General features: G+C 49.0%; 2 protein-coding genes and 1 long non-coding RNA gene across 5 annotated transcripts in view; 2 read left to right on the top strand and 1 right to left on the bottom strand.

Annotated features, from left to right (window-relative positions):
- Positions 1-29,784, top strand: part of WWC3 (WWC family member 3) — a 114,506-nt gene extending 84,722 nt beyond the window's left edge. For 2 of the 3 annotated variants that reach the window (XM_032391100.1, XM_032391101.1), the window contains 15 exons: positions 849-1,091; positions 3,814-3,903; positions 5,086-5,651; positions 10,919-11,039; positions 11,818-11,892; positions 12,345-12,431; positions 13,459-13,651; positions 14,795-14,962; positions 15,312-15,463; positions 16,312-16,477; positions 20,486-20,650; positions 23,117-23,209; positions 24,800-25,027; positions 25,477-25,604; positions 27,000-29,784. In XM_032391100.1, the coding sequence (XP_032246991.1) occupies positions 849-1,091; positions 3,814-3,903; positions 5,086-5,651; positions 10,919-11,039; positions 11,818-11,892; positions 12,345-12,431; positions 13,459-13,651; positions 14,795-14,962; positions 15,312-15,463; positions 16,312-16,477; positions 20,486-20,650; positions 23,117-23,209; positions 24,800-25,027; positions 25,477-25,604; positions 27,000-27,066 (2,542 nt within the window). In that variant the 3' untranslated portion in view covers positions 27,067-29,784. The remainder of the gene's footprint in view (positions 1-848; positions 1,092-3,813; positions 3,904-5,085; positions 5,652-10,918; positions 11,040-11,817; positions 11,893-12,344; positions 12,432-13,458; positions 13,652-14,794; positions 14,963-15,311; positions 15,464-16,311; positions 16,478-20,485; positions 20,651-23,116; positions 23,210-24,799; positions 25,028-25,476; positions 25,605-26,999) is intronic. The other variant, XM_032391099.1, reaches the window with a different exon arrangement.
- A 10,738-nt stretch (positions 29,785-40,522) lies between these two features.
- LOC116623753 lies at positions 40,523-45,624 on the bottom strand. The gene is made up of 3 exons (XR_004297755.1): positions 45,525-45,624; positions 42,323-42,486; positions 40,523-40,619 (listed from the first exon to the last, which is right to left on the bottom strand). It is a non-coding gene; the product is annotated as an uncharacterized LOC116623753 (long non-coding RNA).
- A 520-nt stretch (positions 45,625-46,144) lies between these two features.
- Positions 46,145-113,802, top strand: CLCN4 (chloride voltage-gated channel 4). The gene is made up of 13 exons (XM_032391084.1): positions 46,145-46,581; positions 47,755-48,027; positions 72,220-72,374; positions 74,753-74,852; positions 79,505-79,692; positions 82,400-82,522; positions 89,485-89,691; positions 89,811-89,891; positions 91,075-91,620; positions 93,209-93,395; positions 95,089-95,487; positions 102,125-102,341; positions 109,242-113,802. Exons 3-13 carry the CDS (start codon positions 72,231-72,233, stop codon positions 109,330-109,332), a joined length of 2,283 nt encoding a protein of 760 aa, XP_032246975.1. The 5' UTR covers positions 46,145-46,581; positions 47,755-48,027; positions 72,220-72,230; the 3' UTR covers positions 109,333-113,802.
- Positions 113,803-141,519: the final 27,717 nt, after the last annotated feature.

Below are 141,519 nucleotides of genomic sequence, written 5' to 3' on the forward strand. Positions count from 1 at the left end.
TTTAATCTGCATTAAAGGGCACAAAGCGATGCAGTCTGTGCCAAACACGTGGAAGTGTAGGCACGTGGAAGGTGACAGCAGCGTCCATACTTCTCCCCCCGGAGGGTGGTCGTGCCGATACGTTTGGTGAGGCTGACTGGTTTGCACCCCCCTGCCCCCCCTGTGGCCGCGCTTAGCTCCCGTGTATCTGCTGGCGTGCTTGTTCACAGTTTCACGCGTCCAGCTTTTGCTGAGTGTCTGCTCTCTGCAAGGCATTTTGAATGTCACTTATGCTCCAGGTCCCTGGTGCTGGAGAGAGCAAACAGAGCTGGAAGACGTGGATCGCCAGGCTTTGGGGGGGGTTTCTGTTCAGAAGCCCCGTGATGGGTGCAATTCTCTCCTGTCATTTTGTCCGCGTGGTGTTGGCAGTTAGGTACGGCAGAGCAGGCAGGAAGCCAGAAGCTTCTCTCGTGTATCCAGCACTGTGTTTAGCCGCTGCTGATGGGGGATGGGGAGAGAGGAGCTGGTTCCGTCCTGCTCTGGGACAGTGCCGTGGAGGAAAGCACGAATCTGTAACAGCACAGTGCAGGGGGCGTGGAGGATGCCAGCCTTCCTGTCCGTCCTTTGAAGCAAGAATGCCATGCTTACTGCCATCCCAAATCTAGGCCAGGGGAGGTTATGTAGAGGACCTCCACATTCTTTTTATGACCCCTCTTTCCAGGTGCTTTGTTTTTGTCATTTAAGGTTCACTTGGTGCAATAATTTCAGTATTCACTTAGAAGAGTGAGTTTCTAGAATCCGTGCGATGGTGTGGAGAATGGGTGGTGATATTTTGACTTCACGGATTTTTCTGGGCCCGTCTCTTGCAGAGTGTCGACGATTCAGCAGCAGCTGGCCCAGCTTGATAACGAGTCGTGGCCGGGCCTGGCCGAGGCCGACAGGGACCGGCTGCAGCTCCTCAAGGAGAAGGAAGCCCTGCTTCAAGAGCTGCAGCTCATCATTCAGCAGAGAAGGCCGGTGGAAGACGTGGCCCGGCTGGAGGAGGAAAGGAGGCGCCTGGAGGAGGAGATCCAGCGAGCCCGGGCCACGTCCGTGCAGGGCGCCACGGAAAGGTGGGCTGGCTTCCGCGGGTTCAGGAGCAGGCAGGGCTCAGCTCCGGGGGGAGAACCACCTGGAAAAGCTAACTCGGAGAACTTGCACGTGACTCGAGGTTGGTCCTGGTCATGGTTACGCAGGGCATCGGCCGCCTGGTGTGTTTCCTGGCCGAGTGGAGGGAAGGCAGAAGGTGGAGGGAGCGTGTGCCTTCCCTTCTGTGGGAGGTGCCGCTCTGCCCAGGGCTCCCGGGGTTCCTGTGCCCTGTTCAGAAGCAGGACGGGATGGAGAAGGGGAGGGAGTGAGGGAAGCTGGGAGCCCCTTGCTTAGCACCACCCCCCCAGCATCGGGGTGCTTGCCCCTTGTCTGCAGGACGGCAGCCCGCACAGGCGTGGGGCGGCCGGCAGGAGGGTGGGAGGCGGGTGCCGGCACGGAGGGGGAGCCCCGGTGCTGGCACGGCGGGCGATGCGGCAAGCCCTACCCCTTCCTCTCATCGGTGACTTTGACCCCCCCCCCCCCCCCCCGGGCGCCCCCGGGGGGGGGCCCCCCGGCGGCGGCCCGGGGGGGGGCCCCCCCCCCCCCCCCCCCCCCCCCCCGGGGCCTTTCCCCCCCCCCCCCCGCCCCGGGAGAGGCTCTGTGGGAGCACGAAGCCGGCGGCCTGGCGTGCGTCCGCCCCCAGAGGCGCCCCTCCGCGCTCTGTCCCGCGTCTCCGCTGGCCTCGGGGGCTTGAGGCCAGCCCGGCAGCCCGAATCCCTGTTGCTCGGCCTCCGTTGGCCACGTGCGGTCACGGGCCGCGTCGGAGGCTGGGTCTGCGTTCCCCGTGTCACGGCTGTCAGGAGAGTGTGGCTGTCAGCTGAGCTTTGGAGAGCCCCCCCCCCGTGTGATAATCTGCTGGACCTTAGGCCTGTCATTTAACCACGTGGGAGCTTACCCAGCGACGTACCGCTGGGGGGTCAGTGCTTGGATAGTCATGCTTAATAGCTAGAGGTCTGTGTGGTGACTTGAGCGGCTCGTGTCAGCGCTGGCCGGAAGCAGTGGCATTGGGAGAGCCCAGCTCGGAGGAGTAGCTGGAGTGAACTTTAGTTTGCTCGGGATGATCGCGTGCCCTGTCACGTGACTCAGAATAAACGTGGAGTTGATCCTGAGTCTGGAAAGGGACCACGAACTGAAGTTTTCGTCTGTGCTCTTGTGCTTCTGCTCTTCCCTTGGTATTCTGTTGTATATGTTCTGGGTAGGAGGGCCTGGGAGTTCGTTGGGTTGGTTGTCTCTTAGGGGGATGGACTCTGTCCCATGAATGCCCCCTGCTTCTCAGGACCCCACACCCATGCACCCTTGATTGTTTTTGCCCTTGCCTCGTGGAAATCCCAGCACATGTGAGTGCTGGGGTCCCAGGGTACAAATCCATGGAACCCCATGGAGCTGGTATGACCCTCGATGCCCGGGTTCAGGGACTGGGTCAGCCAAGCTCGTCCAGCTGATGGAGTCTCTTGTGGGACCAGCCCAGGAGCTGAGTCCTGGGATGCAGAGCCCTCCACCGGGACTGAATTGGCCCACGTGTGTCTCCTGAATCTGTCGCTAAACGGCCTTGGGCAGGGAGGGCTGTCCCCTGGTGCTGACAAGCACTTTCATGCTGGCCACTTCTGCAAACGGTCTCTGTCTACAACCCGTGCTGCCCGGTGAGGCAGGGGCGCCAAGTGCCCCCCAGGGCTCCTGCAGCCGGGGTGTTCTGGGCCTGGCGGAGGCAGGCCTGTTTCTCTGTGCACCTCCCTTCATCGGATGCATGCTTGAATTAGAAGCATGGGCCCCCGACGTGGGCAGCTTTCCCTGGGAGCAGGCTGAGGGACGTTAGAGAGACCCGGTGTCGAGATGGAACAAAGCGACCGAGGGTGGCGTCTTGGGGCTGAGATGGGCCCGCTGCTTGGCCAGTCTTTGCCTGCCTCGGCCCCAGTGCCCTCTTCGCCAGGTAGGAGCTTTGTGCGGGGGTAGTGAGTGTCACTGGGGATTGGCACGGTGTCAAGCCTTTCCCCCGTCAGAGGACAGAGTGACTGTTTTAAGGGTGCCTACTTGGTCACGTGTTAAATGCCATCGTTTGATTTATAAACAAGGACTGTTTTGTTCTGAGGCAAACACATTCATTCATTCATTCATTCAGGAAGTGTTGAGTGCCTGTACGTGTAGGGCTCCATTCGAGGCAGGGGACTTAGTGCAGTGGACAAAGTTCATTTCAGAAATCCTAAAGTCGAAGAAAGTGGAAAGAGAAAAAATGCCCTCCAACTCTGTGACAGTTGCTGTTTTGTTTTATTTGTGTCTAATCTTAATTCTATGGATTTTAGGATCCATGCATTTTTGCCCGGAGCAGGGCTTAAGCGAGGGATTCTGATTTGTTCTAAGGAATTCCAGCAGACTACCGCGTGCTCTGCATTTGAGGCCATCTTCTAGTCTAGCCTCTCATCCTTCCTGTCTGTTCATGCACCTGCCCACCCACCCTCCCATCCGTTCGCCCACCCACCCATCTGTGGAGCGTCTACGGTGTATCAGGCACTGTTCAGGGGGCTGGGGGGACAGTGTCAAGCAAGAGAAAAACAGTCTCTGTTATCTTGGTGTTTGTGACCTACATGTGTTTTCTAGAATTGAGTCATTCAAACCTAAATCACTTGGGGAAATTTACAGTTGAATTTCTTGTTGGGAATATAAACTCATTCTCTTTGAAATCCACCAATGGACAATTTTTCTTACCTACAGGATTCTACTTCAAGAAAAAAGAAATTGTCTACTTATGCAGCTGGAAGAAGCTACCCGCCTAACGTCCTATCTCCAGTCCCAGTTAAAAAGGTAGGTAACTGGGTGCCTGGGTGGCTCAGTCGTTAAGCGTCTGCCTTCGGCTCAGGTCATGATCCCAGGGTCCTGGGATCGAGCCCCGCATTGGGCTCCCTGCTCAGCGGGAAGCCTGCTTCTCCCTCTCCCACTCCCCCTGCTTGTGTTCCCCCTCTTTCTGTGTCTCTCTCTGTCAAATAAATAAATAAAATCTTAAAAAAAAAAGGGTAGGTAACTTTATTTTTATTTTTATTTTTGGGGGGTTGGGGGCAGAGTGAGAGAGAGAATGTGAAGCAGGCTCCACGAGATCATGACCTGAGCCGAAATTAGGAGTCAGGTGCTTAATTGACTGAACCACCCAGGCACCCCTAAAAAGGCAGGTAACTTTAAAAGAGAAAGCTATACCTAATTATCATGTTACAGTGGCATGTCCATGAGCTTCATCATTCCCTTTAGCTTGTTTTTCTCCTACCAGAATTTAGAACAGGAAGTGGTTGTAAACACAGAGTGGGAAAGCGGCTACATTGTATTTTTAAGAGGAGCTGCTAATGTATGATTCAGGGAATGTGAGGAGAACCAAGCTTGGCTGCAGAATAGCGAGTCTGAAGTCAAATACGTCTAATAATTTTATAATTTACAGCTTCTGAAGTGTATATATCCATCTCCCTGTGCACATGGATAGTTTTATTTTGTTTTTTTAAAAAATGATACGAATATTTTTAAAGTAAGAATTGGATGCTCAGTAATAGCTTCATTTTCAAATACTTAGTATATTGTGAGGCGTAATATTAACGGCTTTCTATGTATTTTCTCAGTTATTCCTCCTAAAAATGCCACGAGGTAGGAATGATTATCTCCCAGCCCCCAGTGAGAAAGTGGGGGGTCCCGAAAGGGCAAATTGCTTGACCCGGTGGGCTCAGCTAGCCTGCGTTTGAGCTGGAACTTGAAGTCAGGCGTGAGTCTCTGATGTTACCTGTCGCTCTCTACTGACATTCAAAAGAAACAAAGGAAGTACTAGCGAAGGTGCCTTATAAATGCTTGTGAGTGGTTAAAGACATGCTCTGGTTAATGGGAGGATGGGGCAGGATTTCGTTCCCTCTGGAACAGACCAGATGCTCAGCTTTGCAGTGGAGAACGGTGGGGCTCAAGCACAGGTCTTCGGGCCGCTTTTCTGAGAGCGTGGGGTCTCTCTCGTTTCAGCCTGTCCGCCAGCACCCTGACTGTGTCTTCGGGGAGCAGCCGCGGGTCCCTGGCCTCCAGCCGGGGCTCGCTCGCCTCCAGCCGCGGGTCCTTGAGCTCCGTCAGCTTCACCGACATCTACGGCCTCCCGCAGTACGAGAAACCCGACACCGAGTGTGGCCAGCTTCTGCGCTTCGATCTCATTCCCTTCGACTCCCTGGGACGAGATGCCGCCTTCTTAGATTCCCCGGTCCCCTCGGGCTTCCACAAGCAGAGGCGCTCCCTGGACACGCCGCAGTCCTTGGCATCCCTGTCCTCCCGCTCCTCCCTGTCCTCTCTGTCTCCCCCGAGCTCGCCCTTGGACACGCCCTTCCTCCCGGCCTCGCGCGACTCCCCCTTGGCCCAACTGGGGGACAGTTTCGAGGTGCCCGGCCTGGGCGCCCTCGACAGACTGCGGGCTCAGGCCTGTGCTTTGGGGGACGAAGACTTGCAGGGCACGGCATCCCTTCAGCCGCACGGGTTCCCCGGGGATGGGGAAGGACCTCGCGAGCGAGGACCCCAAGTGACCGCCGCTCCCACGACTGCGAGTAAGTACTGAGGAGTGCTGTGGGTTTTCTCCGTCCCGGGAAAAGAAGGGCTTCGGGTTCGGGGAAGAAATCGCGTGCAGTTGCACTGAAGCCCGCCGCTCTTCAGTTCCATGGCCAGCTGTAGGTTTCAGACTTGGTAGGGTGAGGAGGAGGGCACGCCTGCTGTCTGTGTGCTTTCCTCGTGGGGCCGTGGGGTCTGGGGCCTGGAGAGGTCACGGAGATGGCCAGGTCGTCTTTCCCAGGCGTTCGGCTTGTTTTCAGGACGTGCTTCATCGTTGAAAAGGACGGTAAGCACCACAGTTTCCCGTAGTCAGAGGCTGCCAAGGGGGTCCTGGGGCCTCCGTGAATTCCCGCAGCCCCAGGGTGCGTGTGGCCGAAGAGCGGCACTGGGCTGGGTCTGCCTGTAGCCCCGGTGCACATCTCTCATTCCTTTGTCCCTGTGACTTCGTCTCTTAGCTTTTGTCCTTACAGTTTTCAAAGGTGTAATTTATCAAACATGGGAATGAAAGTGATCGGTGTAATTTCAAAAGACATGCCAGTAAGCATCCGTCATTTCTACCCAACCGATTTCTCTGGTGGTCCTCAAATCGAGCAAGGCGAACTTCACGCATCTGGTCCGTGTTAATTCAGCTTCTCCTTGGTGCCCGGGCCTTTCCGGTGGTAGCCCATGTAGAAAACGGAACTGGTGTTCTAAAGAATATTCCAGCTGATGGCTTACGCACAAAGCAGGGCCTGGGCTCTGACCCTCCTCATCTTGACCCCATGTGCTTTTCTGAGCCAAGCTCCAGCAACTTTAACTCCCTTAGGTTTCCAAGAGGACCAAGAGCAAGGTCTCATTCCTGAAGTTCCTGAACTTTTATTTACACAGCAGAAAGGTTTTAGACATTCCATTTAGGCAAACACTAGATATTTGTGTAGCTTAGTGGATCTTAAGCAGGGGAGATTTTGAACCCTGGAAGGTCCTTGTCGATGGCTGGAGACGGTGTTGGGTTGTCACAAGTGAAGGCCGTGGGAGGGGGTACTGCTGGCATCTGGTGGGTGGAGGCCGGGGATGCGGCTCGCCATCGTGCGGTGCCCGGCACAGCCCCCGCCTCCGGGAACCATCCGGCCAACATGTCAGCGGTGCCGAGGCTGAGAAACCTGGCCACGCACCGGTGAGCGGTTCAGCAGCAGGGGGCAGAAATTAAACGTGAGGACAAAGCCAGGGCGGTGTAGTGGAAACGGCTTCAGACTCGCAGCTTAGAGGCCCAGATCCTGTTTCCTGGCCTGTTGACTGGCTGGCCGTGTGACCTTGAGTGCATCCCCGGACTTGGCCGAGTCTTGGCTTCCCTGCCCGTGAACAAGGCGGTCTTCACTCACCACTGTTCTCTTAGCCTGAGTTTTATGTATATAACCACACTGGTTATTGTAGCTATAATAGAAGAATGGTCTCTGTTAGCACCTACACGCCGGACCAGAGATCTGTGAGGTCGGGAGGCCAGCCCTGTGGCTTTTTGGCATCAGTGATTTTGCTGTCTTCTCTGTGTTTACAAGCACGCCTCTCACATCCCCAGGTATACGGTTTCTGGAGTTCACATATGCAGGTGCCCCTCATTCCCTTTCTTCTTTATAATCACAGGGTCAGTGCTCCATGTTTACTCCTTTAATTCAAAAAAGAAAACACAAAATCGGGACCAAATTGCACATCTGTTGCTTAAGCTGATTGCCCTCAATGCCTCACCTCCCTGCCCGCCTGTCTTTAAAGGCTGAGACACAAGAATATCAGTCTCATTAGGCAGAAAATCCCAAGGCCCAAGAGCCCTTTTGGGCCAGGGGAAAGACAGGATGAGAGGGAGAAGAGCTGACTTAATTTCTGGTCCTGATTTCTTTACTTTTTTCTTCCCACTCTGGCTGACATTATAATGGTTCAGACTCCTTAGGCTGGGAGGTATTTGGTTATGCTACGTTCAGGTACTGCCGCCTCGTGGTCAATTCTTGTATGACAGTGTCAGTAGACTTGGGTCTTTATAAACTCGAAATAATTAACTCAGTGAATGCGCTGGTCCCGGTGGGTGCTCCCAGAAGGCTGGATTGGGTAACCAGCTTCAGGCGTGGACACACAGTGACTTCTTGCCTCTCTTGATGTTTGTGGGAACACTTGAGCCTAGAGTCATCAGGGATCTTTGTACTCCTTATGTTACTCCACCCCTCGTTTACGATGCCTGCCGTCATGTAGTTCCCCCTGACTTTCTAGTTTCCTTAGGAACAGCACAGTCTAAGTTTGACCTCTGGCAAGTTTTAGAAAGATAAAATTGTAGTAAGCTGAAATTCAAAATTGCCCAAACCTACGAAGGAAGCTCTAGGAATAATTTCTTCCATTGTGTTTTAAATCGATCTGTGGAGGCGGAAGGTGGGACAGGGGAGTGGGAAAATAGACTATAATCTTTAATGTTTTTAATATTTTTACTACATTTTTATCTTTCTGGGATTTTAAAAGCCAAATGTGTCAGCACACCCGGCTGGCTCAGTCCGTGGAGCGTGCGACTCTTGATCTCGGGGTTGTGAGTTTGAGCCCCACGTTGGGTGTAGAGAGTACTTAAAAATAAAATCTTTAAAAAAAGCCAAATGTGTCGTGATTTTTGAAATCTTTTCCTATTTTCATTTCCCATTAGTATTTGCTAATCTAAATCTGGGAAAACCTTGATTTAGTTCATCCGTTTATTGACGTTTTTATGATATTCATACTCTGTTTAAAATTGTTGGCTTAAATTCTGCAGTTTTTTCACTTTGTGCTTTTTTTCTTTATCTCCTTTCTCATGCGGCTCGACAGAAACGTTCACTGTAAGTGACTTGGAATCCTTCACCTTGTTGGTCAGGCAGCAGGCACATCTTTGTGTAGTGAATCAGTGTGTTCAGGACGGGAGGGGTGTGGCCAAGAAGGGCATATCGCATAGTTGTACTTTAATGTAGCTCGCTACTTACCATTATTATTATTGTTGTTATTATTATTTCAGCATTAATACTTATGGCCACTAAAGTTGTACAAGAACTTTTCTAAAAGCTGGAAGTACTTATTCCTCTGTATTTTTTCCCAGACTTCAGTGGCTTTTATTATTTTACTATATGCCAACTGGCAGCTTTGCCCAAAATGTGATTTTCATTATATTTTCTTTTCGTCAAGCAGTGCTGATGTCCTTAGGTCTCAGTGTCTGTCTGTCTGTCTTTAATGATGGAAAGATCAGAGATTTTTAAAATGAATGTTTGGAGGACTGTTTATTCCTTCCCTCCCTGGCATTGCCCCCCCCCCCCCCCCCCCGCCCCGCTGTGCTCCATCTCGCCGTCTTGAAGCCCTGGGGCAGATGGCAGGGGGTGCAGCGTGGGATCTGCTGTGCGCTTTTTCTTACCCAGGGCAACTGCTGATCATAGTCCTTCCGACACCTGCTGCCAGGTGCGACTTACTCCGTGAATGCAGTAACTAAGCCTGGGATCACTGAGGATTAATTCCTTCATTTCCTTTTTCTCCTCCGAGACTGCCATTGCAATGAGAGAGAAACGTTGTGAGCGTTGCACCATCGGGTTCACCGGAAGTGCTTGGGATCATTGCTTGGTGGTATTTCCTCGAAGGAATGCAAGGCTGGGCCTAGGAGCCGGGCTGAGGGTCAGGGCTAGGGATGGAGATAGGGAGCGGCTTCGTTGGCCGGAGATCCATGCAACAAACGGCTTCCTTCTGCGATTCTGAGTTGGGGGCTTTGGGTCCTCCCATGTGGCAGGAGTGACAAGAAGTGCTGGACTTCGAGAGCCAGCTTCGGTCCCTGGCCAGGGAGGAGCGTGTAGGTGCCCACGCTTGGCACTGCAGACCTTTGGAAGGACAGCTTTTGTCCGCAGTTGAGATCGTGAGACCAGAGACCACAGCCCCGTCTGTTTGTATGTTGTCTAGCGTGTTTGCATTTAATCGGTGTGTGAATAATGATTTGGTTGAAAAGCGAGCTGGTCATCAGTGGACTGGACATTTCCCTCAACGTAGGGATGCACAGGTGCCTAGAGTTTTGTGGTCGGAGCGTAGATGGCCGAAGAGAAGCACAAAGAGGATGGAGGGACCCGCGCTGTTAACAAAAGGGATCACAATGTCAGAGGAAGGCTCAGTTTGGGGCTCCATGTTTAATTTCTGTCTTCCCCCCGAGTCTGCCTCTCCGGAAGGCGTGGAGACTCCCGCGTGCGCATTCACACCTAGCACAGGAGGACGGTGTGCCTGCTTTTATTGGCTCTGTGAAAAGGAACTTGTGAGGGAAGGAGCAAAGACAGTGGATGAAATGCTAAAAGGAAAAATGTCGACGGCTATTTTCGGCTCTCGATTAAAAGAGCTACAAGGCAAAAATAAGCTGCCTAGTAACGGTAGTTTGCTAACTGCAGGAAAGCAATTTTAGAAACACATCTGGCCCCAGGGCTGCTGGGAGGACACTGCAGGGGGGCTGTTTCCAAAGGCTGAGTCGGGGATCAGCTGTGTCCTCTGACTTGAACGTCACCACGTCTTGTTAGGGTTTATTTGGATAATTAAAAAAAATTTTTTTTTCTGAAAAATATAGAGTATATGTTTATTGTATAAAATATGGGAAATACCAAGCAGCATAAAGAAGGAAATGAAAAATACCCCTACCTACCACTCGCATACGTTTAGGTAACAGATGCTGTCTGCATTTGGGGTAACCTTTCTTTCCCGGTCTTTCAGGGATGATGGTCTTTCCCAAAGTGTGACATGAAGGGGCGTCCCCCCATCATCTTCTGTTCTTTGTGCTCATTAAGGAGGTGAAGAGAGATTTGTGACTGTCCAAAGAGCTTTTATGGGCGCCTGGGTGGCTCAGTCAGTTAAGCATCTGTCTTTGGCTCAGGTCATGATCCCAGGGTCCTGGGATCGAGCCCCATGTGGGGCTCCCTGCTCAGCGGGAAGCCTGCTTCTCCCTCTCACTCCACCTGCCGCTCCCCCTGCTTGTGCTCACTCTCTGTCCAATAAATAAATAAAATCTTTTAAAAAATTTTTTTTAAAGTAAGGAGCTTTTAAAGAAGTAGCCAGAAGTCTATTTCTTCAATTTTTCAATATTAAAAAAAAATTGTGAGTGCAGCATATTGAAACGTACGCATGTATATATGATGTATGTCTATATAATGGCGTGTCTCTGGAGCACTTAGTAACTCTGTATGTGCTGTAACCTAGAGTGTTCATTTCTTGGCATCACGGTCCCCGGCCTCCCATGCTGTCACCTCCTGACCCCAGGTGTGTCTCTTGTTTATAGCAGTGACTCTTCGAGAAGACGGTGCCAAGAGGTTGGAGAGGAGAGCGCGCCGAGTGTCTGCATGCCTGTCGGATTACTCGCTAGCCAGCGATAGCGGGGTATTTGAGCCTCCGACCAAAAGGTTAGAAGCTGATCTTCTCCCTCAGCAGACTTCCCACGGTGTTGCTGTTAAGCACAAAATATATGCGTACTGGGACTTGTGCATATCGAAACTGTGTGTGTCTCCAAGGCTAGAATCTCTTTCTGGCTTCTCTCAACTCTGGTAGGCTGGGCCTTAGCAACCCGCCAAGAAAACTCCTCTGGCTTGTGTGTGGCGTCTGGAGGTTGGCCCTCCTTCCGTGGTTCGAGGATGACTTCCTCCTGTCTGGCCCTGGTCACTTGAAGGCCTAAGCCCATGAGAGCTGGAAAAGGAGAGCCAGTGGTTAAGAGAGACCTGCCTTTCTAGAAAGGGCATTCATTAGAACTGAATGTTCTCCCTCCTTCCCCTCTTTCCTAAGCTAGAGGAATCACTTTGTAACGACAAAACACCTTTTGGGATTCTGGGCTTTATTTCGGTTTGGTAAGTTTGATGTCATTGTTTCCTTTCAAGTGTCTGTCGGACATCTCACTTACTGCAGATGGTTTAAGAGTTAGTTTGGAAGTTTGTCCTGAGCAGCACATGTGGTTTTGAAAGGTATCCCGAGTCATTTTCTCAAAACCAACAGCACTTTGTAGGCAGGTACCCACGGAGGTGTGTCATGGGCCTGCTGTGTCCTGTCAGTCACATGAAGAATTTATTTAAGTCGCAACGTAAGAAAGCTCTTCTCGGTAAGAAGCGCCCCAGCATGAGAGAGCTTCTGCCAACCCGGCAGTCATCGGCTCCCGGGGGACTAACCCCGGTGACTTTCCGGTTTGTTCAGGAGTGAGGATACTGACGAGTCTGCACACGGAGACGCTTGTGGGAATGAAGGGCCCCAGATCCACGTTGGATTTTTGTGAGTACGGGCCACTCCTACCCTGTCGCTCCTAGAGATGATCTGTAGCTCGGCGCCCACCCAGTGACCCACCCTTGCAGGCCGGGAGGGATGCGGGGACCCCCACGGTCTGGGTGGCGCTCCCGGCCTGGACACCCTCTCCCTGCCCGCTTCGGTGGCTCACGTGAGGGGACAGAGGTGGCGGGAAGGAGGGCTGGGGAAGAGCGGCTCCACTGCCATCCCCCAGCACTGAGGGTCACGGCTGGCAGCTGTCCCCTCATGGAGCTGGGCTCCCGGGGCCGTAAGCAGGGGCACGGGACGCCCCGGGCAGTGGCCGCACAGCCGGCCCGGAGTTGCCTCTGTCCGCGGCCGCACGGAGCACACGCAGCTGAGGGCCGCTGCTGGACATCAGTCACTAGGAGGTTCCCGCTGCGGGGGGTGCGCAGCCTACGAGCTTCTCTTTTATTTCCTAGGCTCGACAGCGCCAGCGAGTGTCTTCTTGTGAACGTGCTCCAGCTAAAGAATTTTGCGGGGCTGGTCATGAAGGAAGACTGCAAGATGTAAGCTGGCTTGGCGGCAGCGGTTTGCCTCGGGGACCCGGGGACCACCCCCGGCCAGCGGTGGCAGCTCCTGGGCCGCCTCCACACGGCGCGGCTCGCTCACCTGTTCTGCTCGGCACTTGCGGGAGGGCAAAGCCCGTTTGGGAACCTGAGGTCCAGAGTTCATTCCTAATAAGATACCAGGCGGTATCTGAATAGACAGGATCGGAAGTTTTAAGAAGAGTGGGTGAAGTGGTGGCGCTCCGCTCTGTGATCCTGCGAAGTGAATGGAGAGGCTTCTGGCTGGGACCAGGGGCCCTTGTCTGAGCGAAGGAGAAGGAAAGTCGCGTTGTTGCCATTGGAGGGCGCGACCTCTGTGAGCTCCGTGCCCAAGAGGGCTGCCCAGCGGGTCCCACTCGCCAGGCGACAGAGCATACCAGTCAGGGGCCATTCAAGCCCAAGGGTGCAGTCCCCTTCCATGAGTCTTTACAAACTTGTCCTCTAAAGAGGGCCCTGGCCAAAGGCCTTGGGAACAACCCGGTTGTAAGTGGCTGAGGGCTCACCCTGGGATTTTGCTCACCCTGATGGCGTACTTCGCGGCATTCACCAGTGTTTGAGCTTCTCGTTTGTTCCCTGCTGAGAGTGGACAGGGCAGGAAGCCCAGGCTGGTGTGAATGGTCTTGGAGGCAAGGCAGGCAGAGCTTGAAGAGGGAGCCAAGAGGCCATGGAGAGATCAGTGCAGGTGGCTGCCCAAAAAGCTGGTGAAAGCAGGACCTGTTTGACTCCTTCCAAAGTCATAACTACTGACTTGTAAGCCTTTCTCTTCGTGAGTGTTTTTCCCTCCTGATCTCCAGGGGCACGTAAATGCTTTGGGCTTACTCTTAGTTGAGAAAAGGACCTTTTCCAAAAGACTTTAAGATTCTGCCTGTGGGCATCCGAACAGGGAAACATACACGTGTATACGTGTGTGTGGTTCATGCATTTCTTCGCACAGATCTGTCAGTAAGTGTCACCTCTCTGTTTTTTTCTTCCCTCTTTCTGGTTCCAGACACATCCGCGTCTATTTGCCACCGATCGACTCTGGCACCCCAAACACTTACTGCTCTAAGGCTCTGGAATTCCAGGCCCCCCTGGTATTTAATGAAATTTTCAGAATCCCTGTGCATTCAAGCATGTTGACGTTGAAGTCACTTCAATTATATATATGTTCAGTGAATCAGCAGCTGCAGGAAGAACTGCTGGTATGTCCCTCCTCCTCCCTCCCCCTCTCCCTCCTCCCCCCATTTCCTTTCTGCTCTCCTCCCCCCCTTCCTTTCTTTGTGTTCCCATCAGTCTTTGTCTCTCTCCTGTCCCTTCTCTTCTTGTCTTCCTGCCTTTTTTGTGTGTGTTTCATTCTTTCTTGTCACTCTATCTTTTGTCCTCTCTTTCTTTGTTTTTGTCTTCTTTATCTTTCTGCCTGCCTCTCTCTCTTCTTTGTCTTGATCTCTCCCTCCCCTCATTCCTTCCTGTCTCCCTCCTACCCTCCCTCCCCTCCTGCCTTTTTCCTGTGGTGGGTTGCTTAGAAATTGTCATCATGTGAAGCGATCTTTGTAGCTGGGAGTACAGAAAGGGATTTGTCTTGCCAAGTACACTGTACTTTAAATATATTATCTCAACTAATACTTGCAAGACTTCTGTATTGCCCTATATTGCTTCCAGTTGAGGGAACTAAGTGGGGTTGAGAAATTGGGCAAATAAAAATAGAGGATGGTCAGTTAAATGTGAATTTCAAATAAACTATGGATTCTTTTTTAATGTATGTCCCATGCAATATTTGGGACATACTTAATGCTTTAAAGAAATCCATTGTTTATTTGCAGTTCACATTTACTGGCTGCTCTGTATTTTATCTGGTACTCCTTGAACTAAGACCATGAGCAGCTTGTGTTCAGTGCCCCAACCATGCACTGGCCGGGGCCATGACTTGGAAACCAGGATGGTTTCTTTGTGAGGTTGGAATTTCTCCCCTTGGTCTCACCCCGGCAGTAGAATTAGATGGTGGCGTTCAGCCAGCCCTGTCTTGTTTCAGAAATCCCTGAGCGACTCCACAGCTCATCAGTGGGCAGACCCTGAGCCTGACCTCCCACCCCCACCCCCAGGTTGTCCACTCTCTACCCCTGTCCCCCTCCTGGCACCTCCCCGTGGGGCCAAAGCAGCAGGCCAGGAGCCTCAAGAAGATCCTCTGCTACCACTTTCATTTTACTGCAGTCCTTTGAAGAGCAATGACACATTCTGCCTTTCCGGTTACGACTGAAGGGCGACCTTGATGTTTTACAAGATTCCCCTTGGTTGTTAAGGTGAAATCATTCAGTTCTGCCTTTTTTCCCCGCTAAACACTCGTGCAGGGCATTGCTCAGATCAACCTGGCCGACTGCGACGGGTCCAGCGAGATGCAGCTGCGCTGGTACGCAGTGCAGGTGTTCAGCAGCTGCGGGCCGCCCAGGGCGAGGGACAGCGAGCGGCCGGGGGGTGCCGCCGGGGACCCCGCACAAGCTGCCGCCGCGGGAAAGACGGTACGGGTGCCCGCCTCTGCCGCCGCCGCCGCCCGCTGTCACGGGGCTGCGTCTCTCACGAGCGTCTCCGCACACTTAGTGTGGGAGCGTAGCGGTGCCCGAGGGGCAGGTTCAAGGGGAGGCACGGGAGCGGGAGGCTTCGATGCATATGGCCCTTCGTGACGGTGGCTTTAATGCAGACGAGCTAGTGATGGGGAGCGACACACGGGTGGTTTTAACGTTTGCGCCCTCGGAGCTGCACGAGGTGGCCCGGCCACGTCCTGCTGGCACGCGGCGTGCGCTTCTTGGCCCTGGAGAGCCCGCGGGGGCGGCCAGCCACGGCTCAGGAGCGCCCGTGTCCCCCCCGCAGGACGCGGTGACGGCGCTGCTGGCCCGAACCACAGCCCAGCTGCAGGCCGTGGAGCGCGAGCTGGCCGAGGAGCGGGTGAAGCTGGAGTACACGGAGGACGAGGTCCTGGAGATGGAGCGGAAGGAGGAGCTCGCCGAGGCCGTGTCCGAGAGGTACCCGAGGCGGCCCGTCGGCCAAGCCTGCGCTCGGTAGAGGCCGCCCTGCAGCGGCGGCACAGAGTAGACGGGCGAGCGCCTCGAGGGAACGGGCTGCTGTCTGATCCCTTCTGCAGGCACCATGGCACTGCTCGACTTCCACGTTTTTCCACGAAGAGCGTCCCGTTTCCAAAGCTTCCTGCTGCTTCTGAATAGCTTTGCCTGAATTTACTGCAGGGAGGGAAAGGGCATGGCCGAGGGGTGGAGTATGTATGGTATTCGGGGACTGGCGGGAAGCCGGGCGGGGCTGGGAGCCAGGGCTCGGGATGCTGACCTCTTCAGCAGCTGCGGCTGGCTGGTGGGGACACACAGACCGTCTAACTGAAGGCCCTGTCACGTGGTGTCCCCTAGAAAACAGGCCCTTTGACTTGATGGGAAGAGCGCCCGTGTGCGGTCGTGGGCAGCACGTGGGGCCCGTCGGGTGCGTCCGCGGCCGTGCGTGGCGTGCGGCAGGGCACCCGCTCCCGTGACGCGCACTTTGTTTTTTTCAGTTTTGTAAGGAACAGTGTATTTTATTTTTGTGACACTGTAGTTCTGGCGAGGGGTTTTTACCAAATTCAGTGGAGGGTAGGCAGAACGTTTCATGCACGGGAGGAGGAGGAAAGGGAAGGATCCACAAAATGCAAAACACGACATCCTGGAGAGCTGTTAGCATCGGCTCCACTACACACTAGTGCAGGGCACTGGAGAATTCCTGATACAGAACAGAAGGCAGGGGGGACTGGGGAAGTTGGGGAAGAGAAGAGGCAGGGAAAGAAGGCCACCTGGACACACGTGTTGTGGGTTTTTGCAATGCCTGCCTGTAGGAGTTGGCAAGCCGACTCCGTGGACAGCGGCTGCAGCAGCTGCGCCCAGACCAGCCCCCCACACCCGGAGCCCTGCTGCGTTGGCGTCGACCCCCTCCATGGACACGCATTTGCTGGCCAGGCCGATCCTTACAGCCCCGAGAAACTTCAGCCTCCACCTCTGAAGGTAAGTGGAAACGGTCAGGGGGCTTCTGGGGCCCCCTGATGTTCTGCCGCCCAACCCCGGGCACGGCCCTGGACGGAGGGCGTGCGCACCCCCCACGTGAAACGGGAGGGGGTGGGTGGACGAGATGGACGAGATGAAGCTGACAGGCTCCAGTGTGAGAGTGGAACGGTGTGGCTTACCTGCAAACGCTCCCCGTGGCCGTGACCGTGGCGACTGTGTGGTGGGAAACGGACCGTGCTGTCGGATCGGGGGGCTATAGACAAGGGGGCATTTCACGGAGAGCCGAGGGAAGGAAGGGAAGGGCTGAGTCTGTCAGTGGCTCAGAATGGGCACAGCGGGTAGCACAGACCTGTCTCTGCACTCTCCACTGAGAAGAAAGGGGCGCCTGGGGGGCTCAGATGGTTAAGCGTCTGCCTTCGGCTCAGGTCATGATCCCAGGGTCCTGGGATCGAGCCCCGCATCGGGCTCCTGGCTCAGCAGGGAGCCTGCTTCTCCCTCTCTGTCTGCCTCTCCCCCTGCTCTCATGCTCTCTCTTTCTTTCTGTATCTCTGTGTCTCAAATGAATAAATAAAATTTAAAAAAAAAGAAAAAAGACAGCTACAGCTAGAAAGGGCAGATTGGTACTCCATGTTTCCCGGTGATGGCCCGTTCCCATCTTCAGGGCCCCGTACGGCTCAGGAGGTCTCATGTGTGATCGCTTGGAAGTGTCTCATCTCTTTGCTCCCTTTGCGACATTAGGCGCTACAAAGCGTCCCTTCGCCCCTTCTGTTCACCCAATCTTAGCTGTGCTCACGGCCACATCTTCAGCGAGGAAGTCTTTCATGTTTGCCGTGACAGTCTGATGAAGCCTGTGAGGTTGGGAGACACTGAATCCATGCTCTATGGAAAGTTTTTTCCCAAACTGTTCAACTCCTCGAAACGTTTTATCACCATGGGCCCCACTGTCACCCCAAAGCACAAGTCCCGAGAGACGTGGCGTCAGCTTCCCAAGCTGCACACGTGCGTGCGACCCCTCTAGAGGAGCTGTTCTGTGGCCCAGCCTCCCAGTGGTTGCTGGTGGTCAGCGTTTTAAGACCTTTAAAAGCATGGGCTCAAATGGGGGAGGGGGCTGTGGAAGGTGAGTTTGGTGTGTTGTCATCATCCCCACCCCCACCCCCACCCTCGATTTTAATTTTGAAATACTTCAAATCTACAGACAGGTTGCTAGAGTAATAGAACAAATACCCACATGCCCTTCACCGGAGCTCCCCAGCTGTTCGTTCTTCACCACGTTTGTGTTCTCTCTTTGCGTGCGCACGTGGGTAGGCGCTAGGCCGTGCAGATGCAACAGTGAAGAAAATAAACGGGAAATCCTGCCCTCCAGGAGGAGGCAGGCAACAGCATCACTCAGGAAAACACAGCAGGCTTGAGAAGAGGGGCTGCTGGAGGACTAGATGGTAGGGAAGGTGGGGTTTGCGTTTTTAGAAAGATTTCCTATTTTAGAAGGGGTTTATATTTAGAAATATAGATTTGCACTTATATTTTAGATCGGGATCGTAAAGCGGTGCAGCTTCTATGGATAACAGCATGGAGGTTCCTCAAAAATTTAAAAATAAGGGGCGCCTGGGTGGCTCAGTTGTTAAGCGTCTGCCTTCGGCTCAGGTCATGACCCCAGGGTCCTGGGATCGAGCCCCACATCAGGCTCCCGGCTCGGCGGGAAGCCTACTTCTCCCTTTCCCACTCCCCCTGCTTGTGTTCCCTCTCTCTCTGTGTCTCTCTTTGTCAAATAAATAAATAAAATCTTAAAAAAAAAATTTAAAAATAGAACTCCTGTATGATCCAGCAGTCCCACTCCTGGATATATCCAAAAGAATGGACATCAGGGTCTCCAAGTATTTGCACACCCATGTTCCTAGCAGCATTACTCAGGATAGCCTAGAGATAGAAGCACCCCGAGAGTCCATCTTCGGATGAATGGATAAGGAAAAGGTGGTCTGTCCATACAGTGGAATATCATTCAGCCTTAAAAAGGAAGGAAATCCTCTTACATTCTACAACATAGGCAAACCTTAAAGACGTTGTGCTAAGTGAAATAAGCCAGCCACAGAAGGGCGAATACTGTGTGATTCCACATACAGGAGGTCGCTAGAGTATTCAGATTCATATGGACAGCAAGTACAAAGGTGGTCGGTAGGGGACAGGAGGATGGGGAGTTGTTTAATGGGCTGAGTCAGTTTGGGAAGATGAAAAAGTTCTAGAGCTCTGTTTCCCAACCATGTGAATATATTGAACACTACTGAACTATACACTGAAAAATGGTTAAGGTAAATTTTACGTGTTTTTTACAATGAAAAAGAATGAAAGATCGTGGAAGCCTCACTAAGAAGGCAGTTTTTGAGCAGAAGCCTTAAGGCAGGAGTCTCAGGAGCCTTGTGCGGGGCTGGGGAAGAGCATTCAGATACAGGGAGCTGCGAGTGCAGGCCCGCAGGTGGGGGTGTGGGGGACTGATGAGAGAACAGCAGCGAGACCAGTGTGGGGCAGGGGGCTGTCAGAGCCAATGATAGAGGGAAGGGAAAAGACCGAATCATGTAGGGCCCACTCCAGACTCTCCCTTTTCTCTGAGATGATCGGGAAAGTGGTGGGTGGTTTTGAGCCCAGGGTTGACGTGATCTCACTTAAGTTTTTCCGTGGATTTTTCTTTCCTTCTTTCTTTCTTTTTCTCTCTTTTTTTTTTTTTTTTGAGAGAGTGTGCATGCGAGTGGGTGGGGCGGTGGGGGGAGAGGGTGAGAATAGCCCAAGCAGACTCCACACTGAGTGCAGAGCCCAACGCAGGGCTGGATCTCATGACCCTGAGATCATGACCTGAGCTGAAATCAAGAGTTGGACGCTTAACCAACTGAGCCACCCAGGCGCCCCATGATTTTTCCTTTTCTAAAATAATTTTTTGGCATGAAATTTATAGAAAATGAAGTGAACTTATTTCACAGTGAACAGTTCAGGGGCATTTAGTATGTTTACAATGTGGGCAACCACCACTCTGTCTAGTTCCAAAACATTTCCATCATCCCTAAGTAAAGCCTCGCACCTATGAGACTGTCACTCCCCAAGCCCCTAGCAACCATCGATCTGCTTTCTGCCTAGGAATTTGCCTGTTCTGGGAGCTTCTCTCTGTTTCATGGCTGAGTAGTATTTCCTTGATTGGTATCCCTCCCTTTGTTCATCCATCCATCTACGCATGGACATTCGGACTGTCTTTACCTTTTGGCTACATGAATAATGCTGCTGTGAATGTTTGCGTGCAAGTATTTGTTTGAACACCCGTTTTCAGTTATCTTGAGTGAATGTCTAGGAGTGGAATTGCTGGGTCTAACTTCAGCTTTACCAGGACCTCCCGTGTTGCTGGATTGAGAAGAGACTGAAGGGGGGAAGGAGGTGTGGAATTGGGGAGACCGGCCAGAAGCCTCCTGTGCCAGTTGGGCATGAGATGATGGTGACCCAAAGGGAAGTCTGATGAAAAGTGGTCAAACCATGCGTCCTCATGGGGCACCTGGGTGGCTCAGTTAGTTAAGCATCTGCCTTCGGCTCAGGTCTGGGATCGAGCCCCGCATCAGGCTCCCTGCTCAGCGGGAAGCCTGCTTCTCCCTCTGCTGCTCCCCCTGCTTGTGCTTTCTCTCTCTCTTTCTGTCAAATAAATAAATCTTTAAAAAAAAAACAAAAAAACAAGCTTCATCATAAACCTGGAGCCAGTAGGATTTGGTCTCGGACTAGATACAGTGTGTACGAAAGAGAGCAGAGTCCAGGATGGCACGAAGATTTTTTTTTTTTTTTTTTTGGCACGAACAATTGGAGAGTAGAGATGATTCTTGTAGGAGGAGATGCGTGTGTAGTGGGGAGGAATATCAAAAATCGTTTTGGACATCAGCATGAAATGCCAGTTAGAACTCTGAGTGGAAAAGACCAGGGAGGTTCATGTGAAGCTTATTGCTCATGTTCTAGAAAAAGTCATGGTAATAATGAACTACTCTCTAGGTCGATAAAGAAACCAACACAGAAGATGTCTTCCCAGAAGAAGTAGCGAGTCTTCCGAAGGAGAGGCCCAGCCGCAGGGCTCGCGGGTCGCCTTTCGTTCGGAGTAGCACAATTGTGCGTTCGCAGACCTTCTCCCCTGGGGCACGAAGCCAGTACGTTTGCAGAGTAAGTTGAAATTCCTTTGCCTCTTGACTGGAACGTTTTCTTTTTTCTTTTCTTCTTTTTTTTCCCTTTGTCATGTTTTATTTTTATTGTTCATGCTGGAAGACCTGTATGTTCCCCCAAGTGCCGATAATGCGCAGCCGCACGGGGGGCTGTGCGATCAGTATGGTGGCCCATCTACCCCTCGCCCATGCATAGCTCACTCTGGATTTCTTCAAGATTCTGATACATTTCTCCCCGGATTTTCAGTTTGTATGTGTACCAACTCATGCTCGGGAAGCAGGGCGAATAGGAGTAACAGGTTGGAACAGGGAATATCCTGAATTGGGTGGAGACTGTTAAGTCAGGCCACTGAGTGGTCGGAAGTCCTGAAGTGCAGCTTAGCTGGGTCCCAGGGTGGACGGCAGCCTTGAAGACTCGGGGCACTGAGACAGGGTTCTGATCCCCCAGCCCGTAAATTCTCACCCCGAGGTGATGGCGGGAGACATCGCGTGGTTCTCAGCCTGGGCTGCACCGTGCAGTGAAGTCGTGGAGGCGGGCGCTTCACAGAATGCTGGTGCCCGGGTTCCAGCCCCAAGGTCCACTGCGGCTCAGGGTGGGGCCTGGACAGCAGAGCTTGGGGAAGAGCCCTGATGGTGCTGATGCTGAGAAGCCCGCTGCGGTCCTTGAAGATAGGACGGAGGTTAGAGGTTGGCCAGCAGTGGTGATGTGACAGTGACAGGACGGATTAGGAAAGAGAAGGCAATTGGAGGGGTAAATGGTCACGACACAGTGGCCTGATGGGGCTGTTTGGATCGAGGAGAGCTTTGAGCCTTCCCGCCTCCGAACTGGGCTCGTTGAAGTAAAGCCCCTTCCCTTGACAGGGACTGCCGGGGAGCTGGCTCTGGTTGGGCAAAACCAAAGTTCAGTCATACGAGAGAAACGGGCTCAGACGTGTGCTAGAGACACCGGGAGTATGGCTCAGGGGTCCCCTGGCCCGTGCTCAGGGTCAGGAACTTGCTGGGACCCACAGAACTCGGCAGAGCCATTAGATTCACTGTTGTGGTTTATTACGGTGAAAGGATGTAGACCAAGGTCAGCAGAGAGAGGAGGCACGTCAGGCAGCACTCAGGAGAGACCTGCCGCAGGCCTCCGGGTCTCTTCCAGCGGGATTGTGCGGATGGTCTGGTCACCTGTCACTGCTGGGAGAGGCCGCACGCATGGAGTATTGCCAACCGGGGGTTTTGTGGGAGGTTGGTCACACAGGCAGAGCTGACTGCCTGCATGCCTGACCTTCGTCTCTAGAGGTCAAGCTGATGGCCTAAGGCCCCCACTATAAGTCACATTGTTAGCAGAGACTGTGTGGCCTGGCTCGAGGTCCCCAGGTAAACAGAGACACTGAGGCAGGACATCCCAGGGGGTTACGGATCACTTCCCAGGAGCTGGGCAAGGACCAAACCTTTCTTGGAGCAAGGTTAATCCTTTATCCCACGGCGGGAGTGGGGGGTCCCAAGCTGCCCCGGGGCCATTTGCAAGACCCGCTGCGCGTCTCCCCACAGAAGCCAGGTGTCCCGTCGTGGCTGCCCTGGGTCCCACGGCATCCGGCCCGGGCATCCGCCCCATGAGGCTGCAGCCCCGTGGGGGCTCGTGCTTAACCAGACACCTACCCGGAGGCGCTAGACCCAGGGCTGCCCTCAGGTCCCTTCCCCACTGTGGGCTGTTGCCGACCCACCACCGAGTGGGCTCGGGTCCGCTGGGTGAGAAGGGCGGTGCGCGGCAGGAGGAAGTCCTCTGCGTCCCCAGGGGAAGGTGTCCGGCTCCTGTGCGGGTTCTGGGCCCTGCGTGAGAGCGTGCATGTCCGGGGGACGCCGGGAGAGGCTTCTTCCTTCTTGTCTGTCGGTCACGCCGGAGTGAGGGCGCGTATACGCCGCCGGGCCACGGCCTTTCCGGAGTATTTGGGGTTAGTTGGCGTGGAAAAGAAGGCCACGAAGGCAAGGACTTTGCCTTTCCCACAGATACGCATTGATCCGGAAGCAAGAACCCGCCGCCGAAGGTCTTGGCTCCCGTAAAGAAGGTGTCACTTATTTGTCTTTTTAGCCGCAGACCTTTTCCCGCGACTGGCAGCGTGGCTGTGAGTGCCGCCGGCTCGTCCCCCTACCAGGAGCGGGGTCTCTTTCTGGAAAGTCATTGCTCCCCAGCTCTTGGCAAAGCCAGGAACAGAGCGAACGAGGAGGACGTGTAACGTGAAGGGCGGTGGGGCGTCGGTTCGCTTATTTGGTCCGTTCTGGGTTGTCTTTCGTTTTACTTGGTGCTTGGCGTAGGGGACATTGCGTCCTCACTGAGACCAGAAGGCTTGGGAGACGTGCCAGCTGTCGTCCGTGCGTTCGGGTCCCCGTGAGGAGAAGTGAAGTCACGCAGTTCAGCCACACAGAGAGAATGAAGATTGCACTTCTGAGAAAGTGTTTCTGAACATCATTCTTTTTGGCACAGCTTTATCGTAGTGACAGCGACAGTTCGACGCTGCCCCGGAAGTCCCCGTTTGTCCGAAACACCCTGGAAAGACGGACCCTTCGCTATAAGCAGGTGCGTGCCACGTAAACTAATACGGAGCCTGGACTTAACCCTGGGAGCTATTTTTACAGAACTTAGAAGGTAATATTTTAGGTAACATTAATTTAAAGGTAATATGTTTGCTTTTTAAAAAGGTATTTATTTCCTTATTGAGGTGTAATTCTTAGAAGCCTATATAATGTCAAAATGTTACCACTCTTAATTTCCTAGGATAACATCACGATCTGAGATAATTCATGATCTTTACCTTTTTAAATATAATAAATTAACAAAGAGCCAACCAACCTATACAGAAGACTCTCTTTTGACGAGGGAGTATGTATAGTTGAGAAATTGGTGCTTTTCAGCATAGAGCAGTCTTCTGCAAAGGCCTGTCCTGCTGCTTGCATTTACTTTACCCACCGAGCGTTTCCTCCACGCGGCGTCAGTTCACAGAGTTTTGCTGCTTTCTGTTTGTAAGCGAGTAGTTCCTTGTCTTTTTCAGGCTAAGATTCTTTTAAAGAGATAGTAGTAGATCCAACTGTCTGTGTGGTGCCTGTGTTTAGAGCGCTGTGGACACCACGGACTGGGTCACTGTTGTGGGGACTGCCCTGCGCGCCCCCCCCCCCCCACCTTGTGACGGCAAACGTGTCTCCAGACACTGCCCAGCGCCCCCTGGAGGGCCAGGTCATCCCTGGTTGAGAGCCGCCGAGCTCTGCTATGAATTGAGCAGTGCTTTTAAGTGAACTTGTACTTCTTAAATCATACCATATCTTTGCATTCCAGTTCCGTACGTGGGCAGAATAGTGTCATGTGCGTGTAAAAAGCCTACAGTTATCCAGCCCACTGAGCAACGCTGGTGTGTGTTACAGTAACTGCCTTTCCTGAGGTCGTTTCCCTTTGGATGGGAAATAACTGTTCTCAGCGCCACACACAAAAGTCTTCTCTCATCTTAGTTTTCTTACACATGGCAGGTTTGCTTACTTGAGGCTTATATGGGGAGGAAAGGTTTTGACAGCTTGTGTGTGTGAATGTATAATCTTAAACAAAAAGCACTCAGATGGTTTACGACATGCTTTTCCCCCTTTATACCATGGATCATTTAAGATTTTCCAATATATTTTTTCTACTTTTTACAGTGGCTGTATTTTATGCTGACCTTATAATTCACTTAATCCGTTTTCTCTTGTTATATATTTAGGTTTTCTCTGTCCTGAACTTGAATTGCATCACTTTTGCATGTCATGAGTTGTGCCTTTCAAAGGCAAGTCAAAATGAAATTTCAGAACCAAAGACAATGCGTGGCTTGATGTGTATTGTCAAGTAGAACTTCAGAAAGATTGTACCCATTCTTTATTTATTTACTTGTAAGATTATACCCGTTTTTGACCCCACCAGCTCCATATGGGACGGTCTCTTTCTCCACACTTTTGCAAACGCACGGGTCACCATTAAAGCAGACCATTAGCGTCACTAACTTGATATTGAACTGGAGACTTAATCTCGCCCAAATCTGTCTGACACCGGCCCCACGTAGAGAGACACCCGTCCCCACTCGTTGTGGAAGGACCTCGCAGACGGCCGGGGCCCCGCGTGTGTGCTCACAGCTGCCGTCTCCCGCAGCCCTGCAGGTCCTCCCTGGCCGAGCTCATGGCCCGCACCTCCCTGGACCTGGAGCTGGATCTCCAGGCCTCCCGAACGCGGCAGAGGCAGCTGAACGAGGAGATCTGCACCCTGCGTGAACTGAGGCAGCGCTTAGAAGACGCGCAGCTCCGGGGCCAGACGGACCTCCCCCACTGGGTGCTGCGGGACGAGCGATTCCGGAGCCTGCTGAAGGAGGCAGAGAGGCAGGTGAGAGGCCGGGGCCCTGCCTGGAGAGACCTGCCACGGGGTCCCTCTGGCGTCCTGGGCCCGCCTGGGCATGATGATGGAGCTGTACTGTAAACACTCCGAGTGCTCGTCTGGAGGAGCTGGGTTTCTCCCTCCGTGGGCCGGGCAGCTGGTATTCCCAGTGGCACCAACAGCTGCCTCAGGTGGGGGGCTGCTGGAAGGAAGGCTCCCCAGACCCTCCTTCTGGCATGGCCACCCTCCGCTTTGTAGTGGAATGTTCTGGGTCCGGTGTCTGCCAGGCATGACCCCAGGGACCCCAGTGGCTCCTGTGAAGATTCCCTGTAGCAGGCGTGTGTGTGGATGGGGCAGGCCTTTCTCCCCTCGGGAGCCCAGGGCTGGGAGTAGCTTTGTTCCTTCTTCCTTAAAACTAGAAGTAAAAATGTCTCGTTCATCCAATGGTGCCGTTCCAGACAAGACAGACCAAACTTGACTTCCATCAAGAACAGGCAGCTGAGAAGATGCTGAAGAAGGCCTCCAAAGGGGTCTGCCAGCTGCGTGGGCAGAAGCGCAGAGAGCCCATCCAGGTGCAGACCTTCAGGTAGGGAAGGCCGCAGGCCCCACTTGCTTGCTTTCCTTTTACTGTCACACCTTTGCCGTCATAAAAAGTAAGTATTTTTAAAAAACCCACGGGCAGTTCAGAATAAAACCAGAATCCCCACTGCTATTAGCATTTTGACTTTTTCTTCTTTTGATCCTTTTTGTCTAGACACCGGTGTTGTTCATGCTGCTTGTCATAATGCGGGTTCGAGTTTGCATTTTGCTTTTTTTTTTAAATAAAAATATCCTGTGTTTCCACATAATCTGTTGTCTTTTTTGGCTATAATGTTTCATCTAAGATATAATTTGCCTAACTACTCTATTTTATAACTTTCTTTCCAAATACTTGCTATTGTGAACAACCCAGTGGTTGACATACATATATATTCACACGGATCGCCTTTGCCTTTTTACCTAACTTTTGATTGAAGCATAACAGACGTACAGGAAAGCGTGCATTTTGTATGTATGAAGCAGTTCGGTGAGACGTCCCAACTCCGCACGGCAAGAATCGAACACTCTCGGCGCCCCCCCCCTTGATTTCCCACACCAGAATAACCACAGTTTTGAATTTGAATGGCGTACGTTAGTTTTCCCTGTTTTTGTTTTTCGTATGAGAATTAACAGCGACATCTATATTCTTTTGTGTCTGACTTTTTAAAAAATCAAGGCAAAATTCACATAGCATACAAGTCACCGTTTTAAAGTGAGTGACTCCGTGGCATTTAGTGTAGTCACAGTGAGGTGGAACCGCCCCCCTATCCAGTTCCAGAACATTCCTTCACCCCAGAAGGAAACCCCGTCCCCATGAAGCAGCCACTCCCCGTTTCCCCCTCCCCACAGCCCCTGCCCCCCCACCCCCACCCCCCCAGGCCGCTTTCGCTCTCTCTGGCTTTGCCAATTCTGGGTGCTCCATGTACGTGGAGTCCTGCACTATGTGATCTTTTGTGCTTGGCTGCTTTGACTTAGGATAATGTGTTAGAACCTCAGTCCTTTTTATGGCTGAATAATATGTGTCTTTTAGCCTTAATTTTTTTATACCCTGAATTTTCACATCCCCGTCATAAAGGGACCTACAACACTGTAACTGTCTTCCTTCAGTCATGATTTAGAACTCCTTCATTTGTATAGCTTTTCATATTCATTCGTTTGTTAATAAAGCAAATATTTGTAGAGCACCTTCTACACAGCAGGCCCTCTTCTAGGTGCTGCAGACAGCCCTTACCCTCGCGGGCCTTCCTGACGTCTGGCAACATTTAGAGAATCTGCATACAGATAGATGTGTTGTTAGGAATTGAAGTTCACATTTTTGTATGAGTAAGAGAAGCTGTCATTGATATGAGAGCTTTCGTTGCATTTATATCCACTTCTAACCTGTAATCCTTTCCAATCCCAGGGAGAAGATAGCATTTTTTACAAGACCAAGGATTAACGTACCTCCTCTGCCTGCCGACGATGTTTGACACAGTGCTTTGTACACATGAAGTATTTATCTGCCTGGTTTATTTTCATGAAGTTCTTAGACTAGCTAAATTTGTCCTTAAGATATTTGTGCAAAGCTATTAATATACACACTTTGTAAAAAACACACACATATATCTATACATATATATTTTATAATAGTGACGGCAACAGGGCTTGGTTTTTCCTTGTTGTGAAATTGACATCTCTGAAGACAGGTTATTTTATAAAAGATCAACTATCGTGTTAAGAGTGTACAGTTTTTACGCTGTTTTATTTGACTTAAAGGCTGGAAGACAGAAAACAAAGTGAGTTCAGGCAAATTCACTGTATTGTAATTTATTTATAGTACTTTTTTTTCCTTGAAGGAAAATACTGACTTTAAGATGTATTTTAAGACTAAACTTTTGTGCTTCAGTATTTGTCATGCTGTAGAATGGAACTTTGGGGCCGGTTTTGTTTCTGACACCCCAAACGCAAACACTCTGCTGAATTCGTCACTTGTATCAGTTTCCAGTACGCGTACCTACCGTGCGCCTTGTACACTCCGCACCCCGCGTTCGCTTCCCACCCCGGCCGCGCGTGCGTTGCCGAGCTGTGTCCCGCGCGGACCGCGCCCCGCCAGCCTGTCCTGTTGTCATGTGCGTCTCTGTGTGCTCCCTGGGAGTGTGAGGCGGGCCCCCGGCCTGCAGCCGCCTGTCCGGCGGGGCGGCCACACTGCCTGCCCTCCCAGACCACAGGCAGCCCCCGCTTTGAGTCCGCCCCATCCGATCATGACCAACGAGGCAGCGTGGAGCTCCTGCACTGTGACTCTGTCATGAAGGGAAGCGACGAGAACTAGGAGCGCGTGTTTCCAGACGATCCTTGAGTCCACGGAGGGGCGTAGCGCTCATAACGTAGACGTGATGGCCTTTGAAGGCGCTCGTTTGTGGAAGGAAGGAAGCAAGCATGTGTGGGTAACGGCAGTTACCAGCGAGTCACTGACACGAGAGTATTTGATTTAAATCAAACTGCGACCCCCCCATACTGGAGTCTACCCAGTATTTCCTAAGAAATCTTAGAAGTAGTTCTTGAGGGGAAAAAAAATTTTATGTAATAAAATGTAATAAAAATATACCAATATTCTTTTAAAATGTCAAATGATCTAAATATTTTGCCGAACGCCTATTTATTATATATGAAATGCGCTCTCCCTTCCGAGGCCTCAGGCCAGTAAACGAGGTGGATCACACGAACCATACAAGAAGACAGAACTCTCTTCTAGATCTTTCTGCCCCTCCCTGGGAAATGCCCACCTTGAATCAGAGTCTCTCTCTCTGTCCTCATTAGTCTGTAACCGCCCCCTTGTATAACCTGCCTGCCTTTTTACATTGTTAAAACGGAATTTTGTAGAAGCATTTCATTGACACGAGGCCTATCACAGGGGGTTTGTCCCTGGCGCCGGGACTGAAGACGCCGTGCTCTCACAGCACACAGCCCCAGCTTTCTCTTTCTGCCTCTAGTCGCGCTGCTTTTTGTTGGCTAATTTCTCTGGGTACGTAACCCCCAACGGAGGTAGAGATGCGCCAGGTCCCAAAGCTTGCCAGAACCGGCCCCCCAGCCGAGCACATTGCCGAGCAGGTGAGGACAATGGCAGGCCTTCTCTGTGCCCCCAGCTGATGATACTTTTAACTCCAAAAAAGAACTGCCACCAGACTCGGGCGTGTGGAGGGCAAATCATGCCCCTCTCAGGCGCCCTGCTCCCTGGCTACGGAAAGGTCCCCGGGAACCGTTGGGCCGGAAGTGCTCCTTAGCACCTGCCACGTGGAGCACTCTCTGCGTGGGATGGGGGCTCGAGGCAACTTTTCTGCCAACCCCTATTAGCAACGGGGGGGGCACCCACCGCGCCAATACAGAAGGCCCTCCACCCAGGGGTTTCAATTAACTTCACTGCCCAGTAGATCTAGGCTTCTGTTTGGGGTGCTTACCCCCCACACCCCAGAGTTTGGTTGTGTGTGTGTGTGAGTTGTTTTTTTTTTTTTTTTTTTAAACTCTTTGCCCCGCCAGAAACAAACAGTCCCTACTCCAGTGGCAGTCCGAGGAGTGCTTGGATTTGCCACCAGATTGACTTCTAATTGACTTCTCCTGCCTCCCTGCAAGGGTCTGCCTTTGCACCCAAATGGGACCAAGTGAGCAGGAGAGAAAAGCCAGACACATGGGGGAGGTAGAGGGTGATGGGCTCTGTGCTGCTCCCCGGCCGGGCTGACAGGGGCCCGTGGACAGCGACACAGCCGAGCCGGCGGCGGGCAGAAGTCCCATGCTTGGCTTCTCTCTCCTGACCTGGTTTTGCAGCTTCTTTCTAGTGAAGACTGCCGCCCCCCAGCGAATAGCCCACACGTCAGAAAGGTGAAGTCCTGTTGTCGGAAGGGCTGCTTCCATCTTCTGTTTGAATTTGCCCATAACCGTGCTTTGGGATAAGAAAGCTGCCCTGTTTGACCAGCACTTCCAGCCCAGAGACAATCCCAAGTCCGCCACCAGGATTCTTTAGAAGCAGTGCAATGAGTCAAAGGGAATTTGGTCTTCACGTCATCCGATCACTAAATTGTCACTGCTGAAATAAGTAACCTTCTGTCGTGGGAATAAGTTATAATCAGTATTCATCTCTGTTTTTGTCACCCTTCCCTAATTGTGTCATTTGTATTGTTTGAAAGTATTCCTTCTATAAAATTAAACTAACCTGCCTTAAGAACAGAATGGAAATGCGTGATTTTTATTTTTTTTTAAGAAAAATGTAATTACATGGACTTAAATATATAAGAATATACCAATTTTTTCGGGGCTCCTGGGTGGCTCAGTCGGTTAACCGTCTGACTCTTGGTTTTAGCTCGGGTCATGGTCTCAGGGTCACGAGATCGAGCCCCGTGTTGGGCTTTGTGCTCAGTGTGGAGTCTGGGATTCTCTCTCTCCCTCTCTCTCCACCCGTCCATCCCCTGTGCACGTGATCTCTCTCTAAATAAATCTTTTTTAGAAGTATTTTTTTTCAACATAAAAACAAAGATATAAAAGTAGAATAGTAAAATGAACACACATGTAGCCCTCCCCCTCTCAACATGGATCAGTCATGGCCGACTGTTTCGTCTACACCTCGACCTGTCTCCCTTCCTGTGTTTCAAAGCAAATCCCACACACCTTCTCAGTTCAGCTGTAAATACTTGCAGTATGTATTGCTAAAAGAGAAAAGCATACACGGCATCCTCACATTTTAACATTTAATAACTTCTAATGTCATTAAATATCCAGGGTTCACTTTTCCAACTGTCTCGTGTCATTTTTTCACTGAACAGAATCCAAATATATATTTATTGGGGTTTTTTATGCCTATGGGGTTTTTTTTGGTAACAGTTCTCTTGAGATAGAATTCACATACCATATAGTTCACCTGTTTAAAGCGTGTAATGTGTCAGTTTCGGGGATATTCGTAATTATGCAGGTGTCACTACAATCAATTGTAGAACTTCCTCATCACCCCAGAAAGAAACCGCGGACCCATTAACAGTCACCCCCAATTCTCCCTCCCAACCCCTGGCGACCACTAACCTGTTTCCTGGCTCTGTGGATTTGTCTATCCTGGATACTGCATATAAACGGAATCCTGCAACATGTAGCCTTTTGCGCCTGGCTTCCTTCTTCCAGCGTTGGGTTTTCCAGGTTCATCCCCATTGTCGCAGGTGTCAAGACTTCATTCCTTGTTATTGCTGAAGAATATTCCATTATGTGGACAGAGCACATTTTGTGTATGCATTCATCAGTCGATGGACATTTGGGTGGTTTCCACTCTGGGTAATACGAATGATGCTGCCACCATCATTCATGTTCCAGTTTTTTGTGTGAGTGTATGTTTTCATTTCTCTTCGGCCTAAAGCTAAAGGTGGAATTGTTGGGTCAGACGGTAACTCTGTGGTGAGCCTTTTGAAGAGCTGCCAGGCTGTTCGCCCAAGCAGCTGCACCATTTTCCATCCCCACCGGCAATGCACGAGGGTTCTGATTTCTCCACATCCTGGCCGACACATGTCGTTTCGATCGTGGCCATCCTTGTAGGCGTGAAGTGGTATCTCACTATAGTTGTGTCTGTCTTTAATCTACAGGATCTAGAGTAACAGCAGGGTAATTTCTTGAAGAAACAAGACTGCATGTCCTCAGAGCCTCCCATGTTCTGGGTTTTGCTGATTGGCTCCCTGTGGTGGAGCTTAACATGTTCCTATGAATTCTATTTTCAACGAATAAATACTGGGGGGAAAGCTGTTGTTGAATCTAGAAGCTTGATCAGATTCCAGTTCATTTCCTTCCCTTTTTGGGGGGAGGGGGAGGGAACGGGTCGCGAGAATTCCTATGTTCATCCATCAGTGACTTACAAAATCTTTTTTTTTAATGTTTGAAACTTGGCAATCGATGCCTAGATCCATTAACTCACTAAGGTTGCACAGTGATGATACTCTAATTCTATTAATTTTTTAAAACTTACTTTGAAATACCTTTATAAAGAGAAACCCATCTATTTGGTGACCTAGTGGTACAGTTTGGGTAAACCAAGATAGATGCTTAATTTGTTTCTTTATTGACCAGTTTTGAAAATAATTATTGGGGCATCTGGGTGGCGCAGATGGTTAAGCATCTGCCTTCGGCTCAGGTCATGATTGCAGGGTCCTGGGATCGAGCCCCGCATCAGGCTCCTTTCTCGGCGGCAGCCTGCTTATCCCTCTGCCGCTCCCCCTGCTTGTGCTCTCTGGCTCTTCTCTATCTCTCTCTCAAATAAATAAATAAAATCTTTAAAAAAAATACTTAAAGAAAAATAAAATATTTTCCTAGCACTGTACAGTGGTGACCAATTTGGTTTTGGTTTTTGAAAAAAAAATTTTTTTAGGATCATTATCATGAACACACAATTTAAATATGTTTGGTGTGCTTTCATCCATTGGAGTTGTCCTTATTGATGCTTAAATTCTCCCGTCTTTGGCTGGGGGGAGCCTTTCCTGGTTGGCTCCTGGGTCCTTTTTTGTGTGCCCCCGGGAGTCTGAGCTGGCTCGCTTGCTAGCCCGCATGACCACACGTTTCTGACCTGGAAATGGGCATTTCTCCGGGGAGTCTTCATACTCGTTGCTACCGGGCTGGTCATTGTTTTTAGGCCTTTTAAATAGATAATATTTTCTTTGTTTCTTTTCTTTTTTTTCCGGATAAAGGGATGACAATGTCACATAATTACTCATTCGCTTTATCCCATATCTCACACACACACACACCGGTTTCAGAATAACAGAACCAACGCGGCGGCCAATAATCTAATTACTGGAAACTGTCATTTTTCTCTCAGTTCTTTTAGTTTTTAAGATGTATCTCACTAGGAATATGTACTCAAATGTACGGTGTTTTAAAGTAAGTTGGAATCTTTCCATTCTGTGTGGCTATCACTTGGGTACACATGTGTTTCACTTTATCTTGGATTTTCAATTTTATTTTATAATTATGTAAAATACTGACATGGTTCCAAAGACAAATATACAAAACAAAGTATATTGTTTTTATTCTTGCCCTTCCCTCCCATTTTTCCTTCTCCTTACAGGTGACTATTTGGGGAATACACCTGTGAGTGTATGTACGCAAACACGCCCACATCTGTGTTTGTATTCGCTGCCCCCTCGGAGAGACAGTAGCACACCCGACACGCATCCGGCCTGGCTTTTTGCACTTAAAGACCTATCTCAGAGGACCACCAACATCTGTATTGGCTGTTGTAACAATTTACCACAAACTTGGTGGCTTAAAACAACAGAAATTCCCTCTCTCACAGTTCTAGAGTCCAGAAGTCTGCGATCAAGGAGTCAGCAGGGCTGTGCTTCCTTTGAAGGCTCTGGGGGTGGGGGTGGGGGTGGGGGTCCTCCCTGCCTCCTCCCGCGTCTGGGGGCTGCCTGCCATCCGTAGGGCCATGCCACCAGTGTGCCCCCATCTTCATCACCTTCTCTGTGCCTCTCTGCCTGCTCCTCCCTCCTCTCTCTTCTAAGAACACGCGTCATCGGATTTCGGGCCCACCGGCTGAACCTAGATGATCTCAACTCGCGATCTTTAATTACCTTTGCAAAGACTCAGATTTTCCAAATAAGGTCATGTTCACAGGTTAAAGAGGGACCTCTCTTTTAGAGGGTCACCATTCAACCCACTACCATCTGCCTCCTGGCTCCCCCAAATTCCCATCCATTCCACATGCCAGATACATTCACCAGATCCCCACACCCCCCAGAGCGGCTCCTACAGGCCTCTCCATTCCCGTTTACCTTTGCACGCTGCGCAAATTATCCAATCAACCACCTGTGTTTCTGGTCTTCTGGTATTAAAAATATAATTCAGGGGCGCCTGGGTGGCTCAGTTGGTTAAGCAACTGCCTTCGGCTCAGGTCATGATTCTGGAGTCCCAGGATCGAGTCCCACATCGGGCTCCCTGCTCAGCGGGGAGTCTGCTTCTCCCTCTGACCCTCCCCCTCTCATGCTCTCTGTCTCCCATTCTCTCTCTCAGATAAATAAATAAAAAATCTTAAAAAAAAAATAATTCAGCAATGAAAAGCCTTCTGCAGACATTTTTTCTTGTTTTTGCCAGGGTTTCTGTGGGATAGATCCCTAGAAGTGGGAGCTCTGGGTCAAAGCATAAAGGCATATGGGGTTTTGCTGGGTATCCCCACATTTCTCTCGTAGGGGCTGTGCCATATTGTGTTCTCACCAGCGCTGTATGCACGGTTCCCACAAGGTCACCAGCGAAACGTCACATTGTGAGTGTTTGCCACTCCGGAGATGAGAAATGATACCTCCGCAGGGTCTAAACGTGCGCGAGGCTGCTTTCATCATAGAAGCTTTTTGATATGTTCTATTATCTGTGAGGGCTGTCCCTCTTCCCTTTTTTTCAGCATTTTCTCGGCTATTCTTGCTTATTTGTTCTTCCAAATGAACTTTATAATCAACTCGTCTAGCCCCAGGAGTGGAGGGAAATGATGGAATCATTACCAGAATACTTTACAAAGTAGGGAGAGCTATGACATCTTTATGATGTTGAATCCTCTCATCTGAGAATGTATTATATATATTTCCATTTGTTCAAGACAAATTTTGTGTCTTTCAGGAATGTTTTACGGTTCTACTCATTTCTATTTTAGGCATTTTTTGAGAGGTTTTGGCCTATTTTATTAAAGACCGAAAATAAAGATAAGATAAACACTATGCATACAAGACTATATACCTTTTTTACAGACTTCAGTGAAAAAGCTAGTGTTTCCCATTAAATAAAATGTTGGCTTCAGGAAGGGAGTTTCACACACACATTTATGATGCTAAGGACGAACCTGTCAATTTCTATTTTCTTGAGTGTTTTCAACATGAACGGGTATTGGGCTTTTCAAATCCCTCTTCTCCATCTACTAAAATGATCATATGATTTTCCTTAGCTCTAAAAATATGATTGATTGTATTAATGGATTTCCTAATAGAGACCTTTTGTAAAATAAACTCCATTTGGTCATGATATATACACATTCCTGTGCTTTGGAGTTGGTCTGCTAGTATTGTATTTATAATTTTTGCTTTGCTACACTAATTTTTTTTTTTTTTTTAGTGCAGTCTTTGCCGGGTTGAGGGTCAGTGTGGTCCTCTATGTGGGGGGCGCCTGGGTGGCTCAGTCGTTAAGCGTCTGCCTTCGGCTCAGGTCATGATCCCAGGTCCTGGGATCGAGCCCCACATCGGGCTCCCTGCTCGGTGGGAAGCCTGCTTCTCCCTCTCCCTCTCCCCCTGCTTGTGTTCCCTCTCTCACTGTGTCTCTCTCTGTCAAATAAATAAATAAAGTCTTTAAAAAAAAATAAAGTAAATGTGGAAGTTTTTCTTCTTTTTCTTGGCTCTGAGAGGGGAGTTCGGAAGCACTCTGCTGAGGGGCCTTTTGGGTGTGCTCCGTGCTTTTTATCATAGGCACGGTCTTGAAATCACTTACTCTTATTTCTTCGATGGAAATTGAGCTTTTTAGACCTGTCCCTTGAGGTCAATTTCGGTAGAGTTGTATTTTTCTTAAAAATGACCCATTTCATCTGTTTTCCCGTTTGTCAAGAGTGCACAAGAATGTTTTGAGGGGCGCTGTCTTCCTTTCGAGAGGGTTCTTTTCCCCTGGCATTTCCTACTTTCTGTATGTGTTTTCACCCTTCTTTTTCCTTGATTAGGTTATTGGATTATTTTTGGACCTTTTTTTTTGTAGAGAACCAGCTTGGGTTCTGGCTGGCTCAGTCAGTGGAATGTGCACCTCTTGCTCTCCAGGGTTGTGTGTTTAAGCCCCACGTTGGATGTAGAGCTGACTTATAAATAAATAAATAAATAAAACCAGGTTTTTAGTTCACTTGTTCTATTGTTTTTCTGTCTTATGAAATACTGCTTTTGTTTTTATGAATCCCTCGTTTTCTTGTGTCTTACTTAGTTGCCTTATTTGGGTAGTTTGAGTTGGGTGTGTTTATTTGAAGTTTTATAATGCTAAACCAATTTAGTGCTATACATTTTCTCTGTCAACTGATCTGTTGAGTTTTTTTCATTATTATTATTACTAAGAAGTTCTATAATTTCACTTTGTATTTCCGCTTTGACCCAAAAGGTGTTATTAACACGTCCTCTAAATTTTTTCCAGATACAAGGGTCTTGATGGATTTTTATTTATGTCTACTTTCGTTGTGAAATAGTCAGAAAATCCTGTTTGTGTTATTTTTATTCTTTGGAATTTATTGAGGTTTTCTTTATGGCCTATAATAGGTTTTTTTAAAGATTTATTTAGAGAGAGAGAGTGTGTGTGAGCATGAGCAGGGGCGGTGGTGGTGGGGGAGGCAGAAGGAGAGGAAGAGAGAGGAACTCCAGCAGACTCCCTGCTGAGCACGGAGCCCAATATGGGACTCGATCTCCTGACCCTGAGATCACAACCTGAGCTGAAAGCAAGAGTCAGATGCTTAACCGACCGAGCCACCCAGGCGCCCCTCCATAGTCAGGCTTTGTGAATGTTTCCATGAAAAGCAGCACATTCTGCATAATTAGGGTTTGGAAATGGATTGATTTATACGTACATACATAGGATATTAATTTTGTAAGGCTGCCATAATACATCGCCACAAAGAAGAAGTCCAAGATCAAGGTGCCTGCAGGGTTGTGTTCTTCTGAGGTCTCTCTCCTCGGCTTACAGGCGGCCGTCCTCTTGCCGCCTCTTCCCACGGCCGCCCCTGGTGCCTGCAGCCCTGCTATCTCTTCCTCTTCTCATAAGGGCGCCAGTCATTGGGTTAGGGCTCAACCTAATGAGCTCATTTTACTGTACATCACCTCTTTAAAGACCCCATCTCCAAATACGCTCACATTCTAAGGTACGAGGGGTGGGCTTCAGCATATGAATTTGGGGGGACACAGTTTGGCCCCTAACACTGTGTTTCCCCATCACCCGGGACTTGTCCCGTTAGAGCGCTGCCTACTGTCGACGGGAAAGGCTCATTTCCCGGCTATCTCCCCAGAGACTGTGAACTCTGAGGGCAGAGGCACTGGGTCAGTCCAAGCATTGCTTCCGGGGCGGCGGGCAGCCTGGGTGTTCAGTCGGTATGGACCGGGCGCATCAGTGAGTCAAGCCTCTGTTAGGTACCTGTCGCTGCTGTAACAAATGTCCATAAACTTAGTGGCTAAAGCAACACAGATTTATTCTGTCACAGTTCTGGATGGAGGTCAGAAGTCTGAAGGCTGCGTTCCTTCTAGAGGCTCTAGGGGAGAATCTGTTTCCTCGCTTTTCCCAGCTTCTCGAGGCCACATGTGTTTGTTGGCTCCTGGCCCCTCCCTCCACCTTCCAGGCCAGCGGCTCCGCGTCTCTGACTTCTGCTTCTGTTGGCTTATCTCTTTCTCTGACTCCGTCCCTCCGGCCTCCCTCTTATAAGGACCCTTGTGATGACATTGGGCCCCTCCCCCCATCAGCCAGGATCATCTCCCACCTCAGCAGCCTTAACCTAATCACAGCTGCCAAGTCCCTTTTGCCATGTGAGGTGACATATGGAATCAGGGTGTGAACATCTTTGGGAGGGTCATTACTCACCTGACCACGGAAACGCTTTGTTCTAATGTGCGTGCTCTTGTCATGCATCGCAATTTTTGCTTTGAAGCAAGGGACTGGGCACTCTCCTCTCACTTTGGAACAAGATTTGCAGGCCCCTAGTGAAGTCCGAAGGCAGAGGCTGCACATCTTGTGGCATTTGGGAGCCTCTTGCCCGGGACCTGTGGCTGGAGGCACAGGGCCTTCTGGAATCCGTGATTTTCCATCCTTCCCACAAACAGACGCTCTGGCCAGATTGCTTTTCCTACCCTGCAATTACAGGCCGAACCCCCTGGGTAATAAACATAAATTGTCTTATTGCAATGGAATTAGTTTAAAAGAAATGCTTTACAGCACTAACAGAACTATCTGTGATGATGAAATTGTTCTATATCTGCACTAAAATGGTGTCGCCGTTAGCGCGTGGGGCTATCGGGCACTTGACATGCGGCTAAGGTGACTGAGGAACTGACTTTTAAATTTTTTTAAGGATTTATTTATTTATTTTTAAGATTTTATGCATTTATTTGACAGAGAGAGAGAGGGAGAGAGAGAGCGAGTGAGCACAAGCAGGGGGAGCAGCAGAGGCAGAGGGAGAAGCAGGCTTCCCGCTGAGTAGGGAGCCCGATGCGGGGCTCGATCCCAGGACCCCGGGATCATGACCTGAACCGAAGGCAGACACTTAACGACTGAGCCAGCCAGGCGCCCCTAAATTTTATGACTTTAAAGTAATTTAAATGGAAACAACACCTTGTGGCTTAGTGGCTTCCATATTGAAGCAGTACAATTTTATAAAATTCATATATCCAATCTAAAGCACTGGGACAAGTGACAGCTTTTCTCGAAGACCAGGTCCTGGTGGGAAAGCTGTCCCTTGCCCAGGCGCAGTGAAACAGCTTCCTTGTGTCGCCTGCGTAGGAAGGGTGCAGATTCTATCTCACTCCGCAGGTGCACCCTCCGTAGCTGGAAGCCAGCCGTGGTGGGAGAACTTTGGCCACTGTAATCTGCAGACGCTGCAAATCGGGGCTCCCCCCCATCCGCACCCTTCCAGAGCTGCCTTCTTGAACCTTGGCCAGCACGCCGCTGTACGGATGCCAACTTGAGGGGCCGGTCCTATTGAATTGTCTGAGCACGATCTGAGGTTCCTGGCACCCAAGGAGAAAAAAAGCGCACAGTGCTAGCTACACAGTCTTTACCGTCCGAGAGGAAAGCAGCCTCGTGAGTTCTCAGGGGAAGCAAGGATTCTCTGAGCCCTCAGTGCTACACGGGGTCTCCTCTCAGGCTTCCCACAGTGACAACTTCCCTGACAACAGCTCTGTTGCAAAAGCGCAAAGAGCTTTTAAAGCTGTGGTTTGTCACATCATTCAAGGTTACCCCTTTCGATGGATGTCGGGTAACATGGCCCACATTTGCAGCTTTCGGGTGCCCGCCGGGGTCTACGACCACAGCTCAGAATGCCCGGGAGGGGCTGGATTGCGTGTACTTAGAGTCTACACCAGTCACTTTTCTCTCTCCTCTTTTTTTTTTTTTTAAGATTTTATTTATTTATTTGTGTGTGAGAGAGAGAGGCAGGCAGAGGGAGAAGCAGGCTCCCCGCTGGGCGGGGAGCCCCATGCGGGGCTCGGTCCCAGGACCCCAGGATCACGACCTGAGCCGAAGGCAGAAGCTTCACCGACTGAGCCCCCCAGGCGCCCCTACAATGGTGAACTCTAAAAAGTGGCTGGGAAACGGAACCTTTTTGGCATCAAATCATGCTTGATAAGGAATTTCGAGCCAGGGTTTCCCCAGCTCTGCACCTTCTCCGCGGGGCCGCCCTGCGCGCCCTGGGCGGTCGAGCCGCACCTCCAGCCTCTCCCACTAGGTGGCAGTAGCGCTGCTGTCCCAGAGCGGGGGCGGCCAAAACGGCCCAGCGGCAGATCCGGAGGGAAAATGTCAAGGATTCAAAGGGATACCAAGTAGCAATCTGTGAAGAAGATAGAAGCTCAGGAGCAGAATAAGAAAGGAATTTCTATGGAAGAGAAATTGAGACTGACCAGCGGACGATTAAACATTACCACCAGTTTTGGGCTGGCATCTTCTTTCCTGAAGATTTTTATAAGCAGAATAATCTAGGATGACTAAGAATTGTTCCCTCGGGGTTTTGCAGTTAGGATGTGAGAATCTTCGAGTAATGAAATCTGCATTAAAAAGCAGCCAAAATTGTTTATTCCATGAGCATCGTGTCTACTATAGCACTTTCGAGAAAACAAGCAATAACTGTTTCTTGTTACAAAAGTAATACACAGTAATCGTAGAAAAATTAGGACATGTAAGTAAGCTAAAAGGAAGAAAAATGTGAAACACCCCTAATCCCGCTAGCCAGTGAAATTCCAGTGTTGGTTGAGACTTTAGTGGATTTGCTACCTAACTGTTTCCTACGTTCATGTATAAAGGTATTCATGTAGATAAAAATATAGTACATTGTAGAGGCAGAAAACTTTTCCCTCTGGGTTCTTTGGCTGGTCTAATAATGAAATCGGCAGAAGACAGATTAACAGGAGAAAAACAAATCTAATTGTGTACGTATGGGAGCCCATAGAGATAGGAGACTCCAAGAAGTGAGCCAAGCTAGCAGCTTTTACACCTTTTAGACAGAGAAACCATGAATCTGTGAAGAGTTGACAGAAGTTGGGGCTCGGGGTAGCGAAGTAGCGAAGAAGTAGCCGGTTTGCTTACACAGCCTTCTCGGCCTTGACGTCCCCATCGCTGGCAAGAAGGCCGTCTCCCTTCCTCCCGGGACAGGACGGGGACCTTCACGGGGGACACTTATGTCCTGCTTCCAGGGCACAAAGGAGGTCAGAGAGTCCTTGCGCCCGCTGCTTCTCATGTAACTAAGTTCCAAACCGTCAATAGGCCGAAGTGGCCCGTTTGGGGGCAGCCTGTCGTGCAGCCCATCGTGAGCAAGGATGCAGGTCCCTGAGTCTGCTTGACACGAACCGCAAACCCGCGCGGAGCCGGTGTCCGTCCCGTGCCGGCACGGGGAGCACGCTGGCTCTCGTCTCTCCCCCAAGAAGCCCGGGGGCACCGTCCTGCTCATCTCCCGTGTGCACCGACCCGTCCTTAACCCTGCGGGAGGGACGAACTGGCCCCCCTCTTGCATCTGCATCACCCCTTCTGGCCTCGGAGTGCCCCTGCCCCACGCCGAGATGCGCCCCGGCTCCTTCCAGCGTCTCACGCACGCTGGGCTAACTGGGCCCCCTTTCTAGGCAGTGAGCTTGACAGATACGGTGTGCGCAGTGTCACAGGGACCTTAAAATACAGGGGAGGTGGGAGAGAGAATATTCCGGCAGATGAAACGTCCTTAGCTGTTAGAATCGTAGAGGGCTGGCCATGGAAGGTATCCCAGAGATTCCCGGGGCTGAGAGTCTCATCTCACAAACTAGGAGACCGGATGCAGAGAGAGGCCGAGAAGCTTCTAAAAGACAAAATGACCTCAAAAAACAGTTCTGAAAGGATCCTTACATGTAGCATGCAAATACAAATCTTTCGTAAAAACTTTGGTCATCTGACCATGTAACCTCAACTTAGTGCATGTGCCAGAAACACAGTTTGGATCTATTTTTTTTTGAGTTTTGTATCTGAGACACGGCTAAACTTTTTAAAACAAAAGCTGGAAGAGCTCTGTGTGTCAGATTATCTGTACGTCTGTGTATGTACATTAGAGACGTGTGATATTTTTCTACCTCTGGATGGTATTGCCAAAACTAATTTGTAAAGAACTCTATTTTCATTGGCTTAAAGAAATTTGTTTATATAAATCAAGTATACTCTCAGAAATGTAGAAAGTAACCCAAATATTTTTTCAAGTTCACACGATCTGCGATAATCTTTGATAAATAAAAATTAATTCAAATTCGTTGGTTTAATAGAAGCAAGCACGTCTCCAAAATTTGTCAACAAAAAAATAACTAAGAAAACAGTTAACTATTTGATGTCTAATCCAAGCATCATTGTTAAAAAGAAGTAATTTAGGGGGGGCCTGGCTGGCTCAGGGGGTAGAGGGTGCAACTCTACCTCGGGGTTATGAGTTTGAGCCCCATATTGGGTGTAGAGATCACTTAAAAATAAAATCTTGGGGCACCTGGGCGGCTCAGTCGGTTAAGCGTCTGTCTTTGGCTCAGGTCATGATCCCAGGGTCCTGGGATCGAGTCCTACATCAGGCTCTCTGCTCTGCAGGGAGTCTGCTTCTCCCTCTCCTTCAGCTCCTGCTCTCTGTCTCCATCTCTGTCTGTCTCTCTCTCAGATAAACAAATAAAATTAAAAAATAAATAAATAAAAATAAAATCTTAAAAAAAGAAACAATTTAAACAAGTGTAAATAAGGGCAAAGTTTATGCTACGTTAAATGAAATGATGGCTATTCAGTGAACATCTAACTCATTTCCAAATAAGATGAACATTAAATGTGAAACATAAGTTTATCTACTTTTGTTTTTTTAATTTTTACAGAGAGAAACTAATATGTGGGTCTATTGATAACCATGTTTTATGCCACATGGAAAAAAATTATTATAAGAAAGAATATACTTCCAATAATTTTGAAATGTATTTATCAGTTTGCTAATCTACCACAGGATGCTGATATATGATAGACAGGTCACGGTGGCCTGCTTCCCAGTTTTCCCTGGAAAGCAAAAATTACAAATAGTTTAAAAAGTTGGGAGAAGGGCTGCCGCAGCAAAAATGAACCGACAAGAGAGTAAGTCAGAGCACTTGGAACAAGAAGCGTAAGCTAACTGCGCACAAGCCCTGCTCGGTTCCGGGGAGCGGGGAGCGCAGGCGCCCCAGGGCAGGGTGAGAGGCAATGGGGCTCCCAGGCGAGCTTCTTCCTGCTGCGGGAGGATTTACTGGAACTTCCTGTTTCTCAGACTGGGCTCCCAGACCCTTGGGGAGTGAGCATTAGCATTTATTTAAATCGAAAATACACGTATGATCTACATCTATCTAGATAAGTGGATACTACGTCTCTTCAATTTTATCTCTCATTTATAGATGGATTTATTATCTGCATATAGATAAAAGGATAATTTCATCAAGTGCAAAAGAGAGTGCATGCATGGCATATACTCAAAATAGGAAATACGTGTCAGTTGGTGAAACTTTTATTTCAGTTACTTACATGGTTTTATCGGTGTAAGTAGGTGCTGGGCCGTAATATACACTCTCTTTCTTGCTGTGGAATGATCCAACGTGTTTGAAAGCCACCGCTCTTCTACCACAGGAAATAGAGCAATGGAAGGGCCTGTGTGGCCAGCTGAAAAGGCCAGTGCAAGAAACACCACCCTTGGGAAAAAAAGAAAAAAAGAAAAAGAAAAGGAGAAAAAGAACAAAAGGGGGGGGAAAGAAGAAAAAAATTATTTAAAAGCACTTCCCCCATTTCCTGTAACTGCTTGCAAGGCTGGGAATTCTGATGGCGGCTTCCCAGCAATTTACAGCTGTGCCATCAGTTTGGACCTTGCTGTTCCATCTTTCGAATTTTTATTCTGTCTGCTCAGCTTAGAGCAAGCGCCTCCAGCAATAATGTGGGGATCCCGTTGCCCTGCCTGTCGTATCGTCGGCAGTCTCACAGAGCAATGTCAGCATGAGCCTGGAGACACGAGTGAATCTCATGCTGTAATTTACAAAAAGCATACAGTTTATTTTAAGTGGTGCAGAGGCAACTGTGCCGTCCTCCCTGAGTGCATCTGTGATTACTCCTTAGCGCCAGCCTTGGGCCATTTCCTTCCTAGATAAGCTTTGGAAGTTTTTGAAATCGAGAAAATAACATTTGAACTAATAAAGTGGAAGTTGTCAGAAAAAAAGAGGGTTTTGTTTGCTTGCTTTTAGTTTTCTTGTTTGTTTGTTTTGGTTTTGGTTTTACAAAACTACTAGAGATAATAAGGATGAAAGAAAGGGACTGCATATGAAAAGGAGGAGGCGTGTTTTGGGTAAAAGATGGTATGAGGGGTGGAGATGCATTTTTGGCAAGGGGGGAAAAAAGAAAGTAATTTCATCCTAAAGGAAAATCATTGTTCCAGAATAAGAAAGAAAAAAAGGACAAATCCCAAATGGATACAGAAAGTTGTAGAAGGCTTGCAGAAAAGGGATCTTGAGAAAGGAATCTTATGTGTGGCTAAGCAGACTGAGATTAAAATGGATTTATTTAAATTAAAAAGAAAAAAGGAAGAATTTTAATATCAAAAGCGCAGTGGTGCACAATTAGAATTTGGTTTTCTCTCTGTTAAAAGGAAAAAGTGTTCTTAAATTATTGGTCTGCTCTTAATAAGAAATTGCAAACAAAGGTTTTTCTTTACCTTTCATGTAATCTGCCTAGAAAACAAAGATTCTGTGTTTTGTCTTCATCAGGTTACTTAAGCAAATTGTCTTCTTTATGTAAAAAGCTAAGTTTTTTTTCCAACTAACTTTTTAATGGTATGTTAAATTTCATGGGAAGCATTTTCAAATAAGAAGCCATGCTAAACTTTCTTTAGGAAATATTTACATGGAAGTTATTAATATAAACGTTCCAGAAAGTATATGAAGTTCATGGGGATCTGATGTACTGACACAGTGTTATCAGTCATAATTCCAGCTATTGTCTTAAAATATGGTATATCAGAGAAATAACCAAATTTTCTTGTCAGTTGCATTATAATGACTTCTCATCTGCTCTTTAACCATTGCCAATTTTTAAGCCTTTTACCATTTACAGATAGTTACTGTTTTATTCTGATGCTTTTGCAAAAATGTTCCTGCAAAAATGCTTTATCTTTGAGGAGATTCACGAAAAAGACCCCCCCCCACACAAAGTACTCTGTAGAATACAGGTTTCTGATGACTTTAAGATCATAACACGGAACTGGGTAAGTATTTCTAAAACTTTCATGGAAAAGTGATGAATTCATCCAACTAACAAAAGATCGAGATCAACAAGAATTAATTACAGGAGACCAAATGGATTAATGAAGATGATTAGAATTTTTATGACTTCATTTAAAATATTGCTGGTTCTTTAATGTTTTGTTTGCAGATTTAAAAGGATCTGAAAGAACATGATCAATCACTATTCCTGCTGCACTTATATAACTAATCAGGCCAAGCTTATTAAAAGTCAACTTAATTTGCAAAACAAATTAGTCTTGCCATGGTTGTCTTTGATGGAAATGGAAATGATTATGGAGAGAAATTTATGTTTCAGTGATACACCCCTGTGGATATTAGATTCTAGTGCTGTTGATCATCTCTGAGGTTTATTTTCTACTTGTAAACTGGACTGGATCCCAAGTTCTAGCTTCCTCCAATATTTGGCTAAAACTCTCCAGACTAGCATTTCCAATTTTCTCCCACTATTTTCACTTGGAATCACTATGAAATTAAACCTGCCTTCCCCCACCCCCCACCCCGAAGCCATGCAAGCTGAAACTGGACAACTTGATATAAACTTCAAAGAAATCCCAGCAGCCCATGTGCAGACAATCTTTGTACCTGCTGCTGTGTGGCCACTCGGAAAGATCACCGGGGACATTCACACTGCAAACAGGAAAATCTGATTGCTTGACTGCCCTGCTTGCACTCTATCTAAAGATACCTAGAATCCCACTTTTAGAAATCTTCTCAGCTGACTGCTCTCCAAACTCAGAAAACGGAATTTCTAACTTGCTTGAACCATTAATCTTTGTTTTTCTTTTGTTTCCATAGAAATGCCTCTCATTAAATTACCTGATTGCTCACATCACATAGATGCCGAAGCCCATGCGTAACACCACTTCCTGAAATACAACATTCTCAAGTTCATCCTGCCTCGGGTCATCGTGAGGATACGTGTTTGGTAATACATCATGTTATGCCTATGTAAATAACTTAAAATTTTTTTTTGGTAGATTGACTTAGTAAAGTAAAATCTGAATCTGATTACAACCCATTGGATTTATTTGGTTGGTTAAACCTTGGCTCCTGGGTATCTCTGCTCTGGGGAAGTTTTCAATGCTTGGCTATTGTTTTCCCTACAATCATCATATTGACCTTTCTAGCGCATTGTATACTCTCGAAGCTTTTAAATGCCTGTTGGCAGCCAATCACATGCCAGATGGCGTCCATTAAGAGCAGGCAACTGGATGAAATCAACAATAACCACATGAATGATGAAGATGGTGACTACACGGCCCTCTGGCCTGATGACTCAACTAATGGAAACGGTAAATGTGTGATCTTCCAGCCTGACTAGTCACCAACCGTGGTAGTGGAGAGTAACGCCCATAATGGCTGGTCATACTCTGAGGCTGCTGAGCTCTGACCCAAAGGGGGGGGAAATTGTTAAAATTTAGAAACAAAGGGAGACCAACCTTGAAGTGTCCCCGAGCAGACAGAAGCAGTTTGGTCACGCTGGCCAAGCTTAATGTGGCTTATCCTGCAAGGCTACCTGGACCTGGTCGTTTCTTGCTTGTGTCTCTGGAAATGATAAGCAAAACTTGAACTGCTTCCCGAAGTTGATATGACTGGTAACCACTGAAAATTCTAATATTGTAACTAATCACTGTGAAGAATAAACAGTCACAGCTTTGTCACTGGATAAGCTGCTGTAAACCACGCACCCCTGAGCCTCATTCCATGTTTTGGTTTGAATGCTCCCCAGTCTGCAAACTTTCTGGGGCCCGCACAGTAATTTTTTACTGACTGCTACTTCGGTGATTCCTTTGGTTTTCTTTTGGCTATTTTGAACCTTTGACAGAAGTTATGTCATTCTGTTCAAAATGACATGGCCGTTTTAGGCCTTTCCTGAACCGCCTGTTTGCTGTAATGTTCTTTACACTTGAGCAATCCCCTCCGAAAGAGAAGGCGAAACCAACCTCTTGGCAAAACAAAAAAAAAAACCAAAAAAAAACCGCCCCACAACGAGGAAGGTGCCTTTACTCGAATCATTTCTGCCCAGCCGGAACACCACCGAGAAGTCCCTCCAGACCGCAGGGGGCCATCTTACAGACCCCCGCCCTCCCCACCGCCCGGGGAGTCCGGCCTCTCTGTCGCAGCAGCCGGTGCAGCCGGGCCTCTCGGGGCAGGGCTTGGGTGTCGCGGCCGCTGGGTTCCCCTCTGGCCGGGAAGGCACCGAGCGTAGGAGGCGAACGAGATCGGCGTGGCGGGCCTCCGGAGCCCGGAGCGACCCAGCTGGCTGGGCCGGACAGAGTGGCTGGGCCCAGCACGTGACCGCCCAGCCCGGCTCCGCGGGGGGTGGGGGTGGGGCCGCCCTGGGCGCCGGAGCATGAAATCGACATCTGCCTGGGGCAGGAAAGTGAGCCTGTCAGACTCCGTCTCCGTGAGACCCTCCACCCACGGGAGCGGGGGATTGCGCTAGCGTTTTATTTATTTATTTATTTTTGTATCTCCGGAACCAGAAAGCAAAAGGTAAGTTACTTATCACCTAGAAAAACAAGCTTCAGAGGAGTGACTAGAAAACCACAGGACCGGCCACATTGTTGGGTTTTAAAATCCGGTGCAGAAAATAATAGGTCGTTGTGAGGGGCGGGGGCCCATATATATGTCCCAAATTAAGAGGCTGACCTTCTGAACGGAGATTTGGTTAGTCTGGAGGGAATGGTGGCAAAAGGGCCCGGGTTAAATATAGAAGGACACCAAAGCGGCTGGAGTAAATAGCAAGTAGGTAACTCTTGCCTGCTTGTAAAACCATCTATTTCACATCTCTTTCGGGGGTAGGAGGTGAGGCAATGTTAAAATTGTGACTTAAACTTTATGGAAAGTAAACTGGTATCTGAAACGGGAATACAAGTAAGACCAGTTTCTGCCTTTGTCCTTCCGCATTTCAAAACCGTTTATATGGTTTGGCAGAAGAAAACTTAATGGGTTCACTGCTTAAGTTTGAAATACGCCATTTCAGGTTTACATGATCACTGTTGGAATTTTCTAAGGCTTTCTAGGCAAGGCTGTTTCAGTTGTGAATGAGAAATGTTGACATCGTGCATATTTTCTGTAATAGTAACATGACTCACTTCTGCAGAATGTGATAAAAATTAAAAAGCGTGAAATAATGAGTTATTGTGAATTAACTCTTTCATGTCTGAGAGATCAGATTCCTTGCCAGAAGGTTTAAGAAAACACACAAGTACAACCATGCTCATGCAATAGTGCTTTAAGTCAGCAAATATTCCAGTAAGTAGTATGAATATGTGGTATCCCTTTTTTTTCCCTGTGGCAAATGCAAGTTAATATTAGAATGTAGCTATTGAGAGTAAATAAAAGCATTAGTCATTAGTGCAGTTAGCATAATATTCCATAATGAATATGCTTCAAATTAAAGTATTTGATATATTTGATAAATGATTTGAAACACTGACCCTCTGTGCTAAGTATTTCCATGCACTTTATATTTTAACTGTCATTTTGATGTACACAAAATATATTTCTCCGTTGCCTTTGATAAAGACTTTTAAAAAATAAAACACTAAATTGTTCCCTTTCATTACTAATCCCTTTATTGCTAACTCTTTTGAAATCCTATTACATGCTTGGAGCCTGTAATCATTTGGATTTCTCCTTCTGTGTGCTGCTTGTTTCCCACAGTCGGTGAAAGGCCGGGAAAGCTGCGCACATTCAGGCAGGCGGCCCAGAAGCGAGGCCGGAGCGGGGCTTCCCGGCCACTTGCTCCTCACCGCCGGGGACTTCCAGGGTCTTCCTCGCCCCCCGCCCCCTCCCCGCCTCGCCCCGAGGGCGTCACGTGGCGGCGTGGGGCCCGCCTCCGGTGACGTCACCGCGCTCGCAGCCGTCGCGCCGAAGAAAGGATGCTCTAGGATGCCGTGCAGGTGGGCGGCGGGGATGCGCCATGCGGCACTGCAGGTAAGGGACGCGCGGCGGCCACTCTGCCGGCGCAGCCCGGGTCTGCAGGCCCGCGGCCCGTCGACGCCCCAGAAAGCGAAAGTGGGGGTCTTTGGCCGCTGCGGCTGCTGCGTGCACCAGGCGGGGCTGCCGGGGTGCGGGGGTGTTGCAGGCCCACGCGTGACTTGGAGCTTGGCATGCCCCCCGGGAGAGCGCGCAGGGGCCAGACGGGAAGACCGGGGCCTCTTGCTCGGGAGAGAAAAAAATCTGGAATGGAGAGAGAAAGGGGCTTGTCAAAGATAGCCGTCACCTGCTTTCTGGCTGTCATTGTGCTTCTTAAATAATGACACGTTTACTGATTCTCCTTCCAGGGGTTTGTCCTCAGTATTTAGCCCGATTTCTTGTAAAGCAAAAGCTGCTTTGCTCTGAATGGGATGGAAACTTACTGGTTAGCAATTTAAAGAGCTAAATGTGCAATATAAATCGTTTTGCATTATTTTGCAAGGTTCCAGCGTTTAAAGGGGATATGTCAGAAAGGCATTTTTCCCCCCTCCAGGTGTTTTAAGTAGATTGGAAAATAACAGTATTCAATAAAATAAAATGCAACCTCCGAAGATTAACTGCGAGTGTAAGAGCGAATCAGCTACATCTCTGAAGAACAAAATGGTTTTTAGAAGGGGGTGGGGTGGAGATGAACACCCAAACCGAAGAATTCCCAGTGTTTTTTTAATTTCCGTTTTGAATAATTAGCCTGCTGGAAGAAGGGGCTTGATGACTCAGCGGCAGATGGAGGGGGGTCAGGTGACTTTTCAGTTCTGGCCGGTGGGGGGGCGTTTAATGGACTCTGTTAAGCGTTCTGACCTGTTTACATTCCTTTCTCTGGTTCAAATAGGGCCTGAGGTGGGGACATGGGTGGGCACCCTTAGGAGGAGAATCTGTAAAACATGACCCCTCTGGAAGTTGGGTGGCAGTAAATTGTACTGGAACTCACACCATGAATAATTTGATTCCCCAGCAGCTGTTGGAGGACAGTGTTAAAAAGCAGTGCTATTTTAGTTGGTACTATAAAGGTTTTTTATTCTTTTCCCCTTGGCGGTGGGCTTACTGTCAGGCAGCCCAGATAGCTTTGGCTCTAAGAAGGGGATTATAGACTTCCTCTCTCTGTTTTATTTTCTAACCAAATTTCAGTTGATTTGCTCTGATTATTTATTTCAGAGTAAGGAGAAGCTATAAAAACAATGGGGAATTCTCTTCCAACTTAGAACTTTATAAGATTGCCATTCAGAAGACATCAAGGAGAAAAGAGGATGTGAGCCCTGTTTAAAGAAAAACGGGGATGGAGATGGGGTGAAGTCAGCAAAGAAAAATGGGGATGGGGTGAAGTCAGTGAGACTTACCTTTAATTTTGCTAAAATCAAAATAATGTTTCTGTGAAATTCATGCTATGTCAGAAAATGAGCTGGCAAGATATTGGGACGTGGTCTTGCATATACTTCAGCCTAGAGATCCAAATGTCAAAATCCTATCTTTGTCCATATCCACGCCTATATATTTATATATCCATACATTCATGTTTCTATCTCTACAGCTGTGTCTTTGCTTCTGTAGTCTTTTTAAAAAATTGTGCTTATAGGGGCACCTGGGTGGCTCAGTCGTTAAGCGTCTGCCTTCGGCTCAGGTCATGGTCCCAGGGTCCTGGGATGGAGCCCCAAGTCGGGCTCCCTGCTCAGCGGGAAGCCTGCTTCTCCCTCTCCCACTCCCTCTGCTGTGTTCCCTCTCTCGCTGTGTCTCTCTCTGTCAAATAAATAAATAAAATCTTAAAAAAAAAAATTGTGCTTATATAAGAAAATGCCAAGCTATTTTCCAAGGTGGGCGTACCATTTTGCATTTCTGCCAGCAATGTATGAGAATTTCAGTTGCTCAAGGATCCTTGCCAGCACCTTGGTTTTGTTTTGTTTTTAATTTTAGCCATGCTCGTAGGTATGTAGGGGTTATCTCTTCGTGTTTATTTTTTTTTTAAGTGAATGAGTCTTATCGTATGTAAATTATTCCCTGCCAGCCCCTTGGTTATTGTCAGTTTTTAAAAAAATTTTAACCATTCTGGTAGGTAGTTATGGTATCTCATTGTGGTTTTTTCTTCTTTTTAAATTTTTTAGTAATTTACTTATTTATTGTGTTTCGAGTCTGTTTCTCCCTGCTAGAATATGAGGTCCAGGAAGCCTGGGATTTGTGTATGTATTGTTCATTCCTCCATCTCCAGCACTGGGCGTGGTACTGGGAGTATTTAGTTACCGTTTAAGAAATCGGTCAATGTTTTGCAGTTGCACACGTCCTGAAGGCCTGGGAGAGCCACCTTGCTCACCCCAGAGGGGGTTAAACCATCGGCGGGGCCTCTGCGGTTCCCGCTGGTGGAGGAGTCAGGGATGAACTGGATTTGGCAGCACGTTTCGGGCTGAAATCATTCTCAAGGAGCTAGCTAGCAATTTTCATTACCTAGCTGGTAACTGAGCTTCATTTTTCATTAACCATTTTCAAGTTCCTGGATCCAACCATGCTTGAAGCTTCAATTAAAAAAATTTTTATTTCTCCCACCCCCTACCCCCCTGCCTTTGGCAACCACCAGTCTGTTCTCTGTGAGCTTTTTTCCCCCTTCGATTCCACATATAAGAGGGATCCTACAGTATTTGACTTTCTCTGTCTGCCTGCCTTACTTCCCCTTAGCATAATGCCCTCGAGGTCCATCCATGTTGCAAATAGCAAGCTTTCATTCATTCTTTTTTTTTTTTTTTTAAAGATTTTATTTATTTATTTGACAGAGACACAGCGAGAGAGGGAACACAAGCACAAGGGGGAGTGGGGAAGGGAGAAGCAGACTTCCTGCAAAGCGGGGGAGCCCGATGCGGGGCTCTATCCCAGGACCCTGGGATCATGACCTGAGCCAAAGGCAGACGCTTAATGACTGAGCCGCCCAGGCACCCCCATTTTTTCTTATGGCCGAATAATATTCCACTGTAAATATATACCACAGTTTCTTTATCCATTCATCCATCGACAGACACTTAGGTGGTTCCCGTGCCTTGGCTATTGTAAATAATGCTGCAATGAACATAGCAGTGTGAATGTCTTTTTGAGTTAGTGTTTTTGTTTCCTTCTGTAAATACCCAGAAGTGGAATTCCTGGGTCGTATGGTAGTTCTATTTTTAGTTTTTTTGAGGAGCCTCCGTACTGTCTTCCACAGTGGGGGCACTAATTTTCATTCCTACCAACAGTGCACGAGGGGTCCCTTTTCTCTACATCCTTGCCAACGCTTGTTATTTCTGGTCCTTTTGTTAATAGCCATTCTAATAGGTGTGCGGTGTTACTTAGTTGTGGCTTTGATTTGCATTTCCCTGATGATTAGTGATGTTGATCATCTTTTCATGTGCCCGTTGGCCATCTGCCTGTCTTCTTGGAACAATGTCTATTTAGATCTTCTGCCCATTTTTTGATCAGATTTTTTTTTTCTGTTGAATTGTATCCTTTATATTTTGGATATTAGCTTCTTATCAGATAGATGCTTTGCAAATGTTTTCTCCCATTCAGTAGGTTGCCTTTTCATTCTGTAGATGAATTCTTTTGCTGTGTGGAGCTTTTTAATATGATGTAGTCCCACTTACTTATTTTTGCTTTTGTTTCTTTGACTTTTGGTGTCAGATTCCAAAAATCATCGCCAAGACCTATGTCAAGGAGCTTATCGCCTAGGTTTTCTTCTAGGAGTTTTATGGTGTCAGGTCTAATGTTCAAGTCTTTAATCTATTTTGAATTAATTTTTGTATCTGGTGTAATTTTGTATATGGCATTTCTTACAAAGTTTGGACACCCTGATGTGTTGTTGTAGTAATTCAGCAATTTGTTTATTGCAATTTCCTTCATTTGGTTCAGGTTGGCCACAGGGATTAAGATCCTTGGGTCCCTTCCTTCCTTCTCCCTCATCCAGCCCTAGACAGAGCAGAACGGGTGATAGAGTTGGATGTAGAGACCTGGATTCTACTCTGGCTTCCGGACTGTGTAACCTTGGGCACGTTACTTTGTGCCTTTGGGCCTTAATTATCTCTTCCTCAAAGTAACCAAGAAATTTAGATCAGGGTTTCTCCGCCTCAGCACTGTTGACCTTTGGGGCTGAATAAATCTGTTGGGGGGGGGCGTCCTGCGCACTGTGGGAGGCTGGGCAGCATCCCTGGGCTCCACTCACTAGGTGCCAGTAGCGCCCCTCCCCCAGCCGGGACAACCAGAATGTCTCTAGATGCTGCCACCTCTCCCCCTGGGGTAGGGAGCATTGCCCCTGGTCGAGAACCACTGATCTGGATGATCTCTAAAAGTTCTTCTAGCTTCAGTATTCTAGAATTCATTTTCCTATGATTTGTTTGATGCTAAGCCCTTGATCAGAGATCCGATTCCCTTTCATCGCGTCTGTATATCGGAAAATACAACGCGAAAGCTTTTTTACGCTGTGGGGTTCCAGAAGTAGCTTCGGTCCGAAAGGGGAGGCCTGTTTGTGCGCCGGTTGTGACTGGGAAGCTAGCTGGGCAGACAGGAGAGTGCCAGGGAGAGGGGCCGCCCGGCCCAGTGCCCTCTGTAGCCACACGAGGGGGCGGGCAGCGTGGCTGCTGGTCCTGCTTGCTGGTCCTGCTGCTTCCTTGGCTTTCGAGGGGGGATCGGAGGGATGTCAGAGGGTCTGCAAGCTGGAAGACCCCCAAGAGACAGGAAGCAGTGATGGCAGTGGCATTGCAAGGTGTGGGCCGTGTGCGGCGCGGGTGGCCGTGGGAGGCTTAGAATGGCCGGGAGACCCCCGTCCCCCGGGCTGGGACCGCTCTGTGCCCGTCCCCCCTCCCCCCCTTCCCTTGCCGTCAGCCTTCGCTCTCACTCTTCCAGGCCCCATAAAATCGGTCTCGGTGGGCGGTTTGGCCCGCTGTGCGGGAGGCCGGGCGGCCGGGTCCCCGCTCAGCCTGTCCCGGAGCCGGCCCCCCGCTCCCGTGTGGCTCAGGGGGCTTGGAACCCTTGCTGGGCCTTCTGGCCCCGTCTCTGCAGCAAGTCCAATTCGTGAAAGAAGATTGAAAAAGGAGGGTATTCACCATGAAAGAGACTTAAGAGACTGAGAAAGTGTCCCAGTCCCCTCTGTTGCTGCGACAGAGACCAGAGACTAGGGGGCTCATCCCCAGCAGCCCATGACTTCTCACAGCATTGGAGGCTGGCACCGTTGGCTTCCGGTGAGGTCCCTCTTCTGGGTCGCAGACGGCCACCTTCTCCTCACCTCCTCACGTGGCAGGAAGAGACTGAATAGCTAGTTCTCTGGGGTCTCTTTTATAGGGCACTCGTCCCATCCTGAGGGCTCCACCTTCAGGACCTGATCACCTCCCAGAGGCCCCGTCTCCAAATACCATCCCATTAGGGGGTCGGTTTCAACAGACGAATTTTGGGAGGACACATTCAGTCCATGACAATAACGAGATGTAACTTGGAGCCCCTGATTGGGCCCTGGCCTGAACAAACATCTGTAATAGGCACTTGGGGACGCCTGGGGTTATTTTTATGTGACCAGCTGTTAGATGATATAAGGAAACTACTGGAAGTTTCGTTAGATGTGATAATCTTGTGGGGTGGTAGGCATCCAGCTAAGCCATTCCGGGATTCCTGACACAGATTCAGTGAGATAATGCATGTGTTGCCTGCTGCCATGTTTTGGGGGAATTTGTTATACAGCAATAGATAACTAACACGTGAGTATGTACAAGAGTCTTATTTATTTATTTATTTTTGGTGATGCACACTGAAGTATTTGGGGATGAAGTGTCATGACGGCGACAAGTTACTGAAACTTTTTAAAAACATTTTTGGAGATCTCTTTAATGTATGGCTGGATACAAGACAGATGAATTCTCATCCCTGCTTCTACATTCAATCTGTAGCCTCAGGAAAATTCTACTGTACACTCAGAAGAGAATGAGAATGAGAAAAGGGCAAATAACAATTTAAGATTATTATAAAAATATTAAAAAAATTTTTTTTTAAAGATTTTATTTATTTATTTGAGAGAGAGAGGGGGGTGAGGGACAGAGGGAGAAGCAGGCTCCCGCTGAGCAGGGAGCCCGTACGGGACTCAATCCCAGGACTCCAGGATCATGACCTGAGCCGAAGACACTACGCTTAACCAACTGAACCACCCAGGTGCCCCTATAAAAATATTTTTGACAGCATGGATCCCCTAAAGGGTCTTGGGGACCCCAAGGTATCCCTAGATCACACTATGAAAACCACTGCTCTAGATAAATAATTTATTTGTAAATGGTTCAGTTAAACGGGGAGAGCAAAAGGTGAGGCAAATATGGCCAAATGGGAACACTTACTGAATTTGAATTTGATTGGTGTTATTCATTGGACTCTTCTGGATAATGTTTTCTGTATTTGAAAATGTTCGTAATAGAAAGTTTTTTTTAACAAGATAGAAAAGGGGGCGGCGCCTGGGTGGCTCAGTCGGTTAAGCATCCAACTCTTAGTTTCGACTCAGGTTATGATCTCAGAGTCGTGAGATCGAGCTCTGCATTGGGCTCCGCGCTCAGTGTGGAGTCTGCTTGAGATTCTCTCTCTCCCTCTGCCCCTCCCACCACTTGCACACTCTCTCTCAAAAATAAATAAATAAAATTAATAAAATCTTTTAAAAAAAGAAAAGAAATGTGGACTCTGGGACATGTGGGGATTCTGACTGAGTAGGTCTGGGGGTGAGGCCCAGCGGGAGCATTTTTAACCTGAGCTCCGGGTGCCCACGAAGGACCCGAGACCCCACCTGAGGCCTGCTGGTGCGGAGGTTCCCCGCACACCACCTCTCCTCCACCCCTCCACCCTCCCGAGCCAGATCGAGTGGTGTTAGTTCGCGGCGAGGCTTATCCGTTTTCCCCCCACCCGTGGGGACAGATGTTGGGGGACAGTCTGCCCCCCCCACTCTCCCTCAGCAGGTGCTGCCGTGCAGGGTGCGGGGAGACCTTGTTATCAAACGGCTGCTTAACCGCTCTTTCAGTGGATGGCGGAGATAAACTTTCCTTTCTAAGGGCAGGAGTGGGTTTCCTTCACAGATCGTGAGAAGTATTTTTGAATGACTTGTTTTCTGTGTTACATACAGCTAGTGAGAGTTTCCGGCAGGATCAAAGTTATGGAAAGAAATCGAAGCTTTCTTCGCATTCCCAGTCCCCGGGGCCTCCTCCCAAAGGTAGCTGCTGCTAACTTGCGTGGGATAAGGTTTCTGAAAATGTGCAAATACACCCATCTCTAGAATGTATATAGTGCTTTGTTGGTTTGCTTTATTGGGAGGTAATTTGCGTGGAGCAAAATGCATGGATTTTTAATTCAGGTGGTTTTGACAGAATATTTCCAGCACCCCCAGAGGGCTCCATCTCACCCTCCTTTAGCCAAACCCTCTGGCAGAGGCAGCCACTAGTCTGATTTTGTCAGCACGGTTTACTTTTGCCTGTTCTTGAATTTCATACACGTAGGAATCCTATGATATGTCTGCTTTCATATCTGGCTGCAAAGATGTTTCCGTAAGACATGAGCCTCAGTATTCATTCATGCATTCACTCCCTCATTTACTTCCTTGTTCAGCGAATATTTGTTGGATCCCTGCCATGTGTCTAGGCCCGGATTTTTCTAGGCCCTGAGTGTTCAGGGGAACAGCCAGTGCAAAGGGCCCGAGGCAAGGCATTTGAAGAACAGCAAGGAGGTCGGCATGTCCAGAGAAGAGCAGCCCAGAGATCACATGGTGGGAAAGGTGCCCTGAGGGGTGGCCGGGGCCGACCATGCAGGGACATGGCAGGAGGGGCACCCATCCTGGATTATTCTCAGTGTGCCGGAGAGCTGCTGGATGCTTTCGGCTGTGCGAGTGGCACGCGGGGACTTGCATTTGAAAGGGTGACTCTGGCTGTCGTAAGAAGAGTCAGAGGTGCGCAAGAGAGAAAGCGGGGTGGCCGGTGAGGAGGCTGGGATGGTGGCCGGGTGAACAGTGACCTGGGTGACCACATGAGCTGGCCCAGGCCTCTGACTGACTTCGCAGCACTCTGTTGCCTGTCCTTCCCTCCGGACAGACTCACACTGCAGCTCGCTCGCCGAGGCTCTTGCTTGCTGTCGGGCAGGTCTTGGTGCCGTTCTTGAGAGCAGAGAGCCTGGTCGTCGGTTGCATTGGAAGTTTGAGACCCGAGCCTTCACTGTCAGAGGGGACTGTGAGCCCTCCCGAAGTCCCACGGAGGCCCTCGACCTTCTGAGGATGGTGTCGGGCCCGCTCGGAGGCCGCGGGCCGCGTGGGGTCTGGCCGGAGGGAGAAGCGCACGCACCTGCCGCGTTCCGTTCAGCCGCTTGGGAAGTGCGCCCCTCGCCCGGCGGCCCGGCACCTGCCGGCTCCCCTCTCGGGGCCGGGGCTGCCCCCCTGTGCTCGCCCGGCAGGTCGAAGCTGGCTCCCTGTGGGCCGGCTCTGTTGCCCTGCCTCTTGGTTCTTCGTTTCCCTTCCGGCTCACTGTGAAACAGTTTTCCTCCCTCCCTTGTACCCCTGGTTGGGAGGGCTTTGTGGTGAGTAGACAGGAGCGCCGACCGCAAAGATGACAGACGAGCTATTTTTCCTCTTTGCTTAGTCATGCCTTCCACCAGCACCCCTTTTGCCCAGAACCTTCGAATGGACCACGTGTCAGCCCTCACCTTGGTAACCCAGTTAAGCCACCCGGTGGCCTTGTTCTGAGAGCTCCAGGAGGAACACCCCAAAGCCGCGTTCGAGGACCGCCTGCATTTAGCCTTTACAGAGATCTCGAGTGTCTGTTTAAATTTTATTTATACCCCACCTAAGCAGAAAATGGGTTGTTGTGGAGGAAAGGGTCAATGGAAGTTCCGTCTGAAGAGGTCCCCGGAGCGGGAGGGACCCAGAGTGCTCTTTCCCACCAGCACTGTCTTCAGCAGCTGAATCGTGGCCCTCCGAATTCATACGCTGGGGTCCCACTGGGACCTCCGAGGGCAACCCTCTTTGGAAGTAGGGTCTGTATAGAGGTAATCAAGTTGAAATGAGGTCATTAAGGTCGCTGTCCTCCAGCATGGCCGCGGTCCTGGTAGGAAGAGGAAGGCACGGAGACAAGACCGCGGGAAGGGACGTGGGGAGAAGACCGCCCTCTGCAAGCCCAGGACAGGCTGGGACAGGTTCTCCCTCGGCGCCCTCGGAAGGAAGCGACCCTGCCGTCCCTTTGGTCTCTGACTTCTGGCCCCAGAGCTGTGGCACAGGACATGTCTGGGGCCCTTTGTTCGGGCAGCCCGAGGGGACTGGCATGGCAGCATTTTCAGAGGTCAGAGGGCAGCCCTGCGCGTTTGCCTTCACGTTAGGTCCGCAGGAGCTCCGCACAGTCGAGGCGAGGAGCGGCCAGCAGCGCCCTGTCAGTGGAGGCAGGTAGCTCTCAGGCCTGGAGAGGACCAAGGCCTGCTAGGCTGTTGGGGAGGAAGGGCCCTTGGGGCCTGGGCTTGAATCTGGCTCCCCACTCACCTTCCATGCGACCTGAACCTGTGACCGAACCTCTCCTCTGCCTCAGTTTGCTTATCTGTGGCGTGGACCTGAGGGTGACAGTATTTAATGCAGAGAATGTCAAGAGCCCGAGCGACTGAGTATATGTGAAGTGCTAAAAATGGTGCCTGGCACACGGAGTCCTATAAAAAGTTGTTCTTGGGGCGCCTGGGTGGCTCAGTCGTTAAGTGTCTGCCTTCGGCTCAGGTCATGGTCCAAGGTCCTGGGATCGAGCCCCGCATCGAGATCCCTGCTCAGTGGGAAGCCTGCTTCTCCCTCTCCCACTCCCCCTGCTTGTGTTCCCTCCCTCGCTGTGTCTCTCTCTGTCAAATAAATAAAATCTTAAAAAAAAAAAAAGTTGTTCTTATTGTGAGGAGGAGTCTCTGGGGAGACTCTCATTCCTTGGCCCTTGACACCAGGAACACAGAGACTCAGGCCTCCCTTCCCTGCTCTGCGGTGGGGATGTGAGAACACTGAGTCTATTGTGTCACTTGAGGCCACATGCAGTTGGCCTCATCCCCTTTCCAACACGCAGGCTGTGTTCCCAATCGTGACAAATAGCTGTGTGGCCCTGGGGCCGTCGGAGGCATGCCATGGAGGGAGGGTCACGGTCCCGCACCAGCTCCCCAGTCCTGTGGAAGCCAAGCTGTAACCGAAGGAGTGCGATGTGCTGGGAGCTTGGAGGCGGGCCAAGGAGGAAGGAGGAAGATTGGAGGGAAGAAGGAGGCGGGGAGGAGGAGGAGGAGGCCCTCCCCTGTCTCTTTTGGCTCCAGGCAAAGGTTAATTTTCAGTCTTTCTGCCTATCCTTCGACTCTGAGCTTCCCTCTCTTTGGGACTCGCATTGGACCTGTGGCCCTGGGCCCCTCGCCACATGGCCACCAGGGGGCTCCTCTCTCAGTGCCTCTGGGGAGCCCAGTCTGGAGCATCGGCTGGAAGGAGTGAATGAATCATGGCCCCTCATCTAAAGGTGTCTGCATTTTAAAAAGCGAGAGTCCGTGATCTCAAATGAATTTGAAATTGGTGTGGTTTCCAGCAAGGTGGAGAGGTGAGATGAGAAGCTTTGACTGGTGTGGGAGCCAGCCTCCAAAGTGGGCCCCAGTGACCCCGTCTCCTGGTGCTCAGGCCCGCATGCGGTCTCCTCCCACACTGGTCACTCGGGGCTGACCTGTGCGGCCAGCAGGGGACCGTGCAAGTGACGCCGGAGGCCTTCCACGGCTGGGTCACAGGACACTCTACTGCCTCCTCCTTGTTCCCTTGGATCAGCTGCTTTGGAGGAAGCCAACTGCCGGTCCTAAGACACGCTAGCAGTCTTGCCGAGATGCAGGAGGGAGCGGACCTGAGGCTTCCCAGCAGCAGCGAGCACCGACTTGCTAGCCCTGTCTGGGAGCCAGCTTGTAAGTGGGTCCTCTTGACCCCATCAGGCCTTTTCAGATAGCTGCAGCCGTGGCTCACAGCTTGACCACACCCCCTGAGAGAGATCTCAAGCCGGAAGGATCCAACCAGGGGCGCTGGGGGGGCTCGGCCGGTGAAGCGTCTGCCTTCGGCTCAGGTCATGATCCTGGGGTCCTGGGATCGAGCCCCGCATCGGGCTCCCTGCTCTGCGGGAAGCCTGCTTCTCCCTCTCCCTCTGCCTCTCTCCCCTGCTCGTGTTCTCTCTCTCTCTCTCAAGTAAATGAATAAAATCTTAAAAAAAAAAAAAAAAAGAAGGACCCAGTCAAGCTGCTTCTGAATTTCTGACCCACAGAAACTGGAAAAATCATACGTGTTTATTGTTTGAAGCTGCTAAGCTCTGGGGTAATTTGTTTCACAGCATTGGATAGCGAATACAATGGTAAGAACCCAAACTTTTGTGGGAGGGGGGCCTAGCGCTGGCCGCTCCTTGGGCCAGCTCCCCAGGCTGTGGCTGCCTCCCTCTTGCCCCTTCTGAAGCTCCACTCTTCTCTCATTGCTCCATATTTGTTCATTTGTTCATGCTGTGGTCTCTCTCCCTCTCTCCCTCCCTTCTTCCCCTCATCCCACCCTCTATCCGGTGAGCTTCATGCAAGGTTTGGGTATATTCATTGTAAGTTGGGGGGTATTGATGATGAGTTTGAGGGTGTTGATTTTTTTCATTTTCTACAATGTATATGCCCGTATTCATCTGCATCGCCTGGAGACTTGGTGCAATAACCCCCAAATGCCAGTGGGGATTGGATGTCTGGCTGTCACCGCGAGCACCCAGCATTTGCCAGTGTAGGATGTGGCCGTCCCCCCTTTACCTCTCGCGCGGGGGAAACGTGTCCTGACCTGTCATGCAGCGTGGAGCCCATATCCTCTGCCCACTGCACGGCGGGTCGCCCAACCCCAGGGCCTTTGCTTTGTCAGAGAGTTCAGACTTTTCACGTGAATTATTTCGGTGGGAGGTCATTTTTGTAAGAGCTGATGTGATAGATATTTCAAGAGAAAAGAAGGTATGTCACAGGCACATCAAGGAAGTGTCGCAGCGGGCCAACTACGAGTCTGCCTTCGGTAACGTGAGGCAGTGCGACTTAATTCTCGTTGCCCTTCACTAAAGTTTGTCCTGAAATACATGTGCAGAAAAGTGTGTAAAGCCGAAACGCACAGCTTGCTGAGTTGTCACCCAGTGAACACACCTGGGTACCCAGGGCCCAGATGAACTGGAACATGACCGGTCCCCAGAAGCCACCTGCAGGTCCCCTTCTTCGTCACTTCCCAGCCCAAGGGCATCTGCTACTACAGATTCGTTGTGCTCGCTGGAACTTTGTATGAGTGGACTCGTGTACCCCTTCATGTCTGGCTTCCGTGCGACGTTAGGGTTGCAGGCCTCATCCTTGTTCAGTGCGGGTAGCGGTGCACTGTTCGGCCTCACGGTTGGATGGAGCTGCCGAGTTTTCTCTGTACAGGGTGTCTTGTTTCTTTTGCTGCTTTTAGGATACCCTCCTTTTCACTGGTCTTAACAATTTGATTATGATATGCCTTGGTGTGGTCTGGTTTGCTTATTTATTTACTTCTGCTGGTTGGGGTTTGTTGAGCTTCTTGTGTCTGGGATTGTAGTCTGATAGTTGAAATCTTTGTGTAGAACTGGAATGGCTACAGGGCGCCTGGGTGGCTCAGTCGTTAAGCGTCTGCCTTCAGCTCAGGTCATGATCCCAGGGTCCTGGGACCGAGCCCCGCGTCGGGCTCCCTGCTCTGCGGGAAGCCTGCTTCTCCCTCTCCCTCTCCCCCTGCTTGTGTTCCCTCTCTCGCTGTGTCTCTGTCAAATAAATAAAAATCTTTATTAAAAAAAAAAAAAAAAGAACTGGAATGGCTCTAGCAAATGTTCTGGCCAGCTAATCAAAATTTATTCCAGAGAAACGTCTTGAGAGAGTTTAAAGGGAGTTTTCAACCCACGTCCCTCTCACCTCCTCCACTTGGATAAGAATGGCGAGGAAGGGTTTGCCTAAAGGAACTGTCGGCTCGCGGTGCTTTTAGCCACCACACTGGGTTCAAAGTCCGCTCCCGGGGCCCCAGGGATTCGGTGTCAAATGCCTGGGGTTGGGCATCAGCCAGGCCACAGGGCAGCTGCACTGGGGGAGGAGATCTGTCTGCGTATTTGTCAGCTCAACTTTTTCCACGGCTGAAAAATAATAAAGGAAAATCAAGACGAATTGAGCAGTTAGGATAAAAACCTACAAACCTAGTAGGGAAAGCTCGTCATGCTCTTCAGACTTGCATTGTTATAAATCATAAAACTGTGGGATGGCGCGTGTGAAAGGTGACATATAGTCAAAGAAACGTTTTAAAGCCACTCGCATTTTACACGTGTAGTGACTTCAGCTTGGTTTATATATTCTTTTCGTCCTAAGTATATGCACAGATAAAATCTCTCTTGTATGTATTATTGAGCATGTCTATGCAGTGATGTTAAAAGCATTTAACAGGGGGCGCCTGGGTGGCTCAGTCGGTTAAGTGTCTTGTCTTCAGCTCGGGTCATGATCCTGGGGTCCTGGGATGGAGCCCCGCGTCGGGCTCCTTGCTTGGTGGGGAGTCTGCTTCCCCCTCTCCCTCTACCTGCCGCTACCCCCTGCTTGTGCTCTCTCTCTCTCTCTGTGTCAAATAAATAAATAAAATCTTTTTTTAAAACAAAGCATTTAGCTGACTGTTCTATAGAATCTATATCTATAGATGGATTATAGTATTAGTAATGCTTTTTGTAGAATAGAGATAGTATGTGGTGGTTGGCTAAGCTTTTTTAGGTTTAGTGGATTACTATAGAGTGGGCCTCAGCAAACGCTTGTCAGATGTCCAGATAATAAATAAGGGTGAGTAACAGGCCTCTGACCTCAAGGAACTCACAGTCCGATATGGGAGGAAGCAAGCTTGTAAGTAATTCTTCCAACAAAATGCTATTGATAAATAAGATTGACACTAAAAATATTAGTGATTAAGACACAGTGGGAAGGATGCAGGGCACGCAGGAGAGTGGGGAATAGGAGGGGACAAAGGGTGAAGGGGCTGGTGGTTCTCCAAGTGCAACCTGTGGGCCGGCAGCATCAGTCAGCCTCCCTGGGAGCTTGGTAGAAATGCAGATCCCTGGGCCCCACCCCAGACCTGCTGAAGCTGAGGGGGGTGGGGGGTGGGCCCTGGCCAGCTGCGCTGGTCATGCGGACGCACGCTGGAATTTGTGCATCTCCAGTCGAGGCAGTGATCAGGCACCAGTGTTCTGTGGAGGAGCGTAGGACAGGCCGTTTTGATGCTCAGCTCGCCCCAGAATTGCTCGAGGCCGCAGCACAGCCCGGACCCCCCGTGTTGGTGGACTCTTCATCCGCTGCAATCCACTGAGTGTATCCGGGAGTTTTCCTGAATTCTTACGTGGATGGGAAGTTTGACTTTGCCCATCGGTATAATTTATCCATTTTTTCTTTTATGGATCATACTTTTGGTGTCATTTCTGAGAACTTCTCGCTCAGCCCCAGGTCGCGAAGGTTTTGCCCGTTTGTGCAGAGCCATAAAAACCTCACTCATGGGTTTCAGAGGCAAAGGCGTTGCTGGTTGACACAGTAGAAAATGCCACGCTGCCTTCATGGATTCTCTCAGAATTGGCCCCGGAGACAAGGATCCCAGTGCAGGGAGCTTTGTGGGAGGTGCAGGGTCTCCTGGGAGGGGCATGGGGAAGCGTGACCCGGGAAAGAAGGCAGCCAGTAGAGGCTGGGCTGGTAATACAGCTCACCCAATAGGCGACTGGAAGCTAACGCTACGCTTTGGAAACTCTAGGAAACAGAGCTTGCTGTGTCCTGGGTCCCCAGGATCATCTCTGGGTTCAACTAGGAGTACTCACAGGACAGCATTCAGTTGTCTTCCTGGCTATGATTTATTATAGCAAGGCATATAGGGCAGAATCAGCAAAGGGAATAGGCAAGCTCGTTAGAGTCTCAGTACCCATGAGTTTATTGGAGGTTGGACCCACTGTGTGGCTCATTATCAAAATTCCAGTCTCTTAGAAAGAAAGCAGGAGTTCAGCATCAATAACATTATTTGGACAACCAGTGCAGGCACAGTGAGCCATTCTCATCAGTTCTGGGACTGGTGGGGACCCTCTTGAAATGCAAGTTCCCACATGCTAGCCGAGGGCCAACCTTGCCAGCAGGCCTTTCTAAGGAGAGCAGCCTCAGGCCCGCAGTGGTAAATCTTTTCTGCCTTATCAAACACATGCCTTGAAATGACTCCATTCAGGGAGTAAGGGAGTGGGGGTATTTATACACCAGTTCCTGAGAGCCATCAGTTAATACCTGCTCCTAATAACGCATTCAGGCATAGAGATCCAGTTGGAAATAAGCTGGAGCTTACTGGAAGGTTTTGAGGAATGTGGGTGGGGCACTGGCCGCTTCAAATACAGTAGTTATTCTAGAAATTGGGTGAGGACAGCAAAGCCACATGTACAGGGCAGTTCCTGTGCATGTGGTCACGTGCTGGTTTTATAACTGTGGGCGAAGAGACCAAAGTCAAGGCTTCCCTGTAACTTCCTTCGGGTGTGGCAGGAACTCCGTGCAGGCCATTGCTGGGCCTGGAGGCACAGGGAGAACCACAGATGGATACGGCCTCTCTGTGTCTTCCCGCTGGCTGGATGGGAAAGAGTGTGTGTGTGTGTGTGTGTGTGTGTGTGTGTGTGTGTGTGTGTATTGTGGGGACAGAAAATCCCGGTACATTTGTTATGTTTTTTATTTATTTATTTATTTATTATTATTTTTTTAAAGATTTTATTTATTTGACAGAGAGAGACACAGCGAGAGAGGGAACACAAGCAGGGGGAGTGGGAGAGGGAGAAGCAGGCTTCCCGCCGAGCAGGGAGCCCGATGCGGGGCTCGATCCCAGGACCCTCGGGTCACGACCTGAGCCTAAGGCAGACGCTTAACGACTAAGCCACCCAGGCGCCCCGTTTTATTTTTATTTTTAAATTATTTTAAGAAAATACTTATTTTAGAGAGAGGGAGAGAGTGTGCACGTGCAGGCGTGGAAGTGGTGGAAGAGGCACTGGGCGAGAATTGCAAGCAGACTCCGTGCTGAGGCAGAGCCCAGCACCAATGCTGGGGCCGGATGGGGGGCTCGATCCCATGACCCAGGAGATCAGGACCCTGAGATCATGACCTAAGCCGGCATCACGAGTCGGACGCTTTACGGACTGAGCCCCCCGGGCGCCCCCATTTGTTGTATTTTAAACTTCCTCTTTTAATCTTTGAATTCAGAGCAGCAGAAATGGCAGAGAAACAAATGTGTGCTACAGCCTCCAATTTCATGGCAAAAACCGTTTTCTTGCTCTGTCCACGTGAGCGGAGTAAGAGAACCAGGCTGTGTTGTGTGATCTGAAGCTAGCGTGCACCTGTATCGGATTACATTCCGGAAGTGTGTCGTGGTGCTGTGCGCACAGCGATCCTGGCTCAGAAAGAAGGCAGCTGGGTGGACGGGGTCTTCATTCGGCTTGAGGTCCTGGTTCCCTCCGCCTGTCAGCGAAGCGAGTGCGGGTAAGGAGCCGGCCTGGCCGCCCTCGGAGGGGAGACGAGACCAGGAAGGGGTGACGTTAGCTGGTCATGCCGGTGATCACGGGATCGCAGGCCTGGCACCGAGGTGACTCATCCAGTGCAGGCACATTTTGGGAAGCACTCGAGCCAGAGCGTGGGGAGAAGAGAAGCCACTGAAGGTGACAGAGGAGTGGCCGTGGGTCAGAGAGGAGTGGCCCTCCAGTCGCTCAGGGCAGGGAGCCAGAGCCGTGGGCTCTGGACGTACGAGGTTTCCAGAACCTGAGGCAAGATTTCCGGCTACAGGAGGCCAAGGGAAGGACAGCAGGTGAGGCAGGGCAGGGTGGGGGACGGGTCCTGCCCTCTCTTGGAGTGGAGGTGGGACTTACATGTTGAAGAGAGATGGCGGAAGGAGGAGGCCGTCCCCGCACGTGTGTCCTGGACCCACAGGACCTTCCCGGGGACTCCAGGGCACCTGGGCAGAAGGACGGCTAGCAAAGCAGCCTCCCTGACGGGGGGCCCCCAGCCTGGTGGCCGTTACCGTAGCGGCCAGTGCAAAGGGCTGCAAGACAAGGGACTTCGTAGAGGCTGCATGTGATGACTTCTGGAACTTCTGGCAAAGCTGTAGGAAGTGAAGCTTTTCTGAGGTTTTTTTGTTTGTTTGTTTTTCTTTTAGGTGCCGTCTGACCAGGATCTGGCTCTGAACTCCATATTCTTAGATCCTTTCTTCCTTGGGTCCTAAGCTTTTTGTGTGGTATCTTGTGACACTTTGTTAGAGCTGTGGTATGATCATATCTTTATTCACGAGCCAAGGGCATCTGGAGTCTTGAAGCATTAGGATAGCTAATTAGTTGGAGAAACTTCTGATTGTAGGATATAGAAACCTCAAAGTGTGTGTGTGTGTGCGCGCGCATGCGTGCATGTGTGTGTGCTTATGTTAGTGTTAGAAACTACCTTTTCAATTTTCCCAAAGCTTCCAGGTTGAAATGTTGCTAGTGAGGTCCTTTAGTTGCATTTTTGGGGTCTAGTCTGTTCATCAGTTGATGGCATTTGGGTTGTTTTCACATTTTGGCTAGTGGGAATAATGCTGCTCTGATCATTTGTGTGTAAGTCTTTGTGCGGACATGTTTTCAGTTCCCTTGGGTCTAAGCCTGCGAGTGGAATTGCTGGGTCACGTGGAAACTCTGTGTTTAACCTTCTGAGGTGCTGCCAGACTGAAATCCCTTTTCTTAGATGAGCTTTTTATGGAAGTAAATATCTATCTATAAAAATGCAAAAATCACGAGTGTACACCTCCATGAATTTTTGCCAAGGGAACTCCCCTCTGTAACCAGCACCCAGGTCAAGGAACAGAATGCGACTGGCCCCCAGAAGCCCTTTGTGGCCCCTTCCAGGCCGTACCCCACCCCTAAAGGTAACCACTATCCAGACCCTCACACCACAGATTAATGTTGCCTGTTTATGAACTTTATATAAATGGAATCTTTTATTTCCAGCTTTTGTCTTACATTTTTAGCTCGTGCACCATACAAAAAAAACTGACAGTTTTTCTGCCAGTATTCCTCTCCCAAATCAGACCACGTTGTCTTACTTGCCAGCTTCTCTATTAGCTAATTCTCAGATGACTTGGGCAGATGGAACAGAAAATCCGAACTCAGATGAAAAGACGCAGAGCCTCTCCAGTCCGGTGAGGGCCAGTGGCCACGGGGGTGAGGGCCAGGAGATGGGCCACCAGGGCGGGCACGGTAGAGACTGCTCCTGTCCTGGCCCCCTTTCCCCTGCCCGTCCCCTTGTGGTAACTTAGCTGCCATTCAGGCCTTAGCTCGTGTTTCCAGGGAGGGGCCGGGTGGGCAGTATTTTCCGCCCTGTGAGCCTCCCAGCCCGTGTCGCAGTCACTCCCCTGGGCCGTGGGAGCGCCAAGCAGCCCTAGGCCCGGCGTGACCGAAGGCGCGTGGCCGTGTGCCCCTGACTCTTGATTTACCAAAACAGGCAGTGGGTCGCATTATTGGGCATCGGCTCCTTCCCAGACCCCTGTCCGAGGTGCCAGAGCTACCAGCAGGCCTGTGCCCCTTACCTAGCCGCAGAAGCATCGTGCTCCACTGGGAGAAGGACAAAGACAAGTAGGCCACCTGAGTGCCCATCAGCTGACGAGTAGACGGAGAAAATGGGACGTGTACACACACTGGCCTCTGAAGCGGAAGTCCTGCCGTAGGCAGCAACATGGATGGATCTGGAGGACGTTACGCTGAGTGAAAGAAGCCGGTCACAGAAAGACATACTGCATCATTTCATTTATATGAGGCATCTCAAGGGGCTGAACTCATAGAAGCAGAAGGTAGCAGTGGTTCCCGGGGGTGGGCGGGGGGGGAGCAGAAACGGGGAGTCGTGGTTTGGTGTGTATAAAGTCTCAGTGATGGAAGACGAAAAATGTCTAGAGATCTGCTGTACGACCTTCTGCACGGGGTACCTCGGCCGTACCCTGGAAATTTGTTACGAGGGTGGATCTTGTGTTGTTATTTTGTTTACCAACCATTTAAAAACACGAGAGAAAAAGAGAATGCTTTTGATTGCCAAGGAGGAAGCCCCCGCTCTCTCTGGGGAAATTAATGCACGTGGCACAGAGAGTGTGGAACAGAAGAGAATTCTGGAGGGTGAATAGGGGCTTTCCCGTCAGGGGACAGGAGAGCTGTTCTAGGTAGAGGACACAGCACACTCAGACGAATGGGTTTCTGCCTGACATGCTGATGATCCTTACTAGTCTAGCATGGGGTGCTCTGTATTCAGTGCGGCCTTGATCAGACTTAGAACCTGTCCTTCTTTACCTTGATCTGGGTGATTTCCTGCTTCCGTTCATCTTCTAGAAACCGTTTTTTTATTGCCAATATCCGACTATGCGAAGTCCAGATTTCCTTTAAATGGCACAGATCCCTGTTTTGAGGGTGAGCCAACCCATCCAGAGTTGTTTTCAGTATCAAAGTCATAAATCACATCACTGATACTCTCACAGCTAATGCATGCTGTGTTCATTGGGTGCTGGGTGAAGTGAGTTTTACTGGACAGGGTCTGTTGTTATCATCTGCTGGTGAACACTTGGACCCCAGCCCCTTGGAGCCGTTATACTGCAAGACCAAACCGATAGATACTTTCTTGCCTGAAAGGATTGGATAAAAGATCTAGGTGTGCCGTGTGTCTTCCAGAGTCCCTTTGTGGGTAAGTATGGTTGGGTAGGAGAGATGCTATTTTGTCAGGCCAGATGCCTCCAGCATGAAATTTGATTCCATCCCATTTCTGTTGGCAGTTTTATCCTCCATCGTTGTTCCTGTCCTCCTCCCAGAAGTCCGTCCACGATGCCACAGCTCACTTATCTGTCTTCGTTGCTCCTCTCCCTCCGGAGCCCAAGTAACAGTGTTTAACACTGTTACATGACAACCTTCAAAAAACCCAATGGCTTGAAGCAATAACCAGTTATTTTTCTCACAGTCTGTGGGTGGGCTGGGTGATTTGATTGGGCCAAATTCGGCTGATCTTGGCTGGGCTCACTCAGGAATCTGTGCTTGGCTGGGCCTAGGGGACCTGGGATGGCCTTAGCTGAGCTGACCCAGCTTGATTCCATGTGGTCTCTCATCTTCCAGCGTTCTAGCCTAGGCTTCTCATGGCAGAGGCAGAGGTCCAAAAAAAAAAACCACCACCACCACCAAACAAACCAGCAGAGGCTGCATCACCTCTTGGGATCTGGACTCGCACATGCACGCTAGTCACTTCTGCTGTGTGTCACAGGCCAGTCCAGATTCAGTGGGTGGAGAAATAGACCCCGCCTCTTAATGAGGAGGACCCGGGAAGTCCCACTGAAAATGTGGTAGATCCAGGGAGGGGTAGAGAATATGGCCATTTTTGCAATCAGTCCACTGCATGGATCAGGGATCAGCAAATGTTTTCTGTAAATGGTCAAAATAGTAAACATTTCAGTCTTTGTGGGCCATATAGTCTTTGTTATAACTCCTCAACTCTGCTCTTGTAATGTGAAAAGCAGCCATAGACAATATATAAATGCCTGGGCGTGGCTGTGTTCCACTAAAACTTTATTTACAAAACCAGGCCACAGGCCAGATTTGGCCCACAAGCTGCAGTTTGCTGAGCCCTGACCTGGACAATCCAGACCAGGTAGGGATCTCAGATCCAGGTTCTAGGATGTTGTCCTTCCTGAAACCAAGGCCTTGAGGCCAGAAGCATGGGTGTCCTCTGTCAGCAGAAGTGCTCTTACTGGAGTGAAGAAATAAAAACAGACTGAGAGGAGCAAGGGCTCCTTGCAAAGGTACAAATGACTATTTGTATCCATTTGGGGTTGTTCCTTGTACCATAACGAACTTATATAGGTTAAGTCTATTTCTCAGCAAGTCCTTGGAGTTCACTCTTTGTCACTCCCATGTTTGACTGGATTCTCATTCCTTATCCATCCATATCTCCCAAATGGATTCTGGATAGAATTCTTTCCATTTTTCTTTTTCTTTTTTTAAAGATTTTATTTATTTATTTGACAGAGAGAGACACAGCGAGAGAGGGAACACAAGCAGGGGGAGTGGGAGAGGAAGAAGCAGGCTTCCCGCCGAGCAGGGAGCCCGATGCGGGGCTCGATCCCAGGACCCTGGGACCGTGACCTGAGCCAAAGGCAGATGCTTAACGACTGAGCCACCCAGGCGCCCCTCTTTCCATTTTTCTAACCCGGATGCCCTCTTCTTACACTTCTCCCGGACCCTCCTGTCTTTCTTAATCCCAGCGTCAGAAGTGACCTCAGCACCTCCTTTTGGGCTCCCAGGGAAGCCCCTGATTAGATCTACAAATTAGATCTTGTTTATTTTCCTTTACCAATTATGTGTCTAATTGTCACGACCATGACATGCTCCATCAAAATTTAAAGATGTTAACTGTTTTTGAGAGTGACTTTTTGATTCAACCATTATTTCCTGGAGTTGTTGCTTGACTAGAGATTTGGTTAAATTTCAGGTAACATGAACTCCCTTTTCATAGAATGTCCAAGTCTATGCTGTTCTTCTATCTGCCGGCCTGGTTTTTCTCACGAGGGCTGCCCATTGTGGGTCAACAGTCAGCTCCCTTATTTCTCCCATCAGAGATTTTCTGTACCACATATAGTACAAAGCTATTACCTTGTTTTTGTAGAAATGAGAACGAAATCTTTGCTTTCTAATTTTACTCCTTCCCCTTTATTATTGGTTGCTACTGACTTATGCAACATGATTCTTCCCTGGGTACTCATCAACAGGTATAGTTTTCAGCTTGGCATGGCTCAAACCTCAAACTTTTAAAGTTTTAAAGCAGCCGAGTTGCACAGACGGTCAATAAATCACTCGCTATCGCCACTTTATTGCTTGTAAGGTGATTACCCCGCTTTGCCCATAGCGACTTTTCAATTTGATTAAAATGCAGTTTCATCAGGTCGTGGTTGAGTCCTCCAGATATAAAAATACATAAAGCAATGAGAGAAGCCTATGCTCAAATATTTTTATAACTGCCCTTCACCTCTTTAACCATCTACTCCAGCACTTTTGTGGTCCTCGTCCTATAATTCAAATTTCCATGCTCTTTGCCAAAGTAATTTTTATTTAGTGCTTATTCCAACCTCTTGTCTTTGTGAGAGTGTATTATTTTTTTTCTGCTAACTGGTGGGGAGCATTGGTCCTGCTGCAAAGCATTTTCTTCGTCTCAAGTTAGCTCCTGTGTGATCTGTAAATCAGGCTCTGATGGTGGTATAACATGGAAGGTGTCTTGGTTTATTTGCGGTTGTTTTCCAGACCCAGGGAGCCAGGAGAGTGGGAGTGGAATTGTTATCTTAGGCAGGAAAAGGAGAAACTCTCAGCTTGGCTACTGTCCTGGCAGCAGGAGCCCTTTTGACTGTACGGAGGCTGGAAGTGTGACACCGGGGTGGGGGGGGGCCCTCTTCTCTGTCAGAGACTTCTCGTTGTGTCCTCACACGTTGGAAGGGGTGAGGGAGCTCTCTGGGGTCTCTTTTATAAGGGCACTAATCCCATTCCTGAGGGCTTTTTGACTTAGTCACCTCCCAAAGGCCCCACCTCCTAACATCATCACACAGGGGGATGGGATTTCTGGGGCACACGCACGTTCAGACCATAGCATGGGTCATGTGGCAGGCTGTCCTCTTGCCTTGTCCATCTCCAGGGGCCCCCCCTCCCCGCCTCCACCCTGCACCCCCTACACAGGGCCTCTGCCCTCTGCGGATTGCCTTGGCTTCCACCAGCGGGTTAATGCCTGGCCAGCATTGCACTCTGCTCTAGCTGTAGGGTTTGAATATCCTCAGTGGTGACACGTAGGCCGCCTGCCTGAGTGGTGCACTTTATGTCACAAGAGAACCAGTTATTGGTTCGGTTGCAGTGATTGGATTTGGAGTGGCAGGCCTCGACCCTGTTTGCCCCTCTGGCCCTCTCGTTTTGACGCCTTGCTTTTGCAGAACTTGAGGTTTTTCAGAAATGCGTGTGGTCGATCTTCTTACTTTGCGGTTCTGTATTTGTGCATTTGTCTACTCACTAAAATGTACTCGTAACCCCACATTGATACGTGCGGTACTCTCCCGGTTATTCACAGACATGTGCGTGTGCGGAGTGGCAAAAAGTCCGAGTCACCCGAAAGGCACCCTCCTGGCTCCGCCATCTTACTTCGGCTCTCCGACTATAAGCAAGTGTCCTTTGTACAGATTGTTTAGTGCCATGTTTTTCACATTTTTGTGCTTTTTTTTTTTAATTGGTAATTTGCTGTTTGTCGTGGGCCCGAAATGCAGGGCTGGAGTGCCCCTGGTGTTCGCACGCGCAAGAAGGCTGCAGTGCGCCTTGTAGAGAGAAGCCGTTGGGCAGATAAGCTTCACTGGGGTAGGAGTTGCAGCGCTGCAGCCGTGACTTCAGTGGGAGTGAATCAGCGGTATATATTCAAGAAGAGGTCTTCAAACAGAACCACAAAAAAGCAGGGTTGTACATTGCCTGGCTTACAAAAACGCGACCAGAGGCTTGTAGGAACCCAGCCCTGCGTATCACTTAGGGACATTGCTTCGGTAGTCACTAATTCGGTGTTCACGGGGACTTTATAGAATGGGATGGCTGCACATAACAAAACTTGACTGTGCTCCAGACCGAAGGTTGGTGTCTCCCCAAAATTCACGTGTTGGAACCTAACCCTCGACGGGATGGTGTTAGGAGGTGCGGCCCTTGGGCCGTGATCAGGCCGTGAGAGCTGAGCCCTCATCAGCGGGGTCATGTCCTTACAAAAGAGACCCCGGAGAGCTCCACCGTTGTTTCCGGCATGTGACGGCACCGTGAAGAGATGGCTGCCCATGAACCGGGATGGGGCTCTTCACCGGACACCGACCCTGCGGCGCCTTGATCTTGGACTTCCAGTCTCCAGGACTGTGAGAAATGCACTTGTGTTGTTTCTAAGCCGCCCGGTCTGCGGTGCTCTGTCAGAGCAGCCTGAGAGGACTAAGGCGGACTGGACCTACATTCCGTTACAGCAGAGCTGCCTGTGCGGGAGCAATTCCTTCTGCCTGGAAGGTAGCATGAGAAAATACTACGTGGGGCTTGTTCTGCCGTGTCTCTGCAGATGTCCTGAGTGACGGTTTTCATCCCAGGCTTTCTCTCCCAGGTGTAACTAGCATGGTCAATGCAGGAGCGATGAGCGGCTCTGGAAACCTGATGGATTTCCTCGATGAGCCATTCCCTGATGTGGGGACGTATGAGGACTTCCACACCATCGACTGGCTGCGGGAAAAGTCCCGGGACACCGACAGACACAGAAAGGTAGGTGGCAATCATAAAGACATGTCGAAGGGGCTCCCTTCAGGTGGCTGGGCCGTGCTTTCGTGGGGCAGTTGCTGAGGTAGGGTTAGGTCACATGTCACATACTGGGCAAGATTCTGAAGGGGAGAAGGGCTAGCGAGAGAGGCAGAGATGTGGACAGGTAATTACGAGATTACCCGCATTGGGTGGGAGGCTGCATCATGCAGAGGTATGGTGTGGAGGGCGATGAGGGGACTCCAGAACCAGACAAATCAGGTACATCCTGCCCTTGATGCTTTTAGGCTGGGTGACTTTTGGGGCGCCATTTCTAGACCCTGGTTTCCCCTCTATAAGGGTGGAGGCCATTATATCTAAAGATTGAGTGAGTTGAGTTGCCTGTATATGGAAGCACATACCACAGTGCCTGGCAGCTAGTTGGCGATCAATCTCTATTTTAGTGGCCACCATAAAGTTCGGTATAAGTGCTGCGGGATCATTCAGAGGGATGGTTAGGGAAGGGTTTTTTAGAGACGGTGACGTTTCAGTTGGGCCTTGAAGGTTGACTAGGAGTTTGCTAGGCAGAGAAAGGGGAAAAGATTCTAAAATCAGGAGGGGCCCTTTTTTAAGTCACAGAGGCATGAGAGAACACCGCACAGGAGGTGGTTCGGGAGCTCTGCGGCCTGGGGGAGGGCTCACAGGATGGGAGGACATGGGCAGGGCACCACACCGGGAATGACCAAGTAGGCCACGAAGATGAGTTTGGGTTTCATCTTCATGGTCACAGAATACAAGAAAAATGCATTGCAGAGGGAGAAACAGGAAGCTTGAAAATCAGTTCAGGAGAAAAGAGGAAGAAGGTCTGACGAAAGGCAGCGAAGTGCAGATGGAGAGAGGCTCAGGGTCAGGAGTTATTCAGAGGAGCCCCTGACAGGATTTGGGGTGGGGTATTGGGGATAGGCAGGGAGTGGAGTCCAGGATGAGGCCCTGGCCGCGGTTAGAAGGGGGGGATGCCCTTGTTGGCAAGAAGGAAGGAAAGGGGAGCAACAGATTTGAGGGGGAGGCCGGTGAGTTCTGTCTCAGCCACTTTGGCTTCGAGCTGTTTACCCAGCCTGCAGCTGGGGGTGGTTGGCAGGCGGCGAGAACTCTGTAGTTCAAGGGTGCGGTCAGGGCTGCGGTGCAGAAGGAGGAGGCCCCAGCATGTGAGTGGGTGCCGAAGCTTTAGAAGTGGCCGAGGTGGCCTGGGTGTGCACGGAGAGGGAGAAGTAAGGAGGGGGTCGGAACTCCGGGCCCTGCCGAGATTTAGCAGGTGCAGTGGGAGGTCGGCGGGGCGCCTGTGACAGACAGCTAGGAGAGGCAGGGAGAGGTGAAGGAGGGCAACCGGCAAAGTGGTCTCGAGCGAGAGGAGGAGAGAGTGGTGAGGCCAGGGTGGCCAGCCAGGTCACTCTCCGTGGAGAGGTAAAGTAGGAGGCAGCCCCACAGCCTGGGGACTGTCGGCGGCCTCAGGGAGAGCACCTTTCGAGCAGGACAGGGAGTGACGTCCGGGGTGCCGCTGGGTCCCATCATTTCCCGCAAGTTGGCGGGAGTGGGGTAGGGAGTCCGGAAGATGAGCCAGCCTCCTGGCTCCGGTGTGGAGGACAGTGGCAGAGGGGGCCGCCTCCGGCCCGGAGCGGAGGTTGCTGGACTCTGACCCACGGGCACAGTCCAGCCTGGCACCTGCTCTGGTAAGGAAAGTTTCCGTGGAACACAGCCACGCCCATTCACATGCACATTCCCCATGGCTCATTCTGTGCGCCCGTAGCAGAGCTGAGTAGTCGTGACAGAGGCCGGCTGACCCGCAGAGTCGAAAATCTTTCCAGAAAATGCTCTAAGGAGCTCAGGGAGGAATGGCGTCGGAACAGTGTGTTCAGACACGTTCATCCGCCTGCTGAAGGTGATCCGGGCTAGCCCATTCAGAGTTCTTGCTGCTAGCCTTTGACCTTAAAACAAAAGAAGGAAATGAACTCTGTGTTGAAGAGCTTCTTTCGTGAGCAGACCGTAAGGTGAGGGTTAAAGTGGTAATTCTCATTTAAGATGGTGACGACGAATGGCTGTCTCCCTTCAGAATGGCTTCTGAATCCTCAAAGTTCAAATCACACTTAGGAAGTTTTTTTTAATTAAGTGAATTTTGGGAGGATTCTAAGTCTCTGGTGGCTATAATGGCATCTCTGCAACTGCGTGAACCCGAAAGCCCGTTTTGTCACTGCGCCAGGTAACGGGTAAGGTGATGGAAGTGGCAATTTAGTCACTTAACTACATTCGTTTTCTCACTCACCCCATTTCCCGGAAGAAACCGTTTCAGGGAAGGAAGCGTGAATTGGAAAATGTATCCTGAATCAACTACTGTGTCTTTCTGTTTCTAGATAACCAGCAAAAGCAAGGAGTCCATATGGGAGTTCATCAAGAGTTTGCTGGATGCCTGGTCAGGCTGGGTGGTGATGCTGCTCATCGGCCTGCTGGCGGGTACGTGGAGGGCGCACGCGGTACCCCCCCCCCCCCCGGGGACGGGGCTGGAGGTGCCGCCGAGCCTCAGAGCACCAACTCTTCCTGTTCAGGCTGGTGTTCTGAAAATGGACTGGTTCTCTTTTACCCCCGTGCAAGGGATTTATTACTTGAAATGCCTCAGAGCAAACTACACGACCATACACTTAACATAAAACGTATCATCAATAAGGCAAGACCCCAAGGCATGGGCCCAAATGCGGTCATTGGAAAAAAGCTGTAATTAGAGGACCATGTCTGCACAGCACACAGGTTTATGGCCATACTGGATTTTATCGAAAGCACATAGTTTGCATTCTGTAGTACCGGGTTATGTAGAAGGCAAGCAAGTATGGGAACACTTTGATCTCTAATAATAAAGCGCCATATGAGAGTGGTCTTTACCAATACTGGCGGGCCCTGGAGTGAATCGTACACATCCTAGGATACTCAGAATAATCCGAGACACCTGCAGGGCCTGAGGTAGGCCCAGGGCAAATATGTCCAGCCTGTGCGTTGTTCTGACCCTCAGGGACTCTGCATCCTCCAATTTTTATAATCCCAGCACCATGCTTGCAAGCAGTCGATGTTTTCCAGAGTGAATGGAGGCGTATCTGGAGGGGAAACCTGCCCTTCTAATATCAAATGTACCAGCTCTCCATGGAAATTCTGTCCTGAGACGTTAATTTCCTTTTAGGAGGCTCTGAAGGTTAATGTCTAAGATTAAAAAAATCGGAGCACACTAACAGCGATTCCCTTAATAAAAATCACCTACCTGTAATAACGTAATAGTTACGGTTATAGGATTGATCAGCGAATGACTGTCATAAAGGCAGAATATAGTAAAAGCTGTGAGAAAGACAGAATACTAACGGGGCATAGATACAAATTGTGTGATTACAGAGGGTTTGGATTTCTGGGCATTCCTTCCTTTATCCCGTACACAGTTGTGGGAGGGGCTTGGTTGCCAGGGAGGGCAGCCGGCGCTGAAGAGCCAACAGGAGTGCTGAAGCGGGGATCCTTTTCCTCTTCTCACGGTGGCTGTTCTCGCATGTCCCCAATTTTAGCCTTCTGTCCCCAGGGGCAGCCCGGGTATAGACCAGCAGCAGTGTTGGCAGGGAATTCGATTTCATGCCTATACGGTGTTTCGCCACGAATTTGACGGCTTCCATGAACACCTTTGTAAGTGGGCAGGGGAGGAATTTGCTGTGAATTTTGATGTCTTTATTTAGAATAGATTTAAGAAACTGTATACCGTATCATTATTCTTGGCTTCTAGGCAGGAGAAATAAAGAGAGGGAATGCGGAAATCCGGAATAGATGTTCTAGCGTCTCGCCAGAGCACACAGCACAGCATGGATTTATTGACTAACGTAAGAGCCCGACTGGGCTCTCTCGAACAAATCTGATATTGACCAGTTGGTTTCCTTGTCAACCCAATTTCTGCCAGTTCTTTCAGGAAGAATCACCCGGGGAATGAAAGCAAAAAATCTGGCTGCCTGGGCTTCAAGTCAGTAGTGTCCCTGGAGATGGTGCCCTAGCATTGGGTAAAGCCCCCTTCCTTTCTCCCAGCCCCCTCCACCTGTGATCCTAATGCGCAGCCAGGGTTGAGCACCCCCGCTGAAGGGTGCTCTGTGGCCCCTGCCCCCCAGACGAATACAGGAGGAAGGTGAGAAGGGATGACGTTGGCAGTGAAGGTGGCTAAAGTGTGCTGGCTAAAGTCAGCAAATTGTGTCCCCTTCACTTTTCTCTTCCCCAGTTGTTCTCACAGTGCGGGAGGACTCAGGGGGTCCCCCTGCCTGGCCAGTCCTCTCTCCTCAGCGACACGCTGGACATTATATTTTGACTCCCATGATGGAGAGGCCCAAGCGCGGCTCCTCTGAGGGGCGCTTATTGAGAGTCCCCACTGGGTGTCGCTGTTGTTCCACCGACCGAAGCCGAACCGCGCGGCGCTGTCAGGCAAGTCAGCCCAGAAGACCGGGGGAGGGATGAGCTGATTGCAAACGAAATCTGGGATGATCATTGGGTCTCGGCCTTGGATATCTACAGGACCCCTCCCTTGCCTTCTTTAGGTCTTTGTTTTTTTTTTTTTAAAGATTTTATTTATTTATTTGAGAGAGAGAGAATGAGAGAGAGCATGAGGTGGGGGAGGGTCAGAGGGAGAAGCAGACTCCCCGCCGAGCAGTGAGCCTGATGTGGGACTCGATCCCAGGACTCCAGGATCATGACCTGAGCCGAAGGCAGTTGCCCAACCAACTGAGCCACCCAGGCGCCCCTTCTTTAAGTCTTTGTTCAAATGTCTTACAACGCTTGAGGTATTCCCTGACCACCTTTTCTAAAAGTCACCTCTCCCTCTCACAGCCTCATCCCCCTTGCCCCAGTGTGTGTGTGTGTGTGTGTGTGTGTAAAAGCTTTATTAAGATATATTAAACATTCCATACAGTTCACCTTGTCAAAGCATACAGTGCAGCGGTTTCTAGCATATTCAGAGTTGAAAACCATCACCGCACTCCATTTTAGAACATTCTTGTCAGCCCCCAGAGGACCTCCATACCCCTTTAGCTATCAAGCCCTGCTGCCCCCAGCCGCCTCCCAGCCCCAGGAAGCTGCTCATCTAACTCTGTGTCTCTGCATATTTGCCTATTCTGGACATTTCGCATAAGTGGAATCCTACAGTATATAGTCTTGTGGTTAGCTTTCTTCACTTGGTGTCCTGTTTCTGGGGTTCGTCCTGGAGCGGGCATCAGCGCTCCGTTCTTTTTTGTTGCCAAATACTATTCCATTGTGTGGCTGGACCACATTCGATTTCTTTGTTCAGCAATATGGGCCTATGGGCTGTTTCCACTTTTTGGCTACTGTGAATAGTGCTGCCGTGAGCATTCGTGTGCAAGTCTTCGCATAGGCGTATGTTTTCACGTCTCTTGGGTGCACACCTCGGAGTGGAATTGCTGGGTCAGATGGCAGCTCTGTGGTTACCTGTTTGAGGGACTGCCAAGCTGTTTTCCAAAGGGGCTGCACCCTTGTCACGTGCTGTAATTTGCTCCCTAGTGCTTAACTGTCTTCTCACAGAGCTCTGATTTACTTACGTTGTTCAGTGTCCTGTGCCCCCCCGGCCTCCCCCCCCACCGATGTGCAGGTCCACGAAGGCTGGGAGCTGAGTCTGCTTTGTTCCCTGCCATATCCCCGGGGCGTGGAACAGGGACTAGCACATAGGAACTTGGTGCTTAGTAACTACCCCTTGAATAAATGGATGGACCTGGGTTTTCTGATTTTCATTCATTTATGGATTTATGGATATAAAGTTCCTGCCACGTACCCAACACAGATACAACAGTGGACAAGGCAGGTGGCCCTCGCCCACTTAGAGTGGACACAGAGTCTGGACATCTGGCCTGACCCCTACTTCGCGTACAAACCACACAACAGAATCTCCACCCCCCCCCCCCGCACTTATGGACTAGACACTGTACACACACACACACACTCATGTGATTAGGATATGAGAGGTATGATGATGGGGGAATACCTAGGAGGTACACCTAGGCCAGACTTAGGAAATCAGGAAAGGCTTCTCGGAGGAGGTGATGTAAATATTGAATCTGGAAGATAAATAGGAGGTTGGCAGGTCTGGGAAGGACAGTGCTGATTGAGGTGGTGTAGAAAGGAGAGCCTGGTGCACTCCAGGAACGTGGTGTGGGTAGGATGGGGGCAGTTAGTGATGGAAAGAGGTGAGGTGGGAAAGGTATGAGGGGCCAGCTCTTCGAGTCTGCCACCTGCTAAGGATTCAGGCGTTCTCCCAAGAACAGTGGGCAGCTTTTGATGTAACAGGAGAGCAGGGAAGGGTAAGCCCTGGTGCAGGCGTGCAGATGCACATGGAGAATTGATGTTGTTAGAAGGATCCAGTACAAGTTTGAAACATTTAGTAGCCTGAAAGTATTCCCTGCCTCCCTAAAAGACTCTGGAATGGGTTATTCTAGAAAGAGATCCAAGGTAGCCTTCTGTGGGCCACTGCACACACTTATTTATCTCACTTCTATCCGCCTTTAGTTACCTACTTATATAGATCCACAATCCCTTATCCATGATTTAAAAAATCCAGAAAGTTCTGATAAGTGGGATTTTCCAAATTTGGTGGCAAAACCTTACTTGAATGATGAGGCTGTTACAGTCCTTATGCTTCCTTTTTGTCTGAATTGTCAGGTTTGCCTGAGAAATATTAATGTATGTGATCCCAGCATCAGGCCCCAGAAGCCACTGAGGGGGTTACCTCATTTATAGGGCCTATGTACCCTGTTTCTAGAATTTGGAAGGGGTCAATTTTAAAAGCTGCTTGGCCCCAGTGGCTTATGATGACTTAAGCCCTGCATGTCTGTCGCTCCTGCTGGATTTAAGCCACCCAGGCACCACCTGTCCTTGGTCTCTGTTTCTCATGGGGCTGGGCACGGCCTTGCCCACAGCAGAAGTGCTCAGGAGACCTCTCCATGGCCCTTCCACTGCATGGTCGTAACACCCCCCCCCGCCGCCTCCGGCTCGGCCTGCCTGGCTGCTGGGCTCCCGCGTCGGCCCCCTGGCCCTGTGTTCTCCTGCCTCATCACAGGATGGTTCCTCTGAGTGGTTCTTGCTGCTTCTTCCAGGCACCTTGGCTGGGGTCATCGATCTTGCCGTCGACTGGATGACCGACTTGAAGGAGGGGGTCTGCCTGTCTGCCTTCTGGTACAGCCACGAGCAGTGCTGCTGGACTTCCAACGAGACCACTTTTGAGGACAGGGACAAGTGTCCCCTATGGCAGAAATGGTCGGAGCTGCTGGTGAATCAGTCGGAGGTGGGTTTCTGGGGTCCTGGCTGGGGACGCCCGCCATTCCACGGGTGCTTTGCAACACCACTGGGCCTTCTGTGCCTGTCTGGGCTTCCTTCCAGGGTCTGTTCTGTCCTTCCAGTGTCTGTTCTGATAACTGTCCTTGGCTCAGTCCCAGCGCGACTTGGCTTCTTCCAGCTCTGATGTGCCAGCTAGAGCAGGAAAAGCTTTCCCTGCTGATTCACGTGCACGATATATGTATATATTCGTAAAAGTCTTGTTGTTTCTCTTACCAAGAGTGGTTTGCGGACTGTGCTGAAGAAGCAGCGTTGCTTTTTATACCTTCTGATAAGTTATCTTTTCTTTTGTAAAAAACAATACGAGCTTTATGACATATGATTCACATTCTGTATGGTTCTCCCATTTAAAGTGTACAGAGCACTAGCTCGTAGAAGATTCACAGAGTTGTGCTACCATCACCACAGTACAATTTTAGAACACCGTCATCATCCCAAAAGAAACCTTGTACCCATTAGCGGCCACTCCCCACTCCTCCCAACCCACCAGCCCTAAGCAACCTCTGATCTCTCTGTCTCCAAGTGGAATCCTACACGATGTGGACTTTGGTGTCCCACTTCTTTCACTCAGCATCCTGTTTTTTAGGTTCATTCATGTTGTAGCATAAATTGGCGTTCCCTTCCTTTTCGTGGCTGAATCCTGTTTCATTGTATGGCTAGACCGTATTTATCCACTCCATAGTTGAGGAACACGGCCTGCTTTCGCTCTTGCGCTGTTAGGAATGATTTTGTTTTGAACATTTGTACACAGGTTTTTGTGTGGGCATATTTTTCATCTCTCTTGGGTCTAGACTTAGTTGGGGAATTGGTGGGTCCTATGGCAACTCTGTGTTAAGCCTTTTGAGGAATATTTTCCAGAGTGATCTCGCCATTTTCCAACCCCACCAACTGCATGTGAGGGTTTCTGTTGGTCCACCTCCTCGTCAGCACTTGTGATAGTCTGGATTCGATTCTAGCCATCCTGGCAGGTGTGACGTGCCATCTCAGTGTGGTTTAAGTACTCGTCTTCCAGTGCATTTTAGGAGTGCATTGTGGAAGATGTTTCTGGGCCTTCTGTGATAGGAGTGTTCCGGTGAACTACAGCCTGGCGCTTGCCTTCACGGCGCTTAGAGCTTCACATCTGTCCAAAAGTCTTCATTCGGGAAGAAGGTTAACTTGTAACTGAATTCAGTGGCGATTACGGTGACTCTGGGTCATGGACAGATCAGAAACCCAGGTGGGGCGGGGGAGCTAGGTTGGCGAGATTCACATGAGGGGTAATGCGAGGATGTATTTCTGGAAGATGGATGTGCTTTATCCCTTTTCTCCCCCACCCTGCAACCACACACTCTTTTTTTTTTTTTGCCCGATACCACAGCTGAAGGATATGTGGAGTGCACTTGGCCATTTTGCTAAACCTCTTCCTCAGTGGAATTGAAAATTAATGCCTTCCAATCTCAGAAGTAGACAGGGATCTTGAAATCTCACACATTCTCAGTGCTCTCCATTACTTCCCCAAAAAGTCTCTATTTGGGTTGATGGGAGTGGGCAGGCAGAATTGGCTGGACACCATATTTTATTTCTTGTCTCTTACCTGCACTATGTTTTTTTGGGGGGGAAATATGGCCGTCCATCTTTTCAACCGTTTCTAAGATTTATACTTTGATTCAAAGAATCACTGTTAGCAAGAATGAGAAGTTATTTTTAATCTCAAAAAAGTATGGTTTTAAGTGGGTGAAAAGTATTCCTCAGTCCGATTTCTCTTGCATAGGGTTGAATATACGTGATTGTAAAGGCCTCCAGGTCTCCTGGAACGTGGTTTTGCATTTAATAGACGCACATGTGGCCCTATCCATAGCCTGACTTGTAGGTGACCTCGCTTTCCTTCGCCCTTCACTTGACTAATCCAGATGGTGGCAAGAAGCTGAGGCCGAGAGAAATGTCTCCACCCAGCAGACCAGGTCCTCAGCATCAAAGACCCCAGACTGCCTGTTTGGTTTAGAGAGCATTCTTCATTCATCAGATAATTTGGAATTATTATTCAGAGCATTATTCTGAAGGAGATGATCGTGTTTTTCCCTCTAAAAGTGCCCGGCGAGCTCGCTGAAACACATTTTGCTCCCCCCCCCCCCCCCGGGGGTGTCTGACTCAGCAGCCCCGGGGCAGAGAGTCTGCATCTCGCCCGCGTGCCCCGGGATGCTGATGCTGCGGGTCCGGGACCCCAGCGGGTTACAGTGCTGCCGCTTGCGGCGGCGTGGAGGTGGCCTTCCTGAAGGCCGAGGGAGGCCGGTGCACGGCAGCCGAGACACGACGAACCTTCCAGGGGCTCCGCGGCAGAATTTTCGGCGTCACGCCTTTCATGACCTCTAGCGCGAGTGACGACGCCAGCCGGGTGCCGTCCGCCGCATCCATGCAGGCGGAGATCTCCCCCGGTGCAGGGCACGTGGAAACAGCTCCCGGAGGGACGCCCGGGGCTGGGCTGGTGTGTACCTGCCGTCGCAAGAGCAATGGCTCAGAAAACCAGCACTGGCCTCTCTGCGGACACAGGGCCGGTCGCGAAGCTGCGCAAGCCCCCCGAAGCTCCCGCTGCCCGGGGGGAGGGGCGGGGGGCCGGGGGGGGCGGAGCTCGGCTCTGCCAAGGCTCACGTGTTCTTTCTTGTTTTGTGTGTGTTGTCCAGGGTGCCAGTGCTTACATTCTGAATTACCTCATGTACATCCTGTGGGCATTGCTGTTTGCCTTTTTGGCCGTCTCCCTGGTGCGCGTGTTTGCACCATATGCCTGTGGCTCGGGTATACCAGAGGTGAGTGGGGGCCGAATTTCTCTTGTGCCAATAATAAGGAAAGCAAATACTTACGTAGCACTTAGGTGCCAAGCACAGTCCCGAGCATTTGGTATCTGTTAACTCACTGAGTCCTTCCAGTGAGCCTGTGAGGCAGGTTCTGCTATATTTCATGTGATAGTTGAGGAAACTGAAGCACAGAGAGGTTAAGCAACTTGCCTGAGGTCACACAGCTGGTTAGCTACAAGTTGAACCCGGCTGTCTGGCTTCAGGATTTATGCTCTGTATTCAGGATTTATGCTCTTTTGCTTCTCAGATGATTAAATTCTTGTCTTTGCAAACCAGGCATAACTCTTAAAGCCTGTGGAATCTGAGTTCATTAACCACATACATAAATGTGGCACTTGAGAAACTTGTCAGTGCATCTATGACGTCATGTGAAAAAAGGCAGTAACGGAGGTTTGTTGCTCGGAACGTTGACTGATGAGTCAACTCTCTTATGAGTCAACTCCCTTGCCACGTTTTGCTCCTCTGGTGACAGGGTAATAGCAATCTCTAAAATACGTAATTCCACATTCAGGGCATGCACCGAGAATGCACCCCTGTGAGTTAGAGTTCTTATATCGTCTAGCACTCTCATGTAACCCGAGTGTGAGGGAGGTGACCTCACTGATCGAGAAGAATGCCTGAGATTAAACTTCAAATCTAGGAGGCTACAATAATGATAATTGAGCAAGTTCCTCCAAAAGGCCAGACAGTGAACATTTTAGCCAGAAAGAAGTTTAAAAGTTCTCATATTGGGGTGTCTGGGTGGCTCAGTCGATTAAGTGACTGATTCTTGTTTTCAGCTCAGGTCATGATCTCAGGGTCATGAGATGGAGCCCTGCATGGGGCTCCTCACTTAGCTCGGCATCTGCTTGGGAATCTCTCTCCCTCTCCCTCTGCCCCTTCCCCCTGCGCTCTCTCTCTCTCTCTAAAACAAATAAATAAATATGTTTTTTAAAAAGTTCTTGTATTGTCACGATAATCAAGCTGGTGCTTCAGCAGTGCCCCTAGAGGTCGAGATGGTGAGTTTAAAGATGCGACCCGTGGTGGCAACAGACCCACTTTGGTCCCTGCTCCCCGGCACCCACACTCTTTGGTGGTACTTGCCGACACAGCCGCTGTTCCGGGCAGTTCTTGGACAGGGCTGGAGTAATTGAAAGATTGTCAAAAGCAAAGCCCAACGTTGTCCTGTTCAGGAAAGAGAGAAAAATAGAGTATGTCATGCTGACTTTTTGTTGGTTTGCATTGACATACTGCGGCAGGAACCGGAAGAGCAAGCCGCAGCACCATGCTGTTGCCTTCCTAGAGTCCGTTCTGCTCCCGTGCGGCACGGGCGTTCCTGCAGGTCCCGGGCTGTGCAGCATCGCACGGGCAAGCCCTCCGCCCTGGCGAGGCAAACGGCAGCAGGAGCCCAACACTCAGAAACTTCATCAGCGATGCATGTGAAAAGATAGAAACCTAGAAAAACAGTAGCCCAGGGGCGCCTGGGTGGCTCGGTTGGTTGGGCATCTGCCTTCGGCTCGGGTCATGGTCCCAGGGTCCTGGGATCGAGCCCCGCATCGGGCTCCCTGCTCGGCGGGGAAGCCTGCTTCTCCCTCTCCCTCTGCCTGCCGCTTCCCCTGCTTGTGCTCCATCACTCTGATAAGTCAATAAAATCTTAAAAAAAACCAACCCAGTAGCCCAGTTTACACGTGTGAAACAGTTAAGAAACACAGACTCGCCAGCGCACGTGTGACCTGGTAGACGTTGGAGGCCCACGCTCTGTGCGTTTTGTGCCTTCCTGCGCAGCTCTGTTCTGGTGGTGGCATTTTCTGCGTAGTTCCGTGTTTCTCCCAGATGAAATTGGGCATAAACAGACGCGAAATTTGCATTATGCTCTAGTTCTTCCCCAATGCCTGAATCACACTGGAACGAATTTGTGTTTTCAAAATCAGCGTTACGGCAGAACGGACTGTGTCGTATTTGGTATCTAAGACCCAAGGCCCCCTGGACGCTAAAGAGCACAGACTGGTGTTGGCCTCTCCGTTTGGTGACCCCACTGCCTGACAGTAGGCTTTTTTGGACCCAAGCTGCCTTTCCAAAATGAGCAGGTGGCCGATGGGGAATTGGAAAATTTAAAGCAGCAATAAAAGGGGTGATGGCAATCCCATCGTCCCCTTCCAAGAACCAGAGACACATGGCTCAGCTTGTGATCTTGTAGACAGACAGGGGGCTTGGACGTGAGCTCTGTCTGGGAGGGGCTGCCTGGACTTGGTCTTCGTCCAAAGCGGGCATCTATTTGTGACAGCTGAACTCGAAAAGAGTTAAATCCGAAGTCGAGCATGACGTTCCCTATGTGGTGGACGTGCAAGCCACACACTGGTGTGCATGAAACTCAGGAGAGCTGTAGCAAGTGAAAAAAGTAGCAAAAGAATATATAAAGTATGATTCTATTTATTCAAAGTCCACAAACAGCCACAGTGAAACCACACACTGTTTAGTGACACACATGTATGCTCAATGTATAAAGGTAGGCAAGGAAATGATTGGGCTCGGGGAGCAGGAAGGTTCCACCGAGGAAGCAAACACAGGGCTTTCATAGGTACCCACTCTTCTCTGAAATGTGCTGGTGGGTACGTGGGTGCTTGTTTTATTAATACACTTTTAACCATATATCACATGTAACAGATTCATTTCTCAATTTGTGAAAGAGTTCACAATCTTTTTTTTTTAAAGTTTTATTTATTAGAGAGAGGGTGTGCACGAGTGGGTGGGGGGAGGGGAGAGAGAGCACAGAGGCAGAGGGAGAGGCAGACTCCCCACTGAGCAGGGAGCCCCACACGGGACTCGATCCCAGGACCCCGGGATCACTACCTGAGCCCAAGGCAGACGCTTGATTGAGCCACCCAGGCACCCCCACAGTAATCTTTTTAAGTGCCAGCAACCCAATGGAGGTTTTATAATTAAGTTTTGGTTAGTATGACTCAGTAGCAGAATTCTCACTATTACTATGGGACAGCTTCAAATTCCTAACCTTAGGGTCCAGCTCTTGGAGGAAAGGGACAGAGTAAAAAGGAAATGTAGATAAATGTTTCATGCATAAAAAGAACCTCCTAGTCAAAACCTGGCTAGCTGTGTAAACCGACTTCACTCGAATTGAGATGCAGGCCCATTCTCCCTCATTTTAGCAAAGGTACTCACTGAGCTATTCAGAAGATAAACCCTTCGTCCGTGGCTTGAAGTGTCAGAGCGCACTTGGGCGGTGATGCCCTTCGGCACATTTACAAACTGCGCATTCTCCCTAGCGTTTGCTTCTGAAACATTTTGATTGCCTGGAATGGACGTTCCTTTGGAAACATTTTTATTTATTTTTAAAAGATTTTATTTATTTGACAGCGAGAGACACAGTGAGAGAGGGAACACAAGCAGGGGGAGTGGGAGAGGGAGAAGCAGGCTTCCCGCTGAGCAAGGAGCCCGATGCGGGGGTCGATCCCAGGACCCTGGGATCATGACCTGAGCCGAAGGCAGACACCTAACGACTGAGCCACCCAGGAGCCCCTGGAAACATTTTTAAAAATGCAGATTTAGAGGACATTTATTTTTGTGTAATAAATGCTCTTGTTTAAGCTCTATAAAGCACATTGAAAAGTGTTCTTGGCTATGGGGAGTTAGAAGAAGGCAAGGGTGTCCCTCTTTCTGTCGCTGTTTGCTTTGTTGGTAGAACCCCTGTTGACTCTATAAGAAATCACGTCCTCTAAGAACTTGCTTTGAATTGATGTTTCAGTTCATTACAAAAAGTGAGCACTCTCACAAATATTTATTTACCAGAAAGGTTTTACCTTTAACACCAGCAAGTTGCAAAACCAACCCAATACATCCCGTGAAAGCACTGCTTGATTCAGTCTCTATTAATTCATACTAAGTAAGTGATTAGGTTTTGGCATTTCCCGGGAATGAATTTGCTTTCTTTAGTCCCTAATTTGATCATGACAATTTTATAAAATCATTATAGAGAATTACAAAATACCTATTACATTGTTCATTTCACCACATGTCGTGGCTGGCAGAGGCTCAGGTAATTTAGATGCTTGTAATCTTCTAAATGCTATTACACTCTTAAACTGTACCCTAGGGTCCAAATCCACATTAACTAACTGACAAAAAATTATAGATAATTTTATTCGAGGCAACACAAAAGGGCAGGATTGTGGCAGGCATAATAAAACATCCCTTAAATAAAGAGATCTGCGATCCCCCGAGCACGGGCTCAAATAAGCCAACTACCACTAGTTAAAGACCACTTTCACCACTGGTAGTCTGTCTGCCATTAGTGAGAGGCTAGTTCAGGAAACACTGTCCGACTGTCTAGCTGGAAGACCTCACTCGTGCTTTAAAGGAAGGAGCTCATTGAGTTCTTGGGAAATGCGTGCCTGCACGCTCACTCACGTGGTCTTTCTCCGTGAATTAAGAAACAGATCTCTATCAATAATGCCTGAGGTGACGTTGCTCCATTCATACGCCTTTAAAATTTTGAGGATTAGCTCACTTCACGACCCGCCCCAAATCGCCAAAGGTGACATGATGCCGGAGAGTGTTTTGGGACCGTCCCCTGAGTAAGGAGAAATTAGGAATACCCGTACTACTCTTTTCAGGAATGGAGCAGTGATTCTCCACCTGGGCTGCATTTCCGAATTACCCGGGGAGGCTGTATCCCCAGGTATATCCCATGGCTGTATGCCGTGCCTGGGATACGCCTCAGACCAACTCCATCACATCTCCAGGGGGAGAGCCAGTCCTCACTGGTATCTAATTCCCCAGGTGATTCCAGTGAGCGTCAAGGCCTTGAGAAGGGCTTGAGGACTGTAATAGCTCTTTTTTTTTTTCTAAATTTTTTATTGTTATGTTAATCACCATACATTACATCATTAGTTTTTGATGTAGTGTTCCATGATTCATTGTTTGTGCATAACACCCAGTGCTCCATGCAGAACGTGCCCTCCTCAATACCCATCACCAGGCTAACCCATCCTCCCACCCCCCCCTCCCCTCTAGAACCCTCAGTTTGTTTTTCAGAGTCCATCGTCTCATGATTTGTCTCCCCGTCCGATTTCCCCCCCTTCATTCTTCCCCTCCTGCTATCTTCTTCTTTTTTTTTTTTTCTTAACATATATTGCGTTATTGGTTTCAGAGGTACAGATATGTGATTCAACAGTCTTGCGCAATTCACAGTGCTCATCATAGCACATACCCTCCCCAGTGTCTATCACCCAGCCACCCCATCCCTCCCACCCCACCCCGCACTCCAGCAACCCTCAGTTTGTTTCCTGAGATTAGGAATTCCTCATATTAGTGAGGTCATATGTATCATATGACCTGTAATAGCTTTTTGAGACATTGATTTCTCGGCAGAGCAGTGTCCACTAGGAGGCACTTTGAAGATATGCAAATATCCTGACACTGACAAGAGATAACCTTGTCCCATTGTGTGTTATGCAGCGGGAAAACCGAAATTGACCACAGATTTCATTGGCTGACTCACTCATCATAGGCTTGTAAATTGCCAGCTCGCACAGTGAACATTCACTCCATTTCAGCCAGTTGTTGGGAGAGGTTGAAGGTAAAAAATTACCCATTGGTGATACTTCTGTATCCAAAGATAGGGGTTTTAGGTAAAGAGGACTCCAGTATATGAAATTCATCACTGAGATTGGCACCCAGTTGAATTCTAAAAGCGTAAGGCAGACTGCACCATTAGGAAGAAAGCCATTATTTGCCTTTTTTTGGCCTTTACAAAATGTGGCAGATCTGAAAATGGAGCAAGACGACTTTACCTGTAGTCAAAGTCCTTCTCAATACCAGAGGGCAGGATTCGACGGGAGGGAAGGAGTTGTCCTGGCGTCAATCATCTTTACATACCCTGGAGATGTGTTATTAGAATGTTGAGCCTCCTCTTTCTCCAACATCGTGTTAAGAATATTTTCAAGCCTACAGAAAAGTTGAAATAATTGCGCAGTAAACTCCCATACCCCTGGCCTGCAGCAGGGGTTAGCAGACTTTTCCAGTAAAGGGCAGGGAGTCACTATTTTAGGCTTTGTGAGCCGAGAGGCAAAATCTAGCAACTATTCTCAGTAAAAGACTAGCAGTCTTGTTTATAAACTACACTTAAAAAATGTTAAAAGCACCCTTAGTTCGTGGGTCATACAAAAGCAGGCAGTGGGCTGGATTTGGCCCGCGGGCCATAGTTTGCCGACCCCGACCTACAGCTGAGTTGACCTTTTGTTCTGTTTGCTTTGTCACAGAGCTAGCCAGCTTTCTGTCTCTTTATCTTGAACTTCCCTCGATAATCAAAAATTAACAGTTAAAATCAACAGATACATGTTTCTCTTCAACACAACAGAGGGTAACATGAGCAGGATCAAATGCCATAAAGAAAATGAGACCCTGATAATTACTTCTTCAGTCCTCATTATGATCTCTTATTACTTCAGAAATTCTTTTTTTTTGAAGTTCTTTTTTTTTTCTTTTAAAGATTTCTTTATTTATTTGTGTGTGTGTGTGAGAGAGAGAGTGCGGGGGGGTGGTGGTGGGAAGGGCAGAGGGAGAGAGAGTCTTAAGCAGACTCTGCACTGAGCGTGGAGCCTGATGCAAGGCTCGATCCCGTGAACCTGAGATCAGGACCTGAGCTGAAACCAAGAGTCGGATGCTTAACCGACTGCACCACCCAGGCACCCCTACTTTAGAAATTCTTAAGTTGTGCTACGCATCGAATGGTTTCAAGTTAACATTAATATAAAATTATACGTTATAAATTCTGTTAATATGAAATTAGAGTCAAATCCAAAACTAAAGTAGCTTCTCCTTGGTATGATCAAGTGAGTCTAGTGCTGGGGAATTAGTTACTTCCCTCGCTGCGGCTTCACAGCGGCTCACTCACCCTCGTTCTCCATCCTGTGTTTCAGATAAAGACCATTTTGAGCGGCTTTATCATCAGGGGCTACTTGGGGAAGTGGACCCTGCTGATCAAGACCGTCACCCTGGTGCTCGTGGTGTCCTCCGGCCTGAGCCTGGGGAAAGAAGGGCCGCTGGTGCACGTGGCTTGCTGCTGCGGCAACTTCTTCAGCAGCCTGTTCTCCAAGTACAGCAAGAACGAGGGCAAGAGGCGCGAGGTGAGCAGGCTCCGCTCCGGTCTGCAGCGATGGCCTCTTCTGGAAGCCGTCCCCGCTCACCTGCATCGCAGGTTTGCATGGCAGGGCTGGGGGCTTACACATAGCTCTTTGCCTCGCAGGTGCTCTCCGCCGCCGCCGCTGCCGGAGTCTCCGTGGCCTTTGGGGCTCCGATCGGGGGTGTGCTCTTCAGTCTTGAGGAGGTGAGGAGGGGTGGCGGGTGTGGGGACGGATTCGTGGTTCCGGGGGCTGAGGAACATGTCGATGGCTAGCACAGCGGGAGACCTCCATCTCCAGCCCTTTGAGGACTGCATTCGAAGGAGTATTGACAAGACTCCTGCAGCTCATTAAGAAGCCACAGTTTTTGCTGTTAAATATGTTTTCAAGTATTATTTTAAAAATTGCCAATTTTTTTTTTTTTTAATTTTGCAGTCTCTCTTTCTCCTAACTTAATGAGGCATTTCTGTTTTTGGCAACCCGAATGGATCTATTCCAGGGGTCAGCAAATGTTCTCTGCAAAGGGCCAGAGAGTAAATATTCTAGACTCTGTGGGTCTTCCGGTCTTGGTTGGAACTACTCAGCTTTGTCATTATAGTGGGAAAGCCGCCACACACAACACTCACATGAGTGGGCATGGCCCCATTCCAATAAAACTTTCCTTGTGGATGCTGGAGTGTGCATCTTATATAATTTTCACATGTCACAAAATATTGCTTTTCTTTTTTTTTTAAAGATTTTATTTATTCGACAGAGAGAGACAGAGCGAGAGAGGGAACACAAGCAGGGGGAGTGGGAGAGGGAGAAGCAGGCTTCCCGCTGAGCAGGGAGCCCGATGCGGGACTCGATCCCAGGACCCTGGGATCATGACCTGAGCCAAAGGCAGATGCCCAATCGACTGAGCCACCCAGGCATCCCAAAATATCGCTTTTCTTTTGAATATGTTGAATATTACAAAATATTTCTTTTTGACCCCCAGCATTTAAAAACGTAAAAATCCATTCTTAACTCATGGGCCATACAAATACATTTGCTGGGCCAGGGTTTTCCAACCCTTGACCTATTCCGTTGTCTGTAGAATCAGATCCAGAGGTTTATTTGATTTTAAGAGGGTCTTTGTGACATAAACAGAATTAGGATGAAGTATTTTCATTTCTCTTAAAAAATAGCTCAGACACATCTTGACTAGTATCTGTTCCACTTTTAGACACTGAGTCCTTTAAATACTTCGTTGGTGCCTCTTAGTGATAATGAACCCTAGCCTGAGGAAGTCAGTACTGCCCATCTTTGGTCCGTGTGACTGTCCCACTGGGTGGCTGCCGATCAGGGGCTGGGGGCTCAGGGCAGCCCTTTCTTCGGCCAGTCTCATTTTCTCCTTGTTCGTCCCAGGTCAGTTACTACTTTCCCTTGAAGACCTTGTGGAGGTCCTTTTTCGCGGCCCTGGTGGCAGCCTTCACGCTGCGATCCATCAATCCCTTTGGGAACAGCCGTCTCGTTCTCTTTTACGTGGAATACCACACGCCCTGGTACATGGCCGAGCTCTTCCCGTTCATCCTGCTTGGGGTCTTCGGAGGCTTGTGGGGAACCCTCTTCATCCGCTGCAACATCGCCTGGTGCAGGAGGCGCAAAACCACCAAGCTGGGCAAGTACCCGGTGCTGGAGGTCATCGTGGTGACCGCCATCACCGCCATCAGCGCCTACCCCAACCCCTACACGCGCCAGAGCACGAGCGAGCTCATTTCCGAGTTGTTCAATGACTGCGGCGCCCTCGAGTCCTCCCAGCTCTGTGACTACATCAATGACCCCAACATGACCCGGCCTGTGGATGACATCCCGGACCGGCCGGCCGGCGTCGGGGTTTACACGGCCATGTGGCAGCTGGCCCTGGCGCTGATCTTCAAAATCGTCATTACCATCTTTACGTTTGGCATGAAGGTCAGTGAAGGGGAAGGAGGGGGTGGGGCAGGGGGACAGTTCATCTCCTCCTGGCCAGGATAAAATGGTGATGGGGGTGGGGGGCAGTTCATCTCCTCCTCCACGCCAGGGTAAAATGGTGACCGGGGTTGGGGGGGGGGGAACAACTGACCCTTATTGACCGTTTTCAAGTGCCAGGCACTTGACATTCTTTTTAATCACCAAGAAGCAATGCTTTTGATAAGCAACACGCCTGAGAACTAGATTGTAATCACTTTACAAGTGAAGAAGCGAAGGCTCAGAATATGTCATCCACACAGAGCTGTGTGTAGCTTGAGGAATTTTCATAAAACGCACGCTTGTGTAATGAGCACCCAGGAGCCGAAGCAGAACAATTCAAACCCTGCAGAACCCCTGTAGTGTTCCCCTACTGTTGCTTTTTGTGTGGGACTTTTATGATTTGTTTCATTTTAAAAAGGCTAAGAAGCTGTGTACTTGAGTGTGTAATGGTCAAACACAAACCTGAATTTTTGCCTTAGGAGCAGGGGTGGGTGGACTTTATTAAACAGCCAACTGTCTCCGATCTGCCGTCTCCGAGCAAAGGGATTATTTGTGTGTCTGAGGAAGATGCTAGCAGCCTCTTCTGGTGCCTGCTGGGAGAAGTTTACTTTGCAGTTACAGGGAGTTAAATGACTAGGAATCGGGGGTGGGGGGGGCACTCAGGAAGTTTCTTCTTCAGGAACATCCCAAAGTCTAGAAATCATCCTCGAGGATCCAAACTTACCTGGAATTTGGTTCTAAATCCACTTCCATCCTCAGCTCGATGACCATCTTGGGCAACTCCCAGGCAGGATTGGGGATCACTTGCAGTGTCCATGAACATGGAGAGTCAGGCACGTTCTCTAGCCCACGTCCGATCACTAGATAAACGAAAGTGCATTTCCACACCACAAAATGTGATACACACTGCCACCAAGATCTTCTAGTTTACATAGTCTAGTTCTTTGCTGCCTTTCACCGGGCGTGAAAATATTCAGAATACTTCTTGGAAAGTAGTTCGTTAGGAAGAGGGAACGGCCCCTGTCTCTCTGGCAGGTGTCGGGCCACTGTATCCTCACTGGGACAGTGAGCCCGTGAGAAGCTTCCGAAGGTGCTGGGCAGCGGCACCGAGCTGCTTGGTTTGACTTGTGAACAGTCGCATGCCTTTCTTTTCCATTCTCATGCTGCGGCTTGACATTTAATTTTAAAAGCTAATGTGAATGATGCGCAAGGGGAGAAAGTGGTGAGTACACTTCCAATGTTATTTGCAGTGGGGCTTCTCATTCTTTAATCCCCAGCAGGAGAACCAGGCCCGCTCTTGAAGGAGAGGAAACGAAAGTGTAAAACTGCATTCTGTCCAAGTCACAGTAGCTAGGACTGACTAAACGGGTGAAGCCACTTGTCCCGCTTTATCCCCGCGGACCTCTGTTTGGAAGCGTTGCGCCTCCTCTGAAGACAAGCGCAGGGCAAGCGTGTTGCCGGGGGGACGACTGCTCACCGGGAGCGGGGAAGCGGGCAAGTGGGCATACAGACCTTCCCTAATACTTCTCTTCCCTGTGTGCCCCCGCAGATCCCCTCAGGCCTCTTCATCCCCAGCATGGCCGTGGGAGCCATGGCGGGCAGGATGGTGGGGATCGGCGTGGAGCAGCTCGCTTACCATCACCATGACTGGATCGTCTTCAGGAACTGGTGCAGGCCCGGAGCAGACTGTGTCACCCCCGGACTTTATGCCATGGTGGGAGCCGCGGCCTGCCTAGGTACAGGCATGGGTGGGCCGGGCTGGGGCGGGCCGGGCCGCAAGGAAAGCTGAGCTAGGCCAAGCGTCGTCACCAGGCTGCGCTGGCTTCGGGCACCGGTGAGAAGGAGGACATGGGCTCGAGTGCTGGCATTCTCAGGATAGGCCAGGTTGTGTTGCTGTCGCAGGTAAGGTGCTAAATCTCAGTGGCTTAACACACCAGGGCTTAGAGCTTGCTCATCATATGCGGTCGGCTCTCATTATTCATGGAGCCCATATTTGGGGATTTGCCTACGTGCTAAAATGTGTTGGTGACCCCTAAGTCAATACTCGTGGGGCGTTGGCTGTCATCCTCGGACATGCACAAGAGCAGTGGAAAATGTGAGGTGTCTAGTGCGTATGTTCCCAGCTCCGGGTGAACGAGGTGTGAAGGCCCACTCTTGTTTCGGCGCGGATACTCTACACAAGTATCCTTTTCGTGGTCTAGTTAGTGTCATGTTTTTTTGGCATTTTGTGAATGATTTTGTTGTTTTAAATGGCCCCCAACCATAGTGCTAAAGTCTGTCTGGGGATCCTAAGCACAAGAAGGCTGGGATGTGTCTTACGGAGAAAATAAGTGTGTTGGAGAAGTCTTCTCAGGCAGGAGTTACAGTGCTGTTGGCTGTGAGTTCCACGTTAATGAATCATCTACATGTATTAAATAAGGTGTCTTTAAACAGAAATACACATGAAATAAGGTTCTGTATTGATTGGTTGACCAACATGTTGTGAGCAGAAGCTCGCAGGAACCTAACCTTGTGTTTCCCCCAGGGCAGTGATTCAGTATTTGCTCATTCAGTGTTTGTGGCAACTTTGTAGATCATAAGTACCATGAATAATGAGAATTGGCTCTGTGCGTGTGCGTGTGTGTGTGTGTGTGTGTGTGTGTGTATGTGTGTGTAATGTAAGTTAGTAGAGAGCTTTTCTCCAGTCAGTCATTCAGGGCCCCGGGTGATGATGGAGTCTCCACCATCTTGCCGCTGGGCCATCCAGAACAGCGGTTTCAATGGGGGGCAGTTGTGCCTCTCAGGAACACTGGACAACGGAGGAGACATTTGTGGTTGTCACACCTGCGGGGGTGGTGCTACGGCATCTAGTGGGTGGTGGCCAGGGGTGCTGCTAAACATCCTGTAGTACACAGAACAGCCTCCACGTCGAAGAATGATCCAGCCCCGATTGTTCCTAGTGCCGAGATCGAGAAACTCCAGTTAAGCTCATTGGAAGACTAGTACGAGTTGGTATGGATTCTTCTTCTGAATAACAAGGGACACAAAGTTGGGTCCCTCTCCTGTCCATAACCACTAAGCACCTCTGTAGTTTCCCAGCTTACGGGGTTCTGGAACAGAGCCACGATGCTGTGTGGGAAACCTGCATAGCCCACGTAGGGTCCACTCACCAAAAGGCCAGGCCTGTGGTCTTGGGTGAAGAGACAACCCAGTTGTCTTCTCACTGAAGAAGAGCCCCCCAGTCAGATGTGACTTACGGCCCCTGGGGTAAGGCTGCATTCAGCAGAGCCCGGCCAGCGTTCCAGAGGTCTGCCATGGGCAACATGTAGGACCGTCTGTTCCGAACAGGTGTCTGGAGAATTTAGAGCCAGCTTGTCCATTTCCACAGTTCAGGCCCATTTGAGGGTCTGGAGTTGAGTTTCAGAATTGTATTCCTGTCTTCGGTTGCAGGTGGAGTTACCCGGATGACGGTGTCATTGGTGGTCATCATGTTTGAATTAACGGGTGGTCTGGAGTACATCGTGCCCCTGATGGCGGCAGCCGTGACCAGCAAGTGGGTGGCCGATGCCTTTGGGAAAGAAGGCATCTACGAGGCTCATATCCACTTAAACGGGTACCCGTTTCTGGACGTGAAGGATGAGTTCACCCACCGCACGCTGGCCACCGACGTCATGCGGCCACGGCGGGGCGAGCCGCCTCTGTCCGTGCTCACCCAGGACAGCATGACCGTGGAGGACGTCGAGACGCTCATCAAGGAGACCGACTACAACGGCTTCCCTGTGGTGGTCTCCAGGGACTCCGAGCGCCTCATTGGGTTTGCCCAGAGGAGGGAACTGATTCTCGCAATAAGTGAGTAGAGAGGGGGACGCTCATGCTGTCCTAAGAGGCCAGTGGCCGCCTTTGTCCCCACTGAATTCCCAAAGAAGTTAGAGAGACTGCCAAGGTCCGAGGGCTTTAAGCTGGCGCTCTCACGCTTTCTCGCGCATATTCCTAGCCCCTGGGGATCTGGTTAAAATGCGGATTCTGGCTCAGTAGGTTTGGGGGGGTGCGGGGGAGACCGCATTTCTCCCAAGCTCCCGGTTAATGCTGCTGCTGCTGCCGGTCCCCAGGCGCTGCTGTGAGGAACGATGTCTAGGGAGAGACCCGCTTGGCTGGAAAGTGACTGCGGCGTTTGCATGCGGCCTCTGGGGCCCGCCCCCGCTAGGTGGCCCGCCGCCGCTGCTGCCTTTTTAGGGAATTGTCAGGTGAAGCTGGGAAGGATGGAGGCGGGAGAGCCCGGACTGGCCCCGGCGAGCTGCTCTCAGGGATAGACTTTCAGGCAGGCTTCCCGACGTCGAGGGTGAGTTCTTCATCCCAGCCGCCTCCCTGGGCACCGCACAAGCCCTTCACTTGCTTGGCGGCGTTATGTCCCACTCAGTACTCAGAGGCCCACGGGTCCGTTCTGTGTGACGCTTTTCCCCCCGGTGAGCCAGCTGGAAGCGGCGGGACCGAGGGGCAGGCTGTTGAGTCGGGAGAGGAGCGGGCGGGTGATGCCCGGGTGCGGTGTGCCCAGGACAGTGGCTCAGAGAAGCAAGGCTGCCAGCTCCGCAGCCTAGGGATGCCTGCACTGCAAGGGAGGTGGGAGGTAGGAGTCCCAAGATAAAGGCCTGGGTGTGAGCCACGTGGAGACCTAGGAAGAAGGACAGCGAGCCTCGGAGACCCCCTCGGGGTGGAGTCCCCCCTGTGCTCATGAGGCGGCAGGGACCAGCAGAGCCCCCCGCCCTGGGGTGCCGTCCCGCTCAGCCCGCCTGCTGCCGCGATCGCCCCATCCCGGCATCTCACGGCCGGCTGGGGCCCACGACATGGCTCGTGTGGACGCTTGATGACTTTACCACGTATGTCGCCTTCCAGGGTGTTTAAGAAGTTTGCTGGGGTGGGACTAGCCCGGATAGGATTGCCGCACGCCCTACTGGGAACACACCTTCACCAGACGACCCTTTGCTTATCCCTGCCCTTGGTTCACTATTTCTGAGGCGCCCTCTCAATTTCCAAAATCTCTTTGGCATGTTAAATAGCTTTTCAAATATCTTTAAAGTATCTTCATCAAAGGCTTTATAAAAATAAGTTCGGATAATAAAAAAAAAAGTTGGGGTAAGCCGTATCCTCTAATTTTAGTTTGTTGCTCAAACGTATTTACCTCCCCCAAAGCAACAACTGGGTTTGTATTTTAGACCCGATAGCACGTTTGTGCATATGTGTTCAGTGATGCTTGTCTTTATTATAGGTCCTGTCGCTTACCAGGTAAGTGCCTTTGGGCATAAATATTGCCTTATAAATAATGAGGTTTGTTTTAAGTTGTGTGAGCAGGGTTGGGTTTGTTTTAAAATAATGTAATCAGCAGCCTTGAAAAATATATGCAGTCCCTAAAGTCTTTTAAGCAAAAGCTGAAATTTAAAAACTAAAGTAACATCACTGGATCCGTTACCTATTGTGCAGCTCCGGGCACACCTGCTAAGAGACAGCTTACTAATTTTGCTGAAACCCATTACTGTAATCAAGTGGGAAGCAGTAATTGTCATCAGCCGGTTTGTGAAGAAATTTAAGCTTGCCGACGGAGCGCGCTCTTAGAAGCTGTGTCTGGGATGTCTGAAGAGGCAGCGCGCCGTGTAAATAACACCTATATGCTTTCCATCAGGCTGATGGAAGTATAGAAGCTGCTGTTTACGCGGTTTGTGGAAAGACAAGGAGTGTTTCACTCTAAGCAGTCAGAAAAGCAGTTTCCCTGATCTATGGAAATGGCAGAGTCCCGGTACCCTGGTGGAGAAATTTGTGACCTGTATTTGCAGAATTATGGGGCCTTTCATGAATATAGAAATATGACTTTAGCATTTATCTGGTGACTGTCTCATGCCAGTTTCATTTTCAGGGGAATTAGGAGCAAAGATTATAGATAGGTAGAACCAAGATAATTTGAATAAGAATGGTAAATGAGGCAAATAGGGGGTTTTCTTACACATCATGTTAAAATTGTAGCAACTGGGGCACCTGGGTGGCTCAGTCGGTTAAGTGTCTACCTTCCGGCTCAGGTCATGATCTTGGGTCCTGGGATTGAGTCCTGCGTCGGGCTCCCTGCTCAGCGGGGAATCTGCTTCTCCCTCTGCCCCTTCCTCCTCCTTGTGCTCTCTCTCTCTCAAATAAATAAATAAAATCTAAAATAAAAAAAAATTGTAGCAACTGCTCACGTGAAGCTGAAAATGTTTTGTTATTTTCCAACCACCTCTGGAATACCAGACCGTAGCCGATGTCCTTGTTAGGGAGCGGTTACCCCACCTAGGACGTGCGGCACGCTTCCCCATCACATTCTGACACATGGGGCCACGTGTGACCCATGTGCAAATTCCCGGTAAATGGGACTTTGCCTCTCGGTGCTGTTTGCAAATATGAGGCTCTTTCTGTGCTCAGCAGGGCTCAGACTCTTCTAGTCTTGAATTCTGCAATTAGGTGAGGAGCGGTTCAGAGAGGACTCAGCGGGAAGCCGCAAAGATGATTAAAGGGATGGAAAGTTAGAGTCACAGGCAGGAGTTAAGGGAACCCTCATTTTTTTCGTCTGGTGGATGATTTAATGATGGTTCTCCAGCATGTGGAAGATGCTTACTTGCAGAAAGGGATCTGCGTCCAGAACTGAACAAAGTGTCAGATCTGTTGGAAGGGCTATTTAGGGATAAAGCGGTTTCTTCCTGGGAGGGCTGTTCATGATTGGAATAGGCCATGGAGAATAGTGGTGTCGTCTGCTGCTTTCTGCTGGGGCTTGAAACACACGCACAGAGGGACTTTTCTGTGCTGCAGTAAACTGTAACTTACCATAAAATCATCTAGTTGTTCTTCTAAATAGTTTTTATTTTATTTTTATCACGTCTTCTTTGTACTGACCACCACTACAGTTACTTTCAGTTTTCCACTTTAACATTTTTAGTTAATGACATCTGTTACATGGAAGCATTTTTGATGAACAGGATGATAGAGTATTCTCTCTCTAAAAATGTGATGACTCCAAAGTAGAGCTTCTCATCCTTAACACTCTTGACATTTGGGGCCAGATCATTCTTTCCCGTGGGGGCTGTCCTGTGCACCGTAGGATGTGGTCTCTGACCACTAGGTGCTACTAAGCAGCACCCTGTCCCAGGTATGACAACCAGATATGGCTCCAGAAGTTTCCAAATGTCCCCTGAGGGTCAGGGCAACATTGCTCCCGGTTGAGAACCATTGCTCTAAAAGCCATGGGAATAGCTTCCTGAATATGTGATTATTTCCGGCCTTAAAATTTCTTGGTCTGTCATAGTTTGTGAAATTTACTTTACCAGCACTCTTAATTCCCCTCTCTGTGCTTGGCGTTGCCATCGTATTGTCCACCAGAAAGCGGAAGGTACCTTAGCGGGTACTCACAAAATGTACCTCATTTTTCAGGAGCTGGGGCCACTGATGCTAGTTCTGGTACAATAGATAACAAACCTCCTGTATTTAAGAACAGCTTAACTGACCTTTAAAACAATTAAAAATGAAGTTTATTACATTCTTATTTGTTTGCTTGTTTTATTTTTTTAATTTTTTTATTATTATGTTAGTCACCATACAGTACGTCATTAGTTTCTGATTCATTGTTTGCATGTAACACCCGGTGCTCCATGCAGAACGTGCCCTCTTTAATGCCCATCACCGGGCTAACCCATCCTCCTGTCTCCTTGTTTTGAAGATTTTATTTATTCATTTGAGAGAGACACAGAGAGAGCACAAGCAGAGGGAGGGGCAGAGGGCGAGGGAGAAGCAGAGTCCCTGCTGAGCGCTGAGCTCTGAGCTCCACGTGCGGCTCGACCCCAGGACCCTGAGATCATGACCTGAGCTGAAGGCAGACGCTTAGCTGACTGAGCCACCCAGGCGCCTCCGTTTTTTAAAAGCAATACATATTCATAGAATATTGGGGAAATCAGAAGCAAAAGGGAAAATTAAAAAAGGCACCCACTTTCCCAACAGCATAGAAGGCCATGGTTAATATTTGGTGCATTTCCTTCTTATCTTTTGGGTCTTCTACTTATGTAAACACTGGGTGTTTTGGGGGGGTTTCTTTTCCAACACAGGCTTCCCTGAGTCCCTGGGGTCTGGGAGTCTACACTCTTGTAGCGCTGGATCATCCCCAGGGTGGGGAGTCGGCTTAAGCTTTCCTACAGGAACTATTTCTTGTGCACCCGCCGTGTGCTGGCACTGTTCTAGTCGCTGGGAGGACGGGGTGGGGGGGTCGGGGCAGGAGCCAGGCTCCGCTCTCTGTGAGCGTACATGCTGTAGTTTGTCGCAGGCATTGTGGTGACCGATGGAGATTCCCTGTCCAAACCGGGAGTAGATGTTTGACCCTAGCAGAGAGGCAAAAAGCTTTCTTGCTGGTTCTTCCATTCGTCAGCTTTTGGCCTGTATGTAGCACCCCCGCTCCCACCGTTGGGAGCGTTCAGATAAGTCTTGATAGTAGAGTTCCAAAGAGGCCTGGCAGAGCCCTTCCAGAGAGAGCTGCAGTTGCCACTCTTGGAGTAGCAAGGAACATGGCCCACATCTCTGGCTCTGAGCCGAGCTGGGGCCTTCAATTCTTTGCGGCAGTGAACAGCTCGTGGGCTTCCCTTCGCGGTGTCTCCTACGTGAAATAGGCTCTGTTCCACACGGCAGGCAGAACCAAGTCCGCTGACGTTTAGTAGAACTACTCCTTCCTTCACCTGTTGCTTGATGCATGCAGATGGCCAATAGCTCTTGGGTGCGTACTCCATACTAGGCGTTGTCCAGGCCCTGGAAGCGTACTGGGGAGCAGGGAATCGCTGAACTAGCTGCTGGTAGATTCAGGGCTTCTCACCCAATCAGGAGACTCAGAGGAACTAGATGGTGGTTATTTATTTCGGCAAGTGGATCGACAGTTTACTCAGTTGTATTTGGTTTTAGGAGGGGTTCAGCAAATCATGTGTTCAGTTCTTGATTGAGGTTTGTGGCTTGATCCAGTCCTGATGAAGACTGATCCTTGATCCAGTCGACCTCATTGTTGAAATAGATGGGTTCTTGTCACATGGGGCTGTTAGAGAATTCTCGGTCTGCGAGAAGGAGCAGCGCCTAAGTACGTGTTGATGGTTGCCTCCTCGCCTCGGTGCTCTGGGCCGGAACTATCTTGATTTAGGAGAGAAATGTGCGGTGTGCATCACATAGCATCCACACTTGAAAACATGTTGTGCCTCAGCGTCATCTGGTATTTGTGGTTGAATCCTATCCCATTTGATGTAACTACATTTAACCTGACCCACATAATGTGCCGGCATTTGCCCAGCGGGCCCACTGTTCCTCTTTTAAACAGAGACCCTTTTTCAAACTCAGCCTGACCCCGAATGCTGCCAGTTTTCCATTAGAGTACTCTATTGCAATAAACGGCCTTAGAGCAGGCAGTTAGATTTTTATTTTTCAAAGAACAATATCGGTGAATAGTAGTCTTTGAGAAGGCAAGAAATGTATTATAGAAACCAGGATCCATTTTAAGGCAAGCCTCACTGTACATTTTTCCTAACCTTTTCCCATGAACCAAAAGAAAGATTAAAATTCCAACAGAAGGAAAATCGCCTTGGAGAAATATCTTGAGACCGATGGATTTATTTCATGTGTGACTTAAAATAGCCTGGGTTTCTAGTACTGCATAAAGCTGTATTTCTAATGAGTTCCTGTTACCCTACTTTTCTTCGGCTTCTTTTGCATGTCCTTGCCTACAGATAGAAAGAGGCTAATTGTTACCATAACAGTTTTACTATCTTTCTTTGAGGAATCCACAAAATGGTCCATTTTTAAGAGAGGAGATCCAAGAGGTGGGGGGAATGTGGCTTTTCTGGAGTTATTTCTTTGGTCCCAAGGGTCATATTTGGGATTAAGCTGCATTTCTGGGCTGTGAGCCTGGGATGGTCCTATTGGTTTTTGTTCCTTTCAGGATTCATAATGCCATTTGGGCCAGTTAAAGGTTAGTTTGTTAAAAAAAAAAAAGAAAAGAAAAAAAAAAGGAAAAACAACTTACTGAGGTCGTTGGGCAGCTAAGTGAGGTTTCTTGTCCTGTCCTACTTGAGCCCATGATGAGGTGAGCGAGTGTTAGGAAAGCAAGAATAGAGGGCCCTGGGCCTTCTGGGTGCCCCGGAGCCCAGGAGGAGGCAGTAAATTCTCTCAAAGAAGTCACCCTGCTCAGACCCACTTGTCAAGACTTTGGCAATGAACGATTGGGTCACAGCAGGGGGACCCTCGCACGGCATTAGCTTAAGAGAGATGCCAATTTCACAGATGTTTGGCTGAAGCCCTTCATTAAGAACGTGGCATTTGCCCTCTGAACCCCTTCTCTGTGGGATTCTAGGATGCGGATAGAGGGAAAACGTATGTTCCTGTGGGTGTGGGCTGGAGGGAGTTGCTAAGCAAGGGCCTCTGTGTGGCTTACCGTTCTGCTCACCCATTCTAGAGAACGCCAGACAGAGGCAGGAGGGCATCGTGAGCAATTCCATCATGTACTTCACGGAGGAGCCCCCTGAGCTGCCGGCCAACAGCCCGCACCCCCTGAAGCTGCGGCGCGTCCTCAACCTCAGCCCGTTCACGGTCACGGACCACACCCCCATGGAGACGGTGGTGGACATCTTCCGGAAGCTGGGGCTCCGGCAGTGCTTGGTGACACGGAGTGGGTGAGTGCTCTGGCCGGACTCCGCGGAGAACAAGATGAATGGGTCACGGTCTCTGTCCCCGGGGGCCTCGCGGGAAGGCGGGAGAAACCTCCCGGTGGGGCTGCTGGCGGCCCGAGGCTGAGGGTTGAGTCAAAAAGGGGAGGAGCCAAAGGAGAAGGATTTGGGCTGCTTTTCTGCGGCCCCCGCCCCCGCCCCGGGTGGCACTTGGCTCGGGGAGAAGGGACAGCCTGTCGTGCTCTCACGGGATCTGGGCAAGCCCCCCCGTCCCGGCGCCACGCAGACGCGGGCAGCGAAGGGCACAGGCTGGTGAGAAGACGAGGGCGCGCTCCCCGGGCGCACCTGACAGAACACGGAGCACAGCCTGGGCACGGTGAATGGTTAAGAGCTGTGTAAATGCTGCGATAAATAGATCACTGTACCTTGAAGAAGTGCCGACGTTTTTTGTAGAAGTGGGTGCCGTGAGGGCTGCAGCTTGCGAGCTGCGTCCGGTGGAACCCGGGGCGCCCTGGGCTGGGGGCACCAGTGTCCCGAGCCGTCAGAAATCACACGGAACTTTTGACTCCCCCAAAACCTCACTACTGGTAGCCTGCTGTGGACCAAAGCCCTACCGATACCACGAACGGTGGATGAACACACATTTTGTCTGAAAGTGTATTGTATACTGTGTTCGTACAGTAAGGAAGCCAGAGGAAATGTGATTAAGAAAATCGTAAGGACGAGACAGTACATTTATGGTACTGTCCTGTATGTTTTGAAAAAAACTCTGCATGTAAGTGGACCCATGCAGTTCAAACCCGTGTTGTTCAAGGGTCAACTGTATTCCTGTGCCCCTGGGTTCAGCTGGGGGCAGTTTTCTGCATTCACCTGGAATTTCTCATGGATGACATGACCCATAAGCAAATGGGAAGTTCACATTCTGCTCAGATTGTTCCCTAATACAGCGATCTGTTCAGAACAACCGCACGTTTTCAGAACAACCGTTCCCGAAGAGCTGGGAGATCTGGTGGCCCCCATGGCTTAGTCGCTGCCGAGGCAATATTACTTTCGCTTTGTGTTACCACAAGCCAGGAAACTAGCATTGCGAAGATGGAGGGTTCGTGATGGCCTGAGAGGTGCCGTGCCCCAGGGGCCCTTCTTTGGGCTCAGAGGTGCACCCCGAATCCCACGGCTTCGGAGGCTTGGGTAGAGGAGGAGACTGGCTCAGTCAGGGTAGCCTGGAAGCTAGGGTCGTCCGCCCAGCGTATTCCTCTGCAGGCTGAGGGGAGGAGGTGGGCTGGGCTGTGGAGACCCTAACTGTGTCGAGGCCTTAACTCTCCAACGTCGTTTACACTGCGGAGCCCATGCTCCAGTTTAACCAAGCAGTTCTCAACCCCGGGTGATTTTGCCCCCACAAGATTTTGGATGTCCCAGCTGGAGAGAGGGGATGCTCCTGGCACTTAGTGGGTAGAGACCAGGGATGCTATTCGAGAGCCTGCAGTGCATGGGACGGCCCGCATTGCAACGAAGACTCACTGGCCCAGAAGGTCACTCGCTCTGGATCTCAGTGACCGTGGACTAGGTGCCCGTGAACAGCCAAGTGAGCCCTCCTTACTCACTCGCTTCCTTCCTACTGTCCTGGCTGTGCAAGGGGCCGAATGTGCGCACTGACCCAGAGAACCCCTGGCCCACACGACAGGTGTCCTCAGCTCTGACTGCAGCTGGGGGAGTGTGTTGCACATGGGAGGGACAATCGGTAAGCAACAAATACATGTTTGGGGCTAGAGATCACTTCTGCTGGTGATTTTTAAAGGCACTCAGTGGGCTGCCGAATTCCCCCAGGGGATTAAAGCTGTAGGTTAAACCCAGAGTGCTGGGGCCACTGCAGTTACCGATCCCTCGGGTCTGGGAGGGGCCTGCGCATCCGTATTTCTAGCAAGCTCCCGGGTGCTGCTGCCGGTCGGGGACTCCACTTTGCCAAACGCTCTAGCCCATTTACATACCTGAATTTCCAGCGCCCGGCATAAATACCACTGTGATCACCCGCGGCGTCTCAAGTGCATAGCAGTTTCTCTTTTCCTTTAAAATAATAATCCAATGTCAGTTATCATTGGAATTTCCAGTTCTGGCAGGAAATTCTGCCCTTAACGCCCGCTCACACCTCACGCAGCCCCATGAGGTTTTCCTGTGAAGATCAGGGTGCCGAAATTGGCTCCGAATGTTCTGCGAGAAAACAAAATCGCACTCTCTCTCTCGCTCTACATATTTTAAACAAACACAGATGCTGATACGTAACTGCTGGCAAGGGGATCCTTGTTTGCGGGCCTTTCATCTCCTCGGGCTTTCAGCCAGGGCAGGCATGTCTTGAGCCAGCTTGCGTTTTTGATGTATTCCGTCACCATGTGCCTTCCCTGCTCGCGGCGAGAGCCCCAGCTCGTCCTGTGGACCTGCATCGTCTGCAGGATTTCTCGGGGCCTGGGCTCCAGAGGTCATCGTGAAACCACGCCAGGAGCCACAGAAGGCTCTGTCCGCCGAAGGCCCCGAGTCTGCGGAGCCTCCGGGGGCTAAGCCTGCATTTGGGGGCGATCTTCCCCACAGAGATTCTCGGCCGGCAAAGGGGGGGGGGGGGGTTGAGTTAGCTTTCCCCAGGCCTGCTAGGTGGGCCCCCAGGACTTAGACGGGGTGGCCTTCTCAGAAGAGCCCGGCTATTCTAATTGGATATGTTCGTGGTCATAGATTGGCCGTTTATCATTCCCTCGATTCACTTGAACTGCCACCCAAAGGGGCCGGAAGTTCAGACACTTGATTTAATAGGACACATCTCGCCACTAAGGATCTCTGCTGGATTTGATGTTGCCTCCTTCCGGCTGGATGTTCAGCTTTTCTCTTTTGCAATAATTGTTCTAAGCCAAGAGCGCTCTGAATTCGTATTTCCCCAGAAGCGTTGCGAGCAGCTTGACTTTCCCGTGTTATAGTTACAGAGCTTTAAGATAGGAGGTCGTCCAGACTGCTCCAGGGTGAAGAAAGGCAACAAGACCAGACTTTACAGATATGGGAGGGGTGTGTGTATGTGTGTGTGTGTGTGTGTGTGTGTGTGCGCGTGTGTATGTGTGTGCGCGTGTGAGATAGAGTCCTCATGGCTTTGCAAACACTAACAAGCCCTACTTTTTCAAAGTAACATTCGCTTCATCACCCTCTTTCTGGGTGTCTCTGGCTGAGACCTGGCGAAGGCTCAAAAGGTGTCTAAAAAATAATAAAGCCAAGGAGCTCGTCATCTACTAGGGAACACGGACATAATCTGATTTGGGTGGTGTTACCCAGGTGTTCTAGAGGGCAAGGTCCCGAGCCAGGCTTTCAAGGAGAAAATGGCAAAGGACAAAAGAGTGGTGTCAGTTGAGACTCTGTCTGCTAGTTGGTGATCGCCAGCAGCAAAGCCCCCCCCCCCCCCCGCCCACCGCAGAGGACCGTCCCTTAGCTGCCCCTGCTCCATGGACCCCGCTGCTCACGTTGCCTCCCATTTCTCCTCTGACCCCAGCTCTCTTAGCGGCGTATTACAGGCACACGTTGCTCGCCTTTTTACTGTCCTTTTTTTTGTTTTAAATGCAGCGGAACAACTGTGTGGACTGAATTGCGTCCCCCCAAATTCATATGTTGAAGCCCCACACTCCACCATGACTGGGTTTGGAGATGGGGTCTTTAAGGAGGTAATTAGAGTTAAATGAGGTCCTCAGGCTGGGGCCCTGATCTGATCAGACTGGTGTCCTAAGGACAGGAAGAGGCAACGGGCAACAGGGATGTGTGGGCCCAGGGAGAAGGCCACGTGAGGGTTGCGAGCCAAGGAGAGCGGCCTCTGGAGAAACCAAACCTGCCAGCACCTTGGTCTGGGCCTTCTAGTCCCTGGGACCGTGAGAACGGTTATTTCTGTGGTCAAGCCACCCAGTCCGTGGTGCTTTGTTATGGCTGCTGCGCTAAGTCAGGACCCCGACTCCGCTTGGCCGGTGTAGTGGAGCAGCGTCTTGTTTTACAGGACCTCTTCAACCTTACTGCGTTTTGATAAACTTTAGAAATGTATTTAAAGTAATATATGAACACGGTTGAAGCCAAGTAGCTCTAAACGGATGGAACAGAAAGGGTAAAACCTTTTGCACCAGCACCCCTCTCCTTTCAGGGGGCCACTTTTCTCCCACAAGGGTTTGTTTTCTTTAATTAATAGACTATTTTTTAGAGCAGTTTGGGGTTTATAGAAGAATTGAGCATAAAGTACAAGGTTCCCATATACCCTCTCTTGTCCCCTCCATTTCCGTTATTAACATCTTGCATTTGTTTTATCTGTTGCCTTTGATGAACTGATATTGATACACTAACTCAGGTCCCTAGTTAACATTAGGGTTCGCCCTTGGTGTGGTACGTTCCGTGGGTTTTGATAAATGGAGAATGACCTGCATCCACCATTCTGGTATCGCACAGGTGGTTTCTCTGCCCTAAAAATCCTCTGTGCTCTACCTCTTCATCCCTCCTCCCCTCCCTCCGACCCAGACAACCACTGATCTCTTTAGTGTCTCCATACTTTTGCCTTTTCCAGAATGTCCTAGAGTTGGATGTGGCCTTTTCAGACTGGCTTCTTTCACTTAGTGATACACATTTAAAGTTCCTCCATGGCTTTTCATGGCTTGACAGCACGTTTCTTTTTAGCGCTGAATAATATTCCATTGTCTGGAGGGACCACAGTTTAGGTATCTGTTCACCTACTGAAGGACATTCAAACCTTGGCAGCTATGAATCAAGCGTACGTCTTCTATGAGTTAGCGAAATTATTTTATATCACCACTAAACTGTAACTATACAATGACCCAATATATCATTCAATATCCAATTCATATCAAATTTCAATCCAGAATTCTTTGAGGGTTCACACATTGCATTTGGTTGTTTTGCCCCTTTAGTTTTTCATCTAGAACAGTTTCCTGCCTTTTTTTTTTGTTTGTTATTTATGCACAGATTTTTTTTTTTTTTTTTTTTAAGAATCCAGATCAGTAGTCTCACATTCTGAATCTGATTGCTTCCCCGTGGTTTGATTTGGTTGAAGTGGTTTCTGACGACATGCTTAGATAGATGATGTCACAATGTCAGCTCTCCCAGCTTTGTTGGTGATAAGCTCTGCCACTTAGATAAGGGGGTGGTGGCCAGAGCCCTCCATTGTAAAGGGACATTTTTCTCTCTGTACGTAATCTGTGGAGGGATCCTTTGAGGCCAGGTGAATTTTTTGTTTTCCAGCAACCGTTTACCCAGTGGTTTTGGAATCCATGGATAATTATTGACTACACTAATTATTATATTAGGGGTTACAGAATGTCGATTTGCTAATTCTGTCTCGCTTTTGTACATTTCCCCCTGATTTTTGGATCATCACGATAGAGTCGTGAGGCTTTCAGCGCTTTGACATCCTTGCTTTTCAAGTCCCCTTTTGCGATTTTCCTCTCTCCTGCAGATGTTCCCATGAGATAGAGGGGAACAGGTAGTGCCCGCTGTCTCCCCCAGGGTCATAGATGGGCAAACTAAAACCAGAAAGCAATCACTTTTTCAGGGTTGCTTAAGGTCCAGTGTGGTCAGGGACAAAGAAGTCAGAATTCTAGCCTGACAGTTTCACTACCCAGCATCCATTTCACCAGAAGTAACCGAGTCGAACACTGCTCTGAATACTTGCATTCCCTCTTCATATTCCCTTTTGTTTCACAGGAGATGACTTTGACTACTTTGGCTTTAATTAAATAAATCACAGTGTTTTACGATTGTGTTTTCTGATGTGGGGGCATATCATTATTTTACACAGATACAGAGTAGAAATCTCTCATGTTAATAGCTACACAGTATACCAGTGTTAGCCTGACACTGGTTAGTTCTCATTCTTTTTTTTCTTGGGTGTGCTGGTGACAGGACGAGCAGCATCTTGCAGACTCGTTTGGCCAGTGGAACTTTCTTTCTCCAAAGAAGCTGTGCACATCCCCTTCTTTCAAACCTTTTACTTTACTGAGGGGACATGATTTGTACCAGCAGGTGGTCATTTAAGTAGTTAATAAAATCGAGATTGAGGCAAGGGCTGCTGGGAACAGTTGTGCCAGTGTGTTCGACACACTCCAGGGCCCTCTTTACATTGTCGTGTCCATGCACGGCGCTCCTTGGGGTTGTGCAGTGTGTAGTCTAAGGGGCCTTACATAAGGAACCTTGGGAAGAGGCCTTGTTTTTGCAAGTTGAAAGCAGTGGACTTTTGGAAGAGGAGGTCATTCATGTGTATGGCCAGAGATACGAATGTCAAACTTTACCCGTCCAGTATGATAGATTTAAAATAGGACCAGTTGTTATCTTCTACTTAAAATACCTTATACTTGCAATTTCTGTGATGTGGTCCAGTTTCGACAATGGCTTTCACAAGCCCTTTCTCAATTGATTATAGTCTTGAAATTTAGGAGAGCGTATTAGTCATCGTAGGTTTATTGCTGTAATTAACAAGCTTGACATCTTAGTGGCCCTAACACAAGAGCGATTCATTTCCCCCCCACGTCACATCCAGTGTGGGTTTCAGCAGGCGTGGGCTCTGCACCACATGGTCATCCAAGGACCCAGGTCTTTGAATCTGGTGGCTGCTAAGTCCGTCCTCTGTGACCTCAGAGTCCTTCACTGGCTCCTCTGCCTCTGCTTGCCACCTGAGAGACAGCATCAGGAAATGTGCAGGTGACCCGGGAGGGGCATCTCCCCTCTCCACCTACATGCCGTTGGCCAGAGCTCACTCATTTGTCCCCACCCGACTGCAAGGAAAGCTGGGAGATGTCTCGCTGTGCATCCAGGTGGAAAAAGCCCTGGGGTTAGGGCAGGCATGAGTCAATATTGCAGAGCTGACCCCTGTTCTCTATTTTGTTTCTTCTCCAGGAGACTTCTTGGCATCATCACGAAAAAGGATGTTTTGAGACATATGGCCCAGATGGCAAACCAGGACCCTGAATCCATCATGTTTAATTAGAAACAAGGTGGCATTTATTTTGAGAAAAACACAACTGTGTCATTTTGAAAGAAATAAACAAATGATATGTTGTTATTCTAATGAACGATTGTACGCTGGGGGCAGTGGAAACAAAAGCTTTGTTTGGAAAGGAAGAAGGATGAAACCTTTTTTAAAAAAAGACATCAATGAGTAGGCCTTTTATAGCTTTAACCCCTTGTGAGTTTCCAGCTGTGTTTCTTAATGAGTTTATTAACTGCCATGGGGGCATGGGGGTGGGTGTAAACGATGTGGTTTGTCCAAGGACACGGAACTGAGTCCAGAAACGTTTGCCCCTTGTGTTTAAGGCTGATGTTTGTGAAGCTTTGAGTCCAAAAAGGCAAAGGAGTATTGGCCCGTTAGCATCTTTTATTTATCGGTTCCTGAAGTTTTGCTGCTATTTTACTGAATCGGACTAAAGATATTCGCACTTACTTTGTTGGAAAAGACAAGAGAAATTAAATTGGAACATAGTGAAAGCTGAAAGTTTTTTGCCAGCTGGTTCACTCATGACCATCCAATTTCTTGCTCCTGTTCTCAGCCTAGCGTTTTGCTTCTCCATCAGTTTCCGAACCAACATCCAGGGTCTCCTGCAGTGATGAGTATGAAGAAATCATTTCTCTGTGCAAGACCAGCATCTTGGGACTGCATAATGAACTCTTGGCATGTTTAGTGCTGCCCGTATTTCCTCCCACACAAAGGGATTCCTCCTGATTTTGAGGGTATACACACCTGCTCGTTGTGTTGCAGAGACGTGTTGCATGTGCTTCACCTGTTTATTGCTGTTGCCCGTGCATTCCTAAATATTGAGCAGTCCAGCACTTTCCATGGGCCATATCCTATATGCTGCCAGCTTGTCGTAAGTGTGCTTTAATTTCCAAATAGCGTACGTGAGGGTCAAAACAGGCCACCCGGTGTTACTACTTACTTTCCCTTTCAGATCTTATTAAATATGGCTGCAGAGAGGGTGAGGCATACGAAGTCTCAGTGGGAACTCCTCCAAATGGATTGCAAGAGAAATACTAAATTGATTCTAAATCTGTTCCATTATCTTCTCCGTAGGATGTGAAACGTCCGGCTTTAATGTCTAAGCATGCACTTTCATGCTCGTACGCAGAGCACAGAAGGGCAGAGTTAAATCATAGCCAGTTTGAGCACTGGGCATCTTTGTATTGAACTTATGGTGCATTTATCTCTTTAGTCAGGACTTCGGCCTTTTCTGGGAGAAGGCACGTCGCTGTGGTTTAGGTCCACGGTGTGATCTGTGTGAGTATGATTGCTCCCACTTTGCCCCTCACGTCGGTCTTGGCTCTTCCCAGCCCACTGAGAGGCCCTCACCCTTTGCAGCCTTGTTACCGGATGTTGACGTAGCAGGTGTGCGTTTGGTGGCCAATAATGGAAAAATCCAACAGACGGTGGAGAGTTGAATGAGAAACCCGGGGGTCAGGCACTCTCGGCTCTCTCTGTATTCTCATCAAGGATTCATGCCCTTTGGTACTGTTTTCTGCCATCCTTTGTCCTCTAGCTCATTGCCTCTGAGCCACAGGGTGGTTACTGAGCTGCCAGGTAGGACGTCTGCTTCTCAGACAAGAAGAGGGAGGAAGAGGCCTGTAACAAGGCTCGTATCAGGGAAGCGAAACTTGCCCGGAGATGCTCAGCTTGCATCTGTTGGCTAGAATTCTGTCACATGACTCCCCCTAGCTGCATGTGAATGTGGGAAGGAAGGTTTTTAGCTAGACACATTATTCTCTGAATGAGATTTAGATTCTCTTAATAAGGAAGGGGGGTTGGTCCTGGGGAGGGAATGCTGTCCGCTGGATTGGGTGCCATCATCGTGTCCCTGTCGTTGTCCTTCCTGTCCTCCTTACCCTCTTTCTTGCTAAACCCTCTAGACACTCTCTTCTCAGCTTATAGTTTCCCACCCCTTCTGTCAGATTTGACCTAGAACTGCCAGTCAGAAGCCATCATTTCTTAGCCCTAATAAAAACCTAGAAACTTCTAGTTGGTATAAGAAAATGTACTGACATGTTCTCTGGGTTAAAAAAGTTAAGTCAGACCATGCTGGCAAACTCTGGAAGATTTGTTTCTGTGATTGGTTGGCCTCCTCCAAACTAATATCAAAGAGCCACTTCATTGTGGAAATACCAGTCAGTAGTAGAGAATTCAGTCTTCGTGTCTCGTTCCCGGCATGTAAGTATCGAGTAACAGATCCTAATATTAGTGTTGTTACTGGGGTTTCCATGGAACACATGCAAGTGAAGCTGGATTCTTCTGGACTTTAAATCCTAAAAGGTCTTAAAGATTGCTTCATGTAGTTCCCTCTTAACTTCCACGTGGCCTCCCAAAAGACTATTAGTCATAGCCTGGATTTATATAATCCGGGACGCCCTTTATCTGAAATAAGGAGCTTCAGAAGGGAACACAAAACAAGTGAACAGATAGCCAAAGGTCAGTGAAACCACAGAATTTCCTCCTCCTCCAGCCGAGGCCATGGAGGGATGAAGGGACAGTTTACTCCGGGCCAAGGTCGCCGAGGGGTGTTGTGTTGTGTCCTTCTCCCCAGTGCTTAGTGTAGAGAAGTCCACAGATTCATGGGAAACCATTGAGTGCTACTTGACTCAGATAACCTTGTTTTCCTTCATAAGTCAAACCTCTCATTTGTTGTGGGGTTCGGGCTCTTGGCGACAGAAGGCCGGGGTCAGACAGGTAGGTGAAGGTCAAGGATGGGGGAGTTGATTGCCTTTCTCCTCTAGAGCCCTAACTCCCCTTTGTGGTCCACTTGCCCACTGGCCTGGGGTCGCAGACCAACTCGATGGGGGACAGGCTCCTGAGCTCCTTGTCACTCTCTCTTGTGAAAGTTCGCGGGTAGGGATTCTGAAGGTATTTGCTGTGTCCACATGTAGAACTTCATCCACTTTACCTGGTGATCTGATGAGCAAGAGGAGTAGAAGTGAGATGTGGAAGTAAAATAAACATTTCTCAGAATAATGTGTTTTTATCTTTTTCCAGAACCAAAGCCTTTAGACTTTTGTAGAACTTTCTGGATTCTTTCTGAATCAGTGTTTTACGTAAATAAACATAAATGAAGAATGGAAAAGGAGTTCTCTGACGAGGCACATCAACCTATTTCTTGTTCTCCCTCTCTGCTACGAAGGAAATGTGTTGTAGAAGGACAGACACCAAATAAAGAGTATCCCGAAAGGGACATTCAAATTTCTTGCGTTTTTCAGCGCATCCCCTGGGACTGCAGATGTGCGCATGGCATTAATGGAAAGGTAAATGTGTTAGAGGCAAATCACTATTCAGTGTTTGCTGTTACTCACCACCAGGCAATCTCAAAGACCTCTATTTAGTACTTCCCAAAAACCTTACGAAGGAGAAGACATCTCAGTAGATCTATTTTTGGCCCTAAGAAGTCACAGAAACTGAAAAATTTGTTTTGCTTAGGTGAGAACTGGTTACTTTACATTATCAACATGTGCAAATCTGCTCAGTACTCATTATCAGATGCCGAGCTGGAAACGATGAGAAACGCAAGGAGGAGCACTATCGAGTTACATAATTGTAATAGTATGCCTTCATTTTAATTTCACGTGGGCAGGGTTTTATCACCCTCCGCTCCGAGCCTTTGAAATGATTTACATGGGGGAGGGGGGAGCATGTGTATGTAACTTGGGAACATTAACCAGACTCCATTTTCACCGGTGCAGTAATAACTATTTATTTGCCGTCCTAGGTGTGCTGGGAATGAGCCTACATGAGACTTTTATGAGATCTATTCGCATTTGGTGTTGGAACAACCACATAGCAATGTGGTTTTTTTTTTTAATTGTAACCTTCTGTGTAAACATTGGCACCTTATTAAAAATTAAATGTTTGAACTTTACTTTTAAAAATAAAACAAGCACAGTCCTCAAGAAGCATGTTGTAAATGGAAGAGATACTGATTTCGCAGCATGTTTCTGCCCAGCAGAACCTCTGGAAACCTGATTCCGGTGACGGCTCAAGTATCCGGGGAAGTTAAAGACTGATTCTTAAGATTTTCACGCAAGATGGTAATGTCAGTTTGGTCAGCTTTAAAATCCCTTGATCTTAGCCTGGTGGGTGATGGCCAAATAACAGTTCAGACTGGGGCTATAAAAAGTCTAAGGATGGGGCAGGACCACTGTCCCCGGGCCATCTGTGTTTCTGCCCCGTGCACAGAGGCTGGGCAGGACAGCTTGGACCATGGTCTAACATTCATTCTGTCCCCGCTTCAAACTTTTTAATCTATGACTTCGGGAATCACAAGAGCTTAAATCATGTCCTTCCCTACCAGTTGCTTTTTTAAATTGTCAACTTTACAAAAATATGAAGGAAAAAACACAGAGAATGCCCACATCTCTTTGATGATCTAGAAGAAGCAGTGAGAGGAATCCCTTCTAATTGGGGGAGGGAGCCAGCCTGGGGACAGCTTAGGGAAGATGGTCCTCAGCACAGGGGCCAGCAAATACAAATGCCCTGAGGTGGAAACAGGCCTAACTTCCTGGGGTCCCACCAGGGGTGAGTGGCTGCGGGATGGATGGTGCTTGCGGAGAGAGTGGGGGGTATTTGAAGTTGGTTTTGTTTTTCCTTCGGTGGGAGGCTAATACAAGCAGATGCTTCCAAGTTTCACAGGGCCAGGTACAGACAAGGAATTTAGAGGAAGGACGTGCTTTGACTTGCATTGTACATGAACCATTCTGGCTGTTGTATAGCGGGACTGGAAGTCAGGACTCTGGCTAGGAGGCTATTTCAAATACACAAGTTATGATGGAGGCTTGTCCCAGAGAAGCTCTTGAATTCTGGACATATTTCCGGGTAGAGCCAACAGATTTGCCGGTGGAGTGGATATAAAATGGTACGACTAAGTTGCCGTTCACTGACGTGGGCGAGACTAGGCGAAATGCTGCATTGGAGAGCTCTGTTGGACACTGAAGTCCAGAGTTCCGGGGGAATCGTTGAGGTTGGAGATCTCGGTCAAGCCATTGGCGCATATCAGTGGTATTAAAGCCCTGCCTGGAAACTTCCATGGCCTAATGATACCCTAAGAGCAAACAACCAACATTCTGACAGAATTTCAATAGTGAGTTTTCAGGGAGTCATGCTGACTTAGTGATAGGACTGCACTTGAATTCCAGCTCCACTGCCTTTTGGCTGTGTGACATTGTCAAAGGGACTGAACCTCTCTGAGCCTAGATTATCCCATCTTTGTCAAGTGAGCTGTCGCTCCTGACCAGCAGCGTGGCTGTGAGAATCAACAAGAGACACTGTACATAAGGCACTTGGCATGGACCATTTCACATTATGAAGCCCTCCAGGTGGCTTTAGTTGGAAATTAATTTTATGTTGTTTTCAGTTGAATTGTAAGACCCCTAAAATGAGTAACAGATCGGGCTAACCAATTGGCCTTCTTTCCAGCTCTATCTGCAGTCATTTCCAAAAACTCGAAACAAAACAAACAAAAACTCAGATCTCTTAAGGAATGTCAAAAAAAAAAAAAAAAAAAAAAAGCCTCATTGACTCCAAAGTAATGGTACATTATTAGAAAAGAAATCACTTGGTAAGAAATTCCATTTCTCTGTAGCTTTGTATCGGCTCGGAGAGCAGGAAAGCATAAATATGCATGGATACTGAACTATTGATTAGCTTAAAATTTGGAGCAAGAGTTCACGAAACACGAGACTGTGTGTAACTTGCTTCTTTTCAGACGAGATCGGGCGCGTTCAGGGTGGTATGGCCGTAGACTAACTTGCTTCTTTTCAGACAACATAAAACCCAATACCACTGCACCTCCAGACAGAAAAATCTCTCCAGTGTAGTGTTAATGTAGAAATAAGTCTCATTAGTAAAAGTCGTGAAAGACCAGCCTTCTGTGGGCCTTGGCTATTTCCCCTCAACACGATGTAGTTAAAAACCAGAGGGGGAGAATGAACAAACAGAATTTGTCCGAAAGGTGACAACCCATCAGTTTTAATTCTGGGAGCTTAGCTAGAGCTAACCAGAATGGCTTCGCGAATAAACGTCTGGGTCAGGCAGGCTTCTTCCTGGGCTTTCATGAATTGAGACGGGACCAGAAACTTCCATGGCCTCCTGGGGCAACGTGCTCTGGCCGAGCGCGGGGGAGCCCGGCACGCCTGTTACAGCTCGTCCCCAGTTCATTGGTAGTTAATTGGCTAGAAAGAAGCTACCATATGTGAAAGCAGATAGGGAGCATCTATTCTTGGCAGTTCCTCAACATTGCATTTCATTAAAGAAATGGTCTTTTCTTTCCGAATGAGCAATAAGCAAAGAGCACCTTGTGGGGATTTCCAAACCCCTTTAGTCAGGGTTTGGCTCACAGAGCGAAGGGAGCAATTTCGATGTGATTCCAGCATTTGTTATGGAACACATATTCCAAAGATTAAACAGCCGCCCTCAATCCAAACAGATTCTGTCAGAGAAATTGGAAGCACATACATAAACTCCCGTCGCACAGGCTGCCTGTGACAGGTCGAGTCCAGAGGATGCTTGCTGGTAGAACATTCCTTCCTTCTGCGGGGCTCCGTGTTCATTTCACACTCACTCGGGGCTCCCCACCTGTTTCCAGCCAATACTAACCCAAGCGGAAATTGGAGCTAGCTGCCTTTCGATGGACTAGTTTCCTTTTCTGACATTTCTCAAACTTCAGTCCGTCCCCAGAAGGATGAGCATTTCCGGCAATGGCTGTGGGTGATTGACCTTCTCCGGGGAGTTGCCAGGCGTCCAGCTGCTCCGTGGGGCAGGAGTCTCAATTGTGCGGAGAGCACTGGGGAGAACGAGTAGGTCCGCCTGCAGTGGGGACGCGCTTGCTAAAGTGCTCCCGGAATCCCGTGCTTGCGCACGATGCTGCTAGGTGCCCGAGGACGAGAGTGGATTCTGTGGCCAACTAACTGGGAACTTCTTTGTCCTGGGACCGGGGTTCCAAAGACCGGTCCTTGGGGAGCACTGCTATGGGGGTGGGAGCGTGAGGGTCCAGGAAGTGTCCTTCTTAGTTTCTTTGCAGAACTGAACGACCTGGGAGACGTGAGTCACCTTTAATGGGCGTCCCGCACATCATCTGTGCAGCTGGGACCTTCCACTTGGTAACCAGAACGGTATTTAGGGACGGGCCTCTTCGGCGTCACCAGAGCTGGTTAGAAATGCAGCATGCCATGATTCACTGTTTGCGTATAACACCCAGGGCTCCATGCAGTACGTGCCCTCAGGATCTCAGGGTCGTGGGATCGAGCCCCGAGTGGGTCTCCACGCTGAGTGTGGAGCCTGCTTGAGATTCTCTCTCTCCATCTCCCTCTGCCCCTCCCCCTGCTCGCACACCCTCCCTCCCCCACCTCAAATAAATAAAATCTTTTTAAAAAATGTTTAACAACTTAAATAGTTTCATGTTGTTTCCTATCTTAGTCAAATACCTTGTGATTAATAGGTGAAGATAAACCTTAGCCCTGTTTCTTAACCAAATGATCATAAATTCTATATTTATTACATCAGAAAAAAAAAATGCAGCATTCCAAGCCCCCTCAGGTCTGCTGAGCCAGAATCTGCATTTTCCCCGGGGGGGGGGTGGGGGTTTGTGTGCAGAGTGAGGTTTGAGCACTTACCTTAGGTGCCAGGGCCGCGAGACCGCCTGAGTTGACTTCCAGCTCTAAGATCCAGAGTTCTCTGTTCTCTAAGGGGAACTTCCAGGGGACGAGGGAGCAGTGGCTGCGGTGATTGTGTCCCCGAAGGAGCGTGTCCAGAGAAACGAGGTGGAGAGCAGCTTGGCATGAGGTCTCTTAAGTGCGACTACTCAGCCCCCAAAGCGTCCCGCTCACCACCGCACTGCCGCGTGATGCTCTGTGTCTCCGGTGGCTGCCGAGGGGGTGCGTGTGCAGGGCTGGGGCGGGGCGGCAGTCCCCTCCCACTCGAATGGTGCAGAAGGGAGCCCTGGGATTTGCAAAGCGCGGACAAAGGGACCCTGCTTCGGGGTAGTTTTGCTGAGCTTTTCATAAAGCTGGGTGCAAATGTCTACAGTTAGGCAAAGACAGGGTGGACACGCTTGGGTGTCTCTGGGTGCCCGGGAAGGAGTGTCCCCCGCCCCAAAGCAGAAAGCAGCAACACAAGGGAGGGGGGAGCGTTGGCTTCTTTCTTTCGGAGAACCTAACCGCGCGCCCGGGAAGACTGCGGTCATCCTCCTCGGGCATACACCTGGCGCCAACTGGGTAATTTTGAAGTGAAAGCCTGCGCTTCCCCCTGCGGTGCGTCGTGCCCGGCCGGGCCCTCAGCCCACCGTCGGCCCCACACGCACGAGCCCAAGGAGAAAAGGCCTCTTTGCCACGTTCCGTTCAAAAGACTCCCCGTTGCTTTCATGAATCAACTTTGAGCACTTTTGTGTCTTCCTTGACACTTTAGAGCAACGGTTCTCAAGCTACAGCACAGCAGGCCGAGTCCAGCCCGCCACGTGGTTCTGTAAATAAAGTTTTATTGGCACACAGCCACGCCTCTTCCTTTCCCAACCGTCTGTGGCTGCTTTGAAGCGGCCGCAGACAGTGCGGAGCCTACCGTACCTGCCATTCGGCCTGGTACAGAAAAGTGTGCCGGCCCCCGGCTTAGAGTCAGTCAGTCAGTCAGCAGCCCACTGGACAGCGACCACGAGCAATTCAGCTTTCTTACACTGGGTGGAAAATACGAAGAGATGCTTTCAAAACAAAAGCAAGGAGAGAGGTGTGTGTTGGTGGAATAAGATGAGCATGTTCAAATGCTTCTCCATCCTCCAAGTTTCTCCAACAGCTTAACTTGTGCCAGGAACAATCTGTCCTGATGAGACTCTAACAGCGGTATCGGTGACCTCTGTTAAAATTTAAATCTGTTTTCTGCCAGGGAAAGTACTTTGACTCACACTTTTTTGTTTATGAAGGCATTTTAATATTTATGCTTTTTCTTCTCGATGGTCCCGCGAGGTAAAAACTATCCTACCCATTGTTCAGAGGGCAAAGCTGAGGCCCAGAGAGGGTAAAGCACAGGAGAGATGCCCGTGGAGCTTTTACAGCACACTGATGCCCCGGGGTCATGCCCCGAGATTCTGATTCAGTGCATCCTGGGTGGGGTCTGGCATCACCTTTAGAAAAGGTTGCCCGCTGATCCCCAAGTGTGGTCAAGATAGAGAACCCCTGGGCTCCAGGGACTTGCTCAAGTTCATACAGCTAGTTGGTGGTCCGACTAGAGCTCATACTCTCCTTGGCTCTTCTTGCGACTTTAAGCCCAGGAACCTTTTCCGACAACGTGACAGGTCACCTTAGCTCAGATTAGTCTCTGAGTCAGACTGGTCTAACCAACCAGTCCCTTGCTCAGCAACGTCAGAGTCAGTCAGCAGCTTGTTAGAGATGCGAATAAATCCTCTGTCCCACCCTGAGCTAGCGACTCAGAAAGCTGGGGGACAGAGCCCCGCCGCCTGTGTTTTAACAAGCCCTCCAGCTGATCCAGGTGCAGCTCAAGTTTGAGGACCACTGGTCTAAGGTAATGGGAAAGTGTTGATGGAGAGAAGATGCTAAAACCAGAACACACACACGCACTCACACACAGGCATGCACATGCACACGTACCCGCGCACGCCTGGCCCAGGCACCACCTCCGGGAAATGAGGCCTGGGTGTAGAGAGCCAGAGCGAGCACGAGAAGGAATGGAAAAAGTCAGGCTGCATGCGCGTGAGTGGCAGAACGAGACACCAGGGCAGCCCGAAGGGAAACCTCTGCGCACCCTCCGCTGACCTACTTTTCCCGGGGGCGCCCCTGGGAGCGCTAGCAAGATCTCACGCGGCCCTTGGCTGTGCCAGCAAGTCCGAGGGGCTTTTTTGGTTTCGTTTTTATTTTTTGAGGTTTGGGTTTTTCTGAATCAAGCACTGTGTAGAGATGAACATTCTTGTGAGATTAAACGAACCCCCTTCTGCTTGGAGCTAAAGGCACGTTCTCTGCTTCGATTTCAGCCAGGTGCTCCTCTTTCACTGCACTTGTATTCAAGTGTGCGGCCCTCCCCTTCGTGGGGAGGGTGGGCCCCGAATCTGCAAGGCTTGGCGCCCGCAGCTTGGACTTCAAAGGCCCCAGAAGTCATACTGTAACGTGAGCTCCCAATTGTCCCCAGAGAGGCATCTCAGTCAAGGGGAAGGGACACCTCCGTGTGGCACGAGGTGGGGGGCAGGAGGGCGGCGGAGGGAAGAATCCAGCCTGGTCTTCAGTCCCCCTTGGAGCTCCCCATCTGAAGGCTTGCCGTGCCCGATGCGAAAACCGCCCCGAGACATACGTAATTCCAGGCCGTGCACTGGCCGCCCAGAGCGAGGGGACAGACGGGGCTGCCCCGGGAGAGAATGTTTGTTTCAACCGATCGTTCACAGCACCAGCTGCCAACGGGAGAGGAAAAGCAGAGAGGGGACTCCCGCAGACTGACATGGGAAAGTATAAACAATGCTTACAGGCTCCGAGCAGGGCTGTTGGGTGAAATCACAGCATCTGATTTGGGTTTTGGTTTTGCAATTACTCGACCTAGAGGATGTAACTGCCAGGCATGTGTTGTTTCCAAGATGGATGGGACTGTGTGAGCTCATGATGGCTTCACGTCTGCACTTTGACATTCAGGTTGGACTCTGAGCATTGAAAAGAGCAGCCCTCGCTTTCCATAGTAGCTTACTTGTCAATTCCAGAGCACAGTCCCTGGAAGCAGATGGGGTCACTTGCGATTCTGTTTCATTTCTTTGGCCCAGAGCTAACATAGAGTATTGCTTTGTAAAGTGGGACCTCTGAAGGTGAAAAACCAGGATTTGCTTTCTTGGTCAAATCTGTGAGCTTCTCAAACTCCCGAAGCCATGTTTCCGTTATCGTTCTTCAGCGTCAGTCCTAGTAGCTTGTGTATTGATGATAATCAGCACATATTTTTGAAGAATGGATAAGGGCCGAAAACCTGCTCTTTCGTTGTGACCTTTTGGCGTAAATCAAGAAAATAATCCTGGCAGTTTCCTGGAGACACAGAGCGTTTCCCCAAAAGAGACCCATCTACCATTGTGTAAAATGTCACATAAAACACTCCGTGTCAAAACAAAATGATAATCGGCTTGGTGTTTCATGGCCTGGGAAGGGCTGCACAGTTGAGAGATCCTGAACTTCCAAAGGCTGAATATGAAAGCCGAGTCTGCAGACTCTACGTGTCCTGGTGTATCTTTGATCAAACTGAACCAGAAAGAAGTGTGGCAGGCTCTAAATGCCGCAGAGACTAATGGCTTGGCAAATCCATGCCCATGACTTTACTGAACATGTCACATCAAAGGGAGAAATGCCCCACTGACTGGAAAGTTCTTTTGCTGTTCAATGTTGAGAGAGAATAGAAATGAGATTAAATTTCAGTATTTCTGGATTTGGTTAATAGATTCTCTCTCTTTTAGATAGAAGAAGTTTAAGCGATTCTGTTTACTTTGTAGAAAAATATCCAAAAGGTGCATCTAATAACCGCATCTGAAGGGGAACAAGAATATAACTACGTAGAAAGAGCATCGTAATCTTCAGAGAAGTGGTTCTCAGCTGTGACATCCCAGACGGATGAAGCTGACCGGCGCAAACACCCCCACAGGGGGACTCGGGTTTGTGGGCAAATCCCAGGGCACTGTTTGCAACTTGACTCCTTTCTTGGGGATTCGAGGATGCTGAGGCAAAATGCTGGGGAAGGACACTGGAGGAATAAACATACTACTTCATATTTTTTTTTTTTTACTACTTCATATTTTATAGAAAGAAGAAATGGTCTGCATAGTCGAGTACTTTGTGTTGACAAACTGTTCAGACCCCGCCTGGCAGCTGCTGATGCAGAACTTTATTGGTGGCTGTCTGCTCTTGCACCCTGGAATGGCCAGAAAGGCTCATGGGGCCCCACTTTGTACCCAGAAGAATCCATTCTTACTTAAGCTCACCAGGAAGACAAAAGACAGTGTCTGAAGGGGCCAGACTGAGAACTATGTCTTTTCAAAGGATCCCATTACCGCCAGCCACCATTTTTATAGAGGGGAAGCCAGGTAGAGATGAGCAAACAAAGAGCTTTAACCTCGGCATAGGATGGACATGATTTTGAGTCCAGGCTCTTCTACTTCCTGGGCAACCTTAGGCTAATCACTTAAGCTCTCTAAGTTTCGGTTCTCATTGATAAAAGACGTTAATTCATCTACCCGTCCAAACTCGGTGAGCACAGTACCTGACACAACATGCGTACTCAGAACTGTGATTGTGCAGAGACACGCGATGCTCAACAAGTCTGTGCTCTCCTTCCCCACCCCCACCCCCCGCCCCGGGGCATACAGCTAGACTACATTTCCCAGCATCCGTTGCAGTTGGCTGTGGCCATGTACTGGTCCTGGCCAACAGAATGTGAGCAGAAGCGAGGCCCATCGAAAACTTCCCATGTGCAATCTGCTGCAGTCTTCTGCTCTCCTGGGGTGGGAGGGAGATGACCCGGGTGACCTTGGAAGCCTCTGAATGACTTCGGAGGAGGACCTCCTGGCTCCCTGTTATCTGCCCACTACTGTCACGGGAGTAAGAAACAAAGCTCTGTGATATTGAGTCATTTTCCATGTTGGGGTCAATCTGATAAGGTAGATCGTCTACCTAGACTAGGCATTTATTGTCATTATGAATTCCTAAGCGGTGGTGTGATGAACTTGTACCAGCTCACGAGACCGATGGTGAAATCTGCAGGAGTTTTGTGAGCCGGTCGCTGTGACATTCCTAGCTTGAAATCGGTCATGGTGGGAATTTTTATGCCACAGAAATTGGCAGAGACTATAAACCAGGCTCCCCCCCCACCCGCCACCGCCCCCATTGGAGAACATTTACCAGCACACCGCTGACTGGGAATATATCTTTTTCCTCTTGGTCTTATCCCAAAGCCTTATAACCTAGTGCATTGTATATTTGTATGCAATATAACCATTTCTGTGGCTCAGAAAGTGTTTGTGGCTATGAATCAAGGCCAGGCTTGAATAAATGAAAAGAGGACACGTTACGAAAGGATGAAAGCTAACACCTAGGGTTAGATAGAGCATACAGTGAAGGCTGAAGAACACTCATCTCTGCCTTTCTCAAGTAGGGACATTGGGCCTAGGGGTACATCATTGTGTCTTGGGCCGCCTTAGAAGTTTCAGGTCTTCAGCTTGTTTACCCTTTGCCTTGTCCGGCTGTCATCGGTCCACCTGGCAAGTGGCTGTCTTCCGAAGCACAGTGATTCTGCCCTCACTCCCAAGCACCCCGCCATGACAGGCAGCGGGAGAAAGTGTCTTACTCTCTTCGAGCTCCTGTGGCTGGTACGTACGGGGCTGTCTCAGTCTGGATTCCCCCCGACAGCAGACCCCGAGACCAAGATTCAAGTGCAAGCCGTTTATTTGCAAGGTGATGTCAGGGAACAGTGTAAGGGAACGGCGGGGAAGGGGGACAGAGAGGGGAAGGCAGCCGACAAAGGGGGTTATCCAGCAAGTTGCTGCTGTGGACAGCCGGAGACGTGGGGGACACTAGAGAGTATGCACCCCAGAGCTGTCACCCCCACAGGGGACAAGGGGGCTGGGGTGTATAGTAACTCCCTTCAGTCATTGGTAGGTGTGACCCCCTATGTCTAGGAGGTCCCTAACCAGCCCAGACAGCCAGACTGTCTGTTCTTTCACTACCTGGCCCCCGCACTCTCTTTACTCCCTTGGTACTTTTGGTGAAGACTTCCGTGATTTATTGGAGATGAGCTGACTCCTCTATTCTGACCTCTCTCAGTCTGGACTTCACATGTATTATCTTGGCTGCCCTTGACTGCGATCCCAGTCGTATGTGCACCTTGACCTTTGTAGGCATTAGATCCCTTGAGCGCATTCATGTGTATGAAGAATGACTTCAATTGCAATCTTAAAAATGACAGAACCAGAGAGTTCTTCTCTCATAATCCAACATGATTATGATCTTGGAGCCGATCTATGCCTCGTGAGAAGCCCCACACTGTGGAGGACACAAACGTTGTCTCCCAAAGACATGAACTATGTATTTCTGGATGCCTTTTTGGGGATCCAACATAATTGTGATGTCTGGCAGTCTATTTTCAGTTAGTTTGGGGAATCAACTTCGTGGATTAACTGTAACCAAATCAAGGTCGGGGCTGGCGGCTCTCCGAGGTCTGCTCTCACTCCGCGGCTGGCGGCTTCTCAGAGCAGAGACCTTGACCTCACACGCAGGTGGGTGAGCGGCTGCCAGGAGCCAAGTCCACCCACTCTTGATGGCAGCAGCTGATTGTGGTCTAGTTATTTCTGGATTAACTGCCGCTTTTGCTTACCCACCCTGTCTGTGGTTAATCCTTCATCCAGATAATTGAAAATTCTCTGCCTGAGCACTCTCTGTTTTGGTCCAGAACCCGAAGCTTTTGCAGCTCTGCACTTCCGGTGTGCCTTCAACGCACCGGGGACTTTTATGTTCCCAGCAAATTGCTTGGCTTATTTGAGAACCTGCTTCATTCTGGTTAATAATAGCAAATACTTCCTGAACACTTTACTCTGCCAGGCAAACTCCAGGCTGAGCACTTTTCAAGTTCATTATGCTTCGGAACACTCGCTCTGAGCTGAGCACACCACATACAGATGATTGTGCAGGGGAGGCCGGGAGGGCTGGGGAGGCCTGGGGGCTCGAGGGGCTCACTCCGCCAGTGCACCGCAGAGCTCTCCTCCGAAACCAGGCCCCCCGATTCTTGAGCCCACGCTTCTCTCCAGTAACGACAGGCACTCGCTGTTTGGAAGCGGCCCAAATTTGTTCCCAGAAATAGAGATGAAGTCAGCATTTCCCTTTAATGGGTAATGGAAGAGGCGGGGGTTGGGAGCCCTTCTTCACCAAAACAGCCCCTCTATGAACTTTCGTACTTTCTCCTGGATGGAAACACTCATCTGTGTAGGGAGGGTCTCTGGGTGCATGATGGGCGCTGGATTCACCTCCCACTTCACAAAGAACTGCAGATGATAGTTCTCTCAGTTTTTAGTGATCAGAATGCATTAGAAAGGGTTCCTGCTACATGAAAAAATGCTCTATATCACTAACCATCAGGGAAATACAAATCAAAAACCACAATGAGATACCACCTTACACCAGTTAGAATGGCAAAAATTAACAAAACAGGCAACAACAAATGTTGGTGAGGATGTGGAGAAAGGGGAACCCTCTTACAGTGTTGATGGGAATGCAAGCTGGTGCAGCCACTCTGGAAAACAGTATGGCGGTTCCTCAAGACGTTAAGACTAGAGCTACCCTACAACCCAGCAATTGCACTAGCAGGTATTTACCCCAAAGATACAGATGTAGTGAAAAGAAGGGGCACATGCACCTCAATGTTCATAGCAGCAATGTCCACAATAGCCAAACTGTGGAAGGAGCTGAGATGCCCTTCAACAGATGAATGGATAAAGAAGATGAGGTTCATATATACAATGGAATATTACTCAGCCACCAGAAACGATGAATACCCACAATTTGCATTGACATGGATGGAATTGGAGGGGATTATGTTAAGTGAAGTAAGTCAAGCAGAGAAAGAAAATTATCTTATGGTTTCACTCATATGTGGAATATAAGCAATAGCACAGAGGACCATAGGGGAAGGGAGGGAAACCTGAAGGAGGGGAAATCAGAAGGGGAGACGAACCATGAGAGACTATGGACCCCGAGAAACAATCTGAGGGTCTCAGAGGGGAGGAGGAAGTGGGAAGGAGGTAACAAGGTGATGGGTATTGAGGAGGGCACGTGTTGTGATGAGCACTGGGTGTTATACTTAACTAATGAATCACTGACACTACATCAAAAACTATGTACTATACAGTGGTTAACTGAACACAATAAAAAAAAAGAAAGAAAGAGAAAGAAAGAAAGAAAGAAGAAAGAAAGAAAGAAAGAAAGAAAGAAAGAAAGAAAGAAAGAAAAGAAAGAAAGAAAGGGTTCCTGCTTGTGTCCAATGGCGGTTCGGGAAGAATGTCTAAGCAACAAAAAAGAGAGGCACGGGTTATTTCTGCATTTCAACTTCCGCGATTCAGTTGCCATCCCCACGTTCCCACTAACCGAGGTTCAGTGTGTATGGTGGCGGGGAGTATTTACTGGCTCAGGCATTCCTTCCTTTTAGATCAGGAGGTTCCTTCCCTTTTGAGTTTAAAAAGTGTGATGCTAACACAGTGGGTCCCAAGCAGGGATGACTCTGCTCCTCAGGGGACATTTGGCAATATTTGGAGACATTTCAAGTTGTCCCACCCGGGGGAGGGTGCTACTGGCTTCCGGTGGATCGTGTTCAATTCCCGACGTTGCAAACTGGGAGGCTTAACACAACACACATTTGTTCTCTCAGTTCTGGAGGCCAGAAGTCTGAAAGGTGTCGGCAGGGAGGCTCTGGGGGACAGTCCATTCCATGCCTCTTTGTGGCCACCAGCAATCTTTGGCACTCGCTGGCTTGTGGGACATCACTCCAATCTCCGCTTCACATGGCCTCCCCCCGATGTCCCTGTGCCTCACGTCTCCCTCTCCTTCTCTTATAAGGACACCTGTCATTGGATTTAAGGCCTACCCTAAGTCCGGGGTGATCTCCTCTCGAGATCCTTAACTTAATTCCATCTGCAAAGATGCTATTTCCAAATAAGGTCCCATTTACAGGTACTGGGAGTCAGGACTTGGACATAGTTTTTGAGGGGGACATAGTTCAAACCACTGCATGAGTAGATGCCAGGGATGCCAAGAGACATCCTACGATGCACAGGACAGCCCCCACCCCTAAGAGGCTGAGAGACTCTGTTCCGCCAGGAGTGTGAAAATCGACTGTGGCGGGGTATTTCAAGTCCTCCGGCCAACTGTCCCGCACACAGCCTGCTGTGGGAGTGAGAACCCCCCTTTCCACTGAGTGGGGGCCGTTCGTGCCCAGTAGGTGGCATGCAAATACCCACTCTGACCAAGGCTGGTGTGTGAGTGACGCAAAAGATCAGAAGTCAGTGTGACGCTCAGAAGTGTGTGTACTTGGTACGTGAAGATGCAGTTTGTGTCTCTCTTTTAAAGACGTGGTAAGAACTTCCGATTTCCCAACATAGGCTCTTGAGGCGTCCCCCCTGTGCAGCCCCCTCTTCACCTTCATGGTTCGGCTCCTGGACAAAGTGTCTATGAGAATGGACACAGGGGTCTCAAGCTTAATTTGTTTTTGTTTTGTTTTGTTTTCTGATTGTTTTATTTTATTTATTTATTTAAATTCAATTAACATACAATGTTTAAGTGTATAATACATATTACATTATATATTATATATAATAATATAACTACAACCAACATCGAAGAAATATAAACAATGATTCAGGGTCTTTTCTGGTTCCATACAAATTTTAGGATTATTTGTTCCAGCTCTGTGAAAAAAGTTGATGGTCATTTGATAGGGATTGCATTGAATGCATAGATTGCTCTAGGTAGCATAGATATTTTAACAATATTTGTTCTTCCAATCCATGAGCATGGAACGTTTTTCCATTTCTTTGTGTCTGCCTCAATTTCTTTCATGAGTGTTCTATAGTTGTCTGAGTACAGATCCTTTGCCTCTTTGGTTAGGTTTATTCCTAGGTTTCTTAGGGTTTTTGGTGCAATTATAAATGGGATCGACTCCTTAATTTCTCTTTCTTCTGTCACACTGTTAGTGTATAGAAATGCAACTGCTTTCTGTGCATTGATTTTATATTCTGCCACATTACTGAATTCCTGTATGAGTTCTGGCAATTTTGGGGTGGAGTCTTTTGGATTTTCCACATAGAGTATTATGTCATTTGCAAAGAGTGAGAGTTTGACTTCTTCTTTGCCAATTCAGATGCCTTTTTTTTTAAATTAAAGATTTTATTTATTTATTTGACAGAGAGATGAAAGAGAGCACAAGTAGGCAGAGAGGCAGGCAGAGGGAGAGGAAGAAGCAGGCTCCCCACTGAGCAGGGAGCCCGACGTGGGGCTCGATCTCAGGACCCTGGCATCATGACCTGAGCTGAAGGCAGCCGCTTAACCAACTGAGCCACCCAGGCGCCCTGATTCAGATGCCTTTTATTTCTTTCTGTTGCCTGATTGCTGAGGCTAGGACTTCTACTACTATGTTGAACAACAGTGGTGAGAGTGGACATCCCTGCTGGTTCCTGACCTTAGAGGAAAAGCTCTGTTTTTCCCTATTGAGAATGATATTTGCTGCGGGCTTTTTGTATATGGCTTTCATGGTATTGTGGTATGTTTCCTCTACCCCTACACTGTGAAGAGTTTTAATCAAGAAACGATAGTGTACTTTGTCAAATGCTTTTTCTGCATCTATTGAGAGGATCATATGGTTCTTGTTCTTTCTTTTCTTTATGTAGTGTATCAAGTTCACTGATTTGCAGACGTCAAGCCACCCTTGCAGCCCAGGAATAAATCCCACGTGATCGTGGTGAATAATCCTTTTAATGTACTGTTGGATCCTACTGGCTAGTATCTTGGTGAGAATTTTTGCATCCATGTTCACCAGGGATATTGGTCTGTAGTTCTCCTTTTTGGTGGGGTCTTTGGTTCTGGGATCAAGGTAATTCTGGCCTCATAGAAAGAGTTTGGAAGTTTTCCTTCCATTTCCGTTTTTTGAAACAGCTTCAGAAGAATAGGTATTAATTCTTCTTTAAATGTTTGGTAGAATTTCCTGGGAAGCCATCTGGACCTGGACTCTTTTTTGTTGGGAGATTTTTGATTACTGCTTCAATCTCCTTGCTGGTTATAGGTCTGTTCAAATTTTCTATTTCTTCCTGTTTCAGTTTTGGTAGTTTATACGTCTCTAGGAATGCATCCATTTCTTCCAGATTGCCTAATTTGTTGGCATATGATTGCTTATAATATGTTCTTATAATTGTTTGTATTTCTTCGGTGTTGGTTGTGATCTTTCCTCTTTCATTCATGATTTTATTTATTTAGGTCCTTTCTCTTTTTTTTTTTGATAAATCTGGCCAGGGGTTTATCAATCTTATTAATTCAAAGAACCAGTTTCTAGTTTCGTTGATCTGTTCTACTGTTCTTTTGGTTTCTATTTCTTTGATTTCTGCTCTAATCTTTATTAATTCTCTTCTCCTGTTGGGTTTAGGCTTTATTTGCTGTTCTTTTTCCAGCTCCTTTAGGTGTAAGGTTAGGTTGTGTATTTGAATGCTTTCTTGTTTCTTTTTTTTTTTTTAAGATTTTATTTATTTATTTGACAGAGAGACACGGCGAGAGAGGAAACACAAGCAGGGGGAGTGGGAGAGGGAGAAGCAGGCTTCCCGCTGAGCAGGGAGCCCGATGCGGGGCTCGATCCCAGGACTCTGGGATCATGACCTGAGCAGAAGGCAGATGCTTAACGACTGAACCACCCAGGTGCCCCACTTTCTTGTTTCTTGAGAAGGACTTGTATTGCTATACTTCCCTCTTAGGACCGCCTTTGCTGAATCCCAAAGGTTTTGAACAGTTGTGTTTTCATTAATTTTTAAAATTCTTCTTTAATTTCCTGGTTGACCCATTCATTCTTTAGTAGGATGCTCGTTAGCCTCCATGTATTTGAGTTCTTTCCAAATTTCCTCTTGTGATTGAGTTCTAGTTTCAAAGCATTGTGGTCCAAAAATATGCAGGGAATGATCCCAATCTTTTGGTACCAGTTGAGACCTGATTTGTGACCCAGTATGTGATCTACTCTGGAGGATATTCCATGTGCACTCGAGAAGAAAGTGTATGTATACTGTATGTATATAAACATACAGCATTGTTTATCTCTCTTTTTCTCTGTTCCTTTCTGGTCTATGTTACTTTTGGGCTCTCTCTTTATTTAAGGTCTCCCTTTTAGTATTTCTTGTGGGGCTGGATTAGTGATCACAAATTCTTTTAGTTTCTGTTTGTCCTGGAAGCTTTTTCTCTCTCCTTCTATTTTGAATGGCATGCTAGCTTGATAAAGTATTCTTGGCTGCATATTTTTCTCATTTAGCATCCTGAATATATCATGCTAGTCCTTTCTGGCCTGCCAGGTCTCTATGGATAGGTCTGCTGCCAGTCTAATGTTTCTACCTTTGTAGGTTACAGACCTCTTGTCCCAAGATGCTTTCAGGATTTTCTCTTTGTCTCTGAGATTTGCAAGTTTCACTATTATATGTTGGGGTGTTGACCTATTTTTATTGATTTTGAGGGGGGTTCTGTGTGCCTCCTGGACTTGAATGTCTGCTTCTTTCCCCAGGTTAGGGAAGTTCTCCGCTATAACTTGCTTCAATATACCTTCTGCCCAACCCGTCTCTTTGTCCTCTTCTTCTGTCCCAATTATTCTAATATTGTTTTGCTTAATGGTATCACTTATCTCTTGAATTCTCCCTTCGGGATCCAGTAGTTGTTTATCTCTCTTTTTCTCAGCTTCTTTATTCTCCATCATTTGGTCTTCTATATCACTAGTTTCTCTTCTGCCTCATTTATCCTAGCAGTTAAAGCTTCCATTTTTTTTATTGCATCTCATTAATAGCCTTTTTGATTTTGACTTGATTAGATTTTAGTTCTTTTATTTCTCCAGAAAGGGATTCTCTAGTGTCTTCTATGCTTTTTTGAAGCCCAGCTAGTATCTTTATAATCGTTTTTCTGAACTCTAGTTCCAACATCTTACTTATATTCATACTGATTAAGTCCCTGGCAGTCGGTACTGCCTCTTGTTCTCTTTTTTTGAGTTTTTCCGTCTTGTCATTCTGTCCAGAGAAGAATAGATGAATGAGAGAACAAAATACTAAAATGGCAATAGCGGCCCCAGAGAAATATACACCAAACAAATCAGAAGAGACCTGAAACTGAAAAAAAAAAAAAAGAATATAATCAGACAGGTGAACAGAACAGAGCGATACACTGGATTCTGTGTTTATTTTGGTCTGTTTGTTAGAAAACTAGATCCCAAAACTGTAAAGAAAGAAAAACTTTATATGTACAAAAATAAAATTAAATACAATGAAGAGATAGAGTGTAACTGTAAAAATGAAAATTAAAAGACAAATAAAAGAAAAAAAAAGAAGGAATATAAACAGACAGGTGACAGAACAGAGCAATATACTAAATCTTGAGTGTATTTTGGTCAGTTTGTTAGAAGAAACTACATCTCAAAATTGTAAAGAAAGAAAAACATGTATATACAAAAATAAAATTAAGTACATTGAAAGGATAGAATGTAACTGCAAAGATGAAAATTAAAAAAGACTTTAACAACAACAACAAAAGAATATGATCACACAAATGAAGAGAACAGAGCCATACACTGGATTCTGGGTGTATTTTGATCTGTTTGTTAGAAGAAACTGCATCCCAAAATTGTAAAGAAAGAAAAACCTATATATATACAAAAATAAAATTAAATACAATGAAAGGATTGAATGTAACTGTAAAAATGACAATTAAAAAAGATTTAAAAAAAAGAGTTGATAAAATAAGAAATTGGTTGAAAAAGGAAAGAGAAAAAAATTATAGTTGAAAGACTGAAGAATCGTGGGGAAAAAACTCCCATGAATTCTCTATACTATTTCCCCTAGCGCTGGAGTTCTGCCGTTCTTGTTGATCAGTAAACTTGGTCTTGGCTGGATGTTCTTGCTGATCTTCTGGGGGAGGGGCCTGTTGCACTGATTATCCGGTGTCTTTGCCCGGGCAGAATTGCACTGCCTTTGCCAGGGGGCCAGGCTAAGTAAGTGGCTCCAGATTGTTCTATGTGGCTTTTGTTCCCTGAAGACGCAGCTTTAGAGGATGAGAATGAACATGGCGGCCTCCCAGTCTCCAGCCCTGGAGCCAAGAGCTCGGGGCCCCATTCCTCAGTGCGTCCTCAGAAAAAAGCAATCAACCACTCCTGTTTCCCTGGTCTCCGTCCACGTTCTGTGCTCATCTGGCCTGTGACTCAGCATTTGTATATCAGGCAGGGGACCCCATTTCGAGTCTCCAAACCCTGCAGACTCCTATGGTGCACACTCATGCCACTCCTCCGGGGGAGGAAGTGGGGTCTCACTGGTTCTCCCGCTCTTTGGGCCCCTGCTCTGACAGCGATCACACGACCGTGCCGTGGTTTGGGGTTTATGGCCAACCCGAGAAGCCACTCCTGGGCTCGCTGATTACAGCCGGCTTCCCCACTCCAATACCTGGGAGCTCTGCCACACTCAGACACCTCCAGTCTTTCTGTGACCCCAAGGATCCTGGGACCACACTGTCTCATCTAAGATTCCACCCCCACTTTGCCACCTGAGCGCCTTTCAGGCAGGGACGTCCCTCACTGGAACCGACTTCTAAAAGTTCCGATTTTGTGCTCTGCTGCTCTATCACTTTCCGGTGCCAGCTGATGGAGGCTCCCTCCCCCCCACAGTTTATCTTCCCATATATCACTTTGGATTCACTTCTCTGTATCTCCTACCTTCCAGAAATTGGTCGCTTTTCTATTTGTAGGGTTACAGCTCTTCTTTTCTTAGATCTCCTGTTGTGTTCACAGGGGTTCATGATTTGATATGATTTGATATGAATGATTTGATAGCCATCTAGCTGAATTCCTGGGACCAGACAAAACTAAGGTCTCCTACTCCTCCACCATCTTGGACTATTCCCCCTCAAACTTAATTTGTAAAGGGCTAGATAGTAAATATTTTAGGCTTTGTAAGCCAGGAGGCAGAATTAAGGCTATTACATGGGTTTTGGGATAATGAGAGACACGTCCCACTGTGCCATGCCCCATTTGCCCTGGGGGGCTGGGCTTTCATGGTGGGCATCTCTGTGCCCAGTTGTCATCTGCTGGAGATGCCTTCTCCCCTTACAGCTGGGTCCTGGCACTGGGTGGAACAAGGGTGGGGCAGAGTTGGTGGGGGACAGACATGCTGCCTTGGTCAGTTTCACTCCCTGCCTCAGTGACCCCCAGGTCCCAGCACACTCCCCTGTCCTCCTTTTACTTTTTTTAAAGAATATTTTATTTATGTATTTGAGAGAGAGAGAGAGTGAGTGAGCATGAGTGGGGGGCGCAGAGGAAGAGGGAGAAGCCGACCCCCCGCTGAGCAAGGAGCCTGATGCGGGGCTCAATCTCAGGACCCTGGGATCATGACCTGAGCCAAAGGCAGACGCTTAACAGACTGAGCCACCCAGGCGCCCTTCCCCTCTCCTCTTGAAGAGTGAAGCCATCTCAACCTGGGCAGCTGGAGGGTTCTGGGCTGCTCGCTGCCCTTGGGAGGCCAGTAGCAGAGGCCCCAGTGGGTAGGTGGTGACTGGCTCCAGAGGCAGGTCTGGGCACAGAGGGGGCTATGGGGGTGGAGGCTGAGGCTCCGGCTGGTCTCCTGGCTCACAGCACCAGTTTGTTGCAGCGATGTCTGCATAAGCACAGGTGGGATTTGGCCCTTGGGCCACGATTTGCCGATCCCTGGTCTGACCTTATGGCAGATACTCAATTAGTACTTTTCCGCTGGACAAAGTGCATACCTCATTTGCAAAATCATGATGTTGAAAGCAGTAAGAACCATCTGACACTGCTGTGCTAAGCTAGTCCACAGGTTTTTATAGATAATACATGGAGGCTCAGGAAAGTGGGTGCTGTAAAGCCTCTCTTTGCAAATGAGTGTGTGGGCCAAGGAGGAACGCAGAATCAGGGAGGTAAAAGGAACATTTTTGCCTTTTGCGTTTTGAAGTTCAGCTTCTTCACCCCTCTACATCTGCAACCATCTCACTGGAGTCCACAATCCTGCAAAAACGTGAGCACTAGGTGTTGGATTCTATTTATTCCTGCGATAGATAGTTCAGTTTTGGCAAACTAACGTTTTAGGAATGGTGACCAATGGATTTATCTTGTCTTTTACTATATAATCCTCAAAGGCAAAGATTAGAAGCAGTAGGCTTGGAAAGAATAAAAGAGCAGAAAATTCCAACATTCGAAGTTTCAAATGTCATTATGAACTGTGTGCTGCCCACACCAACCGTCTGGCATTTGCAATATGGACGCGTTGGTTAAGACAAAATGCCTTCCTAGTCAAAGCCCCAGAAAATTGTCTGTTATCGCAGTAGCAACCGCTGTCTGTCAGCAAGTAGTCTTTCCTTGCTTAGAAACTTTATTAAAATGCCTTCTCAAAAATCAGCTGTCACCTCCCATTTTATTCAGCTAACCTCATACTGTATCCTCTTTCCGAGCACACTTACCAGTCTTGTCTAAGCCGAGTTTGATCAGGGTTGTGGGATGTCAACTCTTCCCCGTCCCCTTTCCAATCCTTCCAGATGCACTTTGAGCATAATCGCAAAGCCTGGGGCCCTTCCCCGAGTCCCTCTGTGCACAAATTGGGAACTAAGTACATTTCAGACCCACTGCTCTACCATGGAAGTGATCAACAGCCACCAGAAGTGGAGAGGTTTTTAATGGGAAAACAGGAAATCGAAGATAACCAATTAGAGAGTAGAGGCTAGAGCAGAGGGCAGAACCCAAGCCGTTCTCAGCCCCTGCCCAAGCCGTGTTCCTGCCCCAGCCAGTAGTCTTTAGTAATCTGATTGGTGCTGACAAAGGAACTATCTTGGAGGGCGGCTTGACGCTCAGAGGTGTGGCTGACGATGCTAGAATGGCTTCCTTTCATCCCCTCATCCAGATTCTTGCTGATGCCCAGCTGGAGTCTGGACTGGGGGAAAGAGGCTCCCAGCAAGGGTTCTGCTACCTCCTAGGGCCCCCTTTACCTTCCGTAGCACCTGACATTCTGCTGCTGCGATTTCCTCTGGGCTTGTGGGACGTGTTTACAATGTTGGGGAGAGCAGCAACGAACAACGTTTCCTCCAACGTTTCCTCCAAAGGGGCTCCAGCCTTGGCCTTCTCATGTACAACCTGCTTCTGAGACCTCATCCAGGCTTTTGGTTTTGACCAGTTCCACTCCATCTCTGGCCTTGACCTATCTCTGGAACTGCAGACCGGTTCTCTAACCTTCTGTTTGGATGCAGCTGGAGATCCCTCAGGTATTTCAAACTCAACATGTTGTTTATAAGAGCCGCACTATAAATTCAAAACACCGAAAGGTTGCAGGATTTGGCATTTGGCTGTCTGTGGGAGGAGATGGATGGGGAGGAGTCACTGGTGATGCTTCGTCGTCTTGGGGCTGACCGGGAGGGTGGAGGGGTGTGGGGAGCATGGAGGCGCGGTGATGTGATGGGGGTGATGAATGACTGAGAAGAGGAAAATAGGGTTGTAAGGGTTGCAAATCACAGAGACTCAACTCAAACTAGCTTAAACACACACACACCAAAGAAAGAAAAAGAAACTTTGTAACTTTATTGGTTGAAGGAATTGGGAAGTCCAAGGGAATAGTTTCAGGGATAGCTGGATCCAGGTGTTCAAAGAGTGTTATCTGTCATGGTCTGGGTTCCTCCATAAAAGAACCTGAGACAAAGGCTTATGTGCCAGTAGTTTTTTTAGGACCAGCATTGGAAAGGGAGTGCAGGAGAACTAAGTGAAAGATGCATGAATGGGTTGCCTGGCGATGTGGGAGTCTTCAAAAGACAAAAAAGAGAAGCTTTGATTCATTGGCTCTGCGCCCCATTCATCAAACGTGGCCCATGCGTGTCGACTCCTCCCACATTTATGGGTTGCCCGTGTGACTGCTGAACAGGTTCCGTAGATGTGCCACGAGGCAGAAGCCCCCAGGTAGAAATGAACTTGTTGCAGCCTCAGAGAAGTCCCGGGGTGGCAAGTTTGCCCCTGTGTGAGGCTGGTCAAAGCCCGCATGGAATCAATGTTGATAACAGTGGATGGAGTAAGGGCAGAGGCCAAGAGGATTTGAAGTGGCCCATAAATGTGTCCCACCCACCATCAGCATGTCTCTATCCTTCTGTCCCTTGTTCCATCTCTTGACTATGCTTGCGTCTTCCTGATCCTCAGACAGGCTCACCCACATGGTGACAAGATGCCCTCAAGAAGCAACATGCTCATGTGGTCTGTAGAGTTCATGACCACAGAGAAAGAGAGAGACCCTCACCACCTTATTACCAATGTTCAAAACTGATTCCGATTGTCCCTCCTTGGGGCATGTGCTCATCCCTGTGACCCAGAAAGCAAAGGGTCTCAACTCCTTGCCCGGCTAGAGTTACATGGAGTTGGGAGTGGGGTTATTTCCTCGTGGAAAAGTGGCTGGCTATGGCAGACACGGAGATGTGGTGCCCAGATCCTCCTTCAAGTTCCGAGAAAAAGCTTGCCGCTGACCTGTGAGGAGTGTGTTTGGCCGACTGCCTCAGCTTGAGAGCCAAGGTCATGCTCTTCATAGGGCAGTCCCTGGCTAAGGACTGCACAAGGCCATGTTCCCAGGATTCTAGCCATTTCTTCCCAATGCAGGACTCCTGTAGGGGTAATTCTTGCTCTTGCAATTCTGCCTGTTGGGCTCAGGGAGAAATCATCAGGTCCGCATCCAAGTCTGGCAGCTTCTTCTGCCTGATCCTTCTTCCTGCTTTTTTCCCTCAGGTGTTTCTCCCCAACACACCTTTTGCATTCCTAACTCCATCTTGGGGTCTGCTTCCTGGAGAACTCACCTGACCCACGGGCACCTGGAAAAGTGACCGCTGTTCACTCAGGACATAAGAGACCTTGAAGAGGAAGGGAGGGAGGAGGAAGGAGAGGAGCCCAAGCTTTGAGTGGGTACAACAAAGGGCTTCCAATCGCCACCTCACCCGTGCTTCTCCTCAGAACCACCCCAGAGTTGGCCCATGTACCACACTGAAACCAGCCCTAGAAATAAAAGGCAGGCCTGGATTTGGAATTTATGCTTTTATCTTTTGATGTCTTATTAACGGCACTCTCATGAGTCAGGGGCTCGACACTGGTGTAGTCAGGGGCTGCAGCAGGCCATCGACCCCGGGCAGCACCCCATGTATGACCACATGAATTCCGAAGACCACCTTCCATAGGAGTGGCCTTCTGCCAACAGGCCCATTAAGGAAGGGTCTGGAGCCGCTCTGTCTGGGGGTTGGCTTGAGCTAGCCTAGCCTGGAAATCCAAGGTCCGAGGAAACCTGTCATTAACCTGGACTCGGTGTCATCATTGCTCTGAGCTACTCTGTCTAATGTGTCTCCAAACACCTGGTTTGTGCATCACTGGCCTTGGCTTTACAAACTGAGAGTGAATTTTATGGGAAGGTGGTACATAAAATTATGGGTCTATAAATGGCCATCGGAAGCCAGCCAAGTAAAAGGCATAAATTCCAAGTCATATGGTATTAAGAAACTGAGCTGAAATTGCTGTTATTTTCGCTGGCAGGCAAACAAAAATGAACAAAATCCTTATTTTTCTGAGTGAACAAGAATCAGAATGCATTCCCATAGTGACTTCTCATGCCCTGCATTCAAGGGAATGAAATAGAAGGTCTGGTTCACCAACCTCACTTCTAACTGCAGAGATTTGATATGAATACAAATAATAATGGCATTCTGTGGTATTTCGTTCTGGAAATCCAGTATACAGCATCCTAAAACTTCTCCCATTGTCCCAAGGAGCAGATGGAAGGCAAACGATGTTACAGTCATCTTTGTAGCTGGATAAATTTCACCAGCAAAGGATGACCTGATTGCTACTTTGTACTTTAAAGAACTGGGCTCTTTTTGTGTCCTTTCCTGTTAAATTATAAACTACAACAAAGGAGAATGACTTTATTTAAAAGTTGTACCGAGTCCCTGTGGCCATGAGAGAATGTGGGTGCATCCAGGGCAGGAGGCTTTACTAATGCAGTTAGAGGTGAGGGAGGTGAGATGAGGTGGTCAGCTGACAGTTAAGGCAATGCAGGGGGTCACCATGTTCCGGGTTTTCGAGAATAGAAAGCCTATTTTATCAATGTCACCAGAGATGCTGGGCTCTTGGGAATTGACTCAAGGTAACCAATCTGCTAAGAGACTGAGGGATAACATAGAACATAAATGTAAGCACTAACTTTGTATAGGGCTGGAGTATTTTTTCCTGCCACTCTGAAGCCTTCTGTCCTGGTGTCCAGACATCTGGGGAGTTGGCTTAGAAACGAGAAGACTGAGTAGATAACAAGGAATTAAAATTGAGGCTGGTCGGGGCGCCTGGGTGGCTCAGTCAGTTAAGCGTCTGACTTCAGCTCGGGTCCTGATCCCAGGGTCCTGGGATAGAGCCCTGCGTGGGGCTCCCTGCTCAGTGGGGAGTCTGCTTGTCCCGCTACCTCTGCCCCTCCCCCTACTCATTTTCTCTCTCTCTCCCTCTCTCAAATAAATAGATAAATCTTTAAAAAACATTGAGGCTGGTGGATGATCCCAAGGGCTACTCCGTCCAGGTCCCGGTGACTCTGAAGAACCACCCAGCTCTCTCAATAGTATTTATCTCTAAGGAATGAGAGTATTTGTATTTGTCAGAATCAGTGCCCGCTCTCTCCTGGGTAAACACCACCATATTTGGCTTTTATTATACACATTTTTCTAGTCTATAGGTAGACTGGTATCATGCCCCCTTAAAAAAGTAGGCTTTCTTTAGAAAGAATACAACACGATGGAATCACTTACAATCCTTTACTGATCTGCCTCTCTAAGTTGATGCTGGAACTTACCAAGACCAGGGACAAGGCATTCTTTTTGATAGTCCTAATTATCTTATCGGTTCTTGAAAGTTTTTAGATGGACATTTCAAAACACCAAGAGGCAGGCAAACACAAGAAGTTTCTTTTCCTATAGTTTCTTTTTTCCATGACCGTATCAAGTAATAATTACAGCAAATCTTGAATAACGCAGGTTTGAACTGTGTGGGTACCCTTACACGTGGATTTTTTGCAATACAGTACATAAATGCATTTTGCTTCCTTATGTTTTTTTTAAAAGATTTTATTTATTTGGGGCGCCTGGGTGGCTCAGTTGGTTGGGCGACTGCCTTCAGCTCAGGTCATGATCCTGGAGTCCCTGGATCGAGTCCCGCATCGGGCTCCCTGCTCGGCAGGGAGTCTGCTTCTCCCTCTGACCCTCCCCCCTCTCATGTGCTCTCTCTCTCATTCTCTCTCTCTCAAATAAATAAATAAAATCTTAAAAAAAAAAAGATTTTATTTATTTATTTGAGAGAGAGAGCACAAGCGGAGTTGGGGCAGAGGGAGAGGAAGAAGGAGAAGCAGGCTTCCCACTGAGCAGGGAGCCCGATGTGGGGCTTGATCCCAGGACCCCGAGATGTAGGCAGACGCTTAACCAACTGAGCCACCCAGGTGCCCCTCCTTATGATTTTCTTAATAAAATTTTCTTCTCTTTCTTTCGTTGTTTCTTCTTTCTTTCTTTCTTATTGTAAGAATACGGTATATAACACATATAATACACAGAACATGTGCTAGCTGACTGTTTATGTTAATGGGTAAGGCTTGTGGTCAGTAGTAGGCTATCAGTAGTTAAGTTTTTAGGGAGTCAAAAATTATATGTGATTCTTCAACTGTGCGGGGTGCAGTGCCCCTAACCCTTGAGTTGCTCAGGGGTCAACTGTAATGTTAGCCACTTCGGGATTTTTAGCAATCTGTTGGTGAGATTTTCTCTGTCTTTCAAACGTTGGAACTGGGGATGCCCATTTCAAGATGGAGGGCTGGGCAAATGGGGGCAAGCCAGCAGTCAAGCTTGGCCAGCATGACCCAGTGATTTGCTTTCATCGGGGGCAGAAATGATGAGAATTGGTGTTTTCTGCTTATGATCTACTCTTCTCATTGGAAACACCAAAGGGCAGTCTTTCTCTCCTTTTTCTCTCATAACATCATTAAGAGAGCAAGTCACCGTTTTGGGAGAAGAAGCTTTATCTCAGGAATTTTAGACTTGTATCTGCAATTCTCTTCCCTTTCGGCAGCACGTCTATATTATATTTGGGGTTGAAACAAGAGTCTCGCAGCACCTTTCCTCATTGAGAAAAGTGTCAGTTTGGGAATCCTTTCTTTCCCAGGCAAAGGAAAAATGGACCCAGTGCCAGGGACCAAAAGTGCCCGTGCCTGTTAATCTCTAGATTAACCAATGATTTTCCAGAGCAGCAAGCTGTTCCCGGAGTTCTGGATGCCTCCCAGACTCTTCAGTCGCCCATTTACCCACATGCTCCTGACTTCCTGAGTGCATCCTCGATATGTGAATGTTGCCTTGTGTAACTTGCTGATAGCGATCTTATTTCCCTTAAATGGCAAAGATGGTTGGTCATCAAATTTACATTGCGCTCCCCTATATTTCCCAGCTTCCTTTGGAGTGAAATGGCAGCCATCTGACAAATTCTAGTGAATGAACTGTGTGTGGAAACAGCATGTATCACTTATGGGCCAGGGAAATGAAAAGCTGGTGTGCCTTTCCACCCTCTCTTTCCCAAGCATGGCAAGCCGGGGATTCACATATTATAATGGCAGCATCGCCAGATGGAGGAAGCTTGGACCCCTGAGTCACCAGATGGAGGTGAGCTCTGGCCAGCTTGCATCGGTCTCCGTGTAAGTGAGAAGTGAGCCTGTGTTGTGCCAAGCTTTTGAGAGTTTTATTACTGCAGCTTAGCCCACTCTGGGCTGACTAAACCTTATTTCCACGTTCTTGCAAAAAGACACACCATCTTCTCTGTGAGCTGATTACAATTATATTAATAGTATGGAGATCTCAGCCTCCAATATCTGAAATATCAGAATAAGCTAGATGGAGAAACCTTCTGGTTAGACTCCTTTAGGACTCAAGCTAAACAAATAAACAAAAACAAACGAGCACATGCAAACCCAAGTTTTCTGTTCAAATGGTCTTCTCTTCCAAACTACCCAGGACCCAGGAAGTCATGTAGTTTAACAATATAGAGCAGCAGAATTCTGCCATCTACACGATGGGTCAGAGTTGGGCTGAAAGTAATGTTGAGGTGTGTCATGGTGGGGGATGGGAGCGGGGATAGAGGGCACTAGGGAAGACTGTGCATTTGCCAAAGTTTTTTTTATTCCTGTCCCTTATCTTCTGACATTTGTTCTTTGGGTACTGGGCTAGATTTGATGATCTGATAGGCAGACAGTGCAGGGGCTTGGGACGCTAGTAATGCACACCCCCCAACACACACACTCACACCCCATTCTTGGGGCGAGATTAGATATCTTGAGAAAAATAACAAACTAATAATCAAAGGAAAAATCAGAAACTTGTTGGACTTCCTTACGTTCATTTTTTTCACTTCTGTATTATTTTTATTTAGGTTGACATCTGGAAAGGGGGTTGGATGTGGATGGAGTTTCTGTTACATCTTTCTAAGCTTTGGGCCTCTACAGCTATTCATAGGACCCTGCCCAGATATTTCTTCACAATTATATCTCATAGCTAATTCTTCTCAAATGGCTGCTAACAGGCATTTAATACAAATTAAACTTTTTTTTTTTTTCAAGAACAGAGGTCATTTATGTTTTGGATAGTTAGGGATGGGTTACTTAGAGTTTGTGGCAAAGTCTGATTAGATGGTCACCAAATGGCTTTCCATTTCTTTCTAGGGCATGTAGCTTCCTCACATTTCTCAGAATTCTTCATAGTTAGATGGGGTATGTGTTGTACTCTATCTTTGCGCCTGGCCCATCAACAGTTCCCATACTTTCTCTTTCCCTGAGGGACGACCTAATGCAGAGCATCCAGCGGAGGACTTCAAGCCCCCATGGATGTTGAGTCATTATATAGAAGGGACCTGTGTCCTTGAATGTTTGTGTGGAGCAGAGCCTACCTGATGGGCTGCATTGAACTGTGGTACGTCCGAGAAAAAAACCTTTCAAGTGTGAGGCCACTGAGATCTGAGAGTTGTTTACTGCAGTAATTAACTACCCTGTCTAATACAAACCACTTAGCTACTCACCATTTATTTTTCCCTAAGAAATGTGCATTTATGAAGCTATTTAGATGCCCTAAATACCTCCACTAAAGTTCAAGGGTTTGAGGATCACCACAAAGTGCTTGCACTTTTGTGTGGAATTTCCAGATGCATTCTTCCAAAATTAGTGTTATTTCCCCTTTTCTGACAACATGGTGGCAAATTTTTACTTTTTTTATGTAACCTGTCGCACAGTATTGAAATTTATTGTTATAGGTGTAACTCGACAATCTTAGGTAAAAGGGGGGGGGGGTTATTCCATATTAGGAAATGGGGGAGGTCATCTTCCAAGATGGCCACCATCAATTCCTCTCC

Source organism: Phoca vitulina, unplaced genomic scaffold (genome assembly GCF_004348235.1).
Source record: "Phoca vitulina isolate PV1807 unplaced genomic scaffold, GSC_HSeal_1.0 scaffold60, whole genome shotgun sequence".
NCBI lineage: Eukaryota > Metazoa > Chordata > Mammalia > Carnivora > Phocidae > Phoca > Phoca vitulina.

Bases quoted from the DNA above. Each gene is read 5' to 3' on its own strand.
- CLCN4 (XM_032391084.1), top strand. From the start codon at position 72,231: ATGGTCAATGCAGGAGCGATGAGCGGCTCTGGAAACCTGATGGATTTC. The intron at 89,892-91,074 runs GTGAGGAGGGGT...TGTTCGTCCCAG, and splicing joins TGCTCTTCAGTCTTGAGGAG to GTCAGTTACTACTTTCCCTT. The intron at 91,621-93,208 runs GTCAGTGAAGGG...GTGCCCCCGCAG, and splicing joins TCTTTACGTTTGGCATGAAG to ATCCCCTCAGGCCTCTTCAT.